General features: G+C 35.1%; 13 protein-coding genes and 2 long non-coding RNA genes across 28 annotated transcripts; 3 read left to right on the top strand and 12 right to left on the bottom strand.

Moving 5' to 3' along the window:
- Nucleotides 1–9,559: 9,559 nt before the first annotated feature.
- On the bottom strand, nt 9,560–11,418 carry LOC139778401 (uncharacterized). The gene is made up of 3 exons (XM_071716314.1): nt 11,262–11,418; nt 9,934–10,246; nt 9,560–9,707 (listed from the first exon to the last, which is right to left on the bottom strand). Exons 1-3 carry the CDS (start codon nt 11,344–11,346, stop codon nt 9,689–9,691), a joined length of 417 nt encoding a protein of 138 aa, XP_071572415.1. The 5' UTR covers nt 11,347–11,418; the 3' UTR covers nt 9,560–9,688.
- Nucleotides 11,419–15,421: 4,003 nt separating this feature from the next.
- On the bottom strand, nt 15,422–21,458 carry LOC139778403 (uncharacterized). Its single transcript, XM_071716317.1, has 5 exons — nt 21,110–21,458; nt 19,297–19,473; nt 18,552–19,000; nt 17,836–18,248; nt 15,422–17,618 (listed from the first exon to the last, which is right to left on the bottom strand). Exons 2-5 carry the CDS (start codon nt 19,379–19,381, stop codon nt 17,585–17,587), a joined length of 981 nt encoding a protein of 326 aa, XP_071572418.1. The 5' UTR covers nt 19,382–19,473; nt 21,110–21,458; the 3' UTR covers nt 15,422–17,584.
- Nucleotides 21,459–28,151: 6,693 nt separating this feature from the next.
- LOC139778405 (uncharacterized) lies at nt 28,152–31,541 on the bottom strand. 2 transcript variants are annotated; one of them, XM_071716321.1, is made up of 4 exons: nt 31,400–31,541; nt 29,901–30,030; nt 29,385–29,610; nt 28,152–28,333 (listed from the first exon to the last, which is right to left on the bottom strand). In XM_071716321.1, the coding sequence occupies exons 2-4, from the start codon at nt 29,980–29,982 to the stop codon at nt 28,282–28,284; spliced, it is 360 nt and encodes a 119-aa protein (XP_071572422.1). In that variant the 5' UTR covers nt 29,983–30,030; nt 31,400–31,541; the 3' UTR covers nt 28,152–28,281. The 2 variants fall into 2 exon arrangements, with proteins under 2 accessions (XP_071572422.1, XP_071572423.1); XM_071716322.1 differs by lacking the exon at nt 31,400–31,541 and adding an exon at nt 30,381–30,518.
- A 9-nt stretch (nt 31,542–31,550) lies between these two features.
- LOC139778409 (uncharacterized) lies at nt 31,551–39,630 on the top strand. Its single transcript, XR_011719559.1, has 2 exons — nt 31,551–35,227; nt 36,728–39,630. It is a non-coding gene; the product is annotated as an uncharacterized lncRNA (long non-coding RNA).
- LOC139778406 (uncharacterized) lies at nt 36,731–38,307 on the bottom strand. Its single transcript, XM_071716323.1, has 3 exons — nt 38,115–38,307; nt 37,654–37,843; nt 36,731–36,932 (listed from the first exon to the last, which is right to left on the bottom strand). The coding sequence occupies exons 1-3, from the start codon at nt 38,248–38,250 to the stop codon at nt 36,731–36,733; spliced, it is 528 nt and encodes a 175-aa protein (XP_071572424.1). The 5' UTR covers nt 38,251–38,307.
- Nucleotides 39,631–40,432: 802 nt separating the features above from the next.
- LOC139778404 (uncharacterized) lies at nt 40,433–46,855 on the bottom strand. Of its 3 annotated transcripts, none has more exons than XM_071716318.1 (5): nt 46,651–46,851; nt 45,993–46,316; nt 44,992–45,567; nt 42,553–44,130; nt 40,433–41,782 (listed from the first exon to the last, which is right to left on the bottom strand). In XM_071716318.1, exons 1-5 carry the CDS (start codon nt 46,718–46,720, stop codon nt 41,553–41,555), a joined length of 2,778 nt encoding a protein of 925 aa, XP_071572419.1. In that variant the 5' UTR covers nt 46,721–46,851; the 3' UTR covers nt 40,433–41,552. The 3 variants fall into 3 exon arrangements, with proteins under 3 accessions (XP_071572419.1, XP_071572421.1, XP_071572420.1); XM_071716319.1 differs by having other exon boundaries at nt 41,735–41,874; nt 46,651–46,855; XM_071716320.1 differs by lacking the exon at nt 44,992–45,567 and having other exon boundaries at nt 46,651–46,846.
- A 1,242-nt stretch (nt 46,856–48,097) lies between these two features.
- LOC139778408 (uncharacterized) lies at nt 48,098–54,887 on the bottom strand. Its single transcript, XR_011719558.1, has 2 exons — nt 53,689–54,887; nt 48,098–49,077 (listed from the first exon to the last, which is right to left on the bottom strand). It is a non-coding gene; the product is annotated as an uncharacterized lncRNA (long non-coding RNA).
- Nucleotides 54,888–55,508: 621 nt separating this feature from the next.
- Gls (glutaminase) lies at nt 55,509–66,647 on the bottom strand. Of its 5 annotated transcripts, XM_071716295.1 has the most exons (13): nt 66,573–66,613; nt 66,081–66,165; nt 64,245–64,339; nt 62,228–62,263; nt 61,597–61,696; nt 61,351–61,496; nt 60,704–61,077; nt 60,227–60,507; nt 59,748–59,924; nt 59,291–59,451; nt 58,997–59,122; nt 58,666–58,806; nt 55,509–58,310 (listed from the first exon to the last, which is right to left on the bottom strand). In XM_071716295.1, the coding sequence occupies exons 2-13, from the start codon at nt 66,153–66,155 to the stop codon at nt 58,151–58,153; spliced, it is 1,872 nt and encodes a 623-aa protein (XP_071572396.1). In that variant the 5' UTR covers nt 66,156–66,165; nt 66,573–66,613; the 3' UTR covers nt 55,509–58,150. The 5 variants fall into 5 exon arrangements, with proteins under 5 accessions (XP_071572396.1, XP_071572400.1, XP_071572395.1 ...); XM_071716299.1 differs by lacking the exon at nt 62,228–62,263 and adding an exon at nt 63,582–63,662 and having other exon boundaries at nt 66,081–66,647; XM_071716294.1 differs by having other exon boundaries at nt 66,081–66,646.
- A 602-nt stretch (nt 66,648–67,249) lies between these two features.
- Nkain (sodium/potassium-transporting ATPase subunit beta-1-interacting protein) lies at nt 67,250–78,979 on the bottom strand. 7 transcript variants are annotated; one of them, XM_071716334.1, is made up of 7 exons: nt 78,590–78,975; nt 77,362–77,499; nt 77,085–77,165; nt 76,807–76,998; nt 76,629–76,689; nt 75,454–75,487; nt 71,130–71,268 (listed from the first exon to the last, which is right to left on the bottom strand). In XM_071716334.1, exons 1-7 carry the CDS (start codon nt 78,641–78,643, stop codon nt 71,259–71,261), a joined length of 570 nt encoding a protein of 189 aa, XP_071572435.1. In that variant the 5' UTR covers nt 78,644–78,975; the 3' UTR covers nt 71,130–71,258. The 7 variants fall into 7 exon arrangements, with proteins under 7 accessions (XP_071572430.1, XP_071572432.1, XP_071572431.1 ...); XM_071716335.1 differs by lacking the exon at nt 71,130–71,268 and adding an exon at nt 74,749–74,880; XM_071716329.1 differs by lacking the exon at nt 75,454–75,487 and having other exon boundaries at nt 67,250–71,268; nt 78,590–78,979.
- Nucleotides 78,980–81,216: 2,237 nt separating this feature from the next.
- Nucleotides 81,217–82,745, top strand: LOC139778410 (uncharacterized). Its single transcript, XM_071716324.1, has 3 exons — nt 81,217–81,398; nt 81,914–82,047; nt 82,330–82,745. The coding sequence occupies exons 1-3, from the start codon at nt 81,242–81,244 to the stop codon at nt 82,660–82,662; spliced, it is 624 nt and encodes a 207-aa protein (XP_071572425.1). The 5' UTR covers nt 81,217–81,241; the 3' UTR covers nt 82,663–82,745.
- A 575-nt stretch (nt 82,746–83,320) lies between these two features.
- LOC139778392 (estradiol 17-beta-dehydrogenase 11) lies at nt 83,321–92,162 on the bottom strand. Its single transcript, XM_071716306.1, has 7 exons — nt 91,935–92,162; nt 86,564–86,755; nt 85,613–85,972; nt 84,394–84,508; nt 84,207–84,291; nt 84,004–84,114; nt 83,321–83,710 (listed from the first exon to the last, which is right to left on the bottom strand). The coding sequence occupies exons 2-7, from the start codon at nt 86,750–86,752 to the stop codon at nt 83,638–83,640; spliced, it is 933 nt and encodes a 310-aa protein (XP_071572407.1). The 5' UTR covers nt 86,753–86,755; nt 91,935–92,162; the 3' UTR covers nt 83,321–83,637.
- Nucleotides 92,116–112,690, top strand: LOC139778389 (phospholipid-transporting ATPase ABCA3-like). Its single transcript, XM_071716303.1, has 32 exons — nt 92,116–92,230; nt 93,470–93,529; nt 99,213–99,251; nt 99,579–99,708; nt 99,780–99,977; nt 100,653–100,753; nt 100,856–101,020; nt 101,126–101,342; nt 103,163–103,336; nt 104,044–104,321; nt 104,546–104,629; nt 105,175–105,334; nt 105,412–105,545; nt 106,380–106,535; nt 106,682–106,753; nt 106,836–106,974; nt 107,124–107,370; nt 107,596–107,696; nt 107,939–108,051; nt 108,126–108,202; nt 108,630–108,831; nt 108,889–109,080; nt 109,342–109,624; nt 109,869–109,994; nt 110,125–110,337; nt 110,420–110,680; nt 110,779–110,882; nt 110,966–111,109; nt 111,285–111,432; nt 111,544–111,754; nt 111,814–112,030; nt 112,194–112,690. Exons 3-32 carry the CDS (start codon nt 99,222–99,224, stop codon nt 112,416–112,418), a joined length of 4,902 nt encoding a protein of 1,633 aa, XP_071572404.1. The 5' UTR covers nt 92,116–92,230; nt 93,470–93,529; nt 99,213–99,221; the 3' UTR covers nt 112,419–112,690.
- Nucleotides 94,805–97,441, bottom strand: Firl (firelighter). Its single transcript, XM_071716326.1, has 7 exons — nt 97,283–97,441; nt 97,040–97,177; nt 96,674–96,868; nt 96,281–96,410; nt 96,093–96,210; nt 95,175–95,300; nt 94,805–95,000 (listed from the first exon to the last, which is right to left on the bottom strand). The coding sequence occupies exons 1-7, from the start codon at nt 97,439–97,441 to the stop codon at nt 94,889–94,891; spliced, it is 978 nt and encodes a 325-aa protein (XP_071572427.1). The 3' UTR covers nt 94,805–94,888.
- Nucleotides 112,146–114,748, bottom strand: LOC139778390 (uncharacterized). Its single transcript, XM_071716304.1, has 3 exons — nt 114,613–114,748; nt 113,804–114,306; nt 112,146–113,627 (listed from the first exon to the last, which is right to left on the bottom strand). The coding sequence occupies exons 1-3, from the start codon at nt 114,638–114,640 to the stop codon at nt 113,127–113,129; spliced, it is 1,032 nt and encodes a 343-aa protein (XP_071572405.1). The 5' UTR covers nt 114,641–114,748; the 3' UTR covers nt 112,146–113,126.
- A 953-nt stretch (nt 114,749–115,701) lies between these two features.
- Nucleotides 115,702–117,443, bottom strand: LOC139778391 (uncharacterized). Its single transcript, XM_071716305.1, has 3 exons — nt 117,122–117,443; nt 116,334–116,833; nt 115,702–116,187 (listed from the first exon to the last, which is right to left on the bottom strand). Exons 1-3 carry the CDS (start codon nt 117,150–117,152, stop codon nt 115,702–115,704), a joined length of 1,017 nt encoding a protein of 338 aa, XP_071572406.1. The 5' UTR covers nt 117,153–117,443.
- Nucleotides 117,444–143,285: the final 25,842 nt, after the last annotated feature.

Below are 143,285 nucleotides of genomic sequence, written 5' to 3'. Positions count from 1 at the left end.
AATAAATATGGATATATTTTTATAGTTAGATATATTCGTATCTAACTATTAAAAAATTATTTTTATTAAAATCCTAAAAATTGTGCGAGTAAACGCAGTAAATCTTATCACAATAAAAAAAAGTGTGTAAATTAGAAACTTGCACATTGCTTCCTCATCATTTTATTTCGCTCATAAAGCTTTCTCCATAAGGAAACTATACTATTTTATGATAATAATTATGTTACTGTAATTCAAAAACATCAAGTTAGCTCTGAAGAGGAACAATGATATAGCGATCTGTAATGATAAGGAAGCAATGTGCAAGTTTCGAATTTGCACACTTTTTATCTATTTCGTGATTACATTACACATTATAACCATAACATGTAAGTTGTAACATATTATGTTAGTAAAGTTAGGTACCTGAGGTAAATAAGGTAACCGGAGTGTAATAAGGCCCAACCTGTCAAATCCATATTTAGAATGGTGCAAGCGCATTAAAATTTTATACACACGTAGAGAATAAACATAAGTTCGCAACGCCGCACTAGTTATGCGCCTCCTGCGCCTTATCGCCAACGGGGCCGCGATTGTCGCGCGAGATAGCGACAGCTGCTGTGTTCTACAAAAACTCCCGATAAAGATTCGTAAGTTTTATTACATTTTTTATTTGTTTTAATTTATCCAGTACTTGCCATTTTTGTTCGTTTTTTAAAGTTTTCTAAATGTTATTTGTTTCGTTATTTTGTAAATTCCTTTATGTATTAAAGTTTTTGAAAATGTTTTTTTTAAGGTTCGGGCCTTATTATACTACTATCTATACTATTATTATAAAGCAACAGGGTTTGCAGTTTTTTTGTTCGCTATGATCTCGAAAACCAATGGACCAAATTTTTACCAAGCCTATATGAAATAGGGGTAGAATTTTCCGGGGAGTGTTATAGGGTGTATAGTTTTTCGTTACCGATCTTTTGGAAACCGGTTTTTGTAATTTTTTCAATTTTTCGGGAAATAATTGACGGAATCTCAAAGAATTGTATATAAAACAGGGGTTGAATTTTCCGGGAAGTGCCATAAAGTGTATAATTTTTTGTTACCGATCTCTTTGGAAACCGGTATCAGAAGTTTTTCGAATTAGCCTTTTTTTTGTTCGCTATGATCTCGGAAACCAATGAATCAAATTTTTACTAAAAGTATATGAAATAGGGGTAGAATTTTCCGGGAAATGTTATAGAGTGTATAGTTTTTTGTTACCGATTTTCTGGAAACCGGTTTTTTTTAATTTTTCTAATTTTTCGAGAAATAATTGACCGAATTTTAAAGAATTGTATATAAAATAGGGGTAGAATTTCCCGGGGAGTGCTATAAACTGTATAGTTTTTTGTTACCGATCTTTTTAGGAACCGGTATCTTTTTGGAAATTGGTTACGAAATTTTTCCAATTTTTTAGGAAATAATTGAGTGAATCTCAAAGTATTGTATACGACAGAATTGCATTTCAGTCGATAAAAAAGTAATATTTTTCAATTTATAGCATTTTAGAGAGAGAGAAAGAGAGAGAGGGGGAAAGGGGAGAGAGAGGGAGAGAGAGGGAGAGGGGGAGAGAAAGAGAGAAGGGAAAAGAGAGAGGGAGAGAGAGGAAGAGAGAGAGAGAGGGGGGAAGAAAGGGAGAGAGGGAGGGAGGGAGAGAGAGAGAGAGAGAGAGAGAGAGAGAGAGAGGGAGGGAGGGAGAGAGAGAGAGGGAGGGGGGGGGAGAGAGAGAGGGGGGAGAGGACGAGAGGGCGAGAGGGAGGAGAGGGAGAAAGAGAGAGGGAGAGGGCGAGAGGGAGAGGGAGGGGGAGGGGGAAAAGGAGAGCGAGAGTCTTATTACATATGTCCTCCGGGGCGAAGCCCGGGTAACCAGCTAGTATTTTAATAAAGCCCAAAGTAGTTTTTTTTAAGTTGTCTATAAAATGTTTATTTGAGAAAAAAATTGTCGATTTATGTATGTTTTGACGTAGAACTACGTCTTTCCCGGAGGGGGGGGGGTAACTTCGGGTGCACGACTGCAACGTTTTCTTGCAACGTTTTCCGCGAACTACTCATTTGTTAATAGACCGAATTTTAAAGAATTATATATGAAACAGGGGTAGAATTTTCCGGGAATGGCGGTGGTAGGGTTAATTTTTTTATATCGATTTTTTTTAACCGGTTGCGTAATTTTTCTAATTTTTCGGGAATTAATTGACCGAATCTTAAAGAATTATATATGAAATAGGGGTAGAAAAAAAGAACTAAAGAATGTAATAAAATTAGAAAAATTGCTAATAATAAAGGGGTTTCCGATTTCTGTTTAAAAAAATGTACGTGATTGTTTTAATTTCCGTAAATTTTTTTCTTGCAACGTTTTCTTGCAACGTTTTCCGCGAACTACTCATTTGTTAATAGACCGAATTTTAAAGAATTATATATGAAACAGGGGTAGAATTTTCCGGGAATGGCGGTGGTGGGGTTAATTTTTTGATACCAATTTTTTTTAAACTGGTTGCGTAGTTTTTTGTTATATTTTCGAAAATAATAATCGTAGAGTAATAAATAAGTTGTCATTTGATAGCTTATATAGTCTCATTTTCTCTCTAAAGTCTCCAAAAGGGGTTACCGATTTTTTTCTTGCAATGTTTTCCGCGAATTACTCATTTGTTAATAAACTGAGTTGTAAAGAATTATATATGAAACAGGGGTAGAATTTTTCGGGAATGGCGGTGGTGGTGTTAATTTTTCGATACCGATTTTTTTAAACCGGTTGCGTATTTTTAGTTTTCGATGCCAATTTTAGTAAAATTGCTAATAATGAAAGGGTTATCGATTTTTATCTAAAAAAGATAGAAATCGGTAACCCCTTTTGGAGACTTTATAGACTTTAGAGAGAAAATGAGACTATAATATATAAGCTATCGAATAACAACTTATGGGTTAATTTTTCGATACGGGTTAATACAGGTTAATTTTTCAATACCGATTTTTTTTAAACCGGTTGTGTAGTTTTTTGTTATATTTTCGAAAATAATAATCGTAGAATAATAAATAAGTTGTCATTAGTGTTAAATATAAATTTCTTGCAGAAATCGGTAACCCCTTCCCCGATTCTCGTCAAAGTAAATCGGTTACCCCTTCAACGATCTTCGCCAAATTCAATACCAACCTTTTTTTAATGATGATATATAAGAATACATGTATAACTTATACTTTATTTAAGCATAAATCGGTATCCTCTTTACCTTATTTTTATGAAACCAGTACTAAAATTTTTTTAAAAAACAAAGCTAAATTTTAAAAAATAAACGAGCACAGTAACAACTGTGCCGCAAACAACGTAGAACTACGTCAACTGTCACTATTTCATGTTAAAGTATTCAGCGAAGGAAAGTAGACGTAGGGCTACGTCAACTGTCTTTCGCTAAATAATAGTGACAGTTGACGTAGCCCTACGTCTACTTTCCTTCGCTGAATACTTTAACATGAAATAGTAACAGTTGACGTAGTTCTACGTTGTTTGCGGCACAGTTGTTATTTTTATATAGATAAAGTAAAGTTTAATACCTACAAGGCCTTCTTATTCTTTTAGTTAATTTATTAATTAACTAAAATATTCTTTTAGTTAATTTATTAATTAACTAAAATAATTAATTTTTAAATAAGGTAGGTCTTATTGCCTCCACCCGACTAGAAATCTGGGGAGGCAGTCCTGCCGTCACGTCAGGGCCGGATCGGGCATAAAAAAGGGGACCCTGATCAGGTCAACCAGATATGATCAAGCCTGGCTATGGACCTTCTCAGGTTATCTCCACGTTAAATAATATTAAATTAAATCCAGCAATCCTGATCTGGCATCCACCACGACCATGTAAGGTTCCCCAGATGTCTAAAAATAGATATATTTTTTTTAACATGTCCGAGTTCCATGCACGGCCCTGGCCAGGTTCTAATCAGGATCACCGGATTGTTATTGTGTATGAAAAAAATCCTAAGTTTCGATCAGACAATTCTGATCTGGCAAACACCAGAACCGTATGAGGTTCCCCAGATGTCTAAAAATAGATATAGTCGAAAATTAACAATTAGCCTTATGTAGGCAGGGGAGAGGCTCCGTTTCCACGCGAGACGAGTTGCCACATGGGTTTACAACTTTCCACGCATGGAAAGTCCACGCATGTACTTTGCAAGGCACACTTGTGTCTAGTTTAACGGTAGTAAAGCCTCCCGCAGGGGGGCGGAACCTACTGCCTTCACGCATACACTTTCCACGCGAGACGAGTTGCCACATGGGTTTACAACTTTTCACACGAGGAAAGTTCACGCATGTAATCAAAAACATCCCCATCGCGTCATGGCTGCATCAATAAGCGTCCACAACGCGTTGTGGCATTTTCACATTGTCAAAACGCGTTGTGAGCGTTATTGAAAGTGCCACGATACGAATTTCGCGTTGTGGCCTTTTTGAATATGCCACAACGCGTTGTGGTCGATTTTTTTGCTTAGTGAGCGTCGGTCTTTGAGCCTGACATGTCCATTTAGCGTAGCTTGTTAGTCCACGGAGATTTAGCATTATCGACATTGCCCACTTGGAACCGAGCAAAGTCCGCAATGTGATAATAGTTGCTGACATTGCCATCACTGGATGGGCAGTGTTAACTTTGCCCACATCAATAAACCGGGCAATTTCCGCTAATAAACTACTTTTCCCAGTCGCGTTGTGCAATGCTGGCATTGCCCGGGCAATGCCGACACTGCACACCATGTGGACTTTGCCCGTAACATATACATAATCGTAACTTTTTAATATTTATTTGTTTGATTAGTATTACGGGAATTTAAGATATAAAAAATACTTTTTTTACCCCTATACCCCTCTCTGTTTTCTTTCTCCCATTCACACAAATCTCCATCCATTACGGATAATCGTTCATATGTACATAATAGCATCAAGTAATACGTAAAATTAAAATATTTTTAGTAATTATTATTTTTTTTATTTTTAATTACATTATATTTTAATGCAGACTTAGCATTTCAAGCTCAACGAATTGTGCTAAGGATTTCTCTGCTGAGCGTCAAACTCAAGAATCACTTGGTTTTCCCGTTCCATTATTAAAACAAACAAGAAAAGAGACAATTGCACTTGATAAGTAATTACTTGTTTTGCTTATGTCACACAATGTGTAATGATATCCTAGTAGTTAAATATTGACTTTTCTGAAAAATATAATTTATAGCTGTAAAATTTTAAAAGTTCCTTTTTCCTTTCTATTTTTAATCACATCTCATTTTAATACAAACCAAGCACTTCAAGCTCAACGGCTTATATTCTGGATCACTCTGCAGAATATTATATCCCTCTGCTTCAAAGTCAGAAACCGCTTGATTTCCTACAATTATATGAGCAAACGAGTAAAGAAACAAACGCCTTTGATAAGTAATTATATTCGTTTTGCTTATATCACACAATGTAATAATATCCTAGTAGTTAAACATTGATTTTTTTGAAAAATATAATTTATAACTGTAATATTTTAAAAAGTTTCTTTTTCTTTTCTATTTTTAATTATATTTCATTTTAATGCAGACCTAGCACTTCAGGGCCACAAAATTACGTTATGGACTTCTCTGCAGAATGTCAAAGTCAGGGACCGCTTGATTTATCTAATTTTCAATCATGTGAACGAACAAGAAAAGAAAAAGGCACACTTAATAAGTAATTATTCATTTTTCTTATATCATACAATATATTAATGACATCTTATTATTTCAATATTAATTTTTCTACAGAAGAATAATTTACAACGATAATATTTTAAATAATTTTATTTTTAATTACATTTTATTTCAATGCAGACCAGGCACTTCAAACTTAACGAATTACGTTATGGATCTCTCTGTAGAACTTCAAAATCAGGAACCGCTTGATTTATCCCTTCAATCACGTGAATAAACAAGAAAAGTAAAAGGTACACCTGGTGAGTAATTATTCACGTTTTATAGGAATATCCTACTAGTTAAATATTGATTTTTTTTACGCAAAAATATTTTATAACTACAATTTAACTGTAATTTAATTTTTCTACTTTTTCAATCACATCTCAAAAATGAACCTCTCGTTCTACACTTTAGTAACGTACACAACTATAACATTTTAAATGCTATTGTAATTAAAACGTCTATCACGAGTTATATTTTTAATCATGTCGTATATAAATATGCAGAAATGTTCCGAATCAACGGGAGCTTGAAGATTTCAACTAATTTAAAATTAGTGGACAGCAATGCTGCAGATTCTGATAGAAATTTATCATAAACCAAAGTGGTACATATCTTTGTGCTCCCATTCAAGGGTTTTCCTATTCCAACCCAAATAGTAGCTTTAATTCTCCTTAACAAAATTATAATATTACAAAGAATCATTTTAATCAGAACGAATTAAAAAGATAACAGTAGAAAATAAAAATATTTAATTAAAATAAAATAAAGAAATTTTTCTTGTAAAAAAACTTATTTTTGTTTTTTATTCAAAAATTTGAGTACTTTATTAAATTTCTAGCAGAGGTCTAGCAGAACAAAAATTTATTTATTTTATTTTAATTAAATATTTTTATTTTCTACTGTTACCTTTTTAATTCTTTGTGATTACAATGATTCTTTGTAATATTATAATTTTGTTAAGGAGAATTAAAGCTACTACTTGGGTTGGAATAGGAAGACCCTTGAATGGGAGCACAAAGATATGTACCACTTTGGTTTTATTTTTTAAAAGTAGTTGCACAACAGTTATTTTTCAAAGCAATATATATATATTCTCTTTGTAATTGGCGCAATTTAAAGATTTCATATATTTTTTTGAAATAACATATCACTTAGGTTGAGTTAGGTAACGCAATTATGTGATATAATTTTGTTAAAGAGAAATAAAGCTACTACAACTTAGGTTGGATTTTTGGATTTTATAATACAACTTCGACGATATAATACAACTTCAACAATCTTGTTCGACGATATGACACAACTTCAGCAATCTTACGAAATTTCTTTATTCAGTGATGATTATTTAATAGTGAACGATGATCCGACTAATCGGAAGAACGACTCCCGGAATTACAAAGATGTGTGCCGTAGCACAGCTTTCCGCAAAGTGTCTTTTTCGACAATCTGGTTCTCCAGCAAAGGACCATGGCAGTATCAAGCATGGGTCGCCTTGATAGTTAGCGCGTGCGCATTCCATTAATTTTGCCGATGAGCCTATTAGATTTAGGTCTAGAATATTCAAGTAGCCCCGTCATATTCCCGGCTTTCTCCGGCGACAGCTAGTTTGGCGTCCTTGTTTGCCTTATGGGTCGAGTCTGAATGTGGCTAATATTATTTGGGTCTGTTCTCTTTCGCTGTACTTCTGAATTAGTTCAATAAGTTAGAATGAAACAAATATATTTTCTTTTATTCTAACTTATTGCACTAGTTCAGAAGCGAAAACGAAGAGGCCTACTGTCTTCTCCTTGCCCTTACATTTAGCTGATACACGGGTCGTTTTCCCACCGATAGTTCCTTCTCATGTCGTCTATTTTACTTTTCGTGAAATTATACTTTTCCTGCTCTCCTGAGTCATTTTAAGTAGCGTATCAATATTACATATTATATAGAATAATAATCTATACTCTATAGGAACTTCCGACGAGTCAGGATCACGTCGATGTTGAGGGGAATACAATTATACTATTACAAAATGTTTAATTTTTTTTTAATTGTTAATCATATTTTCTCTTCTTATTTGGCGTAATTTTCTGACTTTAACATTTCTTTTGTACGTTTTTAAAATTATAAAATGTTGAATAACACTTATTCATCTAAATATTTTTCTTACGGAAATCAACATTATTCATGTTGCAATGCACAATTATTTTTGATATTCGGTATATTAAAACAATTTTGTACAACGGTTTTTCATACTGGAGCTCTTCGCGACTTTTTTACATTTTTTAAAATATTTTTTTTTTTAATTGTATATCATTGGTTTTTTTAGTAGAAACATTTGTAGTGAAAACATTTTTAAGCAATATATGATTTAAAGGCAGTATAATATTTTTATGCTTTTATGTATTCTGCAATATTTTATTTGTTTTCAGACTACATTATTATCCATCCCTTGCAATCATATTCCTAAGTTTTCCATCCATAAAATTACAAGAAATAATTTTGCTCTTTTTTTCCCAAACTCTTCTTTTTCTATCGCTCATGTTCTCTCACTCTTGCTCCCTTTCGCACATGTTCTCTCACTTTTGCTCCTTTGTTCGCGCTCTCTCGCTCTCGCTCCTTCACTTTTAGCTTGAAATTTTTTTTTTCTACACGACATGGTCTGACAATGAGTCATCTAGTGACAGAAAGAAATATAAAATAATCTTCTCTGACTGATAGGTCTGATTTACCTCCTGTACCCTGATTCTGTAACTGACAGAGTGTCGTTATCGTTATTGTCGTTGTGCAGGTATACTATATAATAAAAAAGCTGAACAACGACAATATAACGATAACGATACTGTCGTTACAGTTACAGAATAGGGCTACTCTATTGATAATAACGCGCGCGAAAATTCATCGACTTATTGGAAATATTGTCTCTCATTGTTTCACACGTGTATATACACCACAAATCCAGGTGTATTATTTTAGCTGAAGCTCTTTTTATACATTTTTTGCTGTTAAATCACGTCATTTAACACGCTTGATCGTATTAACTTTTAATTTAATACGATCAAACGTGTTAAATGACGTAATTTTACACATAAAGAAACATGTAAAAAGAGCTTCAGTTTAATGTGTTATTTTTAGACGTTTATGCGTGTAAAAATAACACACTTGGATTTGAAGTGTAAATACGGTAGAAATGTTGTCATAGGGATGCTGGCGATATTGTCAAAAATTTCTTTTCAATGCAACGCTAGTGAGAAAATTTGCTTGCTGGTGCTGCATAGTGTCGAAAAAACAACAGACGATAATAACGACATATCTTAATGTAAAATTTAATTTTCACATTTCGGACTTTGCATCGTAATATCTCCGCTCGTAAGACACGTAGACGAAAAATAAAAACACATTTTATTGTATAATTCAAACCCAAGCTATCGATTGAGCCTAACTCAGAACTTGATCGGTTCAGCCGTTATTGAGATTCGATAATATAGAGTCTCTCAACTCGTCCGTTTGCGTATAGATACATCACTTGGCGCGAGACAATACCGTGTCTCTTGATAGATTACGAATAAGGGAATTGCCAATGACGTCTGATGACGCGCTACTCTCGAATTTGCACAGAATGACAATCATTTCCAATGGCTGTCACGTTTCTACGCTTAAAACTGAATGCGATTCGCGATCAAAAATATTCGACGATCGATTGGGTTTTGAGCAGTAAAGACTGCAATCGATGGTGTGAGAAATATCAGACATCTAATATAGTGTATTAATTTTAAATTACCTCATTAGCTGCAGTTTATTGATGAAATTGATAACAAATAACAATATATTAAAAGATCTTAGGATAAATCAGATAAGCGGGTTTTATATTTTGTTTAAATAAATTTATTCCGCGTAAAAATATGAGTTTATACATTTAATAAGTGCACAAGTATAATTAATTTATTGTCACGTGAGTCCATTCTCAATGATAGTCGTTTCTTTAAGTCCTTTATCGTCCATAGCCGCCACTGCAACCGAAACATATTATCATGAGTCGCATGCCAATAAACAATTTTATCACCTAACAATAACATAGATGATAATTGAGAGATCAATACCTATACCAAATAATTATAATTAATAATTAAGATTATCTCTAAAACTTTTTTCTTACGTTTTAAAATTATTCGTAAGATCTTTTCGACGAACTCGACCCGTTAAAGATTCTCAGCAATGTTGGTTCGCAATATTTACCCAGAATTAGCAAACGAGTGCGCGTAGGAACCGCTGCCGAACGGCGTGCTTATTGAACCAGCATTAGCTCCGCTGTTGGCGAAGGAACCGCCGGGATATCCCCCGCATCCTCCTCTGCATCCTCCGTATCCTCCGTGTCCGTATCCTCCGTGTCCGTATCCTCGGTGCCCTCCGTAACCATGATGACCGTGCCCGCGAAAACCGCCAAATCCGCCACCGAATCCGCCGCCGAAACCACCGCCGTATCCACCATAGGCACGTTTGAGACGAGCGGGCTCCTCCGGCGCGGCTGCTCTGACTATCCTTTTAAGACCTGAATAAGGAGTTTGAACCTTGGCTTAGTTAATTCAGACATCACTTCAAAAATAATTAAAAGGGGAGATAGTTATTAATTGGGTTTGACGATTTGTTTGACGATTCAATATATATTTATAGATTCGAGATTGCTATCACACCCAAAAAAAAGTATTCTATTTACAAAGTGAAATTTCCTGTAATCCTATATTCTAAGCAAAAACTTTTACAGAAAGAGTATTCCTCTGTCAATAAAGTGGACTATTCATCAAAAATCTATTACATATTATTCTAACGGTTTTCCTCTTGTATTAAGAGGAATATGTTTACTTGAAACGGAATATAATCTGTATACAAGAGGAAAATGATATTAAGAAGAGCAAGATTGTAAATGCAAGACGAAATTCCTCTAATTGTAAAAATATTGTGCTTAGGATATTTTCCTCTTGATTTTAGAGGATTCCGCTTGAGGCCATATATAAGAATAAAATCATCTAAGATTTAGAAGATTCCGCTAAAACTAAGATTATTTTTTTTTTGGGTGCAGAAATTTTAATCACAAGGTTTTATCAACTCTTGATACAACATTTTTGTCAACAAGGGTACGTTTGCGTAATAAATCGCGAGATATGTCGAAATGTCAGTGTCACTTTAAAAAGTAGATAAACTGGTTTTTTGTCAATCAACGTATTTCAATAACGATAGAAAATATGCTGGCAATTTTAAAAATTTTAATATCTATTTTATGAATATCATGCCAGATAATACCTTCTTAAGATAGTTGTCTCGCAAATCGTAATTAACAAAAAAAAATTTGAAAATTTAACTATACGTTAATATGTGGTATCTACACGTTTGTACAATTTAAAAGTAATTGACTGTCCCAGACGGATCAAAAGCACACGACAAATTAACACATTCGAATTTCTGAACATCTTACAATCTCGATACAAATCTGGTAAAATGACAACAACATGTCAAAATTTCACTTCCCACAACACTTTCGCGAGAGTAACAGCTGTTTTCGTCTTTACCTTGGAATTGCGGTGCGGTCGCCGGTAACGCTACCGCAACTGCGACGAGCAGCGCAACGAACAAGAGGATCGCAATCCTTGACATTCTGCCGATACTGACCGTGCCACCGAGGGTATTCAGTTCCAAATGACGGCGAGAAAATGAGCCAGGCAGTCTTTATATACAGGGACTCGGACTCGTACGTGTTCTGGGATATCCCGACGCTGCGACGTTTACGTAGATACGAAACGGGCAGTTTCGGCCGCGTTGAATCGGCCGCATATCATTAGCACGAACAAAATGAGCCTTTTCTTTGTCGTTGTGGGACCGATGATGCGCCGCTGCCGCTGTGTCCCTGGGACGACTTCCTGCTCACTCGGTGGAACGTTATTTCGTGACAAGTCTGCGAGCGGATGATCCAGCAATCCTCGGTATCACTTGGTGAATCGTCTTCATCTGATTCGCAAACTGCTTTTCAAAGAAGCGCGAGAGATGCAGGTAAATTGTCAACTAAAGTTTTTTTACAACAGTAATTAATTAATATTAATTAATATCAATTTACAATTTTTAATTAATAATTACTAAACTTACAGTAATTATTGTACATCATTGACGAAACTAAAATTCTAAACTAATTGTTAATTAATTAATTGAAAGTAATTAGAATTTCTAAATTAATAACTTTAATTAAAATAATTTAACACTGCTTATAGGAATGTATTGAAAGTATTAATAATATTCTAGTATAATTTTAAAGATTTTAATATTTTTGTATGAATATATCGTTCTAAATAAGTCCTACTTAAAATAAACTAGAGCTAAAAAATTTGGGAACCGCTAATAAAGATGATCGTCCGAATAGTTTCTTTAGCTCTAAAAACGATCAGTTGTGTTAAAACTAATGGTCAAATTGAAGAGGATAATCGGGTGAAGTTTCTGTTTGATTTCTTCTAGGGTATAAATGAGATATTGAGGATTGTCATGGACATATAACGAAGATTTTTACGAAGAAAGATGCGAGTGTCAATTTTACGTAATTAATGTCTGACACGCTATCCGTGTTATTTTTGGAAGTTTTATCCTTGTCAGAATATAGCATAATACTTTCACCATCTTGATAAAATTGCGTGATAAAAATTCTAATAACGAGACATTCATAATACCTATAAAATTACTACGTAACATGAATTCCATGCTTAGGAAGAACGACACGAGAGAAGTTAATATTTACAAAATCCCAGCATTCGAGATACACGAAGGTGAAAACACGTTTTTAACTATCGATCGCTTCTTACATTCCGCAGTTGCACAACTATTCAAATGGTATTCAAAACACCATTTCTCAAACTGTTGTCATACGCATATAATCGCGCTTTGACATTCATTTAGATGAAATTAATTACACCGATAAGCCGGCTACGGCTGGCTTAAAGAACCGTGAAATCTTGCTTGCTTAGGCGATACATTAACGGTCAACTAGTGGCCTTGATTTTTCTCGGGACTTTACAATCTTAGGTCGATGAACGAATACACTTCGGGATTCCCACCTAATAGGTAGGTACTCTGTCAACTTACTATTAACTGACAACACGCTTTTTTACGTTTGAAAATCTGTTAAACGTAACTACGCAATTTGATCGCGTTTTCTTTTGATTTTCGAATCTTTGTGCTCTAGATAGATTAATTTTAAGATAGGATTTTGTTAATAGGTTACTTGAAAATTATTTAAAACATTTAGTTTAATCTTAATTCTTATATTTATTAATTTGTAATTCTCACAAAATTATCTAGAACAGCTTTTTAAAGTAGTTTAAATGTTTTTTTTAGATACAGTGTTTGTGTGTGTGTGTGTGTGTGTGTGTGTGTTGTGTGTGTTACGGAAGTTTCGAAAGACTTATACTCGGAACTTTTAATATATTAGATTGCAATTTTGAAGATATTGTAAGTAAAGTCAGAGGAATAAATACCAAAGAATATTATCGTATAGATAAAATTAGAAAATATTCTGATGACGTATGTAAATCGTGTATACATTTACTTAGACAATTTTCCAATCAGCAAACACTTCAAAACTCATCCACGAATGGGAATCCCCATTACTATTCCGCTCTAATGTGGAACGATATTATTAGCATGGTATTAGCATGTATTATTCATAATTAATACATATACTTCTCATTTATGCTACGCGTGTTGCATCATATATTTACATTGCATAGGAATTACTGCAAAAGTATCTTGATTCAACGGCTTCATTTAGGCTATAGAAAGATAAAGTATGCTAGCACAATAAATTTATACGTTTTTTCGTCATATCCAAACAAAGTCGTTTTAAAAGTTACCTCACCTTCAATTTGGGGACTTCCAACGGTGGGACTGATGGGTATTACATGCGCAACGTTCGTACATTATCATTCCTTCCGAAGACGAATGATAACAATCTTGCATGAGAAGGGCAAGGTGATGCCACATCAAATTTGCACACTTTCGTCTGTCTTAATCTTCTTAAAACGTAATTTTTCCGACAGGTATGAACAATTGTTTGCAAGGCGTAGTATATTTCTGCTTTTGCAGTAGCAGATGTCAATTTTGTGAATTTATATTTACCAAAGCGTTTAATAAATTAATGATTTTGATTTTTCTTTTTTTAAAAATTATAAAGCAGTTTCGTCATCGCGCGCACTTAAATTGTGTAAATACATTACGCAAAATTATTTCGGTATAAATTACGTCAACCAGCAGGCGATCGGACTTCTTGATTGTTTATCTTTGTTAATCAATGGAAAAAACGTCTCCAGATAAACTCGATACCATCTTTATTACTATAATTTCTTAATTCATTTATATTGTTACATATCGAATGTCACAAGAGAAAATTATTTCATATGATTTTATTGCGTATTCAGGAAATCGTTGATATTTTGAAATTAATTAAAGATCTCTATTTATAAAGACCTTTTAATCAGCTATAAATACATAATATAAATAAATTTACCGTTAAATTTGGCAAAAATAAAAATGTCTAAGAATGTAGTTTGACTACATATACTTCGCCGACACATTATTGTCATCATTCGTTACATACATGTGTATGATAATTATTGTTTTTTTTTATTATTAATTTATTACGATGCTCTTTACATAAAATTTAAATTTTTACGCGTAATTGGTAGCGGAGAGTTTTTAGAATGCACGTTAGTAATAAATGTGTCTCAACTTCGGATTATATGTATTTATATTATAATATTTGGTGTTATATCGTACATCCACGAAATTCATATTTCCCGAGCTTTTCATAAATGAAATGCGTATAACACAGAACAACAGAACCATTATAATACAGTATAATTTATCTATTCTTTAGAAAAAAACAAAGAAGACTTTATAATTTTAATATTCTTTTATTGTATTAAAATTACTTACTATATACTATAAAAGACTTACATATAGATTGTTGAATATACAAAAGAATGTTTATTTCTGGAAAATTTATTATATATAAATCAATTTTATTATATCAGATTTTGAGTTTTCCTCAAGTTTCTCAGATGATTATACATCTACGAAGTTCATATTTCCCGTTGCTTTGAGTTGGATAAAATACGTATAATACACAATTATGTTATAATACAGCACAATATATTTAGAAATTTAGCAGGCACAAAGAAATCTTTTATTTCAATACTTTTTTATATAATCTATTACAATTAATATTTACTACAAAAAACTTAATATTACTTATTTAATAGACTATTGAATATAGAAAATGTATAAAGAATATTTATTTTAATTAACCCTTAAATGCCACCCGGGGTCCAGCGGACCCCAGACCCTTTAGAATGATATATTTTCAAATGTTCCCGCCAAATATGAAGCTCATATTTATTTATTTATTATTTTTTATTTTTTTGATTTTGGAGCCAACATTTTAACTGTTGGCGATCTTAATTTTTTATACTATGTTGAAATTGAAATTTTAACAATATAAGCATTTTATTCTCTTTTCTAAGCCTTGAACAACATTGAAAATAATTTTCATAACTAAATATCAAAAAATCAATAAGTAAGGAGACATTTTTCATGCTGGGGTCTTTTAGACCCCATGTGTCATTTACGAGATTCTTGAGAGGTGTGGCATTTAAGGGTTAAAAAATTTATTATACATTAATCAATTTCAATTCTCAAATCAATTTCTTCTCGAACTTATCAAGTTTCTAAGAGTTTATTTAATAGTTTTCTTAGTCTACATACAAATATAAGCTATAATTGCGGATTATGCTAATATTAACTCTTTATATGTTATTATAAATTACGGTTGTAATGTATTCCACAAAGAGGAGGCTAAGCATATTTAATTCTTTAAAAAGTAAATTTACGCGGCGTATTAATTTGGATGTAAATTGAAACAAATTACCTGAACGGTACAAAAAAAAATCTATATATACTCTATAAATTTCTTGGAGTGGGAATACTGCCACTCCAGTGAGATTTCACTCTTTTGGAGTGAGATCTCACTCCAAAAGAGTGAAATCTTACTCCAAAGGAGTGAAATCTCACTGGAGTGGCAGTATTCCCACTCCAAGAAATTTATAGAGTATCCGGAGTAATTTCAAGAAAAACGCAATTTTACGTTTTACGACATCTTCAAAAAAATTAGTACAAAATTTAGTGAATATCGAAACGTAGCTTTAGTGTTTACTTAGTGTTTACATTGTATATCGGATTCTGATGTTTCTTCCTCACAAGCGCATGGATTATGATCGTTGTTTCCCCAGCATGGTACATTATTCGGCCTTATTTCTAATGAATTGTTTTTGATCAAAATAGATAAGAATTATGAAAGTTCTTTGAAAATGCCACAAGATAGCATAATTAGATCAATTTTGACAAGAAAACTAAAACTTTAATCGGTTTTTCCCTGTACCCTTCATCTAAGAATCGCTAACAAGGGAACACTCTAAGAATCGCTAACAAGGGAACCCGAACTCATCGATTTGGATGAAATTTTGTGGGTATGTAGCGTCACTTAATACATGAATAACAGTATGCTTTATTCGTGCTCTATCGTCCTTAAAGGTATGATTTTCAACCTCAAAGTCAAAAAGGCGCTTCCATTTTTCCGCGTATAACTCTTAAGCTACAAAGGATAGAGAAAAATGTTTAAAATAAAATCAAAGATTAAATTAAATCGCCATTTACGGTCCAAGCCGGATCTTGGTGGCCCAATTATTCTATATTTTTTTGTGTATTACACATATTTTTTCCCCCAACATTATATTTTTCGCAATAATTTCTTTACAGTTATTTAGGTATAGTTAAATCGAATTGATTTAATTACGGGGAGGGAGTGGATTTTACTCCAATAAGAACTGTGTTATAAGTCTGACAAATCTAGTCGGTGCGCAGTTTACTAATGTTGGAAAAGATATGTGTAATACACAAAAAAATATAGAATAATTGGGCCACCAAGATCCGGCTTGGACCGTAAATGGCAATTATTTAATTTACGGTCGTATAATTCTTGTATTATTGAATAAATTAATATCTTGTATTATTGCTTAAAATAAAAGTTCAATGATAAGTTAAGGTCTACAAAGTAATATAAACAAAAATTAAAAAAAAATTTATTGCAAACAATATTTTGCAAATTTTTTTTACATTTTTGTTTATACTACTTTGTAGACCTTTACTTACCATTAAATTTTTATTTTAAACATGTTTCTCTATTTCTTATAGTTTAAATGTTATACGAGAAAAGTGGGAACGCCCTTTTAATTTTAAGGTTGAAAATCATATCTTTAAGGACGATAGGTCACAAATAAAATATTCCGTTATTCATGTATCGAGTCACTCTACATATCTACAAAAGTTTATCCAAATCGAATTGTTTCCTTGTAAGTCAAACAATTACAATCTATGTCTGGAAGTTTAATATAAAAAGTAGTACAGCAATAATTTAAAGCTCGGTATAGTCTAAATATTAACAGACTGCAAATTTGTGTTAGTCTACTTAACTTTAACAAAGTATCTTACATAATAAATTGCACAGTCTTAAACAAAAATACTTCTATGTATAGCTTAATATATATATTTTTTCACTCCCGACTGCTGCCAACCGAAGGTTGGCGAGCATGCGGAAGGAGTATGCGTTTTGCCGAAGTCAAAATCGTTGTTAGTAATGTCTGAGATTTGACAAATATTTAACAAAACATGTAAAAAAACTTGGCAATTACACGAATAACATGCGAGATGTCCAAAGGATATTGTATCTTCATCTTAAGAGCTTCCAGGCAAACTCAGTTTTTCAACTCGCCGACAACCGCAACATCGATCGCTTTAGGAGTTATTCCTTATATGGCTGAGGTCGTTGTTTTTTCCTAACAGAATACATACGAAAAATATACTAATTTTTATAAATTTATTTTAAAGGCAGTTTTTCCCTGTAATACTTGAATTCATTCAATACATCCAGAATGTTCTAAATAATTTAATACAGTTTTTCTCTAACGCAATTAATTAATTACAGTAATTCATTTTTCAGCTTAATGTTTTTTTATATATAAAGAAAAACAACGGAAAGTGAATATAACTTACCCGTTTGGAGACCCGCCGTAGGCAGTGGCTACTGAGCTGGCGACTCCGCCTCTTGCAGTGGAGAAACTATTTGCAATGGCAGTGATGGCACCAGGAAGAGACCCAGAAGAGGACCCAGCGCGAGTGGCCAGTCTCGGGAAGCTGAAGACCATAGGGAAGAAGTTGTTCAGATGGGGATGACCCTGGCGGCGTTTGTTGCCCTTAAAAGGTACGAACGGCATGACCGGTTCATCGTCTTCCTCATCCACCTCGTCTTCGTCGTCGTCATCGTCGTCGGCGTGGACAGTTACGGGCGTCTTATGCGTCTTCTTGAGATGATGCACCTTCGGTCGGGGCGCGGACACTTCCGTGGCCGTGACCGGCTTCTCCGTCGGTTGCGCAATCTCCGTGGTTAACGAAATCTGCTCCTCTTCCTGCAGGAGTAATGCAAAAACCCATGTGTAGTATTTCAAAGAAGAGCATTTACTGAATAGGTTGATATTTATGACGTCCTATTTGAATGTATAAAGACTGTGAGCATGAACTATATTATCTCATGCTTTTTAATCATAAGTCTTTTTAATTATAAGTAGACTTTGGCATAAATTATAGATCCACATTTACTACACTCTTATTTTATTCCTGTTTTGTTAAGAGATTTTAGTTGTTATGCGTTTATTTATTAAAAAATAATTTTTACACACTCATCGAATATAAATCTCGCGAAATCATCGTACCTGAGGGGTCAGAGAATCCTCATGATGATGATGATGATGATGATAATGCGGCTCGTCGTGATGAATCTGCTCCTCCTCCTCATCGTAATGGTGATGGTGCTCCTCCTCGTGACGCTGCACCTCGTTTCGATGATGATGATACTCGTGTTCCTGCTCCTCTTCGGGCGCCGGTGCCGCCTGCGCCTCGGCGCTCGACACTTCCGATTCCTCGATCGGTTCCGGGCCGCGCTTGAGATGCGGCGTGTGCCGCACCCCGCCGAGGAAAGCCTCGCCGCTCACGGCGTTTCCCTGCGCGAACACGCCCGTCGCCTGGCCGCCGTTACTCGTGCGACGTATCGGTCTATAGTAACCGGTAAACATCATCGTCCTGTGCGGATAAGGTCGTACGGCCGTCCTCTTCTCCCTCAGGAACATTACGGGGTTGCCGTAAGCGTCCAGCGTGACGGAAACTGTAAATAATTGATGCAGGTGTTTAAAGTTAAAAATTGTTTATTATTATAGTTTTTAGCTTCGCTCTTGAGAAAGGAATCTCGTGTCTTTGTGTTTATTACTAGAACTAGAACATTTATTGTCATTTACATTTGAAATGTTGGAATGTATTGTTTGATACGTAATTTATTGTTCTATTATCTTTGTTATTAATTGCATCCGAGAACCTTGGAGATCTTTTTGTAATAAGATAACTATACAAAATGTTGTAGTTGTTAAAATCCAAGTTAAAAGAACGTTAATTTCCAATGCTTACCAGGCTCGGCCGGAATCACCCTCGGCTCCGCCATCACGATCGTCGACGCGATCGCGATCAGAACAAAGCTAATGCACCCAGCCATTCTAGCTCTGATTTCAATCCGTCCTCGAGATCTTTCGTAACAATTCTTCCTTTACCCCGATTACTAGTTCGACCAGAAATCTTTCTCGTGATCTTCGACAGAAAATCCGGGATAATTAAGCGATTCACTTCCACCGATCTTAATGCACCAACTTTTTGCACGATGCTGGTAGTCCTTGCCGTCGCAATAGCTTTTATACCATGAAACACACGGACACGCAGGACGATGGGATGGGTAGATACCTTGATACGGGGGTATGGGATGGGTCGGATCCATTGGTGGATACACGGGGGATACGGGATTGTCGAGCGGGTGCCCCACCAGGCCTTCGTCAAGTGGCTTCGCTTATACGGCCAGGATCGCGGTAATGCAAACGCACGCATCGCCGAGCGCTACGTGATCGTCATGACCGATGTGACCACGTGAATTAATTGTGATCCGCGCCGATGACAATCTAAATTCGCGAAATCGAACCGATACGGGAAACGGGTCGTGATAATCCGTCGATCGTGCTCCTCTGCGCATGTAAATGACATGGAATTATCGGTGGACGCGCATACGTATGTCTTCTAAAAGTATAAAGTTCTTATAGATAATCGACATATGCGACAGTATCTTATAACACATGCGATGTATAGGTAATGTCTTGACGAATTTAACGTTGATAATATTTTAAGATCTCCTAAATTAGGGGGGAAAAGATCGTAAGTTTAAATTTGGCTTTATACGATACGGTAGTATATTTTTCAGTTAACATTTTTTATCAAGACGCTCTATTTAATTTATAGGGTTTTGTCAAGCGGGTCACATCTTAATAATCTCTACAAAATCTTTGTAATGACTGGGGAACCGGATAAGTATTATTTTTGAAAATTATATAAAAACAAAATATCTTTATTTTAAAATTCTTTTATATTATAAAAATCCGACGCAATGACGACCGAAATTAAAAGCGCGACAATATATATAACAAAGTTTCTTGATGGGCCGAATCCGGCTCGCAGAGACCGTAGGTTGAAGTTCCCTAATTTAATTCATTCATTTTTTAATGACCCACCGTAGTCAATGACGGAAGAGAACATTGAGCGCCTAATAAATCCTGATTCAGAAAGAATCGGATTGCCTCGAGGCTTTTGGCTCGAAACTCGATGACTGAAACAAAGTGTTTGTAAATGAATTCGCTTGGGAAACGGCGGGAATGTGAATGGACGATGGTTGACGAATGTCGCGGAGGGCCGATGGCCCCACACTTTCCCTCTTTCGCGACGTGAGTTACTGAGTCACCCCGATCAAGACGCGATAGAGGAATCTAGCGTTCCAGACAAACAGACTCGCGCGGGGCAGCCTCATGCATTTTCAATCGTTCTAAAAATATACGCGAGAATCAAAGGATTTTGCTCGCTCGCCATTTTCCTCTCTGATAATACCCCTTCTGAGAAAGTTCTCAGATTGACAATAAAATTAAAAGCTTGATAAATATTGTTACAGAAATTACAATTAGCAAAAATTTAAATTTAAATTTAAATTTAAATTTTAAAAAATGACATGAAATTTATGATCACCGCAGAAATTCAAATTTAAGCCGCGTGAGTAAAAAAGCCGGCTTAGTGCTTCGGGAAGTTACGACTGAGGGATGCGCCGCAGCATTCGTCACAAACATAAAATATGAATAAAAGCAGGGAGACGCAAAGAGAATACGTCGCCTGTGCGTAGGGATTGAAATAATACCGCGTCTGCCTCTGCAGCTGATGATGATGGAACGCAGTTGAAGGGAGACTGACACATCAAGACGAATCCGACTACGAGCGCGTTTTACGATTCCAGACACGACGGTCACGGCCACCACCACTTGGACTCTTACGGACTCCTTGATCATCCCCGAAGAATTATCGTCACCTCTGACCAGCCGTACCCGTTCGGACGAGTATGACTGACATAATATTAATATTAAGAAGTTGCACGCGCGCAGCGCGGTGCGTCGTGTAGGGAGTTACGTCAAACTCGCGTCATATTATTCCTGGATGGATCCAGCACCTTTGCATAAATTGAAACCGTTTGAAACCGTTTGTTCAGCTGTTCTAAGAATAGATGAAACTTGCTATTTTTAAATGGAAACTTTTATAATATATAATCATAGAACATCTTTAAATGTTAATATATTAATTAGAACATTTTTATCCTTTATATCATTAAATATATCATTAAAACTTTATACTTTTTCTTATATCGATAAAACTATTTTAAAAAATACACAAGTAGATTTTTGGACATTAAATACGATTCCGTTTACCAAATTGCTCTATCATGTCACAGTTTTTAAAAATCTGTAGTTAATAAAGCTATTATACAAAAAAGGGCTTTTTAAATGTATTTTGACATATTATAATTATCGATATGTGACGTGTTGGAGAAGTTTTATTGCAATCAAAATTAAGTTATTAAGACTTTTGAATTCTTAAAAGCTCAAGAATCGAATAATTGCTTGTAAGTTTCGTATTTGCATTCGCGAATTAATTCGACGATTGCGATTCCAGAGCCTGCAATAGGAACATCTTCGTAATCTAGGTATAGGTACGAGTCCGGAAAATAATGCGTTCGGAGAATGTGCTGCGGAGATTGATTTCGATGCTCTCCGAGAAGGAAGAGGCGGCGATGCATAAAAATGTTCCGAGAATGATGTATGAATTTTGCGATACCAACCACGATACGCGCGCCTATCCTCTGACAAACACAGGCATACTTTTTGAACCGCCTGGTCACGCTCGGAAATACGATATGCGTGACTTGGAAAGCGGTGCGATTCGGGGTTGATTCATGAAACGGACGCGGGACCGCGATACGTATATATTTATATAACATCTGCGATACCGGAATACGAACGCGATAACCGATAAGCCGCTTAACTGACGAATGGAACAATAAATATTGTCCAAATCCTTAAGTGCGCAGTTTTGCATATATGCCAAATGACTTTTTGATGCTTGTTTACATCTGTAAAGAGCTTTCTCTACATGTACTTCGTCGATTGTCTATACTATGAAAAGGGTAAAACTAGGAACACTATGATGAAAAGGGTAAAAAAAAGGGTTTAATTAGTAAAGAAGAATTTTTTAAATATTTTTTTAGTATTGCTTAAGCAGTTATTAGTGACAATCGTGGCACAGAGAGATATGATAGAAAGATACTACTCTAATGAGAAGATCTAAGTTCAAATTTGATCACAAATCATTAACTTTTATTCAATTACTATTTTTGGGAAGGTAATGGCAATCCACCAAGAATATCAAAATGTTACAAAAAATTGCGCATTTGAGAGCTAATTCTTTGAGGATTTGTGATCCCATTAGAATCTTCCAACTTCTAACGCGCCAATAAAGCCGTTAAACTCCGAAAATCTTTATATTTTATGAAAATTTATTCGTGATTCTTGCCAATAAATTTTTAACAAATTAATATTTTTGTCACAACATTTGATGACTGGTTTTAAAGCATACCTATTATAAATAAATCATGTAATGCAGAGATTTTTTCGCGCGTGGAAAAAAAATTATAGTTCTAGGAAGTTAAGAGAGAAATGTACGTATATAAGAGAGAAATGCCTCTTTTCCTTCTTTTCTAATACATAACTGAGTTAAAATGTACTGTATAAATATACTGTATAAATGTATAAATAATCGATAGTCTGGTCTAGTTTAAAGTGGCACACGGATGGCTTAGAGACAATACAGAACGAGTTCAGTGACCGTACGGTACATCTGAAACTAATTTGTGAATAAAGCGTTTTTTTAGACGAAAACGGAAAGCAGGTGCGCCTAGTACCGTTGAATCACAATTATTCTGAATCTTTTTTTAAAATTCGCGAGGCATATCAGATATGTGTTACATGTAGAGCTCATAAAAGATACAGATTCAGCTGCATACGAAATATTTTCCTTACAATTCATTCACGAGTTTAAGATCATTATAGTATTATCATTTATTGCTTTAACAATAAGTGGTTTTCTTCGTTGACATAGAATGAAAACAGTCGTTTTGTTTTATCCAGTTACATTTATTTGAAAAATACATTAATTGAGAATTAGATAATGGTTTAAACGATATAATTTAATTTTACTTTGTTATTTCACTATTATATTATCAGAGTAGATTATAGTGCTATTTTCGCGAATTACCCCTCCTGCAATTGTTTGCTTATTCGCTGAACAATAAATTCATATCTCGTGTACGGGGCCAGTCTCGAATCTCTTCGACGCGGAATTAAAAAGCAGAAATCCCGGAATTCCCAGGATTTCAGCGGTGCACTTGACTCCCGCTTTCGCGAATGTTTGCGCGGTTTTGCCGACGGAATCTCATTTGGTGCCATCGCGCAGGCTGAATTAAGATTAGCCGATGTCGAATTACACGTGCTGTGCAACGGCATACGCCCGATCGGCTCACGCGCGACAAGCCGTCGAAGACGTGAAACATACAGATCGTACTACTTTGGTACCCTCGCCTAACTCGAAATCTTGTCGAGCGATCGGGCTGGCAAGTGATGCTGATTAATTCGTGACGCAAGTCGACGAGCGATACGAATCTGTCGCCCATCATTCGTCGATGCGCGCGTCATTCGCTCATCATGATCAATTCCGAAGTGAAGGGAGTAAGCCAAATGCATCAATCATTATTAACAAGAAAGCCTGGAATTAATATCTTTAATTTGACACGCTTTTATTTTTCTTTATTTGCAAATACATGTTTATTTTCTTTACGTGTATATTAAAATCTAAGAAAATTCTTTAAAAAGCATCTTTAAAGGACATTTGCCTGAAATGTCTAAGCACTGGAAACTTGCACCTCAGCTTCCAGAAAACATCATCTTGGTGTACACGTGTAGATATCCACTATCTTATTTGGAAACAAATCACGAAGAGTCCGGTAAGTCCGGTAAGTCCGGTAAGCACGGCGGGTTGAAAGACCGCGTAACATCCCGTGGATTGCGTTCATTTTGCAAATTTTCCAAATAAAACGGACGAGAGAGAGATTCGTATCGAATCGCAGTATAGTACGTGTTGCCTTAAACGCGCATTCTATTCAGTGGCGTAGCCGGGACGAAAGGATCGGATTGTGGGAATTCTGGACAATCTATATAATGAATATGCCATAATAAAGCTAAAAAGATTATTTAATCGAGAATTAGAGAGAGGAATATTTTGCAAACAGTGATAATTAGGGGAGACCGGGGCTAAGCCGACAACGGGGCAAACTTGACACTAGGCTTTTTGCCAATTTAAATCTATCGTAGAAACTTGCCTTTCTTACTGTAAATGCGTCTTTATGTGCCAGTATTATCAACGGAATTTGGTAACATTCTGAGTTATAGTGTAATTTTTAACGCGACATAAGCGTTTTTGATAGTGAAAAGTAATTTTTCTGATCTCTCGAAAATGTCTACTCTTTCATCGAGCTTTACTCTTGCGAATCTACCGGTAAGTGATTTTGATGGGAAATTTGATGCTCTATATGAATCCGATAATCGTTTTTGCATATTTTCAAAATTTTCATGTTTTTGAAGTGACAAAAGTGAAAAACGACGTCCGGGGCAAAGTCAACACCACGCCGTTTCGTCGGCTTCCAGTAACAAACGATGCTTGTCATGCAGCCGTATGGCTCATGACAAATGTATGCGCACGTCCGATCGCGAGTTTACCTGCATTAATTGTTTTTCAGACATGAGTTTAGATGAAGATAATTGAAAGTTCAACAATTTTTGTTTTCATTATTTTAAATGATTGTTCTAGCTACTTTATTCCGAATTTTTGTACTTTTTAAATACACAATAAACAATGTATTTTCATTTTCAGACAGTAAAAAATAAGTTCCAGATCAAATTGTGTCGATCAGACAAAGTGTTGAGTTTGCCCCGGCGGGGTGTCGAGTTTGCCCCGGCATTTTTCAATTCGAAAATTTGTCTTCGCGTCACTTTTCCTTTCCTGGCGGCAAAACAAAGCGACGTACAGCAAAACTTCCTGAATCAATTTTGTACCTGAAGAAACACTCTTTAAATATGTACCATTGAATTTGCCTAAAAATTTTAATTAAATATTAAAAATTGCCTTTGAAAAAATAGTGTCGGCTTAGCCCCGGTCTCCCCTACATATTTATTTAAATTTTGAACAAATAACGTTAAAAAAATTAAATTTCTAAATAATTAAACAATTATATTAAAATAAAAATTGTGTTATTTTCTAAATAATAAGATAAATATTACTGATTCTCTCTCTCTCTCTCTCTCTCTCTCTCTCTCTCTCTCTCTCTCTCTCTCTCTCTCTCTCTCTCTCTCTCTCTCTCTCTCTCTCTCTCTCTCTCTCTCTCTCTCTCTCTCTCTCTCTCTCTCTCTCTCTCTCTCTCTGTCAAGATTCTTATAAGTTTCTAGTTTGAAATTCGGTAAAGCGAGGATAAAGCGACCCAGACAGTACTAGATCCAAAATCGGGATATAAGTCGTCTTTTAAACTTATCATAAGACATCTTAAAAATGTCTATAAGAAGTCTTATGTCCCGATTTTGTACATGCATGCTGTCCGAGGACGTTTAGCCTCTTAGTCAGCCCAATCTTCTAGCTGCGCCACTGACGTCTGCGATCAGCAGTCAGCGGATCGACAACGGATAGCCGTTTGGGATTTAGTGTCCAGCTTTTCCAGGGAAGACATAAAATAGTCGCAGGTGCACCGTCAGCCGACATAAACGCCCGCGCGTATATACGCAAACGGTATATATACGCACACAACGGGAGCTACGGATTTTGCATCACGATAGAGGTCTGATGCAAATGCGAGATCGGATCGAAGACGAAACGCACCTGCGCCGGTCCATTCTCCTCGCTGCCCGAGGAAATTGATCGGCTGGAATTTGTATTCACATCGTGGGACGCTACTTCCGGCCTGGATCGACGCGTGAGCTCGAGATCACTTCGATCTTAACGCAAGAATTATGCGCGCTGCAGTCTGGCGACGAGCCTTTTACGTGTATCATTTAGTTGATTTCTTAAATTGTTAACAATTAACGTTGATAAAAATGCGAAGAATGTGTTTTTAAATTTACAATTTTTAAATCACACCTTGTTTCCTCACCTTTTTTCTCTCCAACTACACAATTAGATAAGGAAAGAGTCCCAGCAAGCATATCTCTGTCCTTTTTAGATCTTTCATACAGCTCTCCAGTGTTTAGTCTATTGTATATGTCATTAAGACGCCTTATGATATGACATCTTTAAGACGTCTTAATGGCGTCTTTAAGACGTCTTATGTCTCGATTTGGGACATTGCATTGTGTTCACTAGGGTATTATTTTGATCAATTATAGCGTATTCTTGCTTGCGCGCAGCAACGTAAAAAGCAGAAGTATGACAAACGAACGACGCAGCGTGCCGAAGAAAGTCCAGTCACGAAATCACCATAAAATAATATGACTCTAGTCGTACTCTCTTAACGTTCGGAATACGGGATTTTCCTGTTTTTTACGCACGAAACGAACGATCGGCTGTTCGCAACGTTACAGGTTAACTGTAAATCAAAATTCAAGGGTCTTCCGGCATCCGATTAATTCGAGGAGAAGTTGCAGTTTTTTTTTTACGTTGCGTACGCATCAGGCAAACAACAGATGCGTAATACAATATAATTCTTTAAAGACGGAAATTTATGCGATAACTCATTTCGCATTATTATTGCTCATGCTTATTAAAGATAATGCGAAGATTGCAATGCTGCTAATGAAATGAAGACATTGCAATGCGCGTGTCTGTGACGAAAGGAGCGAAAGATCTAACGTGACAATCGATTGTGAAGGCAAGGAATCGTATATTTCATCTACCATAAGAATATTGCGGAAACATAGACTCTTCATTACCAAATGAAGAAGTTACATGGCCAAGAATTTATAATATTGTATAACAAATAATGAGTCTCATTGTGATCTCTAACCATCGATGCGTTGAAACTTGAAACTGATAATTTTACTTTTAGCAACTTTATTATTAATTTTAATCGAAGAAATGAAGGAGATGTTGAAACGAACGATCAGATGAGCTTGAAGATGAGAAACTGGGCAGATAAACGACGTGTTTTGGACGTGCGTGTTACGTGTCCGTGGGTGCATCGCGTGGCGAGGTGCATCGACACGATGCACGGCGGTCGCCGCACGGCGATCATGCTGGCGGCTGTCTTTTGAATGCGGCCTGCCATATTTCACAACCAGCCGATCTTTTTTTTCGACTCGCGTACGAACGCGAAATGCCTGACAATCGGTCGGGCCGTTGCGGCGATCGTATTGTAAGACCGTGACGTATGCATTCATAAAGAAACCGTATTCAAATTACGTTTGTCAGTGGCTCGAGAAAATTTACCACGTTATTTTCTTTAAGATCTCAAAGAAAAGGAATCTGTACTTTGTTAACGATAATAATGTGCAAAGACATAATGTTAAAATTTTAATTTAAAATTATTAACTTTTTGTACTCAATAACCTTGGTAATAATAGCATAGTAATAAACGTCGATGACTTTATTAAATTATTAATATTAAAGTAAAAGGAACGTTATTTTTCAAATATTATTTGCAGATTTTTATGCGATAATATTATTTAGATGTTATTTATAGATTTTTACGCGATAATATTATTTAGATAAATATTATTCAGATTTGGCAACATGCCTCTTGTTTTACGTAAAATATGAAATTGTGAAAAGTCAAGAGAGAAGAATAATTTTGTGAGCGCGCAGTGATAAAGCTGGGATTGTTATGACACAGAAGAATTTTATTATCCTTTTTGTTACATGAACCGTGGCCTAAAAGTTCATCGAAAGAAGTGTGATCACAGATGAGGGTGTGGAGGATCGTGCGGTTGTCCTCGGAGTGTAGAATTTTCACCGTTTCCGAGATTTCAGCAAGTATCCCGCGACGCCCAGGTCCAAATACCTGAAATTGATAAAGTCTCATGTAAGTTTCATGATAAAGTCGCATACAATTAAACGTACAATGAAACTAAATGTAATTATAAAAGCAAAACTCCTCGATTTAAATATCCTAAATATAAATCGCGCTTTTCTCAATTAATTACTTCTAAAAGTAAATACATAAAATGTGCTTTCCCAACTTTTTTATGCAATTCACAAGCAGATTTTATCTCGAGAATTTTGCGTTTAGTGTAATTAATACTTTTTCCAATTACATTATCGAACGAGAATCGCTCACAGAATTAATCGTTCAATTTTACTTCGCAGTTCTGCTACCGGTAAACAGCAATTGAATGAATTTACTGAGGATTTATGTGAAATAGCGAAATATTATCAGCGGCTGGTATTATCTAAGATATCTTAACTTAAAAAAAAATCATACATACACGGAAAAAACAACTCGGTTGTAGCAACCAGAAATATTCAGTTGGTACAGATTCAGTTGCAGTAACATCAAGCCTTTTTGCACAAACTGAAAGGCTGTTTACAGCAACAAATGCTTTTGATTCGAGGAAACGAAAATTTCTGTTACTAATGTGCTGTTACCACAACAGAATATTCAGCTATACGGAAAAGAAAACTCAGTTGTAGCAACCAAAAATTCTGTTAATTCAGTTTCAGTTGCAGTAACATAAAGTTTTGTTACACTAACTGAAAGACTGTTCACATTAACAAATGCTTTCGGTTGTGGGAACCGAAAGTTGAGATAACCGAGTACAATTGTCTTAGCAACGGAAATCTTCCAGAAGAATTTTTCTGTTGCTACAACCGAGTTTTCGTCTGGTTCCCAGGAAACAGAAAATTTCGGTTGCCACAACCGAAATTCGGTTGCACGAACGGAATATTTTTTTCCGTGTAAGCATTTAAAATAATTTACATTGTGATTTAGCGATTATTAATATTTCAGTATTTTGACAATAGATATTAATTTTTTTACAATAGACATTAATTAATTCGAATCGAGTCTCATTGATAACTCAATAAAGAAGAAAGACAGTTCTTTGCCAATTTACCTCCTTCGCGTTGTAATGCCACGTTTCTCTCTTTTTTCCGGCGTTATACGGCTTCCATCGGCGAAAACGAGTCTGGACGCAATTGCAGTCGGTCTTTCCGGTGGACCAGTAGTTGCTGACGGCACATTCGACAATAATCTTTTACCCTGACGATTTTCTTTTGATTTTCTTCTGACGTTTAAATCCGACGACACGACAATTTCATCAAACGTCTGGCCGAAAAATTCTAATTAAAAAGAAAATAAAACATAAATTGTTTAACAAATTACTAAAGAAAAAAATTTCAATAAATCTCAATGTGCATCTAAAAAATTTTTGGATAAATAAAGACATAAAAATACATAATTTTTATCAATTAATTAAATCCCGACAAAGAGGCGAACAAAAAATGTCTTATTAAATATAATTAACATTTTACTATTGTTCTACACAATTTATGTGTATGTTCGCAAAAACAAGTTTAAAAAATCTTTAAAAATTCGAAAACTAATATACTATTTACTATATTTTACTTACGTTTTTCGTTAGATGCCGTCTCTTGTGCATTGATTATGACACAGACTGAAGTGAATAGCAAAAGGGCCAAAATTTTTATCATTTTGCAACGGGAATTTTTATATGTCCAAAGATCGAAATTTTTGTTACCCTGTAAAATAAGCAAACAAAGGTAGTAAGAAATTGTATGAGAAACAAGTTCAACGAAGTTGTCGATAAAATTTGGTGTAATCTGTCCCAAAATTTACATCATCGAGTTCTCCACACATTATATGCGGTTAATAACGGCGTGGTTAGATTATTATTATTAACTGGTTATAATAATACACTGTTATTAATACTATAATTGTCTAATTAACACCTAATTATCTGATCGCGATTGCCTCATCGTCGACATGTATACGATACCAAAAATAACTTATACAAAGCGTCAAATCCACGAATAAAAGAAATTAACTTTTACATTCTTCCACTTACAGACTATTCGCATGGTATACCTACCAGACACACTGACAGCAAAAACTGCTTCAATCGCACGAAAAAATTACGCTAGCCGATTACCATTACTCTTGCGTCATGCCTGAGTACTCGAGAATTCTGAACATCCGTTAACTTCAAGTAAAATTCATTAAAAGGCCTTCGACGATTTCGCAATCACCATTCGTAAGAGAACGCGAGTTCAAAGAATTATTAATTGAGTCACTTTCTAGAGCAGTTGGTATTGACTTGGAATCTTACGTAAAAGCAACGGATTGTGCAACTCAATGACGTTATCGCAATTGGACGATCACTCACTCTACAGTACGAATCTCTTAGATTATAATTAAATATGAGAAATGTTAGAAGTATATAAATATTAGAAATATTAGATTAGAATTAAAGATTAGAATTATGAATGAAAATGGAATTAAAATGTATATTAAAGTGCAAATGTATTGGAAGTTATCCAAAGCCGTCAAGGCATGGATTATGAATAAACTAACTAATTAAAGATTAGAATTAAATATTAGAAATATTCCCCAAAGAACATTATAATTAATATATTGTAGAAAATCCGAGCAGTTAGAAAAATATTGTTTTAGAAAGGATTTTTTTTTATAATAACAATAAAAAACAGAAACTAATAAAGTCTCTCGAATCGAGTGTATTTTTAAAGCAGTTAATCAACTTTCTCTTCAATCAAAGTTTTCTCTTAAAAAATGTATATTCCTTTTTATTGTAACAATTAATCGCGTATTGTTTTCGATTTAACGAACACATTTAGGCGCGATATAAACTGAGAAAAAAAGGAGACTAAGAGGAAACATACGGAGTGTCGTATCGTTCGAAAAAATAAGTCGTACCGAGTTCAACACTACTGTTATTAACTCTTATCACTGTTATCTTCGCGCGTCATCCTCCCCTTCGACCTTGTGAAATGACAGAACGAGCCTCTTACGGAACGATACGGCTTCACTTATATTTGTAATGGACCTCGGGGACTTAACACTTAATACCTAGCAGTACGTATCTCGACTTACCGGCGATAAGTTGAGGATATACTTTCCGAGTCGACAACCGCACGAGAAATGCGAGCACAATGACGCGGGAGCCTTCAAGAAAGCATCGCGGGTTTGCTATAGTGCGTGGAGAACAGGAACAGACCCGCGGGTACCCATCGGGAGGTGGTGCTTTAAAGACGTCATATACTGTAGTCTATTGCACCGGCCGGACCACTTTCTATTTCATTTTTTTTTCCTCTCGATTCTCTCCCCCTCCGTGTCTCTCTCTCTCTCCCTCTCTCTCATTTGATCTCTCCTTCTGTTTATCCGGACGACTCCCGTACTCTCCGTCTCTCTTCCTTTTTACTCAGACGGAGGGACTGGTTTACTGGCTGGCAGGGCCGTAGGTGCCCAGGAACGGCTAAACAATGGTTAACGACGGGACAGGACCTTTAACGAGCCTCTTTGACGCATCTCGGGTGTCGTGGATGTCACTTCTTCGGGGTGGATCCGCCGCTGCAAACCTAGAAATGCCAACCTCAACAACGAGAATGCAAAAACCGGCTGAGAATCCGTCCAGAATAGAATTTTTCTCCCACGTAAATCAAGAGAATGAAAGTTCGTTGACTTGAGTAAGGATTTCATGTTAACAATAAGACGACGATAAAATAAAGTTACTTGTATTAATATCCAGATTACGGAAGAGTTGGAACGGGACTCCAGTTTTCTGCATGAGCCTACGTGATTTCGGGGCGTAAAAGATAACACGTTTAATGGTCTTCTGTAGTTTATAAAATAACAGGGTACGTCCAATGAGCCGTGGTTAATATCGCAGCGAATCTTTAACGAACGAGCGTAATTTCTCGAATGTTCTTCAGTCTCCAGACATTTTCGTTATGATTACCAAGCGGGAATCAATTAACACAAGTATACAAATTTCCAATAAACGCAACTGTTTAATTGTCATTTATACAAATTGTTCCAAAAAGAGGGATTTAAAAGGAAATTCTAATTGAATATGCGAGAGAATATCAGACAGTTTCTTTTTTTTCTGCGAGTCTCTTTATTTTCATTTGTTCCTCTTTTAAAAATATGATGATAATTACTAGATATGTATTATTTATTATCAGTAGAGATCATTAGAATTATAAGTCTGGTCCATTGGTATATCTTTCGCTAAATAACAAATAAACTTTTGGCCGAAGATTCACAATGTTCCTCGACGAGCGCATCTTGTACATCCGTCCTCGAGGGCGTCGCTCCTCCCGGCTGTCCGAAAAGAGAGGAGAGTGAAGAGAGAGAGTATCTCGAAAGAGGAGGAGGAGGAGGAGGAGGAGGAGGAGGAGGAGGAGGAGAAGGATGCTGCGCCGCGCCGGCGAGGATCGCGTGTGCGGTTCGTCCGGTCATTGCACGCCGAGCTTTTCGGATCTCGATTTCAGGGGCCCTTGCTCTTAACAGGGGCCCTCCTCCCTTCGGGCTTCCTATCCCTTTGTGCCGTTTATCCAGCGACCCTCCGTCTCGCGGCGTCCTCTCCCCACTCTTCGTCCGTTCTACGGATGGGTCCCTCCATCCTTGCCCTTCTCGCGTCAAGATTTACCCACCGTCTCGCTCGTTCGTTCGCGAATCGCGCGGCGCTACGTCGCGATATTTTTGTTCAGTTTTATTTTGGGGAACATCTGGTGGCTGGCATGCGGACAAAGGGAACTTGCTCGCTCAGGAAATCCTCACGCAGGAGGCAAGAGGGTGGCTCGCGCGCACGCGGTTAGGCTTATTTACTTGCTCCTAGTGAGTGACGTAGAATGTTTGTAAACAATGGGCCCACAATGATGGCGGAGAGAGACGATGATGGTGAAATGAATTAGGGGCGATTCGGGGCTCCGCGTAGCTGCTCGCTCCTGGGATCTGCGGAGAATAGGAAACGCTTTACATTTAAGATACATGTAATATGTTTGCTTCCGTTAATATGATTATTAAGTCAGCTGCGCAAATATAATCGCTTAAAAGTACACATAGAACAATATCATTCTACAACCAAGGAAAGCAATTACTTATTTTATTTGATTTATTTTAATAGTTTTAATAGTTTTCTTCAACAAAGAATATTTTTTAAATAATAGTTTTAAGATATATTTGGCACAAGTCTTTATTATTTTGTGCTCAAAACAATAATGTGTTCTTCTTTCAAGAATATTATATATTTATGTAAATCGAATTTTTGCATTAATTAAATATTCTTGTTTGAAGTACTAGACTCGCTAAGCTCCAGAGTTTGTTTTGAGTAAATGTAATGCTTGTGATGACTTTATGGTAGATTTGCGGATATCTAAACTTATCAAATACCTAGAACAAGTAATATTTACTTGCAAGTATATAGTATGTACTTTTCTGTGTGCAGTAAAGAGAGAATTTCGAATAAAATTGAGAATTTCTAATGTTTTCTAAAATGATGAGACAGCAATAAAGATATTCGTGTTTTTTTCTCTTTTTTTTTTAAGATACGTCGTGTAAAAGAAGCAGACTTTATTTTCAACATGTTCGGCTGAGTCATCTTCAATGAAAAGAAATAAGCCTCTGGTAATCTCCTAACAACATTTAACGATTGTGTAGCGAAGGTTGCGTCGACACGGGATTACACACGTTTAAAATCGCATTACGAAAACGCAGCTAAGCCATCATTGTCTCCCGATTACAGTGCAGCGTAATAAAACGTTTAGTTAACGGAGTTATGCAAAAAACAATGTTGAAGTCTTGCAAGCGTAACTTTGAAAGTCGAGAAAAAAAAAACATTAATCGCGCAAAACTACGGGATTAATTTTAGAATCAATCTCCGAGGATTTGAAACGAAATAATTTCGTTATACGCAACTCAAACGATTCATGCTAGGCGCATCGCATCGTTAAGTTTGGAGTGAAAAAATTGGCACGCAATCTTGTCATGCTTGTTTTCTGAGCTATAGCAATCCGAAGCGATCCGATTTAAACTCGCTCGCTCAATCCCCGAGCTCTCTCTGACTCCCTTCGGGACGAACAATGGCCATTTACTACATGTCCGAGCGTCGTCGCAAGTGTGTGCATAATCGACACTCCGATTCGCGTGTAGGTGCATCTCCCGGGAGACGAAAACGGACCGGTTCGTCGCGCCGAGAGGGAGAGAGGGAAAGAGAGAGAGAAAGAGAGAGGAGCGTCGTACCTAAACATAGGACGGGTCTCAAAACAACAATATGGCGTCTGGCCGTCCCTTTAAAACGAGTTAATCCGTCTGTCTGGCCGTCTGCCGATCGCCTGAGAACCAAGAAGATTCATTTCCCCTTTGTTCATTCTTTTTCACACGTACCCCGAAAAGGACCGTGTGCCTCAATGGCACAATGCGCGAACGCCGCGCCAGCTCACATTCGTAGGGCCTTTCCGGGCAGGTCCCACAAACATACGCACACACGCACACACAAATGTATACATAAACACACATACACACTATAATCGCCGCTCTCTCGCGCATACGAACGCATACACTCCGGCGAAAGTGAAATACGCCCGTATTTCCCCGGCGAAGATTGTTGCATCTTCGGGGTCCGCCGTTGGGCCTATCGCGCCGGACAGATGTTTCAGAGGCCCGTTTCATCCGCGTCGCGGGTCAGAGCAGAGCGGGGTGTCAGGGGGCACAACGAGATCGCGGTAATATAATGCGAATCGCGGATTCCCGGGCCCGACCTCCGGGCCCCTCAGGTTCGTTGACCTATGCCCGAGACGAGTCCGGCGCAATTTCGTGGGCGGCCGTGTAGCGTGTATTATGCTGCAGCATCCTCGGGCTTTAACCCTTCTTGAGATGCGAAAGATGCGATACCATATTTCTCGGTATTCTACACGATATGTGAGTTTTGCGTAATATAAAATAATAATAATAAATTATATAATTTATATACAATTACTTCGACTTTGCGTACAATATAATATAATCACAAGCAACAAAAATATTCGTAGTTGAGTAGCAAGATATTTCATAAAATTTTCACTTTTTGTTTTTCAAAATGAGGAAGGTATAATCTGTTTACATTCGCGATGACAAAATAAAATACAAGTTAATTAATTAATTATATATATTAATGTATTTTTGCGGTAAAACGCAAATAATCAGTTACGTTATTTAACGTATTTCCGCACATTACTCTTTTCTTGTTATAACAGTGCGCAGAGATCATGATAGACGACAAAACAAAATATGTTTATATGTAGGGAAACCCGGGGCATAATGGGCTAAAGTTTAAACAAGTTTAAAACATATTAAAAATAAATAAATAAATAAATCGATTTTGCACCAAATTATTTTTTGAAATATCCACTACAAGAAAAACAAGTTATACTGCGAAAGAATCACTGAGAGAAATTTAGTGACAACAAACATATGATTTGCTGCGAGAGCAAACTTTTTGCTATTGCAACAAAAGGTTTGCTACTATTGCTAAATTAATTAGCTCTCGCAGCAAACCAAGTGTTTGTTGTCACTATAGTGACAAATATTTGCTAATACAGCAAAAAAATTCTCTCAGTGATAGTTTTAAAGGACGAAATTATTGTTTTATTGAAAGCGTGAGTTTTCCTTGTTATGCATTTTATGCGGGGCATAATGGGATACCCCGCAAAACTTTTTATTAATGTTTAAAATTTCTTAAAAGTGAATTATTAAAACACGCAATATATGTACGAACGTATTATTACACTTTTAATTAATAACAATTGCTTATTAATAACACTTTTCTTATTAAAATATAAATAAAATTTAAAACTTGATATAATAATCTTTAGCATCAATATTGCGCAACATAACATAGGTATTTACTGATAGTGTATGAAAAAAAAAATAAAACATTTTAAGAACACAAGGCATTATACCCCATTATGCCCCGAAATGTATAAGTTCACTTTACGTAATATAAATCATTACAGATAATCGATATTTACACAGATACTTTACTAAATTGACAAGAAAAGATTATTTAGTAACGTAAATGTACTTACAGGAATAAAAAGTAGAATTTTATCATTGTTTATCTTATGCGAATGTATCAAAGAAACCGCAAATCAGTCACGGAGAGCACAGCGAACACATTAAACAATTTGTTAGCATCTTTCAGCTAAAAATAATATCAAAACTGATAACAGCACGCGGTTTAGAGACATTTAAGAATAATAATTTCGAAACATTTCATTACGTGGCAGCATATCTGTAAAAAGATATCGACCATATCCCATTATGCCCCGGGTTTCCCTATGTCAGCATAATTAGTTTAGGTAAATATTTAATTAAATGAACATATACGAATCTACGATGTATTTGAATAGGATCCAGCTTGTGATGCTTACCGTTTTCTAGGATTCAGAATCCATTTTGTCCCGACGCGGACTGAGCAGCGCTGAACGAGGCTGAAAAAGGCCCGATGTTGAAACTCGCGCTCTGTGCATTGGCTTGGCTGTGTCCTCCGCCATAAGGACCACCTCCACCTATAGATCCTGCTGATGCTGAGGCAAAAGACGCTCCTTGTCCGGTATGGTGATGGCCGCCGTAGTCCGGTTGCCATCTGCGTGAATCAGAAAGTAAAATGCAAACGGATCTTGCGCATTTCAGTTCACAGACATTTGCAAAGAACTACAGATTTTTCTTAAATCTTTTCTTAAATCATAAATTCATATAAATCATAAATTTTTCTTAAATCATAAATTCTTATCATAAATTATAAAATAATGTAAATTGTCACGTTTACGTATAAAATAGCCGTTTTCGTTTTTTAATTAAGTAAAATAAATTGGATGTATAGGCTCTGTTAGAAGTCCACGGGTAGAAGAGAAGCGGGCTAAATGAGAGGCAGACGCGGTTTTAATTTTTAAAATAACGCCTAATAACATTTCTATATGTATTAGACATATTTTCCAACTTTAGTAAACTAAATTGTCTTGCAACACAACTCAGTTGGAGTAGTAAATCCCCTCCCCCTCAATTAAATAGCTTTGATTTAAAGATGCATAGAAAAAAAAAAGTGTCAAATCAACACTGATATACTTGTACATATGCAAAAATATATATATCTTGAAATGAGATTATATTGCGTTAAACGAAGAAAGCTTGCTTGAATAAAGTCATTTATATAGTTAAACGAAGTTTTGTATAGTTCAATCAAGAAAAAAGAGTTGAAATAAAAAGTTGAAATTCTTATAAGAAGATTATATATTCTTTCGTATATACAAGTATATCAGTTGATTTGATACTTTTTTTTCTGTGTGCTAAGTAAAATAATATTTTACACGTACCCTCCTCCACAGCCATAACCACGACATCCATGTCCTCCGATAAAACCGTGTGGCCTATGGTGGCTATAGTAATGTTTTCGCCTGTTTCCGTAACGGAAGGAACGCGCATCATCATTGTAATCATAATAATCACTGTAACCACCTAATAAACCGAATTGCGGCGATCTTTGCTCTCTTGTGGCCTCTAAAATAATACGCATTCACCTCGTACACTAATATTTAAATAATATATCCTAGTTATATATTAATATTTGAATAGTTAGATCATTAATACTGCACAGCTCTCTCCAAAAGAATAAAAAAGCGCATTGTATAAACATCATACGTGGGGTATGAAAAATGCATAAATTTTTAAATTATTTTTGCAATTAAAATAACTTTCTAAATATTTTTTCTAAAGACTCGATTGGTTACAAAAAAAATCTTGATCAATTAATATTATTTTGATTACTAACCGATTTCGGAGGTATTGTTCACAGTCGAGACAAAGGGATCCAGCACATCAGAATTCGCCTCTGTTTCCGTCGGTTTACCAAATGATTCTTTCAGAAAAATCGCGCCAAGCGCCGCAATTAAAAGCAAGCGTCTCATCGTGAAACGGAAGTCACTGTTACTTGTCGAACGTCTAAAAAACGATTTGAAGCTGAACACTCGTTTCACGTGCTTTTATAGGAAATCCCTTCACCTCAAAATTCAAGGAACTTACCCATAATTTCACAATGTATCTCCAAGTGTTAAGAAACGGTCATTGGTCTGCGTATTGGACGACCTTCCGTTCAGGGACGACCGGAAGTAGGCCGAAGACTAGCACGAGTATACAAACGAAGGAATTCTCACGCCGATATTGACACAGGCTTGACGTCGACCGCGCGTCCGAAAGTACTGCATATTCATTTAAACTTATTCTCATGTTATATATGTATGTACATACGTTTCTTATAATCCTGGAAAAAAAAGATGATCTTTTTTTCCCGCGCTATTTCTTAATAATTTACATATAATTAATCATTAATATAATGCAGTATTATAAGTTTTCATATTCGGCAAATAATAACGATAAGTGTTGCATTACTTTGTTGTCAAGTGTTTGTGTAACATGTGAGAGAAAGAGACAGAACATGTATTTTTATTTTTATATAAATTGTATTAATATTTTAAAGAATTCTATCGAATGATCGACCTTTCGCTGTCCAGGGACAAGAGAAAGTAGACGGAAGACTAACACACGTGCACACGAATAAAATTCTTACATCAACAGGCCTTAATGTGTAATAATTTTCTGATCACACCAAAAGTATTTTTACACGCCCACGTGAACTTATATCTTTGGTTCGTATATTATGCATATATTTACAATCTTCAAGAAAGATCAAAATAATATTTTTTTCTTTTTATGTCAGAATTACTTCAAATAACACTTCGTAAAATATTAATAATATCAAAGTTTTTTTTACATCCCTAATTATATATAAATTTTCTTAATGCTTTTTAATAAAGATTTTATAATATTATAACTAAGAAAACGCATACAGTAGGATTGTGTTTAATAATATTTATGAACTAAAAAAGACAAAATTACTCAAGGAAATTCACACTCCAATGCGGGAAAAAACGTGTTAATGATAGTTATTATACCCGATGTTTCAGCGATGATTCAAGATGCGCAAGTAATATTTAAAATCTGCTTCGGAATAAAGAGTGTCGATCTTATCTTTTCGTTTCAAACATTCTTGATAAAATCAAAATTTTTGCAGATATATGTTAATTATATTCTACGATAAAATTATACATCTATGTTATGTTTTGTTTACTTTAAGCACACGTCTCTTTGTCAATCACCGCCTATCGAGTTACACGATAATTTAATAATTTAAGATATTAACTCTATATTATCGATGCGAGAAAAAAATTGATATGAGATATTAATATATTGATGACGACGAATAAAATGCTGCTTAAGTATCGACAAGATCACAAATTTTATTAAATTCTTACATGCTCACAAGTCGTGCAATAATATATTACATAAGAATGCATAAAAGACACGTCAAGTCCATTAAAAACGCATACACACACACATATTATATATATAATAACGATAACGCGTGATAATAAACGATAATTCTGGGAAATCGCTGAACAAATGACACGCGCAGCGTAAAAAATGATTATCAATAATTACGTATTAATTGCGACAATCGCGTAAGAATTCGCGTATTCGAACAAACAACATATGCATCATGATTGATTCTCTCTGGTGGCATCCCTCTCTATCTCTTTCTAGTTTCCTTTCTTCGCTGCTCTCTCCCTCTCTCTTTCTCTTTCTTTTTCTCTCTTTTTCTCTCTCTACATCTTTGCGATTCTCTCTTCCGTTTTCCTCGTTCATACTCTCGCGCAGAACAAGTCCGACGAGTTTTTATCCCCGTTGTTTCCGACACTCCAGAGACGCCTGCCATCGTGAGAATAAAGACAAAGAGAGGAGATGCTGCCGGTACCAATCGCGAACGCTGTTATTCCCCGATTTCGTAAAAATGCATGAGGGCGTAAGCACGCTCAGTTAGATCGTCGAGTATTACCCTTACGAGTGACACAGTTGAGATCGCATTTGTCCCTTGGGATCTCTAATTAACACGAGCTTTCTTGGTCCAAATCAATATTAGATAAAGCAGAAAGCAAAAAGATATTGCATAAAACAAAAAAATAAGAAATAAACGAATAAATCGCATAGAGTTATTTCGGGATTTTGAATTTAATTGATCACATTTGCAATAAAAACTTTTATAATATCTTTATTATTATATATCTCATTGGCACGTTTCATGTAAATCACAGATCCAGAGGAGGCAATCTACACGCAGTTAATTATACATAATTTAAGTACGCTTATAAATATAAAGAGAGTATTAAGTTAAGATCTTTTTTAGGTGTCTAAGTATATGTTTACGCGAGCGTTACTTCTATAGTAACTTACGATAATTCCTCCGCGTAAACGGGGTTCTGTAGTAAAGCTCGCGTAAACGTAATATATGTATTAATCGTACTATGTGTATTAAAATAATTCCGACCGTAGAATGTCTCGGATGAGTATAAAAGTGATTTAGTCTGAGGCAGATATGTCATTATTAATCAATTAAAGAAAAGTCTGTAGATTTTCATATCTAGCCAAAGAGCCTTCTGTCTTAAATTCTAATGTCATAATTTCAATCTTACGCATACACACACATTTCGTCACATCGAGCGAAACAATGTTCGATCTGCCTCCAACGCAATTTGCGATACAAATACAAATAAATTCTTACACGTTTTCTAATAAATGCTCAAGACTGTTTATCCATTTTCAAATAATTTCAATTCCGAGGAAAGCTTCAATTCCTAACAATCATATACGTTCAAATTTATAACTCGTGATTATAAACTTAAACGTACTTATCGGCAGTTTTGTGATACACTGCAGTTTTATGAAAGAAAGGTTTTGCTGAAGTATCTAAAAATTTAGCTAAATACAGATCTAAAAATAATTTTGTCGCATTATCAAAATAATTATAGAACACTCAAACCGATTGCTAAAATGTCAAAATTTTTTACAACATTATCATCATACTTCAGCGACCTACTATAAATATTTTGATGGTGCAACAAAATTATTTTCGGATCTATATCTAGCCAAATTTTTAAATACTTTAGCAAAACCGTTCTTTCCGTGTATACGTACTTCTAATGTTTTAATAATTAATTTTATAATCCTCGTAAAGTTAGGCAATATCATATTCGTACCGGTTACGTTTTGTTTGTGGAACATCAAAAATGTAAAATCGGAGTATTACATCGCTTCTATGGCCGAGAAGACCTCTTCGAGTATCTTCTCGTCGAACGCCTTCGTCGTATCACAATGTTTAACTGAAGATCAGCATGTCCCTGATGTCGGTTGAGGCCGACGCTTGGCTCGACGCCGAACTCTTCGATCCTAATTCACCACCGTAAGATCCTGAAGACGCGCTGCTGGACGCGTCGGCTTTCGCAGATCCAGATCCGTTAGTAGAAGCCGACGATTTGCTGCTTGCTGATGCCGATCCACCGCCGGACGCGATTGCGTTGGAGGACGCCTGAGCGCTGGCGTTTGAGCCTGCGGGATAGCGAATCATTTAATTACGACCAGTCCCGACGCCACAGCCTCCGCCATGGACAACGCCGACGCCTTGGCCTCGGGGCTTAGGTCTGTGGAAAAGGGAACACGAAAAAGCTCTGTTACGATCACTCGTCCGATGGACATACAAACACATATGGATGTGGAGCTTTTGATCGGATTTCCCATCGGGATGCTGCGTGAGTTTTTTATCATTTTTCCAGCCAATGACGTTCATAACCAATGGATGAAGGTGCTGGGAACGTGCGCGATAATGAGATACCTGATGTTCTGCGACTTGGGAATTGATTTGCGATGACGGTGAACGACTGGTTTTCGTCAGTTCGGTCATTAATCGACAATGATATAAGACTGAATAATTTTTCATCTCTTGTATAATACGCGAGATGAATTACGCGCTGGAGATTGTTAGAGGAAAGACGCATCGTTTTGTTCGTCGACGCATTTGTTCGACGATCATCTGAACGATGAATATTTACATATAATAGGATGTTACGTGTCAAAGATAAACATCGACAAAGCATTATATAATGACGGTAACAATTAAAGGAAGTCGTGCTTATTACTAATAAAGTAGTGACTATTTTAGCTGCCAGTTTTAAATACTACGCGCTATGCAACGGCACAAATTAACGAATTTCCCGAATTTGGAGATTTACATGCGTTTGACACGTTAATTTTTTTCATACAGGACATCACACACAACACATATATAAATCTTTACGTATAAACGTAAAACACATATATACCTCCTCCGACAGATCCGCCGAGTCCACCTTGACCACCATGTCCACCATGTCCACCGGCATGTCCCGCTCCTTTAACGCTGTCTCCGTATCCACCGAGGACACCACCGGAACCTCCAGCGTTAGCATTGGCATTACTATTGGCATTGGAAGAACCTCCAGCATGTCCGCTGGGAATGTTTGCACCACCGGTTCCATATGCACCGCCACCTTGACCGTAAGAGTCTCCGCCGTATCCCCCGTGACCTCCAGATCCTGCAAGAACGGGTCCATGTCCGCCGGATCCTCCCAAGTTACCGCCGGCGGCTCCGGCATTAGCGTTGGCGTTGGCGTTGGCTGCAGCATTGGCACCGGAAGAACCTCCAGCATGTCCGCTGGGAATGTTTGCACCACCGGTTTCATATCCACCGCCACCTTGACCGTAAGAGACTCCGCCGTATCCCCCGTGACCTCCAGATCCTGTGACAACGGGTCCATGTCCGCCGGATCCTCCTAAACTACCGCCGGCAGCTCCGGCGTTAGCGTTGGCGCCAGCGTTGGCGACGGAAGAACCTCCAGCATGTGGAGCGGGAATGACTGTACCACCGGTTCCATATCCACCGCCACCTTGACCGAAAGAGCCTCCGCCGTATTCCCCGTGACCCCCAGATCCTGCGACAACAGGTCCATGTCCGCCGGATCCTCCGAAGCTACCGCCGGCGGCTCCGGCGTTAGTATTGGCATTGGAATTAGCACCAGACGAACCACCGACTTGTCCACCATAACCTGCACCGGTTCCGTGACCACTAGGAACTCCCGAAGATCCGCCTATGGGTCTATATCCGTCAGAACCAACTAATATCGGAGTTTGCTTGATCGGTCCGTATCCTCCTCCAACACCACCGGCTCCAGCGCCCGCTCCAGCGCCGGCGTTGGCATTGGCGTTGGCGTTGGCGATAGCGCCAGCATTACCTCCGAGCGAACCTGGAAATCCTACTCCGGCTGATTGTCCGGGGTAAGTGGAAGGAATGCCTTTGGGTTTCTCGCTCAAAATATCCGAACTTCCCAGTTGATAGTTCACTCCTTCTCCTCCGCCATGGGATACGCCGCCATTGAGAAACGGATTATTCACGCCTATCGGTTTTTCTCCGATGACACCAGCTTCCGCGTTTGCGTTGGCAGCAGTATTGCCATTGGAAAACCCGACAGGATTTAAGAAGGGATTGTTAGCGCCGATCGGATGACTGTCCTGCCCTGATGATTGTACTGGATAGATCGAACCACCTTGTTGTTGATATTCTTGTTGTTGATACCCTTGTTGTTGATGCCCATGTTGTTGGTACCCTTGTTGTTGGTACCCTTGTTGTTGGTGCCCTTGTTGTTGGTGCCCTTGTTGTTGGTACCCTTGTTGTTGGTACCCTTGTTGTTGATACCCTTGTGGTTGATAACCACCGTGTCCCCCCAGGACACCTCCGCTGTTTCCGCCTGCACCAGCCTGAGCATCAGCATTGGCGTTAGCATTTGATCCCGCGCCGCCTAAGAATGGATTGCCTTTATATCCAGGATGCGTTCCTTGAACGCCGCCACTTCCGTAGCCATCAGCTGTAAAGAAATATTTAAAATATATTAGTTTTCTCTTATCATATTTGTATAACATTACGTATGATACATGAAGATCGATACATGAAGACATGCTATATACAAGTATGAAGATTAAAATAACACGCGTGATACGAAAATCACGAGGTTTATGCTCTCAGTCTCAGTCACGCTTAACATCAGATTCGTTCCGTGTCTCTTCCATTTAGAGTGTGTGTCATGATGGAGGAAAACAGCGAAAGTGCATTATCAGGCGGCGTCCTTGTTTCTTGTCGTCGTTACAGAAATATTTAATTAAAGAACATCTTAAAAACTGAGATTTTTAACCTTCAACTCGAGTATAACACACAAAACGGAAAATGTTTTCCGTTTACACATATTCTTGAACACATATAACTTCCGTCCAACGTAAAGCGTAAGATGTTTTGATCGGCGAAGCGAGGAGTACATGAAACGATGTGCACGTTAATTATGTAAATTAGCTGTACACAAAGAAACTGATTAATTATTCACGAGTATTTTGAGTGGCCCTTATCCAATTCGAATTTCATTACCAATTAATTACCAACATTGTACGCCCATACAATAAGACATATACAAAGAGTAGCACAGAGGGCAAAACCCCAGGTAGTCAAATGACATCAAATGGCGTATTAATAACGTCTTAATGAAATCTCTTACGTCAATAATACGTCATTAAGACATCTTTAGACGTCATCCTGCTACCTACGACGATTATGACATAGATTCTATGAAGAATTGCGTAAAGACAGTGCAGAAAAGTCATGGAGCTGCCTTCAGTTAGTGCATAGAAGTCGATGACGACACGATGACTTTCGAGTGCGCTCGATCATGAAGTATCACCTGGACTAGGCCCCGCCGGCTCCTCGACGATGATAATCTCGACGGGCTGTTGTCTCGCTTTGCCGTAATTCGGACGACGGTGGTGATGGTGGTGATAGGGCAGACTCGGACGATGATACGGCGGGTATTGCGGGGTTTCCTCGACAACGACAATCACATCTTCCTTACCTGCTCCATGTGGCTGGTAGGGTACCGGATGGATTACAGACGGGGATGGTCGAGCGAGTGGCAGCGTGTTTACGGGAATGACTTCTATTCTATCTACTTCTCCGCCAGGATACTTATCGGGAATCACGCCGCCACTAGACAGGACGTTTGCACCAGCGTTCGCGTTAGTATTACCGATGTTCTGGGGCAGGGAAGGATAATATGAGGGACCAATCGGCTGCACTCCGCCACTGCCGATGGCATTGGCATTCGCATTCGCGTTTGCGTTAGCGTTAGCGTTAGCACCGGACTGAGAGCCACCGTAACTTCCGTAATTCGTCGGTTGATGGACTGGATGAGAATCGCCAGGGTAATAACCGCTGGTCCCTCCATTATTGCCGTAATACCCCCCGGGAATTCCCGAGGAACCTACGTTAAAAGCGCATCATTTGTTAACGTGTTGATGATAATGATAAAAATGATAATAATAAAAATAAAAATTTAAACGCATATTTGAATAAAAAATACCATTGTTAGAAATAGTTCTAGAGAATTAAAAAATTGTAGTTATTAAAGTAACTTATACAGCATAAAGAAAAGTCGGAATTTTGTCAAGATATCTCAAGATGCTAAAAAATCATAATATCTCCAAGATATCTCATATGCAATAGCATAGAATATCCGGATAATATTTTTAAGATATAATAATTATAATATATAAGGAAAAAATATTTTAAGACTTTTATTATTGTTACTTCTCAATCGGTCTAACATCCTGTTTAAACCGCACGCTTTAAAGGAAGTTCAAAACTCTAGAAACATGTCTTTATTTGTGTACATACGCGACAGCATACCTTGTACGTTACTAGACGCTTGCGCGTTTGCGTTCGCATTCGAACCGCCGTATCCTCCGTATCCGCCAGCTTGAGCATCCGCTTTCGCTGAAGCCGAAGCCAAGCCGCCGCCGCCGCCGCCGCCGCCGCCGCTGTTCGCCGTCGCCGACGACGAGGCCGAGGAGAATCCACCGCCGACCCCAACAGGCCCGAAATTCAAATTTCCTCCTAACGACTGGGCATTAGCCTGGGCATTAGCATTGCTACCGCCTTTAGGCTTCAAGAGTCCCAACGGGTCCAACAAACTGCCGATGTTGCTGCCAGCGACCAAATCGCGTATTACGCCTTTACAAATAAATTAATAAGATTATCCAAAGTGACGTTGTATGATAACGTTATTTACGACTTTTTTCTGCACATTCCGTGATATCTTCTCTTTTATCGATTAATTCCACTAAAAATTTATTATCTTGTCAGAATATTTAAATTTATAGAAAAAGTCAATAGTTATTTTGATTCTTTTTAATTTCGCAGAAAAAAGCAGAAGTTATTTCGGTGTGACATAATCCTCTCAAATAAGACATTAGGTCATCATTATATAAATATATGGAATCTGGCCATAACATTCCTCTTAAATCTTAAGTTGTGAAGCAAAAGGAAAAAAAGATTTAAAACTCACCAGGCTTCGCAGAGGAGTCCTTAATCGAAAGCAGCACCACTACCGGCACCAAACACCTAAACAACCTCATGATGTGATTTTCACTTCCGAAATTATTAAAAAAACGTCCGTTATTCGTTTATCACGCACGTATCCCTCCTTGTTTTTATCTGTCTCGCCGATGGTCGGAGAGTCAAGAGCGACTGAAGCTCCCGCACGAGGACAACATCTTATATACGTCACACGCGTGGATTTTACGTCGGACAATAATTGACCCCTCTCTCTCTTTCTCTCTCGTATCGCGTTCTCCGGTATATGATTTCGTTTAGAGGATTCCCTGCAATATTTCATTTCTACGAAATTGACATTGATCCCAAGAAACATTGCATTTTAGAGCAGTATACTTTTTTTGTGCTAAAAACTTCACGCAAACTATGCAGTTATAACATTGGATATAAACGTTACATCGAATACCGATAATTTTGAAAATGGTTGATGAAAGCTGATCGAACGACAACAATTTTGCCGCTTGATTGTGATTTGTAGAGTCGGTTATCAAGGTCTACTCATTTCGGTGAAGTATTCATTTATTTTCGCTCCCGGGTTATTCTTTTCCGTTTATTGAAGGATGCAGTAAATATGAACAATCCAATAAAAAGTAATGTGTTTTTACGATTTTATGTTAGCTTTAGCTGTAAATAATAAAACTTCGGAAAAAATATAAAAGAAGGACTAGGGGAAAAAGAGAGAAAAAAAAGGGAGAGAAAAGCAATATAGTAAAAGAAGTTGTTAGATTCATTTACCAGTTTTTTTCTTAATTTTTTAACGCGTGTGAATAAATAAATCAATTTTCTTTTGCAACCCATTTCGAAGTTTCTTATTTAGAGAAATAATTGCAAATATTTGTATTGAGCGGAAATATTATTTCTGATAAAATAAAGACACACTAACTACTCCCGGCTCTTGCATAAGCAATAAATTTAATACCTAAGAAAAATATTGATTCCCAAACAGTCTTCTTAGCGATGTGACAAAGTCATTTGCAATTTAAGCAGTCAAGATGACATATCTCGCAAGCATGTGTATGGAGATTTCACTGAATTCTGTCTCCTCTTTATACCGATGACTATACGACAATCAATAATCGTATAGCTAAAGAATTGAAGATATATATTTTTCACAAATTTAAGCGGAATGTAAAATGACAATAAACGGCATTCAAGTTTCTATAATTTATCTTATAAAGACATTTTAATTATTTTGTTAATTAAATAAAAAAATTAACGCTTATTGGTGTACTTTATTTTAAATTTAATATAATAATATCTTTTGTACAAATTATTATTTATTGTGTTGATCTTTCTAAAAGAGAAATATTTTGTGAGTGTAGCAAAAGAGAACTCGAGAAAAAAAATTGGCTCATTAATACAGACAAGCAATGACTAAACGTTACAAAAAAAGAACAATCTATCTTTTCTCTGTCTTTTATTAACATAAATAATTACAACCAACCTACGTAGTATAGATACATATCCGAGTAAGCGTTGTCCATGAATTCAAATCGTATAAGCGCGATGTGATCGTAAGTAACCGAGATAAATTGATAGAGAATTGACAATATCAATAATTAATATTAATAATTTTTTTACATCTCATATTACTCGCTAAATATTCGTAAAAAGTCAAATTTAATAATAATTATTAGAATAACTATACGAGAAGGGGATATAAAAAGTAATATATGCAGGGGAAAACCAATGAATAACCAGGAAATAACGGGCTAATATTTTGAAATAATGGAAATAAAAATTGCAGTCCTCGAAACACTCTCTTTTGCAGTGACAAATTTGATGACTATGGCAATGAAGATCTATATTAAGTCAAGGAAAGAATATAATAAGATGGAAAAAAAAGGTTAATTGAGTTCGAGTTTTTCTAAATTCAATATATTTGTATGTAATTATATATCGGTATACTTTATGCAGAGTTTATCAAAAATATGTTATCAAGGTTTTTATACCTAAATTAAATTAAAGACAAATTTTATTACAGTTAAAAAAGCAACAAAGAAATACTAAAAATCTCAAAAATATTAATAAAAATATTTATAGTGAGTTTTATGTTAATGAAACTCGGCTGGTATCATTTTTTAACATTAATCTCGAAAAAATAAATTTTTGAAATTGCTTCGTAGAGATAATATTTAATTGATAATTTCGAAAAATTATTAAAGGATATTATTGTTTAGTGAGCACATTATGGTGAAGTAATTACGTCTGCGGTCAAGTCGGTATCAAGCAATAGTCAATTTAACCAGTCACAAACACGAAGCTATTTCGTAAATTCTTCCTCAAGCTTCTTGCGAAACCTGTATCGTTCCGGTTCTTCAAGGTCAGGTTCAATGACTGGCCATCGATGAATTAACTGCTTGCAGAAATCCGGTAACGCCTAAAAAATCGTAAAACTTAATTGTAAAATCACGACTTGTAATATCTATAATAGTTAAGTATATCCGATTTAGTTGTACAATATTAGGAGATGCAAATATATTCGTTATATCTATCAAATTTTGTTGTATATACATACTTTGTTTAAACTGATTCTATAATTGCAAATTGAAATCATTAATGCTAATTTTGTGGGAAGATAAAGAGATAGAAACATACTCTTTCTTTTTTTATAGTGTTCAACTATTGCTTGTCTGTATTCGTGAATCAAATCTTCATATAATATGTACAATATGTATACGCAAATCTAAATAAAATTTGAAATAAGGAGGGAAGAGGGAAGAAGCAGAATTGGAAACGGAGAGGGGAAATGATAGAATAATAAGTTAAAACGTTTAAATAAAAGAATCTGGCCCAAGTTAAATACAGGAAAGAATTAGAAAAGCAAACATAGCAATGAGAGGGGGTTGGAACAATTGGGAGAAAATGGAAAGTATGACACTCGAAAATATCATAAAGAAAGAATTTAAGGGAGAAAATTTAAAATTACAAGTTAAAAAAAACATGGAGATACAAAGAGAAAGTAGAAAGTAAGGAAAATGGATCTTACTGAGAGAAGATAGAGGAAACAGCTAGAAGAGCAAAGAACTTATCGAAGTAAGAAAAAAACAGAATTACAGTAATGAGTAATGAGGGAAAAAGAAATGGAGGTGATAAGGAGAAAACTGCAGGAATACATTAAGGTGGAATGGACGAAGGTAGAATAGAAAGAAAATTAGAAAAAGGAAATAAAAGGAAAAAAGATAGTAGAGAAGTAGAGGATAAGAGAGTCGAAGTGCAACAAATGGTACAAAGAGATATAGACAACGGAATTATCGAAGTATAATATTTGACGAAAGAATGAAAAAAAAAGATAAGCAAAGATAGCAAGGCTGGGGAATAGAGTCAAACAGTCAAAATATTAAGAAAAGGAAGAAAAAAGAAATACAAACTGTGTATGGTTGGAGAGTTGAGACGTGGTAGCACGCATTGAAGGAATATAGCGAGAGGACAGACATATAAATTTAAGAATAGATGATAGAGATATTACGAAAGGAAGCAGAGGAGACAGAACAAAAGGGAGAGAGAAAGTAGAGCAAAAAAGAAAAAGCAACAAGACGGGCAATAATAAAACAAAATAAAATAAAATGTGATATAAATGACATTGATAAGTTTATAATGTAAAAAATAGGTATTTATAATATGTTACTTGTTCATATGTGTATATGATATATTTAATATATAGAATTATTTTATCTTTCCTTTTTTCATTCTTTCGTCAAATATTTCGGTAATTCCGTTATTTATAGGGGAAGGTGCTGTACCTCGGAACACTTTTAAGTTTTTGATTTTTCTGAACCACAGTTTTAATTTAAAAATTTTGAAAAATATATATTATTAAAGTACATATATATTTTTTAGTATTAAAAAAAACCCAAATTTTTATTACTATCTGGTAAGAGAATACAGCAATTTTTTATAACTGGAAATTTTGTTTCAAGGTACAGCAGCTTAATGTACCTCGGAACACTCCCTTTTGTACCTTGGAACACCTATGAAAAATGTTAATTTAAAAAAAAAGTAGGATTTTTTCAAAGAAATATAATATTTTATTAAATTTAGTTACATTTTGGTCAATTATTAAACTGAAAGTGACAATCAAATCTAACGATCAGATAAATCATTATCGTCATAAATAAAAACAACCGTTCATAAATTTTATTTTAAGTAATCTTGCGTGTTTTTCTTAACTGGTTTTATTTTTCTCTCTAATAAAATATTCTTATTAATAAAATATTTATTAATAAAATAAAACAAAAAGGCAAAGATAAAAATAAAATAAAATAAAATAATATTAACGCTTAATTCTAATAAATTATTTAAGCATCTTTTAACAAACAATAAAATTTTACATTATATATTTTTGTTGCTTCTCTCACAAGTGAGATACTTTCGTCGTTTCAGTTTCTAAAACTGCATTTACAGCAGATATCAGAGCTTCAGCATCCGGATTTGGCCTTTTTATTCCGCGTTTACTACGTGGCATGGTAGCTATAATACAAACAAATAGCTTCCAATTACTTTAGCTGTCAATAAAAATGGAAAAAATTGTAGTTAAACAAATAATTAAAAGTTATATAAAGATAACAATCAGCTAATATACTTTTAAAATAGCGTTTCAAGGTACATCAACCGTCATGTTCCAAGGTACATAGAAATCAATTTGTAATAAAAAGTTAGTTAACAGCTTATATGTTATAAATGAGGTTATAAATAATTTACTACATTATTCTACATATTTGACACATTCTTACTAGCCTTGGTTGATAACTATATCTTTATTATAAAAAATTACAAAAATCACAGTACAAATCTCAATTTTACTTTACGCGTCATAAAATACAAAAGTCGATATAACTTACGTGTAAATAATCACAACGACACAAAACTACAGATTTAAAGAGATTATCAAATAACTCAACAATTAGTACTATAAACTATTGCCAGATGCGAACACTATTCGATTATGACAGAGTGTTCCAACGTACAGCACCTTCCTTTATCTCTTTGTATCATTTTCTGTACTTCGATTCCCTTATCCTCCGCTCTCTTTTTTCCCTTTATATTTCCTTTCCTTTCTATATGTAATATAGGTATAGAAACGGAAGTTATTGTAACTCTTCGGGGAGTCAATAAAGACACCTGACTAACTAATAAAATTTAAAATACATAAATATATAAATATATAAATTAATATAAAATATAAATATAAATATACAATGTATAATATAAATAATGTTAGCACTTAAAACATTAGAAACTGTAGTTCCTGAAGAAGAATTAGAGTAAACAAAACAATAAGCGTTTGAATTTTCCTTTAATTATGTAGTGAATCCGTTATCAAGTAACATACGTAACTCTTTTACATAATTAATTTCAGATTCCCCTATTAGAAAAAGAGAATCCGTTGATCGTGAATTTAAAACAGCGTTACTCAGAGTTGGTTGAATAATCAAACGGAGCTCGATTTCGTTCCACGTATATTCGTAAGCGGCCGGAAAATAAACAATTATCTTTGATGATAATACGGTCGGCCTCGTCGCTAATCATAAATACAGATATTCGTATACATGAACGCTCGATCTTCACTTTGCAATAGTAGTTCGTTATTTCCATTTGCGTCATTATAATGACGGATGATAAGCGCGTGAACAAGCTACTTGATTCTCGAGTATAAATGTTTATCTTCAGCTAATGACTTTCTAATCTTTAATTCAAGCTGTAGTTCCATGTCAATTGGTCCACGAGGATTCATCGTGCATGTCAATAATCGGGGAATCCCCATGATGTGGCCAAAGCAAGCTTGTGTCATAAAATAAATGACATCTTCATCTTAAAATTATTTATTTTATCCATAAATGTAATATAAGAAATGCTTCTACATATATTTGGTGTGTAAATTTTGCGATAAATTAGTTTTTACGACGTCTCTCAAGCCAGTTGTTAAATATAAATTTTTATAAAACACATATATGTCAATTAATTCAAATCTGATTTATCAGTTTTTTATATTTTATTGTAAAAATTACCTGGTAGAAATTTGTGCAGTTTGACCGAACACCCAAGCAGTTACTATCTAGTATTAGTGACTAAGATTTTTCTTGATATACAAAAATATTGCATAGCCGCTGGGCAAAATAAGTTAAAGCAAGAGATGAAGTTATAAATGTCAAAGTTACAATTGTCAAAGATTGGAAGTGACGAATGAGAAAGATACACACGTAAATAAAAGATACGTGAGTAACAAAAAATGTTATTACTATATTTGTTTTATTTATTTTACTTATGTTATTAATAATATTAGTTTTATTCCTTAAAATTATTCAGATTATTCTGATAATATAAATAAAAGAATTAAATAGCTTTGATACAAAGTCTAATGAATATTTTAATGAAATATAGAAGATACAAAAATGGATAGTGTCATATAGAATACCTCATTTACACAATAATAAATTATTAAAAATATTAAAATACAGATATATGATTACATTGTCCTTTTACTGTATGCTAAGTAACTGCTAAGTAACTGAATTCAGAATTTGTACGTCTTTTCTGTGCAGTAATTGCGCGAAAAGCGTTACATCTTGATTGGAATCCTATAAACAGTTTTCTGTTCAGTTACTAGAAAAAGTCAGTATAACTGCCCAATAACAAATAAAAAACTGCATTAAAATAGGCATATTATTTATTCTTAAATAGTAACTTTTTTAACAACAAACATTTCTACTAGAAATCATATAATGACAATTATTTTTATTAGAGATCAGATAACAAAGAGAAATTTTTAGAAATTTAATTTCTTAGAAAGAAATTTCTTAATTAGTAATTTAATTAATAACTTGACGCTAAGAAAGATACATGACGTAAAAAAGCAATGATTCAATCGAAGTCGTGAAAAGAATGAATCAAGATCGAATGAATCGAAATAGAGAATGCCAATATTACAGAATAAAGTCACACGGTGAATGCAAAGCCCACGGAAAGCCGTCGAGTATTTTTAATGACTCACCTGTTACGGTGCAGCTCACAATCAGCCGAGCAACAAAATTTGGTCAGGAAAACCCAACCGTTTGGCTTACGTGCTGTAACTGCGGTATTCGCTATACTTGACGATACACGACGAACAATGACGTAATTCATGTATTTCCGTGGGCAGCGGACTATTAATCATACATTGTTTAGAATGGAATTGTTACTGTCGTCGGCATTTACAGAGATAATGTATGGCGTGTATTGTACATTACATAAATATTTCAATAAAGATACTAATTAATTTATAAAATTACTGAAATTATTATTACGTAAATTATTGTAAATACGTGAATTCTACACGGGGGGGGGAAGAACGGTTTTGCGGAAGTATGTAAAAATCTAGCTAGATACAGATCTGAACATAATTTTGTTGCACCGTCAAAATAATTATAGTAGGCCGCTGAAGTATGATCAATCATCATTGATCATAAAGCTGTAAAAAATTTTGACATTTTAGCAATCAGTTTGAGTGTTCTACATAATTATTTGGATGTTCCAAAATAATTTTTAGATCTGTATCTAGCTAAATTTTTAGATACTTCAGCAAAACCGTTCTTTCTGTGTACTATACGAAATAAGTGCACATTTTCGAGGATGTAATTCCAACAAGGTCGCACCTAATAAATCGGCGACAATGTAATTTTGCTTCTTTAATTATTAATTATTGTTAACCCTCCGTCTGCATACGTTTTTTTTCTGCATCCTCAGAATGTATACGTTGGTCTATCACACGTTCAACACTATTTTTCCTACTTTAAAGTATTTTTAAAAATCTTAAAAAAAAATATGAAACATCTGTCTATATTGTAGTTGACGATTTTATAGTCATTTTGATAAACATCGTTTGTTTAATATTTTCTGGCAAACCTACAAGTTTTACAGTTAAGAACAGATCATCATTTTGGCTCGGATACCGTATTATAGACCTACGTATACAAACGGAGGGTTAATTAACAATAAAAGAAGCAAAATTACATTGTCCCCGATTATCAGGTGCGATCATTGTCTAAACAAAATTATTTTTTAATCATTATTAACGTAGGTTGTTGTACGTCCTATTGAACATTTATCGTACGAATGAATGGATTTTTTCAGCGCATCTTACCGCCAGTTATCAGTAGGTATAATAACGTTTTGTTACGGCTTGTCTAAATTGCAACGATTATCCGCGCTTGCTTCGCGCCGATTAGCGCGCGTATGACGCGTTTGACTCGTACATAAAATCGCTGATATTGCGCGCAATGTCGAGGTCAAAGTCAATCTTCATTTTTCAATATTCTTATTTATTACTTCTTCCTAGTCCTCGTTTTATATTCCTAATGATGATATTACGTCACGAAAGTACGGAGCTCGTTTAATGTTTATTTGACGATCTAGTCGTTATCAAGACGGCTCATGTATTCTGCGTATTTTACGATCGTCTGATCGATAAGTTTGTCATTAATTAATGTAAATATACAAAATATCAGAATTTATTGTCTCAATTATGAATAATAAGCAATTTGTATTTTTTCTTATTGCACCCAATTATTCGCGAAATTTTATGTTTCCGCTGTCTTTATAATGTAAAATCGAACGCACAATTATAATTAATCTTAAACAATTGTAGAGTACGTATTATAAATTATTAGCAGTACAAATATTATAAACAACGAGACAATTAATATCTATAAATTAATATCTATAAAAATTTAACATTTATTATATTAATATTTATTATTATTAATTTAATAATATTATTAATATTAAAGAAATAAATGTAAATAATAACTATGATAAGTAAAGTAGAGACGCAAATTATTTTTTATTTAATACTTTATTTCATAGACAGAACAAGTACAGAGGTGGACGCAATACTTGGTCTGGATTGCACAAATTACACAAACAATTTACTAACTATAAATAAAATCTTTTTAGAAATAGGAAGTTTGAGATTATCGAATCTCTTAACAATTGTTTAATTAAAAACGCCGCAGTCATATACATATGTTAATATAACGATCATAGAAAAATATGTGAAGGCTTTTTGTCGTAAAACTTATCTCATGTCTACTAATACTGTAACTAATTCCTCACAAATAGATTAGGTAAAAAAATTATACATTTCTTAAAATGTATTATAAACAGTTTTATGCCACATAAATTCTGTTCTTTTAGTGACAAAAAATTACGGAATCTATATCCACCTCTCTCACATGAGAATTACATTCTCATACGATGTAATGTTATTGTCATCTTTTGCCCGTTTGAAAATATAAGATCAGGTTTTCTCTCTACGCGAAGCGATCCTAGCTAATTCATTCGAAAATATAGTTGTCTAACATACATAGAATATATATATGATCGCTAGTGTAATCGTTAGCGTAATCGTAATCGTTATAGTTGACGTGTTCGCGAGAAATTGACTTTTCCAGCCTTTTTGCATCTGTCGGCACATTTATGTAGCGTAACAACAACAGTATGGCGATACTGAGTACTCGCTCATACACTGAGAAATAAGTATATAATTGTACTCAGAATTGGCGTTATCCGTTTAACTATATTTATCTATGGAAACAACGTACATATTATTCTATACATTATAGTAGATGATATTATAGACGGAAGAGATAGAGATTACAGTATTTACAGTAATATTCCGTCTCTCATGTAAATGCCTAATTCTTTAATTAATTATGAATGACATAAAAATTATCTGCACAGATTATTTACCTGACCTTTTCCAAACAATAGATAAAAACAATCAAAAGGTAACTAATTTTTAATACAGACGTAAACTTTTTTAAAAAACATTAACTAACTTTAATAACATTACGTTATTAAAGAACATAATGAAGTAAAGAGGGACGTTGTTAAAATAAAATATGTCTCTCTATTAAGATATCACATTAAGTAATACTTTTTTAAAAGTTTCTCTCACAGTGGACGCTTGCGAAATAGTAAATATTCCTCTCTAAGACGGATATACATTCCATATCTTCAAAGAATCTCTAAAACATCACGGAAAGTATATTCAGAAAGATATGTTTAACGCACGATTCACGCGCGATTTGTTACGAAGAATTTCCACGCGAGATAACATCTGTATTTCCCGATTGGCTCGTTATCCGCGTATTTATGCGCCATTGTATTAGAAAAATAAATTACTACTTCCAGAATTAAATAGAGGAATAATAATAAGCGCCACTGTGTCGAGACAATATGACGATTTGTCAATATCTTCAATTTTATAAAATCATTGTTTTTATATTATTTGAACTAAAATAGATTTAAATGTGAGAGAAAGAAAAAGAAATTAGAAAATAAAAAACGGAAATATTTAATGTCTCTTACAACCTCAATTTATACGTATTAAATAGTCTATGCTTATTTAAAATTTTCAATTCATTAAATTGACTCTTATTTTACAACGTTAGTAATTTTTTTACGTTAATGTATTTTGCTGTCGGGCGAAATACTTTATTATTGAACAAATTAATTCTAAAAATTTATTCCCGAAATAGCCACCTTTTTTGCTTCGTTTTTAAGGTAGACTTGTGTCGATAAAAGGCAAAAGAATTTATGCCTTATTGAGTATAATAAATAATATAATTAGAAAATTTTCGAAAATAGCTCAAATTATTCAAAATTGTGAAGTAATTAAGGCATGTTATCTCCTGTTAACTAAATTACCGAATATTCTGTCAAACATGAAGACAGAATATTTCAAACTTAAGAATCGGATAGCACTTGGTTTGTACTTTTATTAATCTGATATGTAAATTGGAAGTTTCTCTCGCATTTACATTCAAAAGCATGAAATGATATCGAAGTGTATCTTAAAGAGTGAATATATAATAGTGAGGAATACAATAGTGAAGAATACGAGGTAGAAGTAACATATAAATTAATAAAGTGATGGAAACGAACTTCTCACGGGCTTTTAATAAACTAAATCATGGAAAAAAGACGCATACGTAATATTAATCACAGTTATTCTTAATCTTAGTATGCTGCTCAATGCTGAGATAACTCGAATCTATCGCGCGTAAATAGAACGAGGTCACGCGTTCAAAAACTGATAGAATTATTGTTCCCCGTTATTGTCCGTTTAAGGCTGATGTAAAAATTCTTTCGCATTAAGGTTGAAAAATAAAAAATATGTTCAAAAACGCATTCACTAATTGCGATTAGCTAAATAGTTATATAAATAGTTATGAAATAATTCTATATATCATATATGTGCTATACCATTCAAATAATATAATATTGAAAAATACTCTGGTTACATAGAATAAAAACGTATTTTCTTGCGACCTCGTTCTGCTGTTACTACGATCGATACGTCGTCTCGTTTCTTCCTCCACTCGACAGCTTTCACGTAAGTCCTTGTTCTCACCCTCTCACCCTCGGTTCCTCGACTCACTCCAGTTCCGTATAAATTCGTCATCGCTTACTGCTCACGGCGACTGCACCGCCGTTTCCGGTTTAACCTCATCGATACACTCGTTCTGTTTGTTCTCTAATTCGGTCTTACGGACGAGAGCGTAGTTGTTCAGATACTCCACCACCTGCACGTGCCCGAAAGTCTCGGCTTCGTCGACTGGTCGTTTACCCCATCTAAAAACACGATATGTTTTTAAATTCAATTGCATGTAAAGATAAGAGCTACTGGAAACACATGAAAACGATTAATTCTAGCATAAAGAAAAAATATTAATCATTTAAAAAATTGTAAAAAAGAATTATAGAAAAAAATTAAATTCTAATTTAGAAAACATTAACTTTGAATGTATTAAATAATTTTGAATGTATTTTCTTATTCCGTACGTAAAAAGTGTGCTTTAAAACAATTATAATAGATTAATTATTCGTAATAATTGCGAAAAATGCGTTGTCAGATTATACCAAGGATTATACTCAATTCGTAAAATAATCATTGTAACTGGATCTTGAAGCAGTGCTCAAGTTCTACCTGTCCTTGGGATCATGTGGGACCCCGCAATGCTCGATCAGAAACTCGATGCAATCTAGATGACCTTCGCTGGCGGCCAAGTGCAACGCGGTTCTGCCATCGTAATCCGACAGTGTCATATCCATCCCACTCAATCGGTGTCTGAAATTATCGATAACAATCAAAACTAATATAACTAATATGTAATCTTCTAATATTTCTTTGCCTCCGTTAAATTTCATCACTGGTGCACATTTTCTCATGTACAGAAATATTATATGATTTAAAAAAACGCGCAACACAGTTTCGCGCATTTATCTTTATTAAACAGGTTCTTAAAAGAGTAACTCACCTTCTCATCGCTGTGACGTCACCACTGGCAGCGCTGAACAGAAGATTAACGATCGAGAGGCCTTTCGTTTCGTATTTGTGCCGTCTAGGATCTCTCTTATTCGTCGCGTGCTTCAGATTATCGTACCTGTAGACATATTATGAAATAGGTTTACCTAATAACGTCACGAGAAAGATAGGGCGAAGAAAAAGAGTTGAATTTCAGTTTCGATGACGTCTATGATCGACTATGACGTAAATTACAAGGAATTTTTTTTAGGTAAACAATTTGATTATTGATTAACTGTATCGTCACCTGTGGAAGTTAAATTCGCGCACGAGCTCCTCGCAGAACTGCACACCGCGACAGGAATTGCCGAGCGGATCCAAGGGTGGTGACCACGTGCAAATTCCCATAACGTTTGGAATTACCACGAGAAGGCTTCCCGACACGCCGGACTTGGCCGGTATGCCAACCTAAAATAAAATATAACACAGAATAAAATATAAAGCATCGATTTTCATCAAAGCTTTACGTCGATAGTGGCATCATACGTACAATAAATAAATTATTATCCAAACCAGATTACGTATCATGTCAACTAACATATTTACGCAGTAAAGCAACGCAGTAAAAGTTTTTTATACTAAACAGTTGCCAGTTATGGTTCTGAAAAGTCTGTTGAGCCTTTTAATTTCGTGTGTTCTTTGAACCATTTATTATTTTGATTTCCGAAGATATTACACGGTGCATTTTTCTTTTTTTAACTCACTTTGAACGCGAATTGTCCGCTATAGTCGTACATGCCGCAGCTGTGCATAAGGCTCAGGACATCGCGGACGCTGTCCGGTTTTAGGACCTTCTCCTCGGTAATCGGGCAAATGCCGCCGTTCGCTAATGTGGCTGCCATTATCGACATCGTTTCGCAATTTGCTTCCATAGCGCAGCACTTGCCAGTAAAAACAAAATTTATCGTCAGAACGTTACGTACGCACGAATACCCGAAATAGAAATAGAGGCGGTTTAGTCTGGTTCCTCAGTATATGTAACGTAGACAAAAGGGAAATTGAAAGATGTACCACGAATTAAACTAAAACAGACTCGTGTTTATTCAGTAAAAAGATATCGAAAACTATATTTAGCGTACATTCATAAATTTTTATTTTATTTTAATTTTTGTTCCCAATAATTAAAAATGAGTCCGTAATGCTTTAAATTGTTTCAACGACTACATAAGGAAGAAATATCTACCTGGAAATAGAAATCCATAACTTCCTGCAGATTCGTCTTTTCCGGATAGCATTTGTGCTCCCTCATGTAAAATCCTAAAGCGTAATTTCGATCGGCCGCCTCTCGCTCTGACAAAAAGACGGCGTTGTTAAACCCGAGATTCTCACCACCGGCCAATCTTTTGAAACAATTCATCGTGAAGTCGAATTTCTCGGCCAGGCCCATTTCCGGCTTGACTAACGTTTTCAAAAGCGAACAAATTAATATCGCACCAGCGTTGATCATAGGATTGTGCGGCTTCTCTAAAAAGATGTCCATTTGTATCACAAATTGATCGTATAAGTCAAAATAAAAATAATAATAATAATAAGCACTTCACACTTTGTCATTTTTTCCTTCATTTTTAATTAAATTTAAAATAACTTAAATACCAAATTTATTAATTGATTTTTTACTGTTATTCAAATTGTATCATTTTTTCGACCAAATAGTACATACTATTATAATCTAGTACGAGCTCGTTGAAATTTCTACCGGACGGCTCTTGACCAACGTACTGATGCACCACTTCGTTACCCAGCCTCTCTAAGGCTATCGCATAGGTCAAAGGTTTACTGCAGCTTTGAAGGGTGAACGGTATTGAGGTATCTCCAATGCTGAATCGCTGGCCGTCAATGGTGCACACGGATACGCCCCAATATTCCGGATTCATCTTGGCTAACTGCGGTATATAGGAGGCGACCTTACCTTCGGTGTTCGTTTTGCATTTCCAATAAAAATCCTCGATGTGCTTTGTGAAACCTGACCAGTCGGGAATTATAAACTGATGCCTGAACGCTCGCGAGATCAAGACGATATTGGGATTTATGATCCTGAAAGAAGAAACAGCGACGCATTAAAGACGTTTTCTTATCGTAGATATTTACAAACTTGGCTTTTTTCAACATTTAAATATTACATTAAATTCAGGAAGAAATATATTTGAAAGTTAAATTAAAATTTGCAAATATTTAAACATTATATACGTATAAAATTATATTAAAGTTCACGTTATGAAGAATATCTAGAAGTATTAAAGTAATGTAATATTTCGCATCTACTTAAAATACATGTATATGAGTTGTTTTTTGAGATCGTAGACTCACCTTCTGAATTGTTCTCTATCTAGCTTCTGCGTTTCGTGCGATATAGCTTTAGTGCGATCGTTATTCTTGGCGTGCTCTTTTTTCAGATTGTCAGTAAGTTCCTGAAGTCGAGGATCATTCTTCCGTAAGCCAGTTATCCTTAAAGCCTTAAATAAATTAATATAGATATTAATTTCTGTTAATATATATAACTATTTCACGAATTTATCTCTCTATGAAAATAGAATGTTGTTCCGTCTTACATACAGCTAGAAATTCCGCGACTGATACAAGACCGGTCTCCTCGTTCTTGAACATGTCAAATAAAACATCTTCGGCGTTCGTTGCTTGATCTTGATCTCGAGTGCTGTAAAACATTAAAAATATAGTTATTAAATTATATAAAGCGAATAACGCGTTTGTGAACAATGTACTAATTACAGTTAACAGACATTTTTCTCACAACTATTTTTCTATATTTTTAATTATATACACAATAATAACAAAATTATATACATATATAGCTAGAATGACTACCACATTATCATTATTTAACTCATTCTACAACTGTTACTTACAGTAATTATAAAATAAATGTAATATTCCATCTTCCATTTAATTAAATCACCGTACGTTTATAAACGTAAAAGTAAAACTCACCATGCATTGAAAATACAAGTAGAATAATAAAATTGATTATCTCGATAAGCAATAAACAAAAAGATTAGACATGAAGTTATTATGTCTGACATTTCATTAAATGGTAATTTTATGTTTAATTTTTCGTTCGTTAGCTTTAATGAAATTGTTATATCGACAAAATGGCACGGAATAAATACTGTGCTATTAATAAGCTATTCATGTCACGCAACGCATTAATGGCGCATAGTGTACTCACTACATATAATGGCTGTCGTGAATAAAGCTGTATTCGCTGTAAAGAAAAGCAAAAACGATTCTGCATTAGTGATGATAATAATAATTGTTAATGCGACTGTTACCTAAGAAAGCGTGCCAACATCCGGGTGGATCGATCATCTTTCTTCTCTACCCAGATCGAACACGCGATTTTCGATTTAATCGCGTAATCTTCGGAAAGCTTAGTCAACTGGAGATTAGAGTTTGCCTTGGAATCACAATCGTCCGACTCGATGTACGGCATAGTAATTGTCGTAGTCCAAAACTATTTTATTTTAACTGCGTAAACTGTTATACTTTTATTGTTAAAAATCAACAAACATTATATTTGTAAGTCTCGCAGGTATTATTAATTGCGATTTTTTACGTCGCGTTAAATTACGTTTATTTAATTCAAGTTTAATTTCGCAGATTTAGTTAGACAAACGTTTTTTGTTAATTCAATCTAATAAAATATGTGATTATTTCGCGTTGCAGCGCACCACAAAACACGATTAGATCTTTAGTTTTCTTCACATAATACAAGTTTGCAAAACGTTGTTAAATGTAATAGACTTTTTGTGCAAAATCTAAAGAACGTCTTATTGCTGTCTGGTTGCAGAATTACTCCGTCAAAGATATCACCGAGGTTCTTATAACACTCGAAAAAGAAAAAGGAAAACAAGTTTTGACGTCGACCCCCCACAATGATAAAAAATAAACCTTAAAATATCATTTACGTCAGGAGCAGGTGACATCTTGAGAGCGAGGAGCTACATGCAATTTGCATTCAATGACGAACAATTGTAACAAACAGAAACCGGTAACAAATAATTGCTTAGTATATTAGAGTTTATTAGAGCTAGAGCAGACAGCTCCGGTGGATAAAGGATTGAGATGTTAAAAATCAGCTCGACAGAAAAAGAATTTATGTTTGGAATTCTTTATAGATGCACAAGCTTGATTAAGTTATATGATGAATAAAGCATTAAATAATGTATGATGTTTAATACAAAATTATAATTAAATCGCATTAAAAACAGATGAATTTATTTTAAAAATATTGAAAATATTTATCTTGTAGTCAAGATTTAATTTTATCAAAATCAGGAATTGATTTTCTACAAAATCTGGGATTAGTTTAGGAATATTTTTATTTTTATATTTCTTTGTATCGCTTTCCAATTTATCTCTTCTAGATAACTCTCAATTCAATTCTTTTATAAAAAGAGTAATGTTAAATAATTGATATCGTTACTCAATATTTGTTAGAATCAATTAAAATTTTTAATTGATTCTAACAAATATCGAGTAACGATGTTAATTAGATACTCTTCAGAATAAGATAATCTTACCGATACGTTCTTAATGGTAATTCATTGAAATCATCGATCGTGTCGATGCAATGACCATTGAATTCAAAGTCGTCCATTGTTCTGACTTTAATAATTGCGGGTGAAAGAAACACAAATTAATATCACCACAGAAAGTACACCATTTTGAGAATATTTTACAATCTATATCATATCTCGCGTTTCCGTAGAGATCCCACTGCTTCAGTTTAGCGACAGATAAAATCACGATCTGAGAGATCTTATGTTGCTGACCGCGCTTAAATAATACACAATAACAACGCTCGACCTAATCAATTGCGATGGGTTAATAGATTGCAGTGCATGATATCGCATCGATAAACTTATTGCACGACGATCACTATGCCTTTCTATATGTCGGTATTGTTTGCCAGTTATCACAATTACGCATTCGTCCAGCGCAGCGTTCAAATTACGCGTTTCAGTGTTACGTTACGTTTATGTTTCTTATACAAGCCGTCGTGCGATACGCGATTAAAAAGATATATCAAAAGAAATTCTTGCGTTACTTATTTGTATGAAAGAAATATTATTATTTAAAAAATAGCTCGTAAAAATATGTATTAATTCGATGAAACTCTTCTACATTTTTTTTTGTTTAATTCTTTCTGAGAATTAAATAATCAATGTTAGGATGTTTCGTACCGTGTTTGAGGATGTTCCAATTTCACTGCGGCTCCAGAAACGGCAACCAAATTCGCTTTTCCGAGTCTCGTGGACGTTGGTATAGCAGCACGTTTCTGTAAAATCGTGGATATTCCGTTCGTTAACAAGTAGAAAATAAAATTGTAATTGTTTTCACAATTGCATAAAATAAAACACCGAATTGTTCAAATAATATTAGCCACAATTGAGATATTGTTCAACAAAACGTAGAAACACGCAAGGATTCCTGGAGTTTGTAATTAATAATTAAGAAATAGGTGAAAATGTATTTGTTCAATAAAATGAAAATTATTTTAAGACATTATGATATAATATTAATAAAATATAGTTTTTTTTATAGTCTCTAAACAAAGCTCTATGCATTTTGCATTATGTATGCGCAGACTGCATTGTTTCATTCGAGAGTTAAGTGAAAATTCGATTTATTGAAAAAGTTTAGTCCTTACGTACACATCAAACTACTTTTTTCTTTATTATATTAACTTAAAAAAAATTATTTCATTTTAATATTGATAGAAAACACATTTTTATTTATATTTTAATAATATAAGTTATAAAACAATCAGAAATTATATTAATCTTTAACAATAAATATTAATAATTGCTATATTAATAAGATGCTTTAGCAATTTATTAAAAGGATTAATTACACATTTCTAAATATGCCTGTAAATTAATAAATATAAAGTTTATAATAAGAAAAATTGTGCATTTAATTCGATAGTTGTGTATTTTTTTTATTAAATTTAAACTTTAAAATAAAACTGTTCGTATAGTAAAATATATTCATATCACAGAGAGACTATAATAGTTTCTTTATTTAAAAAAATTATTTTAAGCAGTTTCTAAATTATACATTTCGAGATGGTCACATAGAAGAATCGCGCTGGTTGCTAGGCAGCTCTGTATTGATCCTTCGATGAATCAACATCATAGTACTCTAAGCGGAAGCCTGTCACGTGTACTTTAATTCGGATCAGTAGGTTTGTATGTACACACATAAGCGTAATGAAAATTGAAAGCCCGACTAGATTGAAGAGCGAGATTACTCGTCTCTGAATGTCACTCTCACCGCTTGTTATGTAATCAATACATAACTATAAGCTTCACATACTCGTATCTTATCCATAGTGATAAAAATGTTAATAATAAAATCCAAATATTGCTTGACAATTCTGGGTAGATAAATAAATAAATAGATTTCTTATAATATAAGTGTCAAGACGTATTTATTAAATTTTTTCAAGATAATACACTATAACATAATTTAAATCCAGACTTCATAGTATATGCTATGTGATATTATAATATGCTCATTGTTAAAAATATGATCGCAAAACGATCAGTCAAATAATTGTAGTACATACTAATTATATTGCTTTTAATATAATTATCGGTGAATTTTAATCATTATCAAGCACGCATTAAGTGTAATAGTCTAATTCGAGCGTCTCGTTGGCGCAACATAATAGACATACGCGAGCTATGTGTCAAACTATTTCTGTCACCGATATAGGCCATTGCCACCGCCCACGTGGTTGAATCGAGAATCGGTCGTTTTTCTTCCTTAATACCTTAAGGGTGTATATCTAAATTACAACGTAACGAATAGATCTAATACGTTGATAAATGTGTTAACATTGAGTTGTAGGTATGTTACCATTATTGCGTAATACTTGAATCCGTAATCGCCATGTTTAATATTTACCTTACTAAGTCGTTTGTATGAATGTCGTAATTTTCGTGAATTTCCGTCGTTTAACGACTCGCTTTTGAATCTTTCCTATTTTTTTTTTTTACATGAGATATTCTTACCTTGTTGGTGGAGTACAGTTTCCTGAGCCCGTTCGCACCGCCTCTTACGAACTTCAGCATCCTCGCACCTTGCATCACCACCTCCCTTAATATCGACGCTTTCATCACTGATAACTTCGTATAATTTTATTCGACAACACTAATTCGAAACAACCGCAATTAATTCATGATAATTCGAAAAGTCTTAAACAATATAAAAAAAAATAATCGAACTGCTTCACATGAAAGCGAGATGTTTTAATTTGCAATCTGTATCTCGCACGTCAAATATTTAGCCAGATAAAATTTTCTTCTTGAGGGCTCGAATTTTCTGATCGATATCCCAAAAGATGTCCACCAAAGCTTCGCACTTTAAAACGCAAAACGCCCGTTTCTACACTATTTGATCCATATTTCAAGGTATAATTTTCCCCGACTCGAAGATCTAGTCCCTCAATGAATTCTCGATTGATATAGTCCGCGAATTGACACAATCACCTGTCGCAATTTTACCTGCGACAACGACGTCGCCGTCGAAAGACGACCCTCAGCGTCCCGACGACCAGCGTCTACTGCGCCGAGGGTCGTAGAGAAGGCGGGGAAGACCGGCCGGCGGGACATGCGCGATTTAGGGATGGTACAAAATTTCGCTATATAGCTAATCCGGAATATGTCACGGCGTATATAACTGACACGAATTATCCCGCGGGAAATAAAATCGCGGAACGGCGTCGACGTTCTCTTGGGGAAAGTCTGCTTATGACTGCTTGTGACTTGTGAAATGATTTTTGCACATCGCAAACATCACACATGCATATATACTATTATTTATATTTGTGATGCCATATACCGCATAACATAAATAAAATAAATAATATTATCATTTAACACTAGACTACCCAAAAAAGATTAACCTATACCTATTTATTTTTACTAAAGGTCAAAATAAAAAAAAGAGAAAAATTTATAAAATTAATTATCTGAATATTTCAATAAAAGTCAGAGAAAGTTTCAGAAACTGTGATGTTAAAAATAAATAATAATTATTTTTATAAATGTCAAAGAAGTCATTTTGACCCTATTAATAGTTCTATAATGTTAAAACACAATTGAAATAAATATATTTTATATGTAATATATCTAAAGGGACAAGATACATGGGATAAAGGATTAATTACAAATTACTGAAATTGAAAGTAGAATAATGAACATTTATCGTTTATTGTCTTGCAATTGTTACACGGTAATATAATATATTGTATAATAACTGTAAATCTCGAGTGTAATCTCTTACACTGAATAAACTGTACGTAATCCAAACAATTATTACTAAATTTTCGTCATTTAAAACTGCATGATGCGATATGTAACGCAAACAATGCGACATGCAAGACGTCATCTTAATAAAACAAAGTGCACCGATATAATTGCGCTGTAATGTGCTTCGCAATCGATAAGATAGCTGCCGTGTACGTGAAGCTATTATTACATTTGTAAGTATAATTGTCCAGTTGATGTAAGTACCTATACAATTAGAAAACTACGAGATTCTTATAAGTAAGAAATTAAACGTAATTCACGTTTCATTTGATTTAACGAGTCTCAAAATTAATTCTAGATTGTACAACAATCAGAACAGGTGAGGCAGTTTTAAAGTTGATCTTACTCGTACATTGATATTTAAAACTTTGGTTTCTATCTCCTCCCTAATTCTCGACGCATTTATAAACGAGCTAACATTTTACCGCGTGAAAAATATAAGCAATGAAAAAATTGTATGTAATAATTACATACATATTAATTAATAAATGGAAAAAACATATTTTGTAAATTTTCTTTTGATTGACGAATAATATACGAAAATCGTGATCAATTTTTGGACAATCATCATCTTTTTATGACATTGGGTAAAAATAAGTTGAAATTTTGTTACTGAAATGACTTTTGGCACTTTGAAAAAGTCCAAATTCCAACAAAATCCTACAAATTAGAGTATCTCGAGCATAATAACACATGTATGACTTATATAGAATTAGCTTAGACGCGTCAGTTTCAATTTCTCAGCGTATACAAAGATTATAATTATAATATTGTAAATAATTAGAACATTGTAAGAGAGACAGTGCACTGATATTGTATTGCAAACGCGTAGTATTGCACGCGATATAATATTGTACGTCATTATTATTCTATAAGTTTACTATTTGTCACTAATGCATACAAAGATGAATCGCATCAAAATTTTGTATCTTCTATCAGTTTTGGAAGACTGTCGCATAATTGTATACGCTCGAACATACACATAAATGTTCAAATAAAAACGAGTTGTATACAAATTGTATAAAAAGTTGATCGCGAAAAGATCATAAATTTCGAAAAGGTGAACATCTTTTGATTCCATATTGCCATAAAGTGTCAAAAATAGCGTAAGCCGTTGATCGTACTTAAGAAGAATTATAAATAAAATTGATTGTATAATGTTGTCGATAAAATACGCTTTCAAGCGTGATTGTGATTATAAATCTATATTTACAGATAATACGATGAGTTTTTGATTTTATGCGTAGAACAAGAGGATCCTTAGTTCTATGATATAAATAGGATGAGGATGATAAGTGTAAAGCTCCTAAGAAACCTTTTAACAACGAGAAGAAGAATGAATGGGAGCATGTCGCGTAAAAACTCTAACGCTCTTAGGATTTTGATCTGTTTTATAACTTCTGTATCTTAAGTACACTAATTTCACACACGTCAGTCAGATAGATCAATCCTGAGAGAGTGAAGGCAATCTTCATTGTCTACCTTGAAAGTGGCGTAAGTTCTAATGTACATTGCAAGATCTGTGCGTTGAGTCAACTTAACGATTATATCTAAGAGTTAACTCTTGCGCCGTTTTCAAGATCATCTCATATCACGTCGACTGTATACGGATTCACCGTCGACCGTCGTCTACTATATTAAATTGGCAAATCATAATAACGCGAATCACTTGGATACCTCTAAAATAATATTGCGAAACGACCAGAGAGAGCGAATAACGGCTCTTCGAGTCTTTAAGTAAGATCGCTTACAGACGTTATTATAGTACAACGCGATGCAACACTAGTAGAGATCTGTCGCATCGATCCGCATCGAGTAAAACTTTATCTAAGATCGACGAAATCGCGATGTTCGCTCCTTCTCCCATCATAAAAGTTCTAGACACTATCAAACAATCACTTTAACTGTGATACAATTATTGAGATAGTTAAAACAACTGTTTGAAATTATTACAACTTGAAATACCGACGACGGGGAAATAATACATTTTACTCTCTAAAAGTCAAAGAGTGAAATATCACTCAAAACGAGTGAGATGCAAGTATAACGAAAATTGAAAATTGAGCCTGTACACTTCGAGTGATTCGTCACTCCAAGAAAGAGTAAAATTGCGCTCTGTAAGTTGAAGTAAAATCGCACTCCGTTTGAGTGAAAGGGCACTCTTTTCGAGTGCAGTAGATTGGTGTCCATAAGAGTGAATCATGTCACTCTTAAAGTCACTTATCAATCGACTCTTAGTGACTCGCATGATTCTATATAGCGCTTTAGAGTGAGATCGTATGACTCCGATGGAGTACCTGCTCTAAAAATTAGAGTGAAAAATTCACTCTCACTCTCTAAAAGTCGAAGAGTGAAATATCATTCAAAATGAGTAAAAGGCAAGTGTAACGAAAAGTGAAAATTGAGCCTGTACACTTTGAGTGATTTGTCACTCTAAGAAAGAGTGAAATTGTGCTCTGGAGTAAAATCGTACTCCATTTGAGTGAAAAAGCACTCTTTTCGAGTGCAGTAGATTGGTGTCCACAAGAGTGAATTATGTCTCTGCAATTTTAAGTGGAAAATTTCACTCTGTTAAAGTCACTTATCAATCACTTTTAGTGATTCACTATAGCTTTAGAGTTTTAGAGTGATATTGTATCACTCCGGTGGAGTAGCTGCTTTAAAAATTTAAGTGAAAAATTTACTCTTTATGAGTGCCCGCATTCACTCAAATTAGAGTGACCAATAATCTCTCTTTCAGAGTGACTATCGCAATCACTCTAATATGTTAATGGCGAAACCACTCTATGAGATTTAGAGAGTATATTGCTGCGATTTCTTTAAGTCTTCATTATTTTCGCTTTCTATCGAATCGAAGGCGTCGCGTGCGCGACTAGCGCTATCAAAAATAGTGCCATTTTCATTCGCAAAAAATGAACGTTACTACTCATTTCACCTACGATCAGTTATCTCACTTACTGTATCTGATAAATGGCAGATATAATTGTATAAGGCCAATTTTATCGCTTGCAATTTATTATCCCGACATATCGTCTTCAACGCGAGGCGTGTACCTGAGACTCCCCCGAGTCGCTACATCGTCAGATCACCGTGTCCTGATAAGCGGGCGGTCCACTGAGGACGAACTGTCGCTGGCTCTGCCTGACAACGTCGGTGCGATTAGGGACCTGCGGCGTCGCCCTGACGCCGTGGTAATTGCTGTAGCTGGATCTAGCGCTGGCCGGCCGATTGCTGTACAGCTCCTCCATGTCCTCGCCGTTCAGGCTCTGCGTGCTGGTCTGCTGAAACGTGGGGTTGCTCTGGCCCTGCCACTGCATCGGGTTCACCTCGCCGGGCGACGCTTGCCAGTTGTCGGTGAGATTGCGGGTGGAACTGGTGGTCGGATGCTGCTCCCAACCAGCGGGCGGGCTCTGACCGACCGGGAAGCTGGACGAGGCGTTCGAGTCCTGGGTCCCAGCCGGCGGCCACAGGGTCGGCGACGACACCGCCATGTTCACCGCCTCCGGCTGCCAGTTCCGCTCGGCGGCGTTCCGCTCGCCGCGGTCCCAGCCGACCGCGATCCGGTCGTAGTTGAGCGTGCCCTGCGACAGCGAGCTGACGTTCTGGTTCGTCAGGTTGCTGATGCAGGGGGTGACCGTGTTCGCGTACAGGCTCTCCTGGTGGTCCATGATGCGGTTCACCGGGTTCTTGCGGCGCGACTGGCGCACCGAGCTGCGCCGCGTGCTGGACCGCCGTGTGCCGTCCCGCGAGATCACGGAACGTCGCTTCACTCGGCGCGGCGTCATCGGCTTCGGCGACACGCTGCTGTCATCCTGCACCGGTGGCTCGGGCTGCGAGTACTCGATGCTGTACAACGGCCGCGGCTGCTTCTTCTTTCGTTTAGTTCGTACTGTCGAGGAAACAAAGAGAGAAAGAGGCAATCAGATTCTGCGGTGCGGTCAACCTGACTCCTTTTTTGTCTGTTCACTCACAATGATCGAGTGATTGATGATCAAACGATGTTAAGTATAAGAAAAACGAAATTCATTATTTCGTTAGGACGATCCATAACAATCCTGTTTATTCTAGTTTTTTTCTATTGTTAAAAGTCTCGTTCATTTTGCTTTGAATTATTTTGAATAATAATTTTAGGACTACTAACTAAATATTTTCATAAACGTATTTGCTCTCTATCTTTTCAGTAAATAAATGTATTGATAATGATGAATTCTCTAATCAAAATAATTTTCCTGCAAAAAGTAATATTTGCATTGAGGTATCTCAACAATTTCTAAAAGATGCTAAACACTCATCAGAAACAAAAATTTAATAACAAAGAAATGTAGAAAAAATAAACGAAAAAGTGTTCCCCAGAAAACCGCACAGTAGGAAATTGTTAGAAAAAGGAAAAGAAAGAAGAGTGAAGGGTTAATAAATAAAAAAGCAAGCGAATAGCGACATTGCGTATTTATTGTTCCCAATTAACTGCACCAAAGTAAATAACGTGATACAGTGGTTAAATACAAAACTCATTATAACGACCTTAAAAAAATATAAATATTCTGTACAAACTTGAAAGAGATGCTCGATAGAGACTATACTTGATTAGAAATATTAAATCTGAAGTGACACAAAAGAAAACCCTGCGTTGTATTCGAGGTTTCACTTTACTGCGACTCTCTTCAGAAATATTATTTATCTAAGCCAAATATAAAGAAATAGTAACATTTGACATTTAATAAATAAATTTGCCATCCAAATATAAAGGAATAGTAATATTCTGTATCTAATAAAAAAATTTTCTCATTGTCTAATTTCTTCACGTAAGTACTACAATAACAGATATGTACAATATTACATAATTAATATAATTTTCATCTCTATCATCATATCTCTATAAATAAGATATCGTACATACATTTGAAATCATATATGTAACTAATCAAAGATAACGATCTTGTGGCATGTAACGTATTCGTACTACTCTAAAAAAAAATATCTAATTTATGTAAATATATAATAATCATTATTCTTCTCTCGTATTAAAGTTCAAGATATAATTATATCTATTTCTCTCTTAGCAGTCTTTTCTTTGTAATTGGCATATTTAGCTACGTACTAGCTACTTTTTACATCAAAAGCTAATAAAATCTGCTAAATATATATTTTTCGTTTGTGATGTCACTTCAGATTTCTCATTAAATTTTAATATAACGCAAAAAAATCAGTCATTCACATGTGAAACGTCACAAAACGGATAAGATTTTTTATGAACGTATATTGCCAAAAAGAATATCTGAAATTTTATGCGTAAAGAAATCTCGATTAAATGTACCCGTACATAACAGGGAAATTTAATCTATACATTTAGATATTTTCTACGAAAACGAATATGAAGGCTTTCGGGGATTAAAAGTACTTGCAGTCTGCTAAATTGAAAATACAAAAAAAAGGGAAGAAAATCACAACTACTACATGCACTACTAAACGAAGGGAAATCGTGTCATGCGCGCTCCCTTGTTTAAAAGTTCATTTAAATATCTTACAATAAAAGAAAAACTCTTCATAGCACCGGATCATACCCATAAAACCCGAGCTATAAAATGAACTAATTAAATGCAGTCTAGTCGTTTCAGAGTACCAACTTAAAGCCTCTATCCATCCATGTAGCATACGATGTAGCATACGACAGAGTTCTGTAGAAATTTATTATATAATCTCGACATAGAGAGAATCTAGAAATAATACTACTGCAAAACACAAAATGTGTGGTTTCCGTCAAATGTCAAAAAGGTTTCTCACATAAACTTAAAAGAAACTGATAAAGCTGTAGGTATAATTTCACGCCTAAGTAATACGTTCCGGTCATGCTGTGTCTTACCAACATTTTTCTCTACGTAGCGTGCGTCAAGGTCTCCCAATGCATACAATTGTCAAGGTATCGCTAATCAAAAATCTCTCGTACACTTATAAAACGATAAATATTCCGCGTGACCTTAAATACAGTTTCTATACATATCACAGTAAATATACCAAATTTATGCGTAGAGCATGAGCAGTACGTGTAAGTGAATCATGTGCTAGATGACTCACGTTTATCGTCCACTCCTCTTAACTCTTTCTGTACAAATAAATGTGTATAAATTAGAAACTCTTTTTTCTGGCTTTTCATACTCCCTATTAATCTTATCGGCATTAAGGTGGCAGCCAGAGATAACAGTTTAGTCCAAAATTATTCTTATCTTGCACCATTACAGCACATTGGTATCTTAATTGAATCATTTATTTGTTTGTATTAAGCAGTGAAGAGAGCGGAGGGTAATTCCGAATCATCCCACATGTAGATATGCAACATTTATGAATTAGTAGGTAAGTCACACTGCATTAATCGCTCGTACGAACGAGCAAACGCTATTGAACACACACAGTTCGACGTTTCAGTCGATTCGATGCAAAGTACGAAGAACACTGTCAATAAATAAATATTATGCAGTAATGTTATTATAGAAACACACAACTCTCGCAATTTAGATCAATGGAAACTGCTAAAGGGGAAGGCATCTAAGGGCTAGCTACGCTAATTGCTCTATTTGGCAAGTATAGGAATTATAATGTTACACGTACCGCACGAGTGGATGCCATACGCGGTAGTATAGAAGTTTTGCAGTTAAGCTAACTTTTTCGTTACTCTTCTCGCTATAAGAGAGCAGAAGACAGGGAATTGCGATTTTATCTGCCGATCGTGTTCGAAGAGAGTGCCATCAATTTTAATACAAGTACCTTTAGGCCAGTAGCCTAAATACTGGATATAAAAAAGGGGAAGGTCCTCCGTTTCAGAAGTTATTCGCGTGCAGGGACAACGGCCGGCTGTCTCGTTTCGACTGAGAAGACGACCGGTCGCGCTCGCTCGCCGCTTGATCAACGGCCAATCTTGGATCGGAGTAAAACGACCTCAGCGGCTGGTCGCGCACGTGATCGATGAAGACGCGGGGTCTGACGGGAGGATTCCTGGCCTGCTTCGCCGCCGCCGCGACCTGACGGCACTTGATACGCGCGACCGGGCTGTACTTGGCCGAGTGCGGATAATACAGCCGGTTTTTCTGATATCGCAGCTTAGCGGCGCTGTCCAACGAGTCGTACTCGTCGTACGCGGGCGACACCGGCCGCTGCAAATGGTCCACCGGGTTCAGGTAGTCGACCGAATAGTCTAGGTTCTGAAAATCGCGGCTGGACGAGCGACTGCTGTTACTACGGACGGTGTCGCTCTTGGGACCGACGGCGTTGATCGCCTTGCCGCGCGCGGAGCAACCGCCGCCGCCCAGCAGCTTCTCGCCGCCGCGCTTTGGAAAACTCGACTCGCGATAGGCAGATTGGTGGGAGCTAGCTGTGCCGGTCGGGTAATTGTTCTGAGCGGAATTTTTGAGGGAGTAGGCGGGTGGTGGAAGAGCCGAGTAGCTAACGTACATAGGATGCAACGGCGTGTGGCCTGCCAACCCGAAGTCATCACCTCCGACAAAGTCAACTGAAATATCATTCAAGAATCCATCGTATTAGATGAGGTCCGCTGACGACGAGCCGAGGATAAGCGGTGCGTTTTAACGAATCGATCGACGAAGTGAATACGCGACAAGTGTAACGCCGAAGATATCGTTATGTTACCAAATTGTTCTCCCCATAAAGTGTTTACGAAGAAAAAGTGTCCTATCTCAAAATTCTTGATTGTAACATTTCGTGCCTATTACATGGCATAGTCTGCTTAATTTTGCTGCGCCTTCGCAATCGTATTTGTAACATTCTTGACTGAAGAAAGTGAAAATCATACCGTATACTGTATTAAGACACAACACCATTCCGTTCATGCGAAGGTAAAGAAACGCTATTTGAGCAGTATCGTGTAATGATAACAATAATAATAACAACAGATACGAATTACAAACCTCAAGATGCAAAAAGTTTTACGTCGCTACATATTGAAAACTGAATTTATACGCTATAGCTTCATGATTATACTATGAAAAATTATTTAATCGTGCCAAAAGATAGACAAATATGTATATATGGCGTGCAATTGATGAACGTGATTAAGCGGACTTACCAAAATGGAGGATCAAATCCACCAATGAAATCAACTGTAACCGATAACCCTCTTTTCAAGCAATATAATAAATAATCGCGTGTACTTAAACATAATTAGTGATTATCAAGAATATCAATAATCTTATCAAGGATTTATCTAATTTCTCATTTCTAATTGATATTTTTAAAATGTACTTCTACTAGCGGTGATAAACTCCTGAACAGTTTAATGCAATAAAGTATATCTTACTATGCAATTATGTATTCGGAATATAATATAACGAAAACATGTAATAATAAAATCTAGCGGTTGTTTAAGACTAACATAGCTTTTGCGTTTTCCAAAATGTACTCAGTTTACATAGAAAAAAAATGGATAATTAATTAATCTCATTTATGTTCTTTATAATTATCTAATTATCACTGGAATGTTTAAATTAACAATAATCGTATAAATTATAAAAAAATAAATCAAAATATGATGGCTTGTCACTTTTAACATTTCTCAACATAATAGAATAATATTTGGCCTCCATTTCTTCTTCTTACTGAAAATATGCTGCTAATAATAACCACAACCTTTTTCCCCCATTGCTTATCATAAACCGCAAGCCAGTAAAGTGTGAAAGATTATTAATTCTTACTTCAAGCAAATATTATCGTACCACTAGTATTTTTTGAAATATTATAATGCATCCAACTTTATTGAAATCAAAAATATAATATTTTAAAATATTCTTGAATGCATTTTGATACACAAGGAAAGTTTCAAAAGTAAAATAACGTTGTCGTGCAAACTAGAGCTTATAATAATCACAATTCAACTCATATTAGTACATCTTAATTTTTTCTTCTGTAAGAGATAATAAACTTTAAAGTTCAAACATTAAAGAAAGAAAGAAAAAAGCAGTGGTTGCTCATATATTATTACTGTGTATTTTAAGATTATATTAATTACTTTTTAAAATGATTCGTTTATTAATCCGATATTTTAATTGCGAGGCAAAATTCGTCAACGGAAATTCATAAAAGACTAATACAAATAAAGAATAAACATAGAAATTATTTTCAATGCAATAATAAAATTATTTTCTTCAAAAAAATGTACTTTTCTTTTAAAATTTCCCTTGTAATTCAGAATATAAATTATAAAATCATTTAAATTCTTAAAATACGATTTCGAAATATACTCACAGCTATCATCTTCCTCAAGGAACACTTTACTGAGACAAATTCCGCCGACAATCGCCATAAACTGAAACATATGAAATTGCTGAATTTTGGAACTAATACGCGCATAACAATATAACAATAGCAAAATCTACGCAGTTATTATAATAATGCATTACGTGAGAATTGACCCTTCACTTACACCTAGAATACATTGCGTCGTAGCGTGTAAAATTTCTATCACTTCGTAATCTAGCACGCAGTCTGTTACGTTAGTGGGTCGCGCGGGTCGAAAAAGCTCCGGTTCCGTCACGTCGTAAACAGCTTTGCAACCTGGCCCGTTCACGTACCACCATGAAAAACTACCAGTACCGAGGTTAAGTACATCGCTATCCTAAAAAATAATAGTGCAATGTTATGTCAGCTATACGTACGCGTTAACTCATTGTATCGTATAATATAAGTGTCTGTGATACTTACTTTGTCCAGTATCCCTACATTGAGGTAAAAGCATATGATAAATATGTTCCATCCTAGCCATAATGTATTCCATATACAATACTAAAACAAGAATCGCAGTTACTTTAATAGAGACAAGTAATAAATTCGACAATTAATATAAATATAAAGAAGAGATACGTCTATTTCGATGAATATAAACTTTTACATGATAAAATATATGTAGATTATTCTCACCTCAATATTTATGAAAATCTTTTTCTATTTACTTACGTGGATATCAAGAATAATTACTCACCGATATGATATATTTAGGTCTATATTGAAAGGCCCCAAAGAATCCTAGAATTACGAAGATAATGTTGAAGAAGTTGACCAGTATCGGGGCCCACATAAACCCCAAAAAGTCGAAGACTTGACGTTCTATGGTGGTAATCTGAAAGTAAAAATAAAATTAATTAACTACACAACGCACAAGCGTCCAACATAGAGCGTAATATAAAGTGATAAGTGACGAACAACTCAATTTCTACTGATTCCTTCTGAGCGTTCTTAATCTACGACAATTGCCCTATGTTCTAAATACTCGGTTAATTAGTCATTCTGAGTCATAGCATTTGATGGCGCTACATAGCTACACAAAAGATTGTCCAAAACTTTTAACTTACTATTAAATTCTTTCAAAAGATTTATTTTACATTATTGTTTCATCAATAAAATTCAATAAAAATTGGTAAGCAGTCTTACAATAAAATACAAAGCATAAATGTTTGTCAATGAAAAAATGACGAGAAGAATACAAATATAAGATATTTATATACATTTTAAAAAATTTGTTAAACAAAAATTTATTTTCTACACGTTTTTAACTTGTTGGTTTCTATATACATATAGAATTTTCATGCATTAATCATTACATTTAGATATTGAAATTTGATTTTACAGCATTCCAACGGAGAAATCCTTCAAACATTCCAAAGAAGAAATCTGAGAGAACGCTCATTAATTTTGCATTACAATTACTTTCTTACACTTCTGACACAAAAAGCAAGTCACTCGTAGCATGCTAAAACACGTAAAAAAAATGCTCCAATATTATCGGAGAGTGACGTCCATGAAATGATGTAACGAAATCGCAATAAGGCTCCCTTTTTAGGGAGTTCCTCGAGATAAGCCCGCGGACCCGGGTCGATACGATAAAACGACACGATAAATAATTCGTGAATCGACGATAAGGGAAAAAAACGTGGTAGTAACGGCTCTTCCGCGGCTCTCCCAATGGACGCTGCGCGAGTGCGCGTCCGCTCTCACAAAGCAGCGTGACTAACGCTAATATCACATCACGATCGCGGAATCGGCAGAGAGAAACAGGAAAAGATAATATACGCGACACAATCTGTGCAGATAAAGTCGCGCATATATACATATACGTGCAATATATATATAGGCAATTCATAGCCAGCCAGATACATTGCGGCAGAACGAAAGCGGCTGGCTAACGCATCCGGATTAGCGTGCGCACTCACTAGCTGCAGGCTGCATATCGTCAGTAGGAAGTGCCTTCTGCTGCAAATTCCCATGTCATTTGGCCCGCGCTCCGCTCAGCGAGCGATCGCGCGCGTACGTACGATCGAAGCAAACGACGACGGCGGCACTCGCTCGCACTGCATCACTACTGCGGCACGTAATACCGATGCGCCATCGCCATCTTTCCGCTTTCCCCTTTCTGTGTTCGCCGCCTGAGCGGCCTGAGACACTTGTCCCACCCTCCCTACCACGCGGTGTATATCGCTATTGTGCGCGAGCGGCGAACGCCGCAAGTGGCATGCACCTACGTGCGCTCGTAGGCCAGGCGGAGCCAGGCGGACTCCGGAGCACGCACGCTCGTTTTGTCACGGTTGGCGAACGACTGGCCACCACCGCGGCACGTGTAAGAAATTCACCTCCCCTCCCTCGACATCCCGTGGCAGCTGTGCGAAATAACGTGTTGCTTTGTCAACGCTGAAATGAAACGAGAGCTAGTCTCTATTCCGTTCGATTCTATTCGATTAGGGATAATATAGTTGTGTAACGTTCTTGAAAAGAAAAAAGATATGGGTTTAGGTGCAGAGAATTAGAATCCTTAACCGATAATGCGAAATATTTGTATTAAAAAAAAAGAGTAAATGGCAAAAGTTATAAGTTTGTAAGTATAGGTCGATATGTATCGACACGATATCGCGATCAGGTCTACCAAGCTATAAATACGAATTTTCCCGCCGTTGAGAAAGAAACGTGTCCTTTAAAATAAAACTAGCGATAAATCGGATAATTAACCTAATTATCTAAATATCTACTCACCGAAATGTTCTTGCACTCACCGCGAGTAATATTCGATTACTCGGATATTTATTCAAGTCAATACTCGGAAATAAATAATATCCGAATATACAATTTGGTACCCATTCGCTAATAATTAAGTATTCAAATATCCAGTTATTCAAGTAGCTTACGCTTCATGATTGCCTTTTTACTGAAATATTTTTGCTTAATAGAAATTTATTAATTATAGTTAGATATTCAAACAATTTTTTAGGAAAAAGGAACAAAAATAGCGCTTCTTGGTTAATAATAATTGATTTAATTTACTTTCTTATATATTATTTATTACATTATATTTTTACTCAAATTTAAACATTATTAGTTATAAAATTTATTTTTAAACATATTTTTAAATATTAAAAATCTGTTGGTTTTTAATATTTCTGCACTTTATTTTCATCTTTTTTCTCTTCAAAATTTTCTTACACACTCATTTCGTTTTGATTGCGAAAAGTCGAAGGAAATGTATGTATAATTGAACGAACAGATGTATTCGATAATCGATAACCATAAATTGTTATGTTCAAGCTACGAAATGTCCAAATAGCAAACCATGTGTATTCACATCATACTTAATTTATAATTTACTCCAAAAGTATTTGCATAATTATTATTTATTATAACACAATGTAAAAATTATAAACGCAAGAATAATTGATAATAGTTATTTATGAGACTTCTTGATCTCTGAAGCCAAATTGAGCTTTCAACGTCAAGACTGTCGAAGCTGCTAAAAACTCTTTGTCTTCCTTGCTTGTGGTGGCTTTACTTCTGCACACGTATCTTCAAAGACGGTAGAAACTTGCTTAAAAAAGATTACTATTTGATTAACATTAGATACTAGAAGAATTGCTATAAAAGAATAATATAATTGTCTGCATTGGGAGATATATTTCTGATAATTTTTATTTACATATCTTACAAAAAAGAGATTTGTATTTTGATTTTATACAAATCTCTCTGATTTGACAATATCAGTGCAAATTTAATTAAAGATACCGAGAAGTTTACTTTCTCGAAAAAAAAAAGGTAATTATGAAGGAGAGGGGCTTTCTCATCAATTTGGCTGAAACTTCACAATTTTGTGTATTTTGGTGCGTAAAACATGAATCTATAAGTTAAAATTGTCGCTCTCAATTAGGAAAAAAGTTATTAAGTACTATAAAGTTGACAGTTGCGTGGTTAGGATGTCTGTCATTTATTATACTTTGTATTTATAGACTTTTCAATATGCAAATTATTTTCTTCTTTAAAAAAAGCATAATATCTCTATTTCTATTATCTTTTTTAATCATTTAATTCAATATATTATGGCAATATATGTATATGGCATTATTATTTTCTTTGCAAAATATGCAGTTTTGTTGTTCTGAATATGGTTGGTTCAACTATTGTCTTCTGTAACAAAAAACATAAATTATTATTTTATTTGGAAAATATGCAGTTTTGTTGTACTGAATATGCCATAATATATTGAATTAAATGGTTAAAAAAGATAATAGAAATAGAGTTATTATGCTTTTTTTAAAGCAGAAAATAATTGGCATGATATTAAAAGGTCTATAAATACAAAGTATAATAAATAACAGACATCCTAACCACACAACTGTCAACTTTAGTACTTAATAACTTTTTTCCTAATTAAGAGCGATAATTTTAACTTACAGATTCATGTTTTACGCAGCAAAATACACAAAATTGTAAAGTTTTAGCCAAATTGGCGAGGAAGCCCCTCTCCTTCATAATTACCAAAAAAAATTATAAAGCGGATATGATTTTTTTAGAAGATTGCGATCACCACCGCACATTACTCGAGAATGAAAAAGGACACAATCTTGAAAAAAAAGAGCATTTCTTCGGTCGAGGAGATTCCAAAATCATCGGCAATTTTTCGAAAGCTCAGCCAAATAAACGTAATCCTGCATGGCAAATCCGTTGGGCATCCAACGCACAAATTTCAACGCGAGTTACAAGGTGCACTTGCAGAAAGCGTAGAAACAGGCATTTTCGAACATCTAAAAGAGGTAACTTTTCAAACGCCATATGAGCGTTTAAAAAATGTTTGATTCTGAGATTAATTTGTCAGAATAATATACTCGTATTTGAAGAAAATCCGATTACACTGTTTAACAAAAAATGACTTTTTTCGACCACAAGAGCAAGAATAATTATTTCCCTGTTTTTCGAGTGCTAAATACAAGCTTTATCAAATTACTCTATGTCATAATATGAAGAAATTTGCAGTTTAAGTTGCAAAAAGGGCTATTTCAGTGTATTTTGATAAATTATAATTACAATATGTAATGTTGAAAAAGTTTTATTAAAAAAAAATTAAGTAGTGTTAGGACTTCAGTTCTTCAACGCCCAAAGAACTACGAGAAACGATTACGTTCGTTCTTGTGGATTTTTTTGTTGAACAGTGTTATCATACAAACGCATTTAACATTAAATATATAATTAGTAATATGTATATTTTGGATTCCTCAAAGGTACGGCTCTATTAAGGTGTAACGAGGGCACGTTTCGCGTGCGCAAGATATACGGAGATGGCAATTGCACGTTTAGAGCGATCAGCTACATTTTGTGGCGAAACGAGGAAGAGCACCAGTCGCTCCGAACGACGGTCAGTCTCTGATAATTAATATGAATATCATAATCATATCATATAAACATCATAAACACAAAATTTGCTGCACGAATATCACGAATGTCAAAGATCAATTGCAACGAAGTTAAAAATGGAATCCCTTCGCGACGGCAGACATTAAATTTAATTAGTTAAATCGAATGCTATATATATCGCTGTCTCTTAAGTATTACTTTTTACCATGTCGACTCGACAGAAATTCAGGCAGTAATTGATATATGACGGTCGTGTATAAGAGCCATATGGATCATTTGGCAGGTTGTGCAGCACATTAAGGACAATTGGCGCGAGTACGAGCCGTTCGTGATGGCCGAGTGGAACATTTCGGATTGCCAAGAATACTATGATTACATGAGCCTGGTGGGAACGTTTGCCAGCGAGCTGGAGTGTACCGTGGCCACGAAACTTCATCGCATGAATCTCTCGATCTATCGCGAACTTCCCGGCAGATACGAGCTCAAACTGGTCTTCCATAACCGCGTGAACGTCGGCTACGAAACCGCGAGGCTCTTGTTCACCGGATGCTCCGAAAATGGCCATTACGACGTTTTGTTACCGGATTCAATGACGAGCTTTTTTATGGGCGAATAAATTATATTTTGTGGCGATTAATAAAGATAAATTATAGTTAAAATATTTCTCAACAAGACCAAATAAACGACAAAATTATAGTATATGTACAAAAATTTACTTCATTGATTTTCCTTAACAACTTTAACATACTTTGCACTTTTGTACGAGATAGTATATTGTATAATTTGTGGGGAAATACGTGAAGAAATACAGAAAAAGCATATATAATATTAAAATTATTAAAACTTATAAATTAATTATGTAAACCAAATTTGACGCTTGCAATATACATGGGCTTTTAATAAATAATTTAGATGTATGTATTTATATATATATATATTTATACAAAAATTTTTTTTACCAAAATAATATTGTATAAAATATTAAAAATTTAAAAGTTCTTTTTAGCAATATCTCTGTAGAAAGAACAGTTCAAACAAATATAATATTTCATGTAATATGTCTTATGCCCGTATCGCACTAGCGATTGGCGATTGCATTTACGTTTGCATCTACGTCTTTTGACCAGTCAGAACGGAAATCGCGAATCGGAATCGCCAGCAGCTACTTTCTGATTGTTCAAGAAACGTAAACGCATACATAGACGCAATCGTCAATCGCTAGTGTGATACGGGCATAACACATTTGATGAGATTGATGAGAAGGATAAAAGACGTAAGGGCAAATATTTTCGTTTTATTTTTATTAACAGAAAATCTATCTTCTTAAAAACTACGAAGTTCTTCTTTATGCAGTATAATAATGTACTATCACATTATAATATACAACAATTTATAATTCTAATTTGACTCTATAGCATGAATAATTAATTGGGATAATTATTTTTCGCACAACTCATGAGAAGATGCTACTCGACTTTTAAAGGTTTTTTGCTGACCATCTCGAGGGAATTCGCTGACAGAAAACGCGAATTCCCACACTCGTGTCGGTGGCCGACTGGAATGCTTCACGCTTCATGAGCAAGAACAGGATTTAAAAGGAATAATCGCATCCCTGCATGTGAAGCCATTGTGAGACCATCGTTATTGCGCTATAGATCGCACAACTGAAATACAAGATAGCATAAAGTCAATTAAAAATTACGCGCACCATATGAAGAATTACCACTTAACTGCCACAAAATTATAATCTGTTATACTATTCAATAGTGCAAAGATATTGACATATTGACTTTTTCAAGTTTAATTTTGACTTAAAATATTTAATCTTTATAATGTTTAATATAATATCTCGTATTTAATATAAATCTATACAATATCTCGTTTAATATAATATCTCGTGTTTAATATAAATGTTTAATATAAATCTCGGCAATAATTATCAATTAGACCTCTTTACCTTATTTGATACATCATCTTCGAGCACCAATTAATGCTAATGCTACACTGACCCCTTCTGACTGCCTGTACAACTTCCTTGGCCATTTGTTGTTCCTCCTGTCTCGTCGAACTGCAATATAAGTTAATGATACAAAGTTAGCGTTTCGGGGGAACAGCGGACGAATATTCTTTGTTCTCTTTTCTTTTCGTAAGGGGGCTCACCCGCGTGCTATCGTCGGTGAAATCGCAAGGAAGGTGAGATGACTATTACGATTGCTCAATTCCTCACCCAAACTTTCCATCAGACCTACATGTAAATAAATCACGCGCTATTAACCGATACATGACGTTTATTGTTTACCGCGCGCGATTTGACGACTGGCTTTTATGATCGACAATACATACGCACCGGCGATCGCCGCCCTCGAGCTCAAGTATACATCCTGGGTCGATGTAATCGGCGTAATTCCGACAATGTGCGCTCTGTCGCGTTGTAGCATGAATGGCAAAAATGCCAGAACCATCTGCAATTAAAAAAAAAGAAAGAAAAACTGGACAGTTTATAATAAATGCATTAATTATTATGTGTCGTACATAACCCACATAGCACGTAATATTTCTGTAATATTACGTGCTATGTGGGAATTTATCAAAATTGTCATTACAAAGTTCTATATTGTTTTATTAATTAATATTATTAACCTTCAAAAGCCACACTGGGGTCTCAGGGACGAAATTTTGAAACTACATTTGGAACAATTATTTATATTTCTTGATGCGTATTTTTTGGTAATAATTTTTTTTACAAATTCTGAGATTACCATCATAATTATCAGAAAATTTACGATTAATTGAAAAAAAAAAAACATTACAATACATATGAATTCTTTAGAAACTTATGAGCAAAAAGTGGCTGAGGTCCTCCAGACCCCAGTGCGGCCTGCGAGGATTAATTACTGAATTTTTTATCTAATATAATTTTAATTTGTAATTTTTATTTCAATTTGCATGAATATAACTAATTGTATAATAAAGAATTTCGCATGATTCTTATGAGAAAAACATTTTCGGTCAATTTCTTTGAATTTGTAATATGTTGTAGTTCTCCTCTGTCGACTCTGCTGAATTAGCGGAGTAAAACTATACAACATATCACAAATTCAAGAAAATTGACCGAAAACATTCTCATAAAAATCGCACGTGCGGGGTCCTTTATTGATATATTTAAATTTTATATGTATATAATTCTAAAATCAAGATACTTGAAAACCGAATATAATTACATATTTAATTATATACATTTTTGTTTTGTTTGTTTTAAATTTTTTAAATAAATATTTCTTTATTAAAAATGTTGCGGCCTTGAATATCTTTAAAAAATCATTATGTTGAAAATAGATCTGCAACCTACATTCCTGACACCATAAGTTGTCGTTGCATTTTATTCCAAGAGATTTGAGTCCGTTATTAGATCGTTAAAATCATACATTTTTAATATGTAATTAACATTTCAAACAAATTTTCTTCAACTTTCACAATGTTAAAACCGGCTGGTAACAACCAGTCGCGATTTAACGTTACATATGATATGATTGGTTTCAAGGACACAACTGTTGGCCGACGCTCACCCAATAATGGCTCATGAGAGTCGTGTTGACCGTATCGAAAATATCTTGATAAGGCTGTCCGGCGCAGGTCACTAGGACGTCGACGCCACCAACCTCATCCTCGACCTTCTTGGAGATCTCGCGTATGGCATTACGGTCCAGCAGGTTACATTCGTACGCTGTCATTGTCGGCCCTACATACTCCCGCTCGTGTTCCCTATGGTCAGGCCCGATTTCCTTCACTCTATTACACCGCGATTTTAACCTGGCAGTTATCTCCTCCGCGGATCTAAAGTCGTTATCCACGCAGATCACGGAGCATCCACCCCTCGCGAATTCCTCGGCGAGAGACTCGCCGAGGGTCGACGAGACGCCGGCAATCTGTTACAGAAAATATTTGTCTACTAAAAAAAATACTTCGCATTTTCAAGACTGTTGAAGTCTATAATTCGAATTTAGTAATAACACTGCTTAACAAAAAATATGAACTTCTTTTAAGCACAAGAATGAGGGTAATCTCGTAGTTCTCTTTGCGTTAATAAATACAACCCCGCTTATCAAATTGCTCTATCATCACAATTTGGAGAAATTTGCTATTAAAGTTGTAAAAAAGGGATTTTAATGTATTTTTTTTAACATAAGTCATATATTAATCATAAATATCTTTTTAACAATATATAATCAACGATTACCTTTATTCTTGTGCATGTTTTGTCGAATAATGTAATTAATTCGCGATAGAAAGGAAATGCAAAATCTTAATAAGATAACTATTTGTTACATTTAATTGTATCACATGCAGAATTAATTCCTTCCAGTTCTTTTAATCCTAATTCAAATAAAATTTATCGCACTTTTCGTATAAATTATATTTTTTTAATTACCTAATTGAATTTATTTAAATTGTTAACATTAATTATAAAAGTGTAATAATTGTACAATTTAAAGTATATGAATAGAATGTGTACGTACTAAAACTACATCGCCGCTCAAATCCCTTGGTGGCTTTGGCAAAAGAGACTTTATGACATCGAGAATGGCTAAGATACTAGAGATGACAGCGCCAATTACAAATTCGATACTGAGATAAAACAAAAAGTTAATCGAGAAGCCTCTTCTTGAATTTGTAATCACTGATTCGTCGGTAACTCGTAGCATCATCCACTGCAAAATAATACAAATTAATTATTTTATCGCGATGCTCCAATTCAAAAGTCTTGTCTAAAATGTAAACTATAAATTAACTAATTAATTTATTTGTTTGGTTATTTATTAACTTTTAAAAACTATATATATAATTATTATTATTTCTTTCAATAAATAATGTAATTCTAATTCGTTAAAATACTGTAGCAATAATAGTACAATTTTTATTATAATGATATTGTCTCAAGATAATCACTGGAGTTATCTCAATTAATACATTTCTTAATTCTCCTTCTTTACCGCACTTATTACAAGTATCCATAAAAGTTTTTTTCATAAACAAATCGAGCTCCTTCTCGTTAGGTACTAGAGAGGCATGACAAATTATACTTGCACTCTGTCGAAATTAATGCCTTTTTACACGAGAAAGTACCTAATCAATGCGGTTGTGAGCACAAGTGATTATGTAACATGTAAATTTCTGTGTGCCTACCACAAGACGTGTAATGATGAATGTAGCACTTTGTAGACAAGCAAGCACCCTAAAAGATTTACGATCATCGCATCGAGGCGTGAAAGCAAACTAATTAAACATGAAATAAAGTCTAAACAAATAAGTTATGTCAGATATCGTTGCAGAAATTCTCTACGAAATATGTTCTAAATTGTTTATATTGTTGATTACATTATATTATTGATTAGATTATATTATATTATTACTACACCACACAGTTTGATGTATTGTATAATTGGAAGGTGTCAATTGCATATATAATTGTGTATAATCGTTTCAACGTAGCAAAACGCGAAATATACTTTATAAGTATAACGTTTTATATTAATACGATATTTTTTACAATACATAATTTTTATGATAAATTTAAATTTATATATTTTAGTAAAACTTGAAACTTACTGTTATATGATAATAAAGTTTTGCTACTCTATGATTTAATCCGTAATCGTCGCATTTCATTGAGAAAAGTATATGGTTAAACTAATCGAGCAGACCCGAAAATTAATTTGCATTTCTCAACGTGGCTGTGTAATAAACGTGTTTGCTTTCATTTCTATCTTAAATTAGGCCAGTATGATGAAAACACTCCAGAATCAGTTGCAAAATGCAACAAAACCATTTAAAAAAAAGTCGATTAGGTGTTATATAACAGATTGACGTAGCATATTAACGTTTTTGCTGCACAAGAAGGAAAATAAAGTTACAAGTGCACATGTCAAATAGAGCGCGATCTCCCTATTTCAGAAATATTAAGCCTGTATCATAAGTACCTAGAATTTATTGCACTCTGCTACTTTAATCTGGCATAATTAAAACATTAATTTAAAAAAATATTCATTGTTTTTCTTCCTACATATTATAATTTTAATTATAATATAAATAAAATAGATTTTTATGTAATTATTTATAAGTAACTTTACTATAATTCTAGAATTAAATACTATAATTAAAGAAATAAAATAATAGTTTAAAATGTAACTAAATAAATTGTTTAAAATGTAACTGTATACGTAATTCAATTATGTCATAATTACATCCCAATAAGCAAGAAAGATCAAAAAACATTTCAAGCACATTGCAGCAATATTGTAACTTTAATGCAACATAGTTGAAACGTTTCTTGATGTTTCTTGCTTACCTACTGGGATAATATTATTATATTTTGTAACTATAGCTACACAAGATAGACAGAAAAACTATAATCAAGAAATTCCTAGTAAAAAAATTCTCATAATATCTCATAATATGTTTAAGAATTCTTAAATATTTTAAATTTATAAAAATTTTTAGAAAAATACCTTAAACTTCTTTAGATTGTATAAATTTCCTTTGGAAATTAAAAATAAGAAATCTTAGAATATTTTGGAATTTACATAAAAGATTGTAGAAAAGACGTAGATTTTCTCAACACTTCTGAAAAGTGTCCCAATTTGTATAAAAAAATCTGAAAAATTTTCTAAAATGTTATCAAATTTATATAAAAGTTCCGAAAAATTATGAAGAAAGAAAAATTTTTTTTAATCAGGAAGTACCTACATGAAACTTTTTGACTCGATAAATTAACCGTTCTATATGAATGCTTGTAATACTGGATGTGTACTAAATTCAAGAAGATTCATAGTGGTGCGGTTTAACAAACCGTAAAGTTGCCATTTCGTTCTTTTTCTGTTTGAATAACATAAAACTTTGATGGTTGCGCCGTACTTCGGCGTAATCTTGACATCAGGAAAACATATAATATTGCTTTCGAAACTTTTATCTTCATGTTTAGCTTAAAATCACAATAATTTATATTAAATTACATATAAATTTAGTGTTTGATCTAAAAAATTTTGTAAAACCGTTTCTTTGTATTAATATGAATCATACTCTTATATAACTGTCGGTATAAATAACATGTAGTAATTTTGTAATACAGTTGAGAAAGTCGTATGGTCGTGTAAAAGAACACGTAGCTCAATGCAATGTAATTTCGATATTAAAAGTGCACCGTCGCGCAATTAAAGACCAATTTGCAGCACGCTAGGAACTTTGATGAAACAATCGGTACGACGGAAGTCATAAGAATATAAAGCGGTAATCGAATTGAGGTTTAACGTCCATAAATGTCAGCTTGTCAATTTACATTCTGCTAAAGCATCCGTTTTCACGCTCTTACGCCGTTTCGCTTGTCTATCCGCGAGTAAAGAAAAATGCGAATGACTCATTGTAAATAACGCGAAAAATGAGGAAACGTTTGCAGGACACAATAATTGTGCACGTAAACGCAACACTAGTCATAAATGCAGCGCCATAAATCTGGCGCGGTGTTTATAAAGCGGACGCTATCTTTCCTATTACATAACGACATATAATTTATATTATCTTTGCGGGCGCACCACTTTCTACCAAGTAAGAGTAAGCAAAATCGGCTTTGCCTATCCAACCCACACTTGCCGCAATCAGATATCTATTACCTGTTATATAATAATCTTGCTATATACAAGAAAAATGAAAAGCTAGCTATACCGTTCGGGAAAATCTGAAATTATATTCCGTGGGCAATGATAAATATTGATATAATGCACGAGGAATAAATTAAATGATCATTTTTCTGATTATTAGTTTCCTTATCGTAATTAACATTGTATTATCAGTAGCAATAATAACAATTTTTTTGTTGCTGCAAAATGCTGACAAAAATCTAAATGTAACTATATGGAAGTAAATTTAAGTCGATGGAACTTAATTTGCCTTAAAGGCATTAATTACGATATTATCGTTTTACTGATTGAGGCTGACAATTAGTCAGAGGAAACTTGAATTTTTTCGCGTTCTGCGTAGAGATTGATAGGCGATTATAACTCATAATGCAAGTAATTATGCAGTCCAGGGCCGCATTAATTAAGTTACATCTTCATCTTCTATAATGTATATATTGTATATAAACTCGATGTACAATCTAATTTACATTCTCATTAAGGTGCCCAAAGTACAGAAAAATAGAAAAACTTTATACTGAGCGTTGATCGGCGGTCCCTGCAGTTTCCGATAAATATTAGTTATTAACTTTTTCAAGTTTCAAATTCCAAAACGAACTTCTACATTTTCTTAGGTAACATATCTCACGGAGCAGCTAGACGAATCTCACGAAGGATTTCCTTGTACCCTTAAGACAATGGCTCAAGATGAAAACTGATTATCTATCTAACTCTCTTTGTATTTATTTTTTCAATTGTATCCTTGATAAATAATATTAATTATATTAAAAATTATATTAAAAATTAGTTATAATTAAAATTTAATAATTATATTATTAAAATTTAATTATAATTATTATTAAATTAAATTAATATTGCGTTATTAAATATTAAATTTAACTAATTATATTATTAAATGTTAATTATATTGCTAAATATTGCTTCATGCTTGAAAGAAATCCAGAACAAAGCTGATAGTAAGGGCAGTCATAAATCTCTGTCAATAACAAAGAAACATAGTGGTAACTAATAAATACTTGATCAATCGATTGCATGTAACGCTTTAGGATCGACATCTTACGTCACATGCATTACTCTCGAGTCATGATTCGTAGGTATATTTTTATGTTCAATACTGTTCTGTATAATTAATATACTTCTACGGCAAATCGATTGAAGTAAAAGATTAATGGTATATAGAGATACACATTCCAAATAATAACGCATACTTTTTAAAACCACTTTGTCTACCACTACGTCATCACGTTCCTGACATATTACACAGAAACTACTTTATTTGCAAAAGACAAGATGAAGTTTTGCTGCCGTTCGTTTAAAGTACATATAGATATATAAATCGAAAAGCAAGCAATTAGGTAATTAGTCATTTCTGCAAGTTTGCCACAGCTGTTTGTACATTTACGATATAAAAATTAATATTATTATAGATTAAACTAAATCGCCATTTACGGTTCGCTCTGGGTCTTGGTAGCCCAATTATTATATATTTTTTGTGTATTACACATATCTTTTCCAACATACACAAAAAAATATATAATAATTGAGCTACCAAGATCCATCTCGGACCGTAAATGGCGATTTAATTTGATTAATTTGATTGTATACTATGACGGTCGTATAATTCTCGTATTATTAATATTATTAATTAATTTTGTAAAATTACATAGGACATTCATTACATACATATTTTTTATTATTTGAAAACTATTCGAATATCTACTGTTCAATGAAAATCAGATAATCCGTTAACATGTTTTTTTCTTGCTTTAAACGCGGTTTTTTTTACTAATTTTATTATCTTGTAACATGTCATTCTCAAGACAGACCATTTAAAGCAAAATATCTACTATCTAATAAAAATCAAATAATTTATCAAAGATAATTTATCAAAGATTTATATACGGGAAAAAAAGATGCATTAACAGCACCAATCTAACTAAAAATAATCTTATTCAGTAATAGTATTAATAAAAATAAATAATATTTTATTTAAACACAAAAGCATGGCGTATTTGTTTTATTAAATTAATAAGATTATTTTCAATTAAACTGCGGTTAATACAAGATCTTTTTTTCGTGTGTGTAAAAATAAAATGCAAGGCACCTCAAATTTCCTGCTTTTGTCCGCACATGAATTAAATTTTAAAACACAGGAAATTTCATTGAAATATACAGATGCAAATTGTCTCTTGTTACATACCTATTTTAGCAGGTTATCCAAATTTGCACTATACACAATATAAGCCCGCATGTAGTACGACGGAGCGGTCTTACGATCGCACGGAAGAAATACGCTTAAAATGAGAAGCGTTACCGCGCGGGACGCGCAGATCACTGGATCACGCGGGATCTCCAAGTCACTCGGCAGTTTGGTGAATAGTGGGAAACGTGAAGGAGCAACAGTTCTCCGCGGATATGAAACGACGTCAGAACGCTAGAATCGCTTGAACTTGACTGAACACCGCAACGCTATAAAACGTACCGAGAATAGTCGAGGTATAAGACCCAACCAAGGTCGTCGTCTCCTTCGCCATCGTCATTTACTTATTCATTTTCTTCTTCGCTCGAGTGCGTCATCTTCTTCGTGTGAATGGTGTCTGTGGCGATGCATTATCAATCGGCCATGTGTAACACGATTGCCCCCATTCGATTTTAATATTAATAATGCATCTAGATTTTCTTAATTAAAACATTGTTGGCTTAATAGAAAGAGTTCTATTATTCATATTTAAATAAATTTATATTTTACAATTATTCTCAGATAAATGGTAATGATAAAATTTGTAAATTATTCTATAAACGCACTTACAATATAAATTCATAGATTTTATAATATTTCACTACTCGTTTAACAATAAAACATTATAAAGTTTTTGTTTTCGTTATGTATAAAGTTTAATCTTTAAATGATAAAAAGTTTCTAAGAGAACTATTTACGTAGAATTTGCGAGCGCATAAATACATACGAGAAAGATTTGAATGGGTTCGGAGAACATCTATTTAACATCACGTTTTCTGAAGTAACACTGTTCATTCCGATCACGCATGTTATACATTTAAAATTTCCTGAATGTTTCAATTTACATAAATATTTATGTAAAAAAAAAATCATAAAAATTGCTTGTCACATTATTTATTTCAATTTGTAACACATTCTTAACACGTACAACTCTTGTTTGGTTCGTTAGCCTCTTTTATCTTCTTTGCTTATAAAAATTGCATTTTATGATCACTACACGACTACATAGTATGTAAATGGATGTAGAAAAGATTTCTATAGAGCATTCTATGTGTACTCAGCAATTATATCGACCTCCTTTTTTTTAATAGATTGAAAAGTTCTTTCACAATCGTAATACTATCTTTTTATTACCTCTTATATTGTAATATAAATTCATACATAATTACCAGCGTGCTTCCATTTAAATACGGTTTATTTGATTGTGCAAAGATCTCTATAAGAAATTACACAATTCGCGTTGTCGATTATACATAGGAACATAAAGAAAAATGAGATAAATCTATGCAATACTGTTTTTACGTAATTGATTGTAGCAATAATGTTTTCTAATATTTATAATCAATAAAACAATATTATATGTTATGTAAAATTGTATATTGTGTAAGAACTCTGTTGTCAATGAAATATTTTGAAAAAACGACGTCGAAATATCTACTCGTTGCCTGCAGTGTAGTAGAAAAATAACAAAGACATATCCTGATTTGGTTTTACAGTTGTGCCAGTTTTGTCCGCTATGCAAAGTCAAGGCCATTTCTTGAGTTACGCATTATAAGGTAAAATAGCTTTTATGCTTTGTATTTTCTACAAAATTAAAAAAAGAAATTCAACATTGTATATTTATAAAATTGCATTAATATTTTTCTTTTGTTAGAGTACTTATATTCTCTTTCTTATTTTAAAGAGAGTGTATATATTACATTATATTATTATATATAATGCATCAATTGACTGATTTTTTTCCCTATAATATCATTTTATATAAAAAGCTATTGTATTCGACGAATAATGCTTTTAACGCTCTTGTTTACTATTCTTCTTGCACTTATTATCCCTGGCCTTATCTAATTATGAGTCATTCCAAGAAATATTATCTCTATAATGTATTCGTAAGAAATGTAATAAAGTTAGGTATTAGCTTCCACTTATGCAAGTTGTCGTATACTTGAGATCACATATTCAAATCTAAATGCGCATATATATAAACACAGATAATAATATTAATCTACACCTAAGAATTCAATCATCAATTTACAAATGAATAAGAACTCTGCATGCATGAGCATTCGAGTGCAAGTTAAATGGCGCGTGTTCATATCGAGCAGTGAAATTATGCCGCGAGAGAGCTTGCCATTAGGCGTAATGACGCGGAAGTAACGAGGGTGCGCTCGGGCGATGTAATTTTTATAAGATCGGCGCAACCCATGTTGTAAATCGATAGAGATGTGGCAATTCGTGTACTGACCGAAACACGCTTAATTACGTAATGTAGTGAGCCGACAATAATAGCGTAATTGTGACTGTACACTTGATACTTCTATAGAGTTTACTTTCTAAAAGAACACTGTAATTTTCCATTAGATATATTCCAGGACGATCATTGAACCTTTTATTATAGCAATATGTTTACAGAAACAAATGTCAGGGAAAAGTATAGGTAATATACTGTACTTTTCGCTTTTCCCAATAAATATTACACATATATTTTCCATAATATTTCACACAATTAAAATTATATGTGTATTGTATGTAAATTACGTACTTACAGATTTCTAAGAAAGTTTCGCAATATTCCAAAAATTTTCTTATTAACATTAATTTCTTTAGCAAAGTGAGAAAAAGACCAGTACTGATCACATAAGTATTAAAAGTGAGATTTTAAAGAGACGACGATGCGTCAAGAGTTGCAAATTTTTCAACAATCTCAAGATTTTTTTAAAGATCTTTATAAATTCCACACGTAACGTTAAACTTTTTAATTAATAATTAATAAAAAATGCAAATAAAATATAGAAAATGTTTATTAATTTAATAATAAATATACTACATGCTAAGTATACAAATTTCCTCGTTTTATCTATTACGTAAAATTCATACCTAATAAAAAAAATATAAGTACCCACTGCGTACAGTCTCTAAGCTTTTATCAAATCCAGTTTCAAATTCATTGCGTCTCTTTTTTTCTGCTTTCGATCAACATCCGCTAAAAAGTCTAATATCAAACGCATCACTCTCTCCGGAACAATCCTGAAGAAGAAGAAATATGATAAACGTGTGTTATCGCGTTGTATAATCATCAAAAGTAAACGTTTATGCATTAGTAGATAAAGCGATTAGATTAGCGATACAAATTTGATCGTTAAACAGATGTGATCAAAACAGATGATAAACCGCGCGGCTTTTAACACTTCCGGTATGCACCTGTTGATTGCATTCAGAGAAAAGAGGCATCGCGGTATTGAATATTCCGTATAGTTTTTTCGAATTGCTCTAATTATCTCCCGAGCGGCGTATTCCGGTGTCACGACCCCAAAGATATAAGGAAATCTGAAATTAATTCTGAATTAATAGTCCACTCTTAACCGATTATTACCACGAGTAAAACAGATAAATTATAGAGCAGACGCTATATGTTGTAAAAAAAAAACTGTATCATATAACAAGAAAAAAACTTATCATCTTATAATAACTTTCTTGTCAACATTACACTTGAAGTAATCAAATTATATTTTACGTCGAAGGTGTAGTCTGTGTAATATTTTTTTTCTACTACGAGAAAAGAGAGGTGTAATAAAGTTCCATTCTGAGTGTAACGCACTGAGATTCTTTTTTGATTCCACGTGACCTTAAGCATTTCCTCTCATTAATTATTATACGTTTATCAGAATCTTAAATTGTACGAAAATTGGAAATCGTCGAAGATAGTGAATCATAGACACAACAATTTTCTTCTATAATCTCATTATTACTTCACGGATCAGACCGTTCCACTTACCGCGTGCTAATTACATTCCATGTAATTACGCTACGTTGCGGTGAATAAAGACGACCCGTTTCGTAATTACAATGCTCGCGTGCAAATTATCGCGACTACAGGCCGGAAGATGTCTGCGCGGAAACGCTGTGTTTCGTCATGGATACTCGTCGATGTATACTCGTTAAAAAAGTACTCGTTTAATTAATAACACGATGAGGGCAATCGCATGCGATGCGCACGGTGAGTAAGATATATAATTACATTAAATGTACATTAAATTCGTACGGTTTTTTTTTCGCTATGTTCTTGCAAAACATAGTGCTTATTATTAGCCGAATCTAATTGTAAGTATAGATTTTTACCTGTATTTAGGATCCCTCGCTAATCCTGTGTCGACGTAGAACGGATATATCGTCGTGAAATGGATATTAGGTTTCCTCTCATCCAATCGTACTTCCTCGCGAAAGGCCTCCATAAGACCTGCGAATTGAAATTAATTACATATTAAAAACCATTACAAAGAGAAATCGATGAGATACTGATAAAATACCTCTCACGGCGAATTTCGATGAGCAGTACGCCACCTTTTGCGACACCCCGTAAATACCACACATGCTACTTATCGCTACTATGTGACCGCTCCCTTTCATCAACATCATGGGTAGAAACGCTTCTATCGTCTATTTAAAATAAAAATTATAAATTAACCATCTCAATAAAATTGCTATTTAATTAGTTTAGAAAAAAAGCTATACCTACTAATAAATTCCTGATTTAAAAATGATTTTTAATTTAATCTAATTAAACTTGAGGAATGTAAAGAAATGCGTTGTTATTGTTAAATATCATTCATGTAGGATTATCTTAAAACCATGTATTTAAAATGCGTTTAAAATTATTTAATAAATATTAAATGAGTATAATTTAGTTTATAAATGCATACCCAAAAGTTCGAAAGTACATTAACGTCAAACGTCCTCTCCACGTCGTCCGGATCGAGACTCAGATATGGCTTATGATATAACACAGCCGCATTGTTAATGAGTACCGTCACATCCGGCACGCCGACTTTTCTCATCAGTCTCACCGTCTCGCGCACTTCCAATCTCTTTGAGACGTCGACTACGAAACCATAAACCTAAAAAATTCCTACAGCTATACTCATTGCCTTTCTGATAATGCCTGTCATTGTCGTCTCTTCCTTAAAAAATTAAAAAAAATTAAAAAATTGAAAACAAAATAAAATATATATTTCACCTTCCATTGAATTTTATTTTGTTTTCAATTTTTTTTATTTTTATATACTTACCTCTCCGCCATTTTTCGACACTTCTCTCATTGTCGATCGATTGCTATCAATATCGTTATCCCAACAAACAACTATACAACCCATCGAGGACAATTGGATGGCTAATTCGCGGCCGATTCCATGACCAGCACCAGTGATCTAATTTCGATGTTAATGAAATATTTATAAAAGAATATAGTAGATTTTAAGGATTTGAAATCATTGCAACATATTCTGGCCAATTTAATGAAAAGCAGAACTTACGAGAACGGTTTCTCCTAATAAACGTTTCATGGAACACGGTACAATCATTCTGAAAGTTGCAATTATCATCGCCAGACTTATCTTTGCCGACAAAAGAGACAGATCCAGAAGTAGTCGGTGTAATTGGATATCTTTGAAAATACGTTGGATAATCTTCATCTTGGAACAGTTGATAAAAATATACCTAAATATAATCAAACGTAAACTTGACAATAAATCAGAAGAAATGAAAAATTCATTATTCATTATTACAACGTTCATCTCGTTAATCTAAAATTTCACATTTAATTGTGTGATGAAAGAAAGAAAGGAACTTCTTCAAGACAATACAATTAGTCGCAATAATTACTATTCCTTGGAGAAAGTTAAAAGATGTAATGTTTGAATCTGATAAAAATCTCCAACTAGAAATGGAGAAAATAAATGGAAAAATCCGCTCATAAATCTCGCGAGCGTACCGCGATTTTGTGACGCAAGCCTCAACAGACCGTAATGTTCGCGCCGATCACTTTCCTTCCTACTGCGCGTCGTCGGTGGGGGCGACCAGTTTATTTAAGAATCTCGGAAAAAATTATTATATGCAGTTTTGAGAACACTGTGACATTCTATAGACGAATGACAGCTCGTAACCATGACATCGATATGCAGAGTTACAATCTCAATCGCAGATAGATTCGGAATTTATTACTCCTTTTTTTCCAAAGTGTAGAAAAATATAAAATTTAGAAAAATAGAGATTTTAATAGAGTTTAGTAACTCCAATTGTTTTTAAAGAAATTATATATCTAATTTTCAGAAAATACACATTTCAAACACTTTTTTAAGAATTTTAAGACTTTACCAAAAGACATCCTCATTTTCTAAAAAAAAACGTCTAATTTTTATAAAACTCTCCTTACAACTATAATTTACATTACCGACACCGCAATATCTATTGCATTTTGATTAAAATACGTAACGTGGCCAATCTAGATAAAACTTATGAAAATGTTTGCTATTAATTAAAATCTAGCATTTTGCTATTTTTCCAGCTTATAAGTATATAAGTTGAAACTTATAAGTATTATTCAGTGTCACAACGATATAATTAAGATAAAGTTTTTTGAAAATGCGTTAACAAGAAAAATATTCAAGAATCGTATTCTTGGAAATGTAGAAAATTCTTGGAAATGAAAACCATTTTGAGAGCTTTAGAAAATTCTTAGAATTGTAGATAATACAATCTCCCCCCCCCCCCCCTCCTCCCTGTCGATTATATTCTCTTTATCGATATTTGAGATTCTTGATTTTTGCAATTTGAAATCCTAAATTATCTTGCAATTTTTGAAAATCTAAAAAATAAAAAAATTTGTAAATTGACACATAAGACGTCATATAAATATAATTTTTTTCTGATAATTTTCTAAATTTTTCTAAATGTTAAGACATTTTTTAGATGATTTCAAAACGTCATAATGTTCTTTGGGTCACTAATACATTTTATTTATTTAAAAAATAAATATATGCAACTCAAAATTGTCATTGAAAATTTGTCACTGTATAAAAATGCCTACTCTGTTTTTTTGCATATTTTCGCTTTTGATTGATATTGCTTCATTGTTTTATCTCGCAGACAATATTGTTAATCTTTGCATAAGCGCGGCTGTCAAGAAACTTGGTTCGGTTTCTCGGCTATGCGGAAAACGCACTTGCTTTCTCTCTTTCTCTTTGTGTTAAACAGACCGTAAAATAGCGGGCATTTGATCAAGTGATTTTAGCTTGTGGTGAGAACCGCAAAATGCTGAGAGTGAGAGAGATCGTCAGGCATCCGAAACTGAGAAAATTCTGGGCGAGATGGCGGATTCTTATGTGGAAAGCCGTGCTTATGCGGCTGCATAGCCCGATTATTACCGCGCTGGAGATAATTATAGCTATTGTCTTTTCGTTGCAGATACGTTTGATGTTTGACCCGCACGCTATTCACACACAGGTAACTGACAATCGTAAAGTTAGGTTAAACGAATTTATCTCGAGACTAATACGCAACTTCATTATCTTATTTTCAATCATCTCTCTACCTAATATTATATTTTTTGAAGTTATTTTTTTGCCCTTTAATTGATATCGAAATTATACACCTATTGTGTCTTTAGAAACATTGCGTTATAATTAGAATAATGAGTATACCTATAACAATAATTATCTATAATAAAATTTTTATGTACGATAAAGTTACACATTTTTATGTATTTAAATATTTAATTATTGTTTTAATAATTCTAATAATTGTACATATATCTCTATATTTTACATAAAGGATTTAGATCGATACAGTCGAAGTGATATCCTGGCGAAATTGCCAAATAATGTGCAATGTTGGTATGCACCGAAAAATACATTTGTAGACGAGTTAATGCTGAAAGCTGCGAAAATGCTTCATACAAATAGTAAGACAATATTCTAAATACGCTTAAATAAAGAAAGAAATTAAATAAAAGCTACATATATTACACATCAGTTCAAGCAGCCGACAGTGAAATTAATCTCGTGTATTCACGTTACGCGAAAAATGACACTTCCAAAATGCTATGGGCGATATTCGAGATTGATAAGCTCGCATCTGGAAAACCGAAAGTCTTAGATTACAAAATACGTTCGTCTGAAATAGGCGAGAATCGAATGATCATGATGCATGAGGAAGAACCTGCTCATAAAGGTATTCTAAATATATCTTTAAAAGTAGACATTTTAACTTAGCATTTAAAATTTTTAATTAGCACATCAAGTTATTATTATCTTAAAGTGAATTTTATACTGAGACATATTTTGCACTTAAAATCATTATTTACATTAAATTTAAATTTAATTTACATTGTGACGTCAGAAGTGAGAAAATATACAATAAAAATTTTTGCTAAATATATTAAAATGGAAATATGTTTTAATATTTTAGCTACTAATATAATACTCCTTTTGTTTTGTTAACCATATACTGGAAATAAATTATGCGTAACCAAAACAAAATAAGCTATGTTTACAGTTAATGATAACTGTCAAATTAATAATATATATAGAAATAAATATAATTTAATTCCTTCCCAAAACAAAAAGATTATAGGTATATTTTACAAGTCGGTTCTATCGATTGCAAGTGTTGTTTTATTAAAACATATTTCCATTTTAATATATTTAGCAAGAATTTTTATTGTATATTTTTTCCCTTCTGACGTTACAATCTAAGATAGTAATGGTGCAAAATGTAAACAGGAGCCTTAAAAAATAATTATTAATATAATTATAACAATAGCGCAGTTAAGTTTAATTTTGAACGCGCTTTAAGCACAAATGATTAAGATATTTAATAAATTGTTTAATGTTTATATCATAAAAGATCCGTATGTATCAAGTGGTTTTATGGCTCTACAAATCGCGATTGAAAAATCCTTCATAGAAATGTGGGAAAATCCGACGCTTCCGAGGATCGCTGATAACGTAAGTACTTTAAATAACGAAATTTCAATGGAATTGACATAAATAATTATTTATTGTAAACACAATATAAAAAGCAGTTAACAAGATCAGATTACTTTGCAGCTGACTATCGGCCGATTTCCATTTTACAAAGTAGATTTTTTAATCTTATCGTACGTCATTCGGCCCAACATAAGCATAATCTATTACATGATGGTCATTGCCTTCCTGTTGTTGCCAGCAGCGACGTTAAGAAAGGCGCTCCACGATAAAGAAACTGGATTTAGAGTGAGAGTTTCTGTTAAACAAAATTACATTTTGTTTTTATCCAATATAATTTTTTTCACATGTCTTCTATACGATGCCTATTGCTAAAAAAAAATCTTATTCTAGGGTCTTATGAGATTAACAAACATGTCTTTCGGAATGTTGTACGTCGGATGGCTTAATTATTTTATGATCACTTTATTACCTGTGACGATCGCATGCACGATCCTTCTGTCTCCTGTGTTCTCGGCCGCAAACGCGTTAGCCACCGTAATATTTATCATAATGTACAATATACTCTCAGCACTCTTCATGTTCACGGTCGGCACGTTTTTCGATCACTGTAAGTAACTTGAACATATAAGTAAAAAGAGGGCACATAATATAAATAAATGCAATATAATTATGTGACAAAACAAAAATATATATTAGCTTCATAGTATATATTTTTATTGAAATATTAGGCTCGTGTTCGTAAATAAAATGAGGGAATTAAGAGCCAACAAAATAAGCTAAAATTAAGATATTATATTAAAAATAAAATTTTATTTATAAATAAATTGGTTAAACAGTTAATGTTTCGACTTCACTTAATCTTCCTCAGTACTAAAATAATAAAATTAATGATAATAATAAAGAAATTCGTCTACCATAAAGTTTCCCGCGATTGTAACTAATAATAAATAACATATAAATTAAACTTAAAATAATAACAATAAGACAAATCATATAATTTGTAAATTTAATAATTAAAAGAGAATGCATATATTCAAATTGAGAAAGTTCTAACTTTCGAAGACCAGTGAAATTGTAGAAGAATATGATGAGATGTTATGGTGTGTTGCATTGACAAAGAACCTCGCCATGCCATATCCTTACAGAAATTGGGTTTCGGTGAAATTAGCTAAAACTTTGGAAATAAATTATAGTTTATGTAATGCTGATCAAAAGTCACAATGGGCAAGATTCACAATAATCAACCGTTTAGATGTTATCTGCGTTCAAAAGTCAAAATAAGGCGTTATGTCAGTATACTATTGTAGGACAGTAGATTGCAATATATTATTCTACAGAATCACACAACTTATTCTTTTTGTTAATACAAAAATATATATTAATATGAAAAAAATGTGTACATGCATGCACTATTGTGAATCTTGCCCATTGTGACTTTTGTGATCAGTATTACATAAACTATTTATTTCCAAAGTTTCAGCTTATTTCACCGAAACCCAATTTCCATAAGGATATGGCGGAGTCCTTTCAAGAATAATTATATGTGTAACTCTATAAAGCAAAATAAAAACCTGAAAACTTAAAATTACTTTTCTCAATTTAGAAAAACACTGCTACTCTTTTTTTCATATTGACATTATAACAAAAAGTAAAAAAATTATCCTGTTATCAAATTATTTCTATACACACACATATGGAGTAAATTATTAAAAACTGTTACTTACATAATTTTCTATTTGTGTAGTATAAAAGAAAGTGCTTAGAGGCATTGTCACATTGTTTAAAAGGAATAAAATCTTTATATAATGTTTTATTAAATATTAGTAATATTTTATGGTTTTATAAAATAAAACCATATGATTTTTCTAACTTTCATAATTTGACAAGTAAAATTGAAATAGTAAAACGGATAAAATTATTTAAGAATGAATATTTTGCAAGTCATTCTATGTATCAAGCTAACTTTTACATCTTAATATTAAACTTAATAAAAATAGTCCACCTAAACACACACACACACACACACATACGGACATTTTTTAAAATTACAATTTTCCGACGTTTTAGAACATTCTGAACACATTGGCATCAAAAACTAAAAAAAACAATTTTTTCTTCGGTCTTTTCTACCCCTATTTCATATATAATTCTTTAAAATTTGGTTGATTAGACCTAGCTTTATATACGATCAAAAGTCTATATACGAAGTTTATGAAAACAAAGCTTCCTTTATGAGGAAGCAAAACATGGTCTTTTTATAAAAATTGAAACAATTTTGAATCGTTAATATATTAGTCATTGGTTAAAATAAAATTGAGTTTTCTTTTCTTATTTTTATATATTTTTATTTATTATTTTACAATTACAACGCAATTCTTACCTCTAAAAATCCGAATCCCTTTATAATTGCACGTTATTTTGTTGTAGCTACTAAAGCATTACTCACATCGGTTTTGTTTTGGCTCATTTCGGCACACTTGACTGTCGTTCTGGATCAATTTTTGGTAAGAGAATCTGTCCTGTGGAAGATCAGTTCGCTGATTCTGCCGCATAATGGTTTGCTGTATGGAATAATCGCTTTCACAACCCGCATGGATTTTGGTAAGCCTGTAGTCTCTGTTATTTGACTTTAATTTAAATAACATTAGTAGGTTATTTAAAATAACGACTTTATTATTTTATTTATGCCTATATTTCATATTTATTCGTAATACCTAAATAAATTTTCATACAAATATGATGTTTAAACAAAATAAAGAACTAAACTTTTATTCAGAGGTACATTATTTTTTTAAATTAAAAACTGAACTTCTATTTCTCATTTATTTCTCATTCTATTTTTTATTCTATTTCTTATTTATTTACAATTTGCTCAATTTATGTGCAAAACATAAATTAATAGCAAATAAATTATATGCAAAACGAGGAAGTGTTATATAAGTTGCATAACGTACATTCCTTATTCAAGCATATAAATTATAATATCCATATAAAGTTGTTTACTACCTGCTGATCACAGCCTGACTGTATCTTTTAACTAGTAATTTATGTTATTTTTTAAATCATGCGTGCACCACATTCCAGAGGAATATATTATTTGCACTCATAATTATAATATAAATTGTATAAAAATATAAATTATAATATATATATTTTTGTAATCGTACACACATATAGTTTAGAAGATTATATAACACTAAAGAATCCTGCAAATACAAGATCAATTACATTACATAATTTATATAAATAAGGAATAATATGCATTAATGTTAAAGCATGCATTATGTTATTATGGCTTTTACTGATAGACGACTATGAAAGCAAAGATTTAAGAAGTATCTGGCAAAAAGTAAAACCGCGCAATAACATTGGCCCTACCTCGTATTTATGGCCGCGATGGCTTTCCGAATTGATAACGCTACGCGATGCCCACGATATCATTCACGCTGCAGAGAAAATTTCTATTGGCATGATTCTGTTTGCGTGGATATTGCATATTATTTTCTGGTATCTACTGGCGGTATACTTGGATAATGTTAACCCGGGGAAATTTGGCGGCGCAAAGCCCTGGTACTATTTATGCAAAGTAAATATGAGAAAAAAGGCTATAATTTTAATTATAAAATAACAATATTGTAAAAATAGCATTGTTACTTTCTTTAATTTTCAACTTATATAAATAATGTTTGAGCGTGATAATGTTCCTTTTAATATTCAGATTTATTCTTATTTTATATTTTGAAAGCATTGCATAATATAAGAGTCGTTTTATGTACTTTTATAAATCATAAATACAAATATGTTGTTTAGAAACCTGTTTATGACAATGACGATATAACGTTCCGTGGATCGACTAATTGGTCGGCAGTAGAACACACACCATCGTACATAAAGGTACATATGACATGTTTCTCAATTAAGTTCACATCATGCAATTCAAAGCAAAATGTTAAGATATTATTAATATCTAGCTTTTATAATTACAATTTGAAGTATAGGCTCCATTAAAAATCCACGAATATAGAAAACGGGCTAATTAAGAGCTATATAGGCTTTTATATGTAGAAATGTGTAAAAATTTTAAAATAAAACTTTTGCGCATTATTTGCCGCGCCTCGCTCTTAATTAGCCCGTTATTTTCTATATTCGTGGATTTTATAATTACATATGCAATATTATGTACTTTGCATTATAAATTAACATCTTAACATTTTACTTCCCGATTACTTTGCGAATACAAAATCACATTTTTTTAAAATTATTATATTAAGATAATTAAAAATCAGTAATATGTAAAGTAATAAAAATATCTAACAGCATTTAAATCTTTTTCAAGAGACGATTATTATTATTAATACAAAAATAATTACCTGTATCTCAATTAGCTATCTTAACTGACTCTTTGTATAATATAATTGACTTGCATATGTAAACAACAGTTGTCTATTCGAGTAAGATGCGTCCGAAAAGAATTCGGCAAGATTGGCGAACGTATTGCAGCTATAAATGATGTAACAATCGACTTTTATCATCAAGAATTCAGCGTCATTTTGGGTCACAATGGATCCGGCAAAAGCTGCTTGTTAAAAATGATTATTGGTATAATATATAGAAAATTATAATTTATCACCTACTTTTGCCATTCGGTTATTAACGAAAATTGTGATATGTGACAGGAATGTACAAACCGACCCACGGCCACGTATACTTGGAGAACGGAAATTCAATGTATTCGATTGGTTATTGTCCGCAGGAAAACATATTGGTGTATTACTTGACGACGATACAGCATCTCTGTATATTTGGCATGGTAAATATTCTTTGTTATTAAAACTTCAAAATAACAGCAACAATCGTTTTCTCACGTATTAAATAATGCTTTCAATCTAGAATAAATATTTTGACATTTTAATCAAAGTAGTTAATTAATATATAAAATATCAATTAATATAGATTGCTTATGTATATCCTTCTCGCTAAAAAATTAAATTTTTTGTGTGAGCATTTAAAAATTGACAGCCAATAGCGTATGCACAACTCAGGCTAAATTAACTTAAAAAAGTACTAAAAATTAGTACTACATTGACCTAAATAAAAACCAGTTTGCTTACTATATGTTTCAAATTACTTGACTTAATATTGGAAAGCAAGTTGTTTGTCTTTCTCTCAGGCTACTCTGTTACAATTTATTACCACAATTATTACCACATAAACAAGATCTAGAGAAAAATATAATATTTCATTTGCTTAACTAATATGAAAGGACTATGAAATGACTGTGACGTAATATATTCCTACGTAGATCACACATTCGAATTTGGACTATATATTAATATTTAAGTTATTACAAGAGTTACAATATACATAATATATTAAATTAACAGCAATTTGTTGTTATTTATATTAAACAATGTCTTTTATTTTAAAAAGCTTTAAATATTAAGTAGATATAAAACGAGTATTTTAATTAAAATATTAATTATTCTTTTATTAATCCAGATAATTTTTCGATTATTAAATAAATAATTCAGTGTAAAGTATTATCAATAAAGGCTCAAATATAATATATACATAATCAAAACTATTGTTAGAGTTATTAAATTTTAAAAGTGTTATTTATTCGATAATGCAATTCTTATTTTAGATGAGAGGAATGACTTATAAAGATGCTTATAGGGAATCACTAAAGCTGTTGGAGCAGCTCGATTTAGAGTATGTAAAGGATGCAAAAGCGAAATCTTGCTCTTTTGCTATGCAAAGAAGGATTTGCTTAGCAATGGCACTTATCGGCAACACTAAGGTGCGTAATATAATTTATAAATTTAACCATAATAAATTATAATAAAAAAATTAAGTTTTGTAATTAATAAAATAATTAATAAAATTAATGGCGATAGATAATTATATATTATTTAATTTAAATTATTAAAATACTAATTTTGATAGATTCTCATCCTCGACGAGCCTACATATGGTATCGACCCTGAACACAAAAGACAGATATGGGATTTACTTTTGGTAAGTAGTTTTCTTTTTAGCAAATTATACTTTAATTTAAAATTAAAAAATGTATTAAATAATGCACAATAACATTTTGCAGGATATAAAAAGACATAAGACAATAATAATGGCAACGAATTCCATGGAAGCTGCAGATTTTCTTGCCGATAGGATCGCTATTATTGCAAATGGAAGGATCGAATGTTACGGTTCGAAAATGTATCTGAATCGCCGATACGGTAAAATCTAACGCATAACTTATTGATAAAAAAACTTTTATAAAATAAAATTGATTCATTGATTAAACACAAAGATAGAGTTTAAAAATGCAAATTAATTTTTCGGTTGTCAGTTAATTTAACTCTTCCCCAAAATTAATTGTAACTAGGGATCGGCTACGTACTAAGTTTATTGGTACAAGAGGATTGCAATGTGGGACGAATTCATACGGAGATACAAGAATTTTCGGCAGATCCAATTACTCTGCGCAGCACGATGGGTTTAGTAATAAGATTCGACGTGCCGAGAAATAGTCGTTTCACTAAATTGCTCCAACATTTAGAATCCAATAAGGAAGAGTTGAAAATCGTGTCGGTCGCACTGAGCGCTGCTAGCATCGAGGGTCAATTTCTCAGGTGCAATCACATTTATATAACGATCCAACGTTTATCTTCGCAACCTAAGATTATATAATAAATTCTTGCTTATATCTCTAAATGTTAAAATTAAATATAATATCTTTACTTATAAAATATGTATCATTGAGAAGATTATTTTGCTTTTCATTTTTAACGATGGAAAAATAGAATCTTAGAAATTAAAAGATCAGCTGGTATCAACGCTAATTATTCTGTATTTAGAATAGGTTTGGAAAGCCAATTTAAAGAACGTAGTGTGAAATTACCCAGCAACAAGTACGAGCTTATTGTGCAACAAAGGCGACGGCACTTGTTACAGACAGGTAAAAATTTAACACAATTGTTTGTCAAGTTGTAAAATATAAAATACAATAAACAGCAAAAAATATACCAATAATTTGAATTTGTCCATAATAAATTATGTAAAATAATCTAATAAAATATATAATTTAATAGTGTGTAATATTATATATGTAGATATATATGTATATATATAAAAGTATACTTGACAAAATAAACGCTATAAACACCATTTTTAATCAAACTACGTTGATATGATTATTAGCTGAACCGTGGAAACGATTGACCGATCATGCTTTATGGCGGCAGCAAGTTGTTGCGATGTTCTGTAAGAAATTATTGCACATTGCTTCGGCCCGGAAGATATACGTGTTTTCGGTAAGTTTTTCGTTCTATCAAAAAAAAAAAGGTATTGTATATTATACTTTTACAAATAATAAAAGTCGTTTTAGATAACCTTGGCGATTGTTACTCTTACTCTGACCACTATGATCGCCGAATTAAGCAGTTTCACACTCTTCGAAACAACGTAAGTTAATCTTGCTTGTCTTGTGCCGCGATATATGTATAGAAGAGAAAGAGTAATTATTTTCTTTCGCGTTAGAATATAAATTATCACGACATTTATTACATTACTTTATAATAGTTGCACTATCTTCCACGTCGCTATATTATCAAAATGCAATAGCACTTTCAATGAACGCTACAATACACTGCTATACCAAAAGAGTTATGGAAAATATTCTGGCACTTTATTTTTATGCATAAAAGTCTTTTGCTTCTTTATCAAGCAATCTCAACAAATAGTTTACTAAGTTACATTATTTCATGATGCATAAAACATATTGTAAATACATATATACAATAACTCTGTAATAAATGTATTCTATGCGTGAGAAATAATTTTATAGAAGTAAATTTTAAAAAGATTAAATTAGCCTTAATTATTTTTGTAGCGAGAAGGTAATGAATCTGACGAGTTATATGGATAACAATTTTCACGTGCTATATTATTCGGCTGATGAAAAATCCATGAAAGACTTTCTTATCACGTTGTACATTACTGGTCAGGCGTACAGTGAGAGGCATAATTATCATATTTCGAAAAATATCCCAGCCACGGATCTTATGGTTCATCCTGACCTGCACTCGATAGAGGTATCGCAGAAAATATATATCCTAAAAATTTTGCAATCAATCAGTATTTTATGACAGTTTAGGGATCGTTACGTGATGTCCATCGACATGTACGCAGATGGACGTGTACAACTCATGTATTCGTCCACTGCAGTGCACAGTGGACCAATTGCGTTAAATTTACTGCATAATGCCTTACTGCGTTACCATTGCGGTTCGGACGATTGTTGGATCAAATTGACTAGTCGACCGTTAATTTATCCGGGGCAGGTAATATTGCCGGGATTAATTAATGAATTAAATTATACTGATTCTAAAAATATTAAGCTATTTTTTATTATAATTATATAAAAGAATAATTTGTAAAATATTTAATAATAACTAAAATTGAGATGAAAGAACATTTCTTAATGTTCGACAAAATGTTATTGCTATTATGTATAAAAATTATTTATTTAAATAAGAAAATGTGAACATTTTGTATCCTCCAGAGTTTAGTGCTTTAAAAATTAAAATATATGGTGTTTACAGTGGCAACATTTGTTGGTCCATCCACGTAGTGTACGAAACTGGGAAAACGCCGCTATAATAATAACCATGTTCCTTCTTCTACCCTCCATCGACATGGGAATACGAGAACGAAATACACGCTCAAAGATGCTGCAGACCAATGCGATCGGTGTATCTACGCGGATCTACTGGATCCCCATGTATATTATTGATTTCCTTCTGTATGCGTTCTCCACAATGCTCTTCGGAATCGCTATCTTAAGTGTCTATCGCCGCACGTTGCACTTCTCAGCTTTGGAAATCGGTAAAAATTTTAAAATACTCGAAATATTTACCTCTCGTGTTTCAGCTTTATTAAAAAAAATTTATTTTTTGTATTTTAAAATTTATCGAAAATTAATGTTTTTTAAAATATTTCGCGAATTTTGCGATAATAAAACAGCATCGTCATATAAAACAAAAATGTTACGTATTTATGGATGTGTGTTATATAGAAATTTAGAAGTTTAAACCACTAAAAATGTCTGTGATCAATTTCGGTATTTCAGGCCAAGTGTTGCTGATATTCTTATGTTACGGAGGGTGCGCCATTCCATTAGGTTATTGCATACAACTTTTCACGAGGAAACCGGAAAATGCGTATCTAATTGTGATACTGATTAACATTGTAGCCAGTCAGTAATTTAACGGCTTATTTAATATTTTACACCCCGCTATTATATAAATTTTACTGTCAAAAATGACATTTAATTTAATTTCGTATGCACAAAGTGTCTTTATTTGAATATAAAATACATGTTGTAGTGTTATTGGTGAACGGCTCTATTATATTTCCGTTGGTATTTCGCGTACTCAGCAATACCGGGAGATATGTGTTCGAAGCTCTTGTACATATACTTCCACCATACATTCTAGCTTGTGCTTTAAGCAATTACATCGTGCTGAATTTATATAACAGACAATGTAGCTACTTTAATACCTGCGATACAGAATTTTATATTGAAGATCCTTGTTGCCGTAAGCTCATAAGAATTGTCATTATTACAAATATTAGTATAAATTATTATTTCTGCTATACAACATTGATCTGACATTTCAGAAAATTGTGAAGACAAAGGTTGTTACAAGCAATTGAATATAATGCTGATTAAACAATCCGGCTCTGAGTATTGTCACTCGATTATAGACGACATACTTTTAATGGTATCCCAAATGTTCGCTCTTTTTATACTGCTGGAAGTTTTCGAAGAAAAAAATCGTAGAAAGTGGTACAGTTCTTTTGTGCCTCCTATGAGAGACGACGACGCTGTAGAATCGGAAGTCATGGAAGAGAAGAAGCGAGTCGACGAATACATGAAACGTAAAAAATATGAAAACAAAAATTAACTATATAAACTTTTTTATTAATGAATTTTTACTCTGATTAGAAAGTATTTTATCTCTTTTTTGCACGTCTAGACTATGATGAAACAAGATCGCTTCCATCGCGAGTTGCTCTAGTTGTCCAAAATTTGACAAAAGAATACTTCGGAGAGGCGGTGGTTCGAGGAATCAATTTTAGTGTAAGAATTTATCTAATCAAGAAACTTGTTTCTTCTTTTTGTTATGTATAATGCAGTATTAAATACACAGATTTTCCACTTAGATCAACCACCAAGAGTGTTTCGGCTTGTTAGGATTTAACGGTGCGGGAAAATCAACGATCTACAAAATGTTGATGGGTCAAACTAAAATGTCAGCTGGAAAAGCGGTGATATATGGGCACGAGTTTACAAGAAATCAAGAAATGGTAAGCATCATCTTATCATTCTTTAAAAATGCGATAAAATTACTATTAAAGCATGTAAGAAATTAACACTAAGGCATTTTTAATACAAAAATAAACTTTCTATTTTATTTTCTAAATAACATTATGTAGCCATTGGAAGGATGTTAATTCTTTTTATATAAAAAATATCGTCAAGTTTGTAGGTATGATAGGATACTGTCCACAAATTAACGGGCTGAGCGATTTTATGACTGGAAGACAATATCTGCAACTTCACGCGGCACTTCGCGGTGTTCCATACGAGCACATCAACGACGAAGTAAACAAATGGTTGGATGTATTAGGTAAAAATATATAAATTAAAAACAAATTGAAAATTTCTCGCTTTGTTTAAAGTGACGCAAAGTTATTAACGCTAAATAATTTTCAATTGACTAATCAAATTCAATTTCTAGACATGTTGGACTTTGAGAATCTGAAAATCGCCCACTATCCCTGGGGAATTCAAAGAAAACTTTGCATACTGCAAAGTCTTATCGGCGATTTGCCGATGATATTTATGGACGAGCCTTCTGCTGGGATTGACATAATGACCAGACATGCAATCTGCGAAATTTTGCATCAGATACGGGAGATGGGGAGATCTATATTAATCACCACGCACAGGTTAGTTCACGAGCATTAAAAAAAAATATACGTGTTAGATTCGATTTTGTGAATTTCAGCATGCGAGAGGCAGAAGCGATGTGTTTGCGTGTCGGCATTATGGTTAACGGCCAGTTTACCACAATTGGATCTTGCGAGCATCTGAAGGCAAAGTATGGCCGTAACTTTATATTGAATATTAAAATAGTACCGGGATACCAACTTGCGAATCTCGAGAAGATCAAGAAAATCATTGACGAAATTTTTCCAACAATAAAATTCAAAGACAGTTATTTGGTAAGCGGAACATAATTTTTTTTATTTGATCATTTCAATTTGATTTACTTTTCAACAATTTGGATAAATCAAACGCGTTTAGGAAATTTTGATAAAATATAAACTGAAAACACAATTTACACAAAATACACTTATTTTATTAATTTATTTCACATCGCGGCAGGGTGTTCTTAAATACGAATTGGAGAGCGGCATTTCGTACAGTTACGTGTTTGATAAACTCGAAAAGTTAAGGCAGAGATACGTGTGGATCACAGACTATTCAGTTACTCAGCCGTCAATGGACGAAGTATTCCTGACTTTAGCAAAGCAGCAAAGGAAATCTAAGAAATTGACACTTTATGAGCGTCTACGTTCGTGGATTATACATATTATGCGTCAAATATAAATCAATTTTGTTACCACATAATTCTTTGTATATATAACTATGGGCATATGTTTTTTATTGTTGTATAAATGTTATTTTTGTATTTTGTACATTATACTGCTTTAGCAATATTAAATTTCATCTATATATCTCTCTCACGGAACATATTGTTAATTCAATACAATTGACACTAGCATATGTACCGTATGTAGTCTTACTTGCCAACATTACATCAACATTTGCGACATAATTGTAGCTATTTAAATATACAAATAAAAGTGTAATAAAATTGATCGCTGTTGTTCCCTGCTATTAGCGTGCCGTTGACGATAACGTATATACACGACAGATATTTCTGAGTACCTGCGTTACTTTTTCGAGCCATACACTGTGAAAAAAATTTTCTGCAATTTAGTAAATATTATCACACAATTATTTGCATACAACTGTGACTCCATTTACTAAAATAAAGAAAAGTTTCCTTTTTATTAATGGATGTGTATTCACTGAGAAAAAAAATATACTAATGAAAAAGACAATTTTCTTCATTTTAGTAAATGGAGTCACAGTTGTATGCAAACTAATATTTACTAAAATACAGAAAACTTTTTTCTCTGTGTATATATGACTTCATCATTTTTTTACACAACTATTTAATTTTTTTCATTCTTTTTCCAAGAAATCATCTCCCCGCAGTATTCCTCCTTGATATTTTATCTCATACGTTTCTCAACGCGAAGTATCAATTTCCGCTTCATCTTTATCCAAAGTAATCTCGAATTGCATTTCACCCTCGTTCGTCGTCCTCAGTCTCCTGTCTCGTCGGTAAAGAAATTGGTCCACGTATCCCCCGTCTTCCTCATTCTCACATATCCTTTCCTCACACTCGTATACTTCTACGTTATCTTCATTGTCCACCAAGACTTTTTGCCAAATAAATTCAACGCACGAGTTTATAACCTGCATAAATGCCGGACTCAAATCCTTCTTCAAAAAAGGCACGAAGTACATATTCAATCTTCTTTGAAAAGTTGGCGACCTCACTCCTACATCGTTCGTACTCGCGTACAGTTTGTAAGGTCTTGCTTCGTCAAAGTGATAATGCAAATACATTATCACGTCATGGATATCATAAGTGTAAACATCTTTCACGTTGTGCATTGTCAATTCGATTAAAGTAACATCATTGTTGTGACACACGCAGCCGTTTCGAATCTTTGACAATAAAATCTGAAAACAAATTTTCTTTTTAATTAACTTATATATTAGTAAATAGGTGAAGCATAAATATAATTATTGTAATAAACATAACATTTTAAATAGTACATTTTTAATGTTAAGAAATAAGCAAATTACAATTAGCAAATATATTTCGTTTCTTATGTTGACAATTCTTTTTTAATCACCTTCAGCTCATTGATCTGTTGCAAGCGACAAAAGTAGCAATCGATGTTGCGCTTGCAACTCTTCAAAAAGTGCTTCACATTATTCAAATTGTCAATAGGGTATTGCCATAATATGCTGTTCACATTGATGAAGTCAGGTAAGACACATTTTCCTAACTTTCCACGGCCCTTGTCGTCCACCAATATCTCTATCGTGTACAAATCACTCTTCACGATATTCTCCGAGTTAGGTATTTCGAAAATAAATCTTGAATCTCGTTTGAAATTGATGCACTGTACTTTCGCAAACTGATAAATATTGCGGCACAATTCCGTTTGTACGTCCGGCTTGTCACGAGATACCGCCGCGCCTTCGCCACTGTACAACAATTTCGATGATTCTTTCGTGACTTGGGATTGCTCGACTTCGGGAGTCTCAATCGTACTTTCCAACAGAGAAATATACGTTTTCAACATAGAGATCGTTTCCAACAGTTCATACCTTGTTCCCGGGCTGGACGATTCTAAATGAATAAAATATCTACGTGTAAATTTAACAATTTATATCGCATATATATTATATTACAATTTATTAAGCTTACGTTATATAAAATCTCAAATTATTGACACCATAAGATTTTATATCACAGAAATAGAGTATCACAAAATAAAAGATTTATTACAAAAATTAAATTCGATACTTCGTCAAATTTATTAACTAATATTATATTTGTTTAAAGTATTTGATAAAGTATTTAGTTAAATATAATTTTACGGAAGCATACGATTTATTATAAACTCTCTTTATATATAAAAATAAAAATAAATACCTGAACTGTTGGAATTATCATATTCCATCGTGTCCAAGGAATATATGAACTTTGTTCTTCTCTTGCAATTATAAATATAGATACATAAAAATGTAATATTTACTTATTCACCAAGCAATCGATTTCGCATATGTCTAACAATAAAAGCAAGTATAAGATTCTTCTTTTACAATGCTTTTATTCACTGGATATAACGCAAATACATTTTTATAAAGAGAACAAACAAAATAATAATTTATATAAAAATAAACTTGCAATATAAATTTATAATACATATATATATATAATATATGTGTTGAGTATCTCAAAACGAATATTACACTGTGAATTCTTCATTCGCCAAGGCGACTCGTGTTTATGTATGTGTATGTTATTCGAGAAAGGTGAAATTCAAACAAATATATATACATGTATATAAACTTATTTCACGATGAGGTTTTTATCATATCGAATGAGATTTCAACTTCTCTAGTTTGATTTTTCTTACAATAGAAATATAGAGAGAAAAGAAAGAAAAAGAATTCAAATTAAAAAGCTTTCAATATATGCTTGGTCTCAATATATTGTATACACTATGCTTTCTATATATGTAACTTATAGCGACACTCATATCAATTTGAAACGGCTAAAATAATAATTTTAATATTAAATAGCAAAAATATATCATATGTATAGAAACTGATACTCTCTTTAATATAAAAAATGAAAACTAGTATAGATAAATGAACGGAGTAAAAGAATGAGAAAGAAAAACCAAATAATTATGAAAATTGATCGCAATAAACTCCGCTCTCCAGCAGAAAAAAATCTAATGTGCGCCAATTAACATATTAAATGTGAAAAGATAAGAAATAATTAAAAGAATGAGGAAATTTTTACACAGAGATGTCCGTAACACTATTTTTACGTTTGTCTATTTTTTAAATTATTTTAATATTATTCTATGACTTTTTTCAGCAACATAATTTTGCTTGTCTTTAACGACTAGTTATATTTGTACAACTTAAATTATGTCCTCTATGACACAATTTCCTCTTATGTCTTCTAAAAATATCTTTGCTTCTTTGACATTATGTTTCCATTTCATTTTCATCCAAAAAAAGGTATCTCCTCATTTCCATTTTCCATGCTATCGTTTTGAGTCTCATTTCTATTACTCCTCGTCAATTTATCGCCTCGATAAAGATATTGTATCATAACTCCCGTATTCTCGTCATCCGAATCATCATCGTAAATTTCTATGTCATCTTCGTCATCCTGCTCCACAAATATGTCCCATGCAAATTCGTTTTGGAATTCACTAAGCTGCAGCAACGCCGAAGTCAAATTCATCTTCAGGAAAGGTTCGAAATACTTATTAAATCTTCTAATTAAAGTCGGCGACGCTATTTCGCTTTCATCTACAGTCGTGGACAATTTGTAAGGCCTCGTTTCATCAAGATTATAGTGCAAATAAAGTATAACGTCATACAATTTTGTGATGTTTATATCTCTTATTCCCAACATTGTTAACTCGATCAAACTAACATCAGAATTGTAATATATATAAGCGTGTTCAGCTTCTAAAAATAATTTCTAAAAAATAAAAAAAGTACTAATTAACTTATTATATATATTAATAAGTAAATCTTCCCCATCCTGTTAACAGTGCATTTTACTGAAGCGTTAAGTCATAAATATTTGACAGACATTTTATTTTATTCTAATAATTCTTTAATTACCTTCACTTCATCGGCCTGTTTTAGACGGGAAAAGTAGCAATCGATATGGTGCTTACAGCTCTTCAAAAAGTGCTTTACATTATTCAAATTGTCAATACGATATTGCGATAACATGTTACGTACATCGATAAAGTTAGGCAGTACACATTTTCCTAATTTTCCGTGGCCATCGTCGTCTATCAATATCTCTATCGTGTACAGACCTTTTTTTGCAATATCCTTGGCATTAGACATTTCAAAGACAAATTTCGAATTCTGCTCGATCTTTATACACGGCATTCCCGTGAACTGGGAAATATCGCGGCACAATTCCGTGCTCCAATTCCGACGCGATTGCACATCTGACGTCATGGCTCCGTTACGCGACAGTTTCGATTGTATATTTGCTAATTGCGATCGTCCGAATTTCAAAGCTTTAATCGTGGTTTCCAGCATAGAAACATATATCTTCAATATAGCAATCTTTTCCAATATATCTCCAGTCTTCTGATTAGACAACTCTAAATAACAAAAAAATTCTCATTTGAATAAGAAATCGTATCGTATATTTCAATTTATTATAAAGCGTACATTATTTGAAATCTAAAAATTCTATAGCAATAACAATAAATAAAAGGAAAAAAACATTCTCTTATAAAAATTAAATCTAAAACTTTGTCATACATTTATTGATCATTGTTATACTCGTATAAAAATTTTACAAAATATTTAGTTAAATAAAATTGTATATAAATAAAACATTTATTTTAAACTTGAACTTTATTTTGAGAGTAAAAGAGAAATTATACCTGCATTGGTAGAATTATTATCTATTTCCATGTCCAACGAAGATACGATCCTTATTCTTCTTACAATTAAATAAAGATATTATATAACAAATGATATGTACTTTCTACCTAATTTTAATTAAATTTTGCTTTTATGTCTAAGAGTAAATACAAGTTGCTCTTATCCACTTATTTGTTCAACGCACCGAGTATAACAAACATAGAATTGCGAACGTACATTCGACAAAATAGTTCGTGTTTATATATGTATTATTCAAGGAAGATGATGTTCACAAACAAAAATAAATTCGTTACACGATACTATGATCCTATTATTAGACAGTCTATTTTATTTACATTTATATTTTATTCTTCTCACAAAAAGTTGAAAATATAAGAATTAAAGTACAAATACTAAATGGTGAAAAACACAAAAACTTGTTAATAAAACAAAAATAAAAAAGTTAATTTCAAAAAAATAGACCTGCCTGTGTGATATGGGAGAGAGTTATCAAAGTGTCTCGAGCAACGCTCTGCCCTTGTCTGGTCTTTTTGATCGGCCTGTTGTGAGCTAGACAAGGAGAAGAGAGGAACTTGGGACTTCTGTCTCATATCGCTCGCCTACCGTGGATTTCTATAGCACTCCGTTCCAGTTTGCATATATTTCAGTAGGTTTCAACCAAAAATGTAGTAAATCTGTTGGTTGAACCAACAGTCATGATGCATAAATAGCTAGACGCGAATGTGTTCCGCTATTATCTGACATCAAACGTGACTAACTTCAGGTAGGGATCCTCTAGGGATCCCCAGGTAGGGATCCTCTAGGGATCCCCAGGTAGGGATCCCTAACTTCAGGTAGAAGGCCTTAGTTTGTTTTAGCTGAACTTCTTGCACAGTTCATCTTTTCTCTTTTTCTCTCCAACATGAAAAGAAAAAGAAGCAAGATGAACCGTGCAAGAAATTCAGCTAAAACGAACAGGCCATTGACACCGAGTGTACATACATCTTACCGCTTTCAGGGAGTCAATCATGTATCTTGAAAAAAGGTGAAAATTACAAAACTGAACAGTTTTACTAGATTCCGACCAATGAAATCGTAGATACTCTAGTGAATTTCCTTACTTTTGTAATTTCTACCTCTTTTCAAGATACAGGATCGATCCCCAGGTCCATGTATTTCGTGGTAGTTGGCAGTCGAGTATATGTAAAATATATAAACGTGGACTCACACAGAAGTGTGCATGCACTCACCGACCACACGTTCCAACATTCTTTCTCTCTCGTGATTTTTTCATTTTGGACGGAAAAATCAAGTCTACTTCGCTGATAAACAGTAAGTAATAAATTGGCACAAATTATAAGTTTTTTAAATTAATAATTTCAGTCAATTTTGGGTCAAACTTCCAGTAATATTTTCTAGTGTCTGTATTCCTTTGTTTGACTTACAATTAATCGCTATAATCTGCATCAAAAACTGAAATAAAAGATACATTAAATAAAATAAAAAATACATTTTAAAAAATCTAAGTCACTTTCAATAAAATTAAGCGTAAGTGTAGCGAACGTGAGCAATATAAATCTTACAATTTTTTTCTTTTTCTTTTTTTTTGGTGCTCGCGATATATCTCAGATTTACAAAAAAACATTTCTCTATTTAAAAAATTTTTTTAAATTGATTTTTCTTTAAAATATTTTAATTTATTTAATCATAATATATATATATACTATATATAATAATATATATACCATATATATTTTTAAAATTATTTTTTTATTTTTTTTTTTAAGAACACAAAACACGTGCTTGCGATCCCCAGTAGCACAGTGACGTTAAATGACGTTTTAATGACGTCTAGAGACGTCTAGAGACATCATTAAAACGTCATTTAACGTCACTGTGCTACTAGAGATATTTCATATTTGCGAAGAACTATTTCATTATTGGGAAAAAATTTTTTTAATTATTTTTTAAATTTTAATTATATTAATAATAATACATATTTTAATTATTTATAATAATATATATATGTTGTTAAAATTTGATTTTTTTGCAAACGCAAGCACACTATTACCTAACCTATAAAATACTCGGGTAGCACATACACGTTTCCGAAACGTTTTATAACCGATTTCTAGAAACGTTTCTGATGAGTAAAAATGTCCATTCGTAAAACGTTCGATGGAACGTTTCTTTTACGATAAAATAACGTTTATTACTTGAATAACGTAATTACTTGATTAATTAATAATCAAAGTAAGAAATTTTTTAATTACTTGATTAATTAATAATCAAAGTAAGAACATTTTTAATTACTTAATTAATCAATAATTAAAATAAAAAAAGTTTTAATTACTTTATTAATTATCAATCAAAATCGAAAATTTTTTAGTTACTTGATTAATCAGTAATCAGAATAAAATAATTTTAATTACTTTTCCATCAGTAATCAGACCTAAACATTTTTTAATTAGGCATTATTCAGTAATCAGGGTCAGATATTTCTTGATTTATTTAGTTAATTAATAATCCACGCAAAAAAAGCAGCAATTACATACAGAAAAAAAAGAATAAATTCAGAATTAGGACTTCTTATGGCTGATAAAAAATAATTTAATTAACAAAATAATTTCTCCGTTTTTAATGAACAAATTTGAATTAAAAAGTCCGTTTATTTAAAAAAATATTTTGCAGAATTAAGTGATTGTTTCTCTTAGTGCACTATTCAAAGTAAACAGTGACTGGTATATATAAGGAAATATTATCAAATTGATGAGAATTAGATATCAATATCTCAAACAAAGCGTTTATGGGCATACCTTCAGAGGAAAATTTTTTCTTGTTTGAGGTTCTAAATTCATATTTTAACTTAGGATATTTAACTCTGAAACACCCTGTATACATAATTCAGAGCGGATGAATAAAAAATTAATTCTTTCTCGTCTATTAATCAATAAAGGACTTTTATCTTTTAAAGATGTATAGCAATGTTTATTGTATGCAATTATAATTAATGTTTACATGAATTATGTGGATAAGAGTTTATGTTGTTAGGAATATATTATTCAAGAATTTCAATAAACAAAAATTAATCTTAAAATCTCAAGTGAGAATTTACTTCAGTATATAGTTCTCAAGTAACAATGCATAAATAATAAATATACTTTTGTTATTATCTAGTATAATTTATTAGTAGCAGCACTACTAATAATAAAAGTAGCATCACGTATAAACGAAAAAATATTTATAAGAGTGCTCGCATACAATTTGAAAATTAGTTCACTTTAAGTACTGATTGGGGAGACCGGGGCCTAACCGTCAGTTTTTTTTCGGTGCCGATTTTTAACAAGAAAATAAATAATTTTAGTTAAATGTGGTATACCACTGTAAAGAGTGAACCTTTAGCTACAAAATTTATATAGGAAATTTTTATCTACGTCGCTTTGTTTAACCGGTATAGAGCAAAAACGACAACGGTGGAAAAATTGAAATCTCAAAAATGCCGGGGTTTAACCGTCACACTGCATTTTTAATACATATACGTACATCTAATCCTGAAAAATGATAGGATACATCTTAATAATTGTTTTTTAAGAGAAAAATATAAAATTTATTTAAAATTTTTATGCGAAACATTATTAAAAAATAGTTACGAGGGTTCCTCTTTCCGCAGAAGTCACTCGCCCGACTTGTTTCACTCCTCGACGTCCGATGACTCTATTCTGTGTCTGAACGGTTGTAATTCCCGTCTCATCCATATTCCATATGCAGTGAGCCTGGAAATGCCCGGAAATGCCTTGGAAATGCACCCGGACTGCTTACTGACGGATTAACCCCAAACACAAGTTTCAGGTTTGATCGCCCACGAAATATTAGACATCAACGATAATGAAAAAACTACACTGGATTCGTGTTCAGCATGCATTACTCTTTATAATCACGTACCTCGAGATTTGGAGAGCAAATATTATTGCAGATATTACAAAATTTCCACGCGCAGAAAATGTAACTTTCACCTTCCGAAAACACGTTTGCCCTCGTAAAAATCATAACACGGCAGGTAACCTATCGAAACTCCGTTGGTCACATGGGTACCATAAGCAGCGTTTACAATGTTAATAGCGAGTTCGCACAATATACAGGTTCCGAGATATTTGATTTGACGGTTCAACCCCGGCGACGGTTAGGCCCCGGTCTCCCCTACTGATTGCGTAAATCTGAAGAATATTCAATCTGATTACTCAGTATTGATTACATAGTCGAAAAATTTTTCAATATAATTACTGATTACTTAAGTAATCAAAAATTTATTTGCTATAATTACTGTTGATCAAGCAATCAAAAAATTTTATACTCTGATTACTGATTAATTAAAGTAATTAAATATTTTTCTTCTTGATTAATGATTAATTAAAGTAATTAAATACTTTTCTCCTTAATTACTGATTAATTAAAGTAATTAAATAATTTTCTCCTTGATTACTGATTAATCAAGTAATAAAAATTTTTTTGTCGATTACTGATTTTAATTAATCGAAAAATATTTTTTTCAGATAAATACTTAATTAAGCAATCAAGTAATATTAAATTATTCTTAATTTTTTACCGATCTCTTGCTACAATTAATATATTTACAGCCAGTACTAAAAATCTATACCCACTCGGCATGTTATGTTGCTGAAATATTGAAATATTCGGAAATGGTGCAGAAATATTTCGTTAACATTTCATTTGTAACTATGCATCTGAAATATTTCAGAAATGTACCTGCATCATGTTTTTTATAATATTGCATTAACAATATTTCTGAAATCTTTCAGAAAGTTGTTTACAATATTTGTAAGTTTCTGTAATATTGCAAAAAAATGTAGCAGATGCAATATTTCAGAAATATTTCTGAAACATTATAAAAGTAATATTTCGTTTGCATTGCACGAATAATATTTCTGTAACATATCAAACGCAACATTGCATTTAAAATATTTCTGAAAAATTTCTGAAAGATTGCGTAGGTAATGAAAAATTGAATTGCAGGCAGTGAATTTCTACAATATTGCAGAAGAAATATTGCAGATGTAATGGTTTAGAAACATTTCTGATACATGATAAAACTATTATTACGTTTACATTGAACGCGTTATATTTTTGAATGTTTCACATACAACATTGCATTTGTAATATTTCCGAAAAATTGCTGACAGACTTTAGAACTTATAAAAAATTAAATTTATTATTATTAATATTGCATTTTATTGCATTTTTTCTCTTTTATTAAGAATTTTCTAATATTCCAAATTTTGTCATATGGCATTTTTAATATAAAATATAAAATTGTGCACTCCGCGATCGGGTTTCGATTCGCGAGCGCGGTTGGCTGGTACAGCCTTGTAAAAAGGACTCGGCAATCAAGGCCCATACAGCACAGATTGTTGCAGAAAGCTTCCAGAAAGGTTTCAAAAACATTTCAACCTTTCACATTTCATGTGCAACATCTCTGAAAGAATTTTGCAATATGTCATATAAAATGTTGCAATGGAAATGTTTTTGAAACCTTTCACATGAAGATAATTTTTCAAAACTTTCAGTTGAGTTATCTCTGAATCGTTTCACATGAAATAATTTTACAAATCTTTCAGTTGAGCTGTTTCTAAAACCTTTCTCACGCAATAAATTTGAAAACTTTCAGTTGATTTATTTCTGAATCGTTTCATATGAAATGATTTTGTAAACCTTTCAGTTGAGCTGTTTCTGAAACCTTTCTCACGCAATAAATTTGAAAACTTTCAATTAAGTTATTTCTGAATCGTTTCATATGAAATGATTTTGTAAACCTTTCAGTTGAGCTGTTTCTGAAACCTTTCTCACGCAATAAATTTGAAAACTTTCAATTAAGTTATTTCTGAATCGTTTCATATGAAATGATTTTGTAAACCTTTCAGTTGAGCTGTTTCTGAAACCTTTCTCACGCAATAAATTTGAAAACTTTCAATTAAGTTATTTCTGAATCGTTTCATATAAAATGATTTTGTAAACCTTTCAGTTGAGCTGTTTCTGAAACCTTTCTCACGCAATAAATTTGAAAACTTTCAATTAAGTTATTTCTGAATTGTTTCATATAAAATGATTTTGTAAACCTTTCAGTTGAGTTATCTCTGAATCGTTTCACATGAAATAATTTTACAAATCTTTCAGTTGAGCTGTTTCTAAAACCTTTCTCACGCAATAAATTTGAAAACTTTCAGTTGATTTATTTCTGAATCGTTTCATATGAAATGATTTTGTAAACCTTTCAGTTGAGCTGTTTCTGAAACCTTTCTCACGCAATAAATTTGAAAACTTTCAATTAAGTTATTTCTGAATCGTTTCATATGAAATGATTTTGTAAACCTTTCAGTTGAGCTGTTTCTGAAACCTTTCTCACGCAATAAATTTGAAAACTTTCAATTAAGTTATTTCTGAATCGTTTCATATAAAATGATTTTGTAAACCTTTCAGTTGAGCTGTTTCTGAAACCTTTCTCACGCAATAAATTTGAAAACTTTTAATTAAGTTATTTCGGAAACATTTCATAAATATAATTTTGCAAATTTTTCAGTTGAGTTTTTAATGAAACTTTATACACATATAGGAGAAGTAAATAGACGAATTTAGAAATTTTTAATTGCAGCCCTAAAACGGTTCTAAGAGATGTAACCACACCCTCCATATATGTAGGGCTTCTTGCTTTTCTCAGATATTAATTATTAATATTATATTATATTATGTAATGATATACGTATCTTTTAGATTAATATTTATAATATATCAATTGTTGTTGCGTTGTTTTTAATATTTACCAGTTAATAAATAATTTCAAATTTTTGAACACTAAAGATGCCTATATACGATACGAGCATAAGCTAAACTAAAAGGAAGCATCAGAACCAGAGGATCGTCACTAGCCCGTTCGATCATGGAAGTCAAGCAACGTTGAGTGCGGTTACTACTCGGATGGGTGACCGCCCGAATAAAAAAAATACGGCAATATATTTCGGAAACCTTTCAGAAAGTTTTCAAGTGCGAGAATCGCGGACATTTTGCTATTCCAGAGCTGTCTCAGAGATGTTGCAGAAACATTTTTTTTAAGTATCTCTGAAAGGTTTCAGACATATTTTAGTAACCTTTCAGCACGGTTTCAGAAAGGTTTCAAGTGCAAGAATCGCGGACATTTTGCTATTCCAGAGATGTCTCAGAGCTGTTGCAGAAACATTTTGAAATATTTATGAGATGTTTCAACCTATCGAATGAAACATTTCTTAGATATTTCTGAAAGGTTCCTGTGCTGTATGGGGGTATTGGTGAGAGGAACGACTACGAAGAGATGCGGTATTGGTGGTATCGAAAATTTAATGTGTTACTGTGTCGAGGTATCGAGAAGTTCTGAGGCGAGCGGTATTCACAATAGGTATCTAGGCGGTAATTGCGAGCGCGCGAAGAGAGGGAAGGTTCGCCGAATAACGCGAGTATGTCCGAGGAGAAATTCGGGTAACAGGTAGCTGTCGCGGAATACGTCGGGTCCGACAAGGTCTCGCAGATCAACAACAGGAACGAAAACACGGCGAGTAATACAATCTAACGCTCGAAATCAACGGATGGGGCGAGAGATATTTCGCGATTCCTGAACAAAAATATTTAATAATATTTAATATAAAATAATATTCGACGCTAACTGGCAAAAAAGATTTATTCGTATATCTGTATTGTTAATATTGTTATGCGATAGCTTTATGCTCACCAAAATAAGCAAGTATAAGAAAGAAAGAAGCGTCAGAGTCAGAGGATCACCACTACCCTGTTCGATCATCGATGTCAAGCAACAAGGCGCCGGTATACTACTTGGATGGGTGACCGGCTGAGAGAGCGGATTTCTTCGGACAAATGCGCGGCGGCTATACGCACATAGCTTAATATATTTTTTTTGTTCCGGTAACAAATTATCAGTACAAAATTACCTTTTTTAAAAAAGGTAAAAAAAGTGCCAAGTACACGCAATGTATTTTGTAAATTCAATCGAAAAATTATCTCACAAAATTGTCTCACAAAAATTGTCTCACAAAATTGTCTCACAAAAATTGTCTCACAAAATTATTAAATTACAAAATTGTTATTTTATTCAATCCAAGTGATATCTACCTCGAAAAAACCTAAATAACAAGTGGTATCTATTTAAAAAAAAATACGTGAAATTATTTAATACTGCGCCAATTACAAAGAGAGAATATATATATATATATATATATATATATATATATATACCTTAACAAAATTATTTTTATATCACGAAATTGCGTTACCAAACTCAATCTAAGTGATATATACCTTAACAAAATTATATCACAAAATTGTTTTACCTAACTCAACCTAAGTGATATGTTATTTCAAAAAAATATATGAAATCTTTAAATTACGCCAACTACAAAGAGAATATATATATTGCTTTGAAAAATAATTGTAGTGCAACTACTCTTAAAAAATAAAACAAAATTGTGTTACCTAACTCAACCCAAGTGGTATGTATCTTTGTATTCCTGAGGATCTTTCTATCAACCCAAGTGGTAGTAGTTTTAATTCTCCTTGATAAAATTATAATATTACAAAGAATCATTTAATCATTTTAATCACAAAGAATTAAAGAGGTAACATTATAAAATAAAAATATTTAATTAAAATAAAATAAATAAATTTTTCTTGTAAAAAACTTGGCGCTGCTTTTTTAAAGTCTATCCAGACAAATTTGCATCGCGCATAAACATAAGCGTAAGAAATTGATTGGTTCATATATATGTGCAAAAGGAAATAGACCAATCCATCTCTTTATGCATATGCTTATGCACCTATGCAAGTTTGTCTAGATTAATCTTAAAAAAGCAGCGCCAAGTTTTTTACAAGAAAAATTTATTTATTTTATTTTAATTAAATATTTTTATTTTATAATGTTACCTCTTTAATTCTTTGTGATTAAAATGATTAAATGATTCTTTGTAATATTATAATTTTATCAAGGAGAATTAAAACTACTACCACTTGGGTTGATAGAAAGATCCTCAGGAATACAAAGATACATACCACTTGGGTTGAGTTAGGTAACACAATTTTGTTTTATTTTTTAAGAGTAGTTGCACTACAATTATTTTTCAAAGCAATATATATATTCTCTTTGTAGTTGGCGTAATTTAAAGATTTCATATATTTTTTTGAAATAACATATCACTTAGGTTGAGTTAGGTAAAACAATTTTGTGATATAATTTTGTTAAGGTATATATCACTTAGATTGAGTTTGGTAACGCAATTTCGTGATATAAAAATAATTTTGTTAAGGTATATATATATATATATATATATATATATTCTCTCTTTGTAATTGGCGCAGTATTAAATAATTTCACGTATTTTTTTTTTAAATAGATACCACTTGTTATTTAGGTTTTTTCGAGGTAGATATCACTTGGATTGAATAAAATAACAATTTTGTAATTTAATAATTTTGTGAGACAATTTTTGTGAGACAATTTTGTGAGACAATTTTTGTGAGACAATTTTGTGAGATAATTTTTCGATTGAATTTACAAAATACATTGCGTGTACTTGGCACTTTTTTTTACCTTTTTTAAAAAAGGTAATTTTGTACTGATATCACCTATTTTGTAGTGTTAAGCAAGGATCTGTAAAACATTTTTATTTTTTATTTTTTAATTATTCACAAAATTAGCAATAACAACAAATACATAAAAATTAATAATATTTAAGTAAAAGTAAATTATACATTTCTCACAAAAATTGAAGGAACACTAAATTTATCTTTAAAAATAGGCAAAACTCGAGCAGCGGTAACTTTGTTAAAAATGAATAAAATTTAAATTTCAAGCTTAAAACCTCTACTTTCGAAAGGTTACTATTATTCGTCCAATTTTTATTATGTCTAGACATAATTTTAATTCAGCGGATTTTTATTATGTCATGACATAATTTTAATTCTGCCGCTAGGGAATTTTTAAGTCGATTCTTATGAATCAAGCTTGAATTTGATGTCTAGGTGTCCCAGGTTGCCGATAACGAAGTCCACATAGTGCGCTCCATAGTTTTCGGTGTCCAGGTGTATTAATACCTTGAATTCGATGTCCACGTGTTCCAGGTTGCCGATGACGGGTTCCAGATAGTGCGCTCCATAGTTTTCGGTGTCCAGGTGTAATAATACGTTGAATTCGATGTCTAGATGTCCCACGTTGCCGATGACGAGGTCCACATAGTGCGCTCCGTAGTTTTCGGTGTCTACGTGTATTAATACCTTGAATTCGATATCTACGTGTCCTACATTTAGATTTAAAGTTATTAATACACCTAGACACCAAAAACTACAAAGCGCACTATGTGAACCTCATCATCGGCAACCTGGGACACGTAGACATCGAATTCGAGGTATTATTACACCTAGACACCGAAAATTACGGAGCGCGCTATCTGGACCTCGTCATCAGCAACCTGGGACACCTAGACATCAATTTCAAGGTATTAATACACGTAGACACCGAAAACTACGGAGCGTACTATGTGGACCTCGTCATCGGCAACCTGGGACACCTAGACATCGAATTCAAGGTATTAATACACGTAGACACCGAAAACTACGGAGCTCACTATCTAGACATCGTCATCGGCAACCTGGGACACCTAGACATCGCATTCAACGTATTATTACACCTGGACACCGAAAACTACGAAGCGCACTATGTGGACCTTGTCATCGGCAACCTGGGACACCTAGACATCGAATTCAACGTACGATTACACCTGGACACCGAAAACTATGAAGCGCACTATCTGGATCCCGTCATCGGCAACCTGGGACACGTGGACATCGAATTCAAGGTATTAATACACGTAGACACCGAAAACTACGGAGCGCACTATGTGGACCTCGTCATCGGCAACCTGGAACACCTAGACATCGAATTCAACGTACGATTACACCTGGACACCGAAAACTATGAAACGCACTATCTGGATCCCGCAATCGGCAACCTGGGACACGTGGACATCAAATTCAAAGTATTAATACACGTAAACACCGAATACTACGGAGCGCACTATGTGGACCTCGTCATCGGCAACCTGGGACACGTAGACATCGAATTCAACGTATTATTACACCTGGACACCGAAAACTATGAAGCGCACTATCTGGACCTCGTCATCGGCAACCTAGGATACCTAGACATCGAATTCAAGCTTGATTCATAAGAATCGACTTAAAAATTCCCTAGCGGCACTTTCTGCCAAGCGTAGGGTTCCTTCTTTTCCGGCAGCGGTGGTAATACGATGTAAGGATACGAAATCTCTCCAGATAAACATGAAGCAATTAGGAATGTTCAGTGTAAAACTCGGGGCAGATGGCGCCATGGCGTTCTGTCCTGTCATGGCGGAGTCACTAACCTAACTCAATATACATGTGTGTGTTGGTGTATCTGTGAGCACATCCGTGAGATATAAGGTCTGTTTTCTGTTGCTGCACTGCTGAACTAGTACAGAACTAGTGTACTAGAGTGCACTAGTTTAGCAGTGCAGCAACAGAAAACAGACCTTATATCTCACGGATGTGCTCACAGATACACCAACACACACATGTATATTGAGTTAGTGTTAGTGACGCCGCCATGACAGGACAGAACGCCATGGCGCCATCTGCCCCGAGTTTTACACTGAACATTCCTAATTGACTCAATATGTATTATATATATATACCTAATTTACCTAAATAGAAATATTTCTCCTGACCGATAAGTCTATCGACCTAATTTAATTTACCTACTAGATCGATCGAAATACGCGCGCGATATCGAAACTGGCGATACCTGCGCCGCCAGTGTCGAAAAAGTGAAAGCGACATTTCTCTGTTATCTGTTTGTTACATGTATGTTATAATATATTGAATTGAGAGCGTTGACGTAGACGTATCTTAATAAAAAATTTTCACATTTGGACTTTGCGTCACAATATCTCCGCTCGTAGGGCACGTAGCGGAAAATATTATAGGAGATACCCCTCCAAAGTCGACCCCAAGCTATCGATCAAGCCTACTTAGAACTTGATCCGTTCACTCGTTATCGAGATCTCAACATCTTGGGTACTCGCAACCCGTCGCGTCGCGTAAAAGAGTCACGGTCGGTCTCGCTCCGCGTGTACTTGGCACGAGACACTACCGTGTCTCTTGATAATATTTCATTTACACCGAAGCTCAACAAATAAAATCGAGATAATTGTTGGACTTGGTAAGAAACGATAACAAATTGTTTTTATATTATTTTCACGGATTTATCTGAATATTTTTTTTGTAATTCTTTTATTATAATATCATAGTGAGATTGTGTGCAAAGCAGACGACAGGTTGCGCAAGAACCAAGACAATACGTTTCACAAGAAATTAAGTATCTGTAATAATTACGCCCGATGAAGCATCGAACTCGCTGTGCAATCTCACCGAGAGTACAATCACCAATTCGCTCCAGATGATATTTACTTCCTTTGATTCCTGTCAGACCGGCAACTCCGATGCAGGTATTATCGAGCGTAAACCGCTGGGTCTGGACTGGCCTCTCTCTGACGGTACGTCGGTACACATTAATTAGGCTTAGGCTCGCGAGATAGGTTTAATTACTTTCGCCAGATCAGAGCCGAACTAGATTCCTGCCGATAGAGAGGAAGGGAGAGAAACAGGCAAAGTACCGGGGATATAGGGAGAAATATATACATGTATAACGTGTACGCGCGAGAGAGCTGCATGTGTGCGTACGTACACAGTGACAGCGAGAGAGGAATCGGATGAGGCGACGGAGGAAGAAGAGGAGCAGGAGGGAGGAGGAGGAGGAGGAGGAGGAGGAGGAATGGAGACACGACGCGGCGGTTAGCGGATATGAATCGCATGAGCGGCTGAGCCATTGTAAACACGCGTGTAACAGGGACTCAACCCGGCTGACCCGGCTCCCAGCCCGGACTTTGCCGACGCCGGTGTCGGCGTCCGGCGACGCAGGTGCCGATTTAGGATCCAGTCATAGGGAGCATACCGATCTTGCGGCCGACGCCCGGCGTTAGCGTCCGTTAGCGTGCTTGTTACTATTTGCGACGCGCCACCGACGCTTTCCGTACTCGAACACCGCCCAGCTTTCGCCACCACCGTCGACCGCTCCTCCTTCCTCATTCGCCGTACCGCCTCGCAACGTGCGAGCGAGATCGCACGTTGTAATCGCGTCCGCGTTGGTTACTCACGGTTCGGCAACCGCTGTAATTTGCGTACATGATTAAATTGACGAGTGGAATGAGAAACGTACGAGCGGACGAGAGGCGGCTGGGTGAGGGCGACGGCAACGCAGGGCTGCTGGCAACAAGCGGTGGGAGGGGAACGAGAGGCGGCGAGGAGTGGGTTTTAGAGGCCGGGTACCACGTTACCGGGAGTTCGCTGGCAAATTAAAACTTGCCAATCAAACGCGAATATCTGTGCAACTTGATAGTAACTTTAATTAAATCGCTAGTGATGAAGATCCGCGCGCCGGAGCGGCCGAGCACGGAGACGCGGTAGGGTCTGGTTATGCGGGAGTTTTATTTCATCCGCTAAATCCGGCGCGTAGAACCTTTGTCATCAAAGCGCCGCTCTCGCACGCGTCGCGCTCTTGCATTCGTCCAACTCTCAATGGTACGCCCTATTGTTACGAGTGATTGATAAATACAAATAAATAAATAAATTAGATACAATCCATTTTGATATCACCAGTCCTAACAGCTCGATTGACGTGTAACGGATTATTCCGACTAAAACGATAGAAGAAAATGACGTCGATAAGGAGATATCGTCGCGATTGCGTCGGCTGACTTCGATACGCGATATACGTCAACGGTGACGATCACTCGGTCCGTTGCATTTCGGCTTGCATGAAATTTCATGCAAACAGCACGGCGCACGGTGCACGGCGAAAGTATCGGCTGGAGGCGCGGCGCATTTTATCACGATATTTCGATACTGGTTAAGGGCGCCGGGTGACGAGAAAATGGCGTATACATCGCGCCTCGCTACGTGGTGTTACTTTTATGGATGCACGTAAACCACGCGCGCCCGCATACTGCTTCGTGTTAAGAGAATAGTACGGGGAACGCTGGGCGGGGTCTAGGCGTGTGTGCACATCGTGCCGATCGTAAAATGCTTACAAGACATGTTAGCGTGCTGAGAAAGACAGCGGGAATAATGAAAGTGCACAAAGAGAAAAATGGTAATGGATAGCACAAAGAAAGAAGGAAAGAGAAAGAAAGGGCGAAATGAACGACATCCTGTTGGGCGTCGTAATTCGCGCAATTGCAAGCGCCCGAGAAATTGTATATGAAACGACGTTTTAAATGGTATATAATATTTAATTACTGTCGGCAAGACTTTATATATATATATATATATATATATATATATAAGTTTGACAAATTTGCAACAATCCGTTAAGTGCCATGTTACGTAACAATTTTCGCGACGCGATTATCCGCCCGCGCCGTCGGCGGATTCGATTTCCTTATACCGCGAAGTTTTCGAGCGCGCTGACGAGCGTATCGCGTTACGTTTCCTCGCCGTTGCGTTCCAGCAAATCAGATTAATAGAGATCTTACATTTGACGGCGTTATCACGTCGGATGGGTTCTTACCCGTTTCTCATCGACGCGTCGATCAATATGGCGTAACATCTCGGTGCCTGTGTGGCTGTAATTATTTCCACCTAAGACGTCGAAGTTTAGTGCAATCATTTCTCAGGAAGGATGTTCCCCCTTTGAAATTGTTAGAGGCGAACAGCTTTCCTCGGGGAAACTTTTGCGAAGCATCTCGCGTCGCGCCTCTTCCGAGTCTCTCTCGTCCTCCTTCCTCCCCCACCCCTGTCTCTCCCGGTTACTCTTACCTCGACACGCCTTCGCAGAGAGAGCGTAACTAAATAGAAACTGATGCTGGAGCCGGCAAAGACCCTTATTGTCGCTCGGGAACGCGTGAGAAGAAGTTTCCTCGTCGTCGTGTTCTCCTCGCTCGAATAAGACGATTCTTCGTGTCATTCTTGTTCGCGGAGGGGGATGGAGCGCGACGCTCGAGAACGAAAAGTGAACGTCGCGCACCCACCGAATACCAAAATCCCGTCGTCGACGGCGACAACCGACGACGACGACGACGACCGCCCTCGTCTTCGCTGTGATCTATTGAAGTCTAGGTACAGTCCCCGGGCGGGCGCGAATACCCCCGCTTCCAGAATGTCTCGCAAGCTTGCACTTAGCGTCACAATAATCGGTAAAGCGGTACACGAAACGTCGGTTTTCAATCTTCTCAAAGAACTCCCGTTTAGTATATATTGCCATTAAAATAAATGACAATTTTACCGTTGAATGAATCTCTTGCAAGGAATTCCTTTGCTGCACTTCATAGCGATTGTCAAACGAGTGCTAGGATAATAATAAATATACTTGCAATAATAACTTTTATTGAATGCAAAGAGAAAACAAAAGATTAAGAACGTTAATAATGGCAGATACGTAGTCAATAAACGTATGCCAAAGGCGAGGCGATAACTCTTTTTTTTAAATCCATTTCTCGAGGACCATTCATTTGTCTAGCTCCTCGATCTCTGATTTCCATTTACGTGGTACTTGCTCGTAATTCATATCGTGTGATGATTCAGGCGAATTCATGAGCGTACTGTAATGTGAAAGAAATAGGAAGTTGAAATTTTGAAATCTTCAAGAAAATAAAATGGCCGAACCTCTTCTCTCCGGTATTTTCTATGCCGGATACATATTCACACCCATCCTTCATCGTCGACCCATGCGTAGGTACGTTCCCCTTTGTACTTTCGCTGGAGGCCCATCTCCTCTCTTTTCACGGAACGTACAATAAATTCCCGCGGACATTGGTATGCGATCGACGCCTTCGGGCTTCTTGGTCCCTACGCCCCCTTTGCGCATCGTGAGAACACGAGGTTAAGAGGGGTGCGACTTTGCTAGAAAAAATTCTTTCGGTGTCGAAGACGACACGATTCGCCACGAGGGATTCACGTGTCGTTCCTTAAGAAATTGTGCACCGACCCGAGATATTCGTTAGGCCTTTTCATTTCTCATTTCGCGCTTCGCACGCTCCCTCACGTAGTATTCAAGTGGTATCGAAGTCGATAAAAGGCAAGAAATGAAGAAAGTTATCTCTCCGTAAAATTTTGTAGCAAACGAAAGATGTTCTGTGATTATAAAGATACTTTTGAAAGATACAAGAAAAGTGACGCAGAAAGATTACCGCATTTATTCATATCTTTGCTGAGAAAAAAATTAACCTCAGATTGGCAAAAAAAAAAAAAAAAAAAAGAAAGCAGTGGCTAAAAGAAATGCCGATAGTATGTTATACGAAGTGTCATATAAACGTAAAAACCTGTTGCGACGAAGAGCGATTAAATTTATAATGCGCGAGAAGCATAGATAATAATTAGATATGTACGAGTATCGAGCGATAGTAATGACAGACAGCTTTCTTTCGGTAAATCGATACTTTCCGTTACGCGCTGTAAACTCCGGAGGCGGGCAAGCTTCTGCTCGCTCGACAGTTTCTAATTACGCGTTGCGCCGGTCAAGATAGTATCTGCGAGGATAATTATATAATACTGCATATTCCATCATGCGTGCAGCGGGTGGCCGGAGTGTGTTTGAGGTGGTGAGGCGTGCTGATGACAGACAGGGTGTGCGGGTCCGATAGCGATAGCATCCCTTGTATCGTGCCGGACGATGGGGCCGGTGCTTCTCTTCCTCGTCCTCCCTTCAGGAACCATCGTCGCGTCCACCCTCCTCCTCATCCATCATGTCGACAGCTTCGTTATGACCACACACTGACTGTGCGCCCGTCACCTCTTGGATCCTTTCGCACGGCTGGATCTATGATGCCCTGCTGTTCCGCATAAAGGTTCCTATCATCGGCTATACCCGTTGAGAGATCCGGGCTGTTCCGAAACTCTCATGCTCGAGAGGGACGTTAAATTACATCCTCTCCACGCGTTCAAGTTCGTATCTCGCGTATCTCGCAGGAAGAATGCAGATATGCGAAAACGTTAATCGAGTCGCTCCACTTCTGGCGTTACTGCAGAAGCGGCCAAAATTACTCGAATTGGATAAAAATTGCAGCGCTGGGGGGACGTAGCTGCTTTCGAACAGCCAGTAAACAGTTAGTTATTAGAATAAGTTGAAATAATGTCAACTGCAAATATGTTACATTCCTTCGCGAGCTCTCGCTGCGCGATATAATGCTCGGTAATTCTCGCTTGCGAAGGTGGCGTATCGCGTCGCACAAATTGCGCGACTGTATTACGCGAGCGGCGCACTAGCAACGTCAGCGAGGCGTCAGTATCCCGGGTGCCGGCGCAGCGTGGCGTATGCGACGTGCGGCGAACAGTCACATCACAGTGGTCGGAGCGGGAATGCTACGTGCGACACAATGATGCGTTTCGATGCGACCGGTCGATCGGTGTCGAGGGGTCGCGTGACACCGGAGGCTGCCTGCCGCTGATATAGCCGAGAATCTGAAGTATTTTTCTCCCATTCCACATTCACTCGATCCGCGTCCCCCCGCGTTAGCCTCCCTCCTCGTCTACACGCCGTCCACCCTCCCCTCGGCCGACTATCAAATTAACAAAGGGGAATATCAAATTAAATTACGCTCGTAGCACGGCGCGCGGCGCGCTTCAGTGGACGACGCGACAGGTGCAACGGGGCGTCAAATATTTAGCGGACAGCTATTTCCCTTAATACACCCGCGCACGTGTGCGCGCGCGCCGCGCCGCGCCGCGTGCTTGCACTAATTGTAATAAAGAGGATTGCTATTAATCCGAAGCGGCGAGACAAAACTTGAGCGAAATTCCGCGCTCGTGGATATCGACGTGGAGATGACGCCGCGCGTCCCGCGTGTCGCTCCCGCTTTCGGCACGCTACACCCGCGTCCGCCATGCATATCGCTTGTACTGCGTATCGCGTATTCGTGCCATTGTTCGTCGCGTTCAACAAGAGAACGAATGCATATGCGTATTAAATATAATGAAAAATTGCGGACATTCATCGCGCGATAAATGTCTGGCATACTTGGCTGATTAGTCGCGTTTTGATTCTGGTACGCGCGCTGGTTTCCAACGAACGCGCGCATTCCGCGTGAAATCGCATCGCGAGAATATGGCGGTGACAAAAAAGCCTTTCGCGGGGGTATTAATTCAGTCGGCCGACTACATTGGTTCGGCGGCACATTTTTTCGGTTTCCTTTTGTCGCCGATCCTCTCTTTACACGCGTTCTCGTGGCTGTAAATTCTTGCGTGTGCCGTGCATCGCGCACGCTTTCCACACGTGTATTCCCATCGTTTCGTTTCGCTTCTATTTTTCTCTTTTTTCCCCCCTCCTACCTCTCCTTTTTCGGCGCAAACATAATGAATATTGACAAACCATCCCTCCCCCTTCTCTCTCTTCTTCCTCTTCCTCCTCTTTCCTCCTCTCCAATTCTCTCTTTTCTTTTAGCGCTGGAGGGTGCGTCGTATACGGGAAGCAGAAACAAATAGGATGAGACGTGGGGAAGGGTAGCTGGTATTCTCCATCCCTTCGCGAGTACCAGCTCCACTCGGTACCATTGCCCTAGGCACAATGCGTCCCCACCGTGTACCTCTCCCCCTCTCTCTCCCTTTCCTCTCCACCTTTCCATCCGCTCCCATACTCTAATTCTCTCTATCTGTCTATCTTTCTCCGACTCGATGCAATCGAGTTGCTTCGGAAATATATTAGTTCGGATTCGCGGAACGGCGGAAAGCGAGGCGATACAGCGCGGCGCCCTACTCCCCCCGTCTCGCTTGATGCGATTTTCACGTGCGGCGGTGGCGAGGAAATTACAGTGAAAGCGCGAGAATTCGCTTTCGTCGAAATTTCGAGAATACCCACCGATACTACTCCACTTTTTCTCTCTCCGCTCCACGTCCCTATCTACCATTTCCATCTCTACCTCCTTTCTTCCGGTTTCAGACACAATTTGTATGTCTTCGGGACCGAATATCTTCTTTGGATCTAAAATGCCTGTCTAAAACGCGAAAGTGTCTCTTTCTTATGTTTTTTTCTCCCTCGTATATGCGCTTGCTCTGTTTTCGCAAAGTTTTTCAAATTCTTGAACAGCATTCATACATAATCCAACGCATTCAAGACACTTTTAAACTATCGAATAGATAAAAGATTTTGAATGGAGTTTCCTTGAAAAAGAGCTTTAGATTAACGTTAAAAAAATTTAATGTTATGTTTAAAGCGAGAGAGAAAGAGAGAGAAGGCTCGCTATTCGCGCAAAAAAGCGGTACTTTCTTCCGTTCTTTCTTTCGGGACGACGTCGTACTTACTCGCTGCGAAATCACAGACCGCACTTACCGCTTCCTACTACGGTGCACATTGCCGCGCGTGTGTAACTCTGCAGCAGCCCGGTTTACACAGGCACCCACCCACACACCTCTTCCACACACACATACGTGCACACGCAGACGAAGACATTTCTACACCGACGTAAGCGCGCATTTCTTGCGGGCGCGAGCAAAAAGTAACGCTCGCGTCAGCTTCTTCCTTTTTACAGCCCTCGGAGGTTAGACTCATTACGAAACGTTACGTGCGCAAACCCGCGCGACCGTACATCGAGGATATATAAGCGGCGAACGTACCTACGTGCGCTACGTGGAATTTAACGTCTGTGTACACAAACGTCGTTTGGAAAGTCGGCAGCGTCGGCGGTGGCCGCAGGTTCGCCGGTTGGTATTCCTATTTGCCTCCTGCGCGTTGAAGAACGCGTACGGTTGACCTCTCTCCGCTCTCCGTTTCGCAACCGCGCAAAAGTGTTTTCCACCCCCTCCCCCGCCATTCTCGCCATCTTTTCCTTTACGCCGCGCATCGGCGTCGGACCCGACGTACGAACCCGTAATCGTTCGACCGGCGATGATGAACGGTCGCGGGGAAAGCGCCTGATTCGCAGGACAAAGATTGATTGTACCGGCAGCGTGCGAAGCTTTCCTGCTGTCCCGCGTTTCACGGCAGATGACGAGATACACTCGCGGTCATGTGATTGAAGAGGGTAGAATCGATCCGTACGCGGAAAGAACGTGTTTCTTTCGCTCGAGTTTCTTTTTTCCGCTCTCGCGCCACAAAGAGTTTGTTGAGCGCCGGTGTTTTGCTCGTACCTTTGTCTAATCGCTCAGCTGCGTGAATAGTATCGACAGCGCGATTTACAGGAAAACCACGGGATAGGAAGTTACGAAGAGGGAGATGAACACGTTTGCAATTACTCGAATAACCGATAGAACTATAACTTAATAACGTGAAAACATCGAAGTTTTGTGATCCTTTAATTGTTTCATGACATACTTGAAATGGTTTGTTTACTTATTAATTAGATAATGTTTTGGAATGATAATGATGATTTTGTTAGATTCTTCTACTTCTTCATTTACGGTATTTTTCTGATTTCTCTCCCTTCTTTCGTCCCATTACTTCCGAAAGCCCGACCGATCCTATTTAAGCGAGGAGTCAAACAACGATCTACGGGAGGATTCCTCATTACCGGACGCATGGTTTCAGGCTTCCCGTTCTCGTCTTTCTTTCAAGGTGGGAATTTTGATCGAACGAAGGCAAAAGGCAAGTCGAGCTAGGGCCGCCCTTGTTTCACCGTTGCCTCAATTATTTTATCCCCTCGTTCCTGCCGTGCTCCATTTTCCTTAGATGCGCGCCCATTCTCTCGATATCGGGTGGCACTTACGTTGTCTGGAAAGTAAGGACTACGTGCGATTGTTGCTGGGTGCGCATTTTAGTCCCGACTTGACGTCGTTTTCCCTTCAACTGAAAGATCTTTCGTGTAATGCGAAACGCGCCTTTTGGAAATTATCCACGATAGGATTTGTATGGAACGAGTGAATTTGATCTAAAAAATATTCTTGTGCTGCTCATTTTTTATTCACAACTTGAACTAATATGAAATAATTTTCAGAAATTAGCAGCTTAGACTGGGAAACGAATTACAACGTAATACTAGATTATCGGTTGTCCGTAATTCTAAGATAACTCTAATTAACATCGATTAAATGCGAGTAATACGTAACCAAGTTACGTAACAGTATCTAGGTATATGAGAGTACGAACGGGTAAATTATGGCGTTGCATAAGCGATACACGAGCGGTCAAGTTCGTGATCCCGAAAGCAGAGGGTCTTTCCTAAGGATTCTCGGAGAGAGAACCGCAATTAAAATTAAACGCTATGCCCCACCGTCGTTCCCTCCTTCTTCCCCCTTTCCTTTCATTACCGCTTTCACCCTCTTCAATCCAGTCCGTCAGTCCGTGACGGTGGCAAGGTTTCCTTGGTCCTGGTTGGGGTTACTACTACGTAGGTTTGGGGGCAAGACGAGTTCTCAAAGGAACATTAATTCACGAGCTAATCGTGGGATGTGAGATTAAACATTTTCCGCGATTAGCTCCCCTTTGTTGTGCGTGCCGGCAGCACGGTTGTAAGTATCGCTATTAGAAGCACACGCATAATATAACTTAGACTTCCGTGCTATTTTTAAGAAAGTAACTTGAAGCAAGATAAAGAGGTAATTTCGCGACGACCGTCTTATCGTCATTCTCTTTAACTGTAGTCTCGACGAGTTTAACTCGATAAAAATTATGACGCCATAGATTATCGTATTTCCACTAGAAACTTCGCCGTCTTCTTTCTCGGTTTTTACTTCTTCATTTTTTTTCGTGATGATTCTAAAATCGAATGAACACTGGCGCGTAACTAAAGTCAAGCCCCCAGGGACGCGGAGAAGTCTTTAAAAAAAAATCGAAAAGAAAGAAAGAAAGGGAGAAAGAAAATGCCGAGCTGGGCCACCGCCGTCATCTCTTGCTCACTGCGGAGAAACGGAAATCTCGACGTTTAATTCACGTTTAATGTGTGCTGCCCGGCCGGGTCCTCTTTTTTTTACGCTCTTCCCGCTTCTCACGCGGGGTGGTATAATTAACCCGACGCTGAAAACGGCCTGCAGGGACCGTGCGCGTTTTCGAAGAGACTTTCGCCCGCTGAAAATTCCTACTCGTTTGCACTTCTCTATCCATATACACTTTTCCCTCTATTTTTTAGTCTGGCTTTACCCTGCTCCCCCTCCCCCCTCCTCCCCTTCTGCCTTCATCGTGCCTTCTCTCTCTTCTCCTACGTTCCCGCGCAATCTCTGTACGTAAAATTAACTATACACAGTACTCGCGCGCGCGCCGCGACCACGTTCTCATGGAATGCAGGGTAGTCCCCTCTGTTATTCAACATTTTGACGTCTTATAAGTTAGCGGAACAAAGTGAGCAGAACCAATTCTAAATAATATTTTTATTTGTTGCTGATTTGTTGCTAAAAAGTTGTCAAAGAAAAAAATTTGTTGTTCCGTAAGTTTTCTTAAGAAATGATGTTCCGTTAAAGGAAGATTAAGTTAGCGAGACAATATTCGCTCGCTTAAATTGTAGTGGCGTATATTGTCTGAATTTGTTGTTCTCGAAATATCCAAGTTTTGAATTTGTTGCTTTGAATATTGTCCCGCTAATCTTCTTTTAGCGGAACATTATTTCTTAAGAAAACTTACGGAACAACAAATTTTTTTCTTTGACAACTTTTTAGCAACAAATAAAAATATTATTCAGAATTGGTTCTGCTCACTTTGTTCCGCTAACTTATAAGACGTGTCCAACTAATCGTTATCATTTCCAAAAGCGCGATCGCCCGCGGACTCGTCATCCCACTGTCTTTACTTTTATCGTCGATAAATGAAACTTTGTTAATTAGGAGCAAGTCGTTTGGTAATGCCAGTAACTAATTGGCACCTAGGGCATAAGTCGGACGTGAAGCAGTCTCGCTCGGGATAAACTCTAGCGATTGTTACTGAAGCGAACAAGCCTCTACGCGTTGAGAAGCGAACATCGTAGATACGCTTGATCATGCACGGCTTCTTGAAACTTTGTAAGCTTCCGTTATTAATTGAATGTTATCCAAGCTTTGCAAAAATTTATTAGCAAAAAGTGGTCGCAACAATTATATTACAATTACCTTTCTATTCGCAACTCGACGTATGAAATCTCATTTATAAAAATGTAAATTAAACGTGTGCTTAATGACGTTACACGTTAGGTTACGTTCAGCTTAAATTTACTTATTTATCGCGCCACGCAGAGATTCGCAAAATTGCGTTTTCGTTAATACCGACCACACGACGTAATAAAACAACGATAGACGCGTGCAGTGGCGAACGTGTTAACGTAGAAGTCGTAAAAAACAACGCAGTAGGGGGCAAATTTACCAAAGGGGACGCTTTAACGGCACCATAAATTCCCGCGGTCATCTTCCGCCTCGCAGCCTCGGATAAGCGTTCCTGTAAAACACGAATGAGGTAAGCTCGCGCACTCTGTACAAATTAACCCGTTAACCCATTTGCTTTTTGCCTCGCCTCGACACGAATCGCCCGGATCTTCCATTCAAGGTTTCCTAAATCAGTCGTGCCAAGACCCTCGCGCGCGATCACTCGCTTCGGTACGCGATAAACTTCCGTCGTACAGCATTATCGCGTTGTGCATAGTTACACAGTATCTCGTGGCGCAAATTCCATTAAACGTCGCGCGCGTTTTCCGAATTAATCGGCCCGGAGTAGATACAGACGCTCGGGCGCATATAACGTACCACGCGCGACGCTAACGTTTCAATTATACACTATCCTCCGCACACTTGGTCCGATCAATCGGGTTAAATCGGCCGATAATCCGTAAGCGAGGCGCCCTGTATGGCTCCTCGGCGGGTCGGGAGAATTGAAATTAAGCCGATACGAGGTCCGCGTTATCAAGATTTAAACAAATCCACGGCTCAAGTGACTGATCGCTCGCAACAGGTGGGACATGTTCTCTTCAGGCAGGTGGAGCACCACCGTCAGGCTGAGCCCAGAAGCTTTGGCTCGGGTTAGCGTGCCAAGAACCCGCCCACTTTCGGGCCGCAACCTCAAACTCCTCGTCGAGCAAGCCGATATTGTAATTGCCGGTGCTACCCAAGTGGCCTAAGATTGATGAGGTGGAAGGCAAGTTAGTCGGAGCGTGGCAAATGCGAGCTGACTGTGATCCCGAACCAGAAAGCGTATTTCGCGTCTCCGCCTAAACCGTTTGTCATCTGGCCTGGCACTTGGGGGCCTCGTAATTTCCTTTCCGCCGCGCCGCGACCGCCGAGCTTTTTCCCGTCGAATACTTCTGCTGTTCGGAAAAACCGCTGACAAATCACTATTAGCTGTTACGAGTATGCTCAACGAGAGCCGCGCCAGTTCTAGAACGGCTTCGCGGTGGAGAAACAGTAAACGGGGTAAGAGCGATACTGCTTTTAACGTTACGGCTTCAGATACGGCTTATCTCTATACAGACAAGCTTACTCGCGTCAATTTGTGTGCCACTTTACATTTCTTTATCTTTTTGGAACGCGGCTAGTGCATTCGAAACGTCCGTCGTTTCGACACACACGCACTATGCCATCAACGATGGCGATACGATTCTCTATCCCGGTGGTAATATCCGTCTACCTCTTAAGCGAATCGCACTCGCTCACCCTTTGCTCGTGGATACAGAAAATTCACAGCGCTCTTTCTGTGCGCGCGCGCGGGAGCATAATACTCAAAGTTCAGGGACTCTTTACCGCAACCTCAAAGAGTCTCTCGGACCGAAAGGCGCGAGGAATGCCGTCCGAAGTGCATTATTAAGAGCTATCAGGAAATTTCTCGCCCGACAACGGAAAGAGGAGGCAAAGACGCGACGCGAAACTTCGTCGGTTTCGCAATTCCACGGAATCGTCGCCGATCTAACAAACAACTCTTTCCTCCGCTTTTCGTTCCGCTCGTCCTCTGTGACCCACCATTCCAATCGCCTCTCTCTCTTCCTCCCTCTCGTCGCCCTCGTGGCCGTTTCTCTCGCTCGTTATCTTCCACGCTCGATTGGACGGAGCGTTTATTGTTTCAAGCGAGGAGAGCGCCCCACGAGCGAAATGTTTTCCCGGTCGTCTCGCGCGTCGTCTAGCCGCTTAAGTACAAACAACCCTCAGAGTCCCGCGCCCGCGGTCCGAAGTTAGGTATACGACTAGCGGGGCAGGAAGTGATTTGGAGAGTCGCCAGGGAGCATCTAGGCCGCACTGAATCATTCCGACTACCCCCGCTCTCCGTCTGTCCCCGCGCATACGCGGCCTCCCTCGGGGAACGTCGCAAAACTGCGATAAAGAAGTTGCAAATCACCGGCGAGAGATGGTCGCGCCCGACGCTTCCGTCGTTTCACCATAGTCCGGCCGAAACTTCTGCGATGATTTCTTTCGTCAGGATCGTCGTCCCGACGAGTGGCCCTACCTCCTCTTCGCGGCACCGGATTTAATGCCCTCCGTGAATTCCGTACCACCGTTGCTACCGTGCGTCGCCAACGGTGAGAATATGAGAACACGAATCTTCTCAGCACGAACAGATGAAATCGCTAATGAAAAATGATTATTTTTTGTTGGGAGAAAACAGTTGAAAATTGTCGTTGCGTGCGAAATTTGGCCATACACGAAAATATATCGCTAACTAAATTGCTTTCGCCGATGATTTAATTTTCAGCAACACGGGTTCTCGGGTTAAGAAACTTGTTAGATAATTGTAACATTTTCACGCAACCGGAAAACAGTAGTTCACCGTTGAATCCATCCAGGACAAGAGGAGAGGACGACACAGTGGCAACAAAGGTCCCTGCCGAAGGTTGTAAGTTAAAATGGCGACAGAAGGAATGCACGTTAGCTGTCAAGGAAGAAGGCGACAAAGGAATAGCCGGCAATCGTAAACAAACTTTCAAGTTTATCGAGCGAGGCATTGTTGGCTAAAGGCGCTGCAAATATTTGATAGCCGCTGCTCCTTCCACGAAACAGAGACAGAGGCAAGCAGTACGGAACCAGGAAGAACGCCGGCATCTCACCGTCATTCTCCGCCCTTTTCAACTTCGCTATTCTGGCGTCCCCGGCCTTCTGCCTCGGACGGCTTCGTCATTCCGCGTTTCCAGTGCTCGATTACCACGACAACTTCGTCCTTTGCGTTGCATCGTTCTG

Source organism: Temnothorax nylanderi, unplaced genomic scaffold (assembly GCF_030848795.1).
Source record: "Temnothorax nylanderi isolate EJ_2023f unplaced genomic scaffold, tnyl_v1.0 TNYL_tig0182_pilon, whole genome shotgun sequence".
NCBI lineage: Eukaryota > Metazoa > Arthropoda > Insecta > Hymenoptera > Formicidae > Temnothorax > Temnothorax nylanderi.
Note: the sequence above shows the minus strand (reverse complement) of the source record. Positions and strands in the feature narration are given on the sequence as shown.

Excerpts from the sequence above, each read along its gene's own strand:
- Firl (XM_071716326.1), bottom strand. The coding sequence starts at position 97,441 with ATGAAGATTATCCAACGTATTTTCAAAGATATCCAATTACACCGACTA. Across the intron at positions 96,211-96,280 it reads ATCGAAATTCGCCGTGAGAG|GTCTTATGGAGGCCTTTCGC; the intron begins GTATTTTATCAG and ends TTCAATTCGCAG. Across the intron at positions 95,001-95,174 it reads TCTCTGAATGCAATCAACAG|GATTGTTCCGGAGAGAGTGA; the intron begins GTGCATACCGGA and ends CTTCTTCTTCAG.
- LOC139778391 (XM_071716305.1), bottom strand. The coding sequence starts at position 117,152 with ATGGAAATAGATAATAATTCTACCAATGCAG. Across the intron at positions 116,834-117,121 it reads TAATAATTCTACCAATGCAG|AGTTGTCTAATCAGAAGACT; the intron begins GTATAATTTCTC and ends TTTGTTATTTAG. Across the intron at positions 116,188-116,333 it reads AACAGGCCGATGAAGTGAAG|AAATTATTTTTAGAAGCTGA; the intron begins GTAATTAAAGAA and ends TTTATTTTTTAG.
- Gls (XM_071716299.1), bottom strand. The coding sequence starts at position 66,185 with ATGAAAGCGTCGATATTAAGGGAGGTGGTGATGCAAGGTGCGAGGATG. Across the intron at positions 64,340-66,080 it reads AACTGTACTCCACCAACAAG|AAACGTGCTGCTATACCAAC; the intron begins GTAAGAATATCT and ends ACGATTTTACAG. Across the intron at positions 61,497-61,596 it reads CAGTCGCGGAATTTCTAGCT|GCTTTAAGGATAACTGGCTT; the intron begins GTATGTAAGACG and ends AATTTATTTAAG.
- LOC139778406 (XM_071716323.1), bottom strand. The coding sequence starts at position 38,250 with ATGAGACGCTTGCTTTTAATTGCGGCGCTTGGCGCGATTTTTCTGAAA. Across the intron at positions 37,844-38,114 it reads GAACAATACCTCCGAAATCG|AGGCCACAAGAGAGCAAAGA; the intron begins GTTAGTAATCAA and ends GTATTATTTTAG. Across the intron at positions 36,933-37,653 it reads GGCTGTGGAGGAGGGTACGT|ATGGCAACCGGACTACGGCG; the intron begins GTAAAATATTAT and ends TGATTCACGCAG.
- LOC139778392 (XM_071716306.1), bottom strand. The coding sequence starts at position 86,752 with ATGATGCTACGAGTTACCGACGAATCAGTGATTACAAATTCAAGAAGA. Across the intron at positions 84,292-84,393 it reads CTCGAGGGCGGCGATCGCCG|GTCTGATGGAAAGTTTGGGT; the intron begins GTGCGTATGTAT and ends ATTTACATGTAG. Across the intron at positions 84,115-84,206 it reads TCACCGACGATAGCACGCGG|TTCGACGAGACAGGAGGAAC; the intron begins GTGAGCCCCCTT and ends CTTATATTGCAG.
- LOC139778410 (XM_071716324.1), top strand. The coding sequence starts at position 81,242 with ATGAAAAAGGACACAATCTTGAAAAAAAAGAGCATTTCTTCGGTCGAG. Across the intron at positions 81,399-81,913 it reads ATTTCAACGCGAGTTACAAG|GTACGGCTCTATTAAGGTGT; the intron begins GTGCACTTGCAG and ends GATTCCTCAAAG. Across the intron at positions 82,048-82,329 it reads ACCAGTCGCTCCGAACGACG|GTTGTGCAGCACATTAAGGA; the intron begins GTCAGTCTCTGA and ends ATCATTTGGCAG.
- LOC139778401 (XM_071716314.1), bottom strand. The coding sequence starts at position 11,346 with ATGTCAAGGATTGCGATCCTCTTGTTCGTTGCGCTGCTCGTCGCAGTT. Across the intron at positions 10,247-11,261 it reads GACCGCACCGCAATTCCAAG|GTCTTAAAAGGATAGTCAGA; the intron begins GTAAAGACGAAA and ends CTCCTTATTCAG.
- LOC139778405 (XM_071716321.1), bottom strand. The coding sequence starts at position 29,982 with ATGATAAAAATTTTGGCCCTTTTGCTATTCACTTCAGTCTGTGTCATA. Across the intron at positions 29,611-29,900 it reads GACGGCATCTAACGAAAAAC|AATTTTTCGGCCAGACGTTT; the intron begins GTAAGTAAAATA and ends CTTTTTAATTAG. Across the intron at positions 28,334-29,384 it reads GGCATTACAACGCGAAGGAG|GTATTTGGACCTGGGCGTCG; the intron begins GTAAATTGGCAA and ends TATCAATTTCAG.
- Nkain (XM_071716329.1), bottom strand. The coding sequence starts at position 78,643 with ATGGGAATTTGCAGCAGAAGGCACTTCCTACTGACGATATGCAGCCTG. Across the intron at positions 77,166-77,361 it reads GACCTAAATATATCATATCG|TATTGTATATGGAATACATT; the intron begins GTGAGTAATTAT and ends TTCTTGTTTTAG. Across the intron at positions 76,690-76,806 it reads CGACGCAATGTATTCTAGGT|TTTATGGCGATTGTCGGCGG; the intron begins GTAAGTGAAGGG and ends CATATGTTTCAG.
- LOC139778403 (XM_071716317.1), bottom strand. The coding sequence starts at position 19,381 with ATGGCTGGGTGCATTAGCTTTGTTCTGATCGCGATCGCGTCGACGATC. Across the intron at positions 19,001-19,296 it reads GGTGATTCCGGCCGAGCCTG|TTTCCGTCACGCTGGACGCT; the intron begins GTAAGCATTGGA and ends AATTATTTACAG. Across the intron at positions 17,619-17,835 it reads TACGGCGGGTCTCCAAACGG|GAAAAAACAACGACCTCAGC; the intron begins GTAAGTTATATT and ends GTATTCTGTTAG.
- LOC139778389 (XM_071716303.1), top strand. The coding sequence starts at position 99,222 with ATGTTTGACCCGCACGCTATTCACACACAG. Across the intron at positions 103,337-104,043 it reads CACAACCCGCATGGATTTTG|ACGACTATGAAAGCAAAGAT; the intron begins GTAAGCCTGTAG and ends TTTTACTGATAG. Across the intron at positions 110,338-110,419 it reads TATTGAAGATCCTTGTTGCC|AAAATTGTGAAGACAAAGGT; the intron begins GTAAGCTCATAA and ends CTGACATTTCAG.
- LOC139778404 (XM_071716318.1), bottom strand. The coding sequence starts at position 46,720 with ATGAGGTTGTTTAGGTGTTTGGTGCCGGTAGTGGTGCTGCTTTCGATT. Across the intron at positions 46,317-46,650 it reads GGACTCCTCTGCGAAGCCTG|GCGTAATACGCGATTTGGTC; the intron begins GTGAGTTTTAAA and ends TTATTTGTAAAG. Across the intron at positions 44,131-44,991 it reads GCCGGCGGGGCCTAGTCCAG|CTGATGGCTACGGAAGTGGC; the intron begins GTGATACTTCAT and ends ATTTCTTTACAG.
- LOC139778390 (XM_071716304.1), bottom strand. The coding sequence starts at position 114,640 with ATGGAATATGATAATTCCAACAGTTCAG. Across the intron at positions 114,307-114,612 it reads TGATAATTCCAACAGTTCAG|AATCGTCCAGCCCGGGAACA; the intron begins GTATTTATTTTT and ends TTATTCATTTAG. Across the intron at positions 113,628-113,803 it reads AACAGATCAATGAGCTGAAG|ATTTTATTGTCAAAGATTCG; the intron begins GTGATTAAAAAA and ends ATTTGTTTTCAG.